We start from the raw sequence: 106,618 nt of genomic DNA, 5'->3' as shown, positions 1-106,618 counted from the left end.
TTCTCTGTGGTCAGCGGGCCTAGCAGCCTCCACTAGGAAGGCAGAGGACCTTCTGTCTGTGGCTTCACACACACGTCTGCTTTCTCTGTCATTTCTTTGTTTTCTGGACTGCACAACTTTAACTCCAAAGTGTGTGTGTGTGTGTGTGTGTGTGTGTGTCTTCCATTTATAGCTGACTGTTTAGGGTGTAAAACTTTCATGATCACAAATATACTCTCACACAAACAACCGTAGAAAAGTAACCAGTGAATACACTGCCATCATCCCTAAAGGTGTGTGTGTGTGTGTGTGTGTGTGTGTGTGTGTGTGTGTGTGTGTGTGTGTGTGTGTGTGTGTGTGTGTGTGTGTGTGTGTGTGTGTGTGTGAGTGAGAGAGAAAGCGAGAGAGAGAGAGAAACTCATATGTTTAAGTGTGTACATATCTTTGGGTACGTGCGCATGTTTAACGATGAGAGAGGTTGTTAATGTACCAAATAACACAAACACATACATGCAAGAGTATGGAAGAGGTTTTGTATGCATGTTTGTGTGTGAGCGAGACTTTAAGAGTGTTAGCGCTATGGTTTGATGAGCAGCCTAAACAGCTCATCTGCGTCTGTTTGTTTATTTATGAATATATTTGTGTTTGCTTTCACGGTGTCATTTTAGGAAACGATTAGCCATTTTTATCCCAATGTCGACAGGGGTACATCAGGAAAGACAAATTCAGCCAATGAAAACCCTTGACGCGGGACATAAAGACAAAAGCCAATGACATCATCACTTTGACCGCCATCCAATAAATAGATTGTGTACATAGAGCATTGTAATATAGACACACACTTCCAGTTCAGATATAGGATACTAATGTTATTAATTGTGTTAGTTACCCACCAGTTCTGGAATGGCTCTGTTGCAACCTCCACAAGGAATTATTTTTTTCATTCATTTTTCAAAATGACTTTTAAACCTGCTATATTTAGTCTGTCCTAAACCATCCAGATCCTAATTCAGGGTGCACGTTCATTTCATACTTTAATGATTGACTTCATTATGGTGGGTGTCTCTGTCTCTCACACTCACTCTCTGACCTACTCTTACTGTAAGCCACAACAAACTGAATATATTGTTGCTATATTGATTATATTGAACTATATTGAACCCCCTAGTTTTGATGTGATTGTGTTCACTGTGGCGTTGTGGCCATATCTCTCACTGGGACAGACTTCCAATCCCATAAAGGCAATAAGAGACATAAGACCCTTATCTCATCAGCCGTTTACTGTCACACTCTACCTTGTATTGCTTGGTGAATTACACTTGTATCCTGCTTATCACTGTGTATTCAATCAGCGAAGCGACAGGATATGACCCCTATAGTTGCCGTGGAAACAATGCCAGCTTGGCGGGGATGGTCCACATATGCCAGGCCTAGCATTGAAGCTAAAATTACCCTAGCATCCAAGCTAAAATTACCCTAGCATCCAGGCTAATGTTAGCATCACCGTATGCTCCAGGCTTTGCTCATCACCAGCAAGACGCGACGTTGATGAGTGCAATAATCCCACTCCAACCCACACACACACACACACACACACTATGGTTTCCCAATAACTGACTAGACCAAAGGAAAGGCCTTTCTTTAGATGTACGTTATGTTTATTTACATCTTTCCGTCAATACTCTCTCCATGTCCCTTTGGCTCTCTGCATCATGTACACAAGGCGCACCCACTCGGTCTCCTCGGTGTCAGTATGAGTGAGCGTTGTTTAACCCGGGCCCCTGTGTTTAAAGCCTGTTTACACTCCTGAGGCCCAGGCACGGGCCCACAGCGTCATCCTGCACTCAGCTCACATTTCTGTTCAGAAGAATAAGACAGGAACCTTTTTGGAACACACAGATAATCTAGGGATGAGAACCAATCATTTGGAAAGCTTCCTTTGGCTTGTTGCCGTGGTTCCTGCCGCCGTGTTGTCCATGTGGTGGATCCACTCCGGGGCCGCAGCGCATCACCAGTAGGAGCCAGGCTTTCTATCTTCCAACAACCTACCACTTTAACAGGCTGGTGTTTTAAATCACGTGGTGGACAGGACTCCCCGCTGGCTGGATATCACAACTGGTGTAGTCGTGTTGTGTGGGTGTGGATGTGTGTGCGTGGTGCTACAGGCCCTCTCAGTGTGTTGATGGGCGTCTCCGATGGTGCTGGCTCTGTGTTGGTGGACAGCTGAGGCAGCAGTCTTGCAGCTTCCTGTCGCTCTGCCGTCAGCATGCATTCAGGCGCTCTAAGCCTGCTCTGTTGGTTCTGTGCTCCAGACCCTCGCTATTCCAGCGTTGAGCTTGCCTTTGTGTGTGTGTGTGTGTGTGTGTGTGTGTGTGTGTGTGTGTGTGTGTGTGTGTGTGTGTGTGTGTGTGTGTGTGTGTGTGTGTGTGTGATATTGAAGTTGGAAGGGGAATAAAAAAAAAAAAACGGAATATCTCGGAGCCTGCACCAGTTCACTCTCACACCATCTCTAGTCTCTCTCAACCTGTCATCTCTAGTCTCTCTCAACCTGTCATCTCTAGTCTCTCTCAACCTGTCATCTCTAGTCTCTCTCAACCTGTCATCTCTAGTCTCTCTCAATCTGTCATCTCTAGTCTCTCTCAACCGGTCTCTCTCTCTCTCTCTCTCTCTCCCACTCTGTCTCCCACTGTCCTAGTGTCTCTCTCTCTCTCTCCATCTCACTGGATTTCTTCTCTTTCTCTCGCTCTCTCTCTGAGTAAAGTATGTAGTACTGCTCTGCTGCCACACAGTCCTTTACACCAGTAGCTTTTAGACAAGCAGTGGCTCCCAGGTTGGTTCGGGTATGCATTTCCAAGTAATAAGCCCACAGCAGCCTTTCAATAAAACAGACATCTTGTTTGGCCACATCATTACTTTGTTGCATTATACTTTGTTTAGTAGTAATAACAGGTAATAACAGTAATAATACTAGAGGGCTAACTTTCACATGTTTGAAGGTCTACCATTGGCCAGGGGACGCACATCCTGGGTCCCAGTGGTTTAGACAGGTTGTCCGTTCTAATGATCGCTGCCTGCAGTCTAAATAAATAAACAAATCCAGACTGAAGTCTTACCAGTGCCACATCCTCTCCGGGCCAATGTGGACACTTCCTGTCACCATTGGTCAATGACACCTGACAGCCATCTTGTATTCAGCTGCAAGTCTGAGCAGCGCCGCGGGTATACAGATGGGAACCAGCTTTGCAGCAGTTGTTTTAATGTTGCCAGGTTAAAAGGGCTAATGAACATGTATTCTACCTTTCCCTACAAGTTAAAATGTGCCATTGTGTTGCAACATTTATTTATTTGTTGAGCTCGAATGGTGCACGACGAATTTGATATCTACTGGACTGTAATGTATATTTCCGTTATAAGGTTCATGAATGTAAAGTGGAAGGGAGCCATCTATTGGTTACTATGGGGTAGGGGACTTTTATTTAAAATTAAGAGAAATTGTGACACATTTTTGAAGGTAAAGTTTACCTTGTAACATATTTATATCCATATAAGATCAAGGTTTTTATTAATGATGTATGCGTTCATGCTACACTTATTTTGTAATACAGAGACACCAAGTTACGATTATGGGATTCTGAGAAAGATGGTCATACATTTATAATAATGGGCGTTTCTTGTAGGCTACTCTGCCCTCGTTAACTTCAAGACACAAATGTATTTAAAAGTGTTTATTTCATCGTCTCAGTTTGGCCCTAACCTGTTCCAAAACACAACGAGCCTTCATTCTGCTCAAGCTGATGTCATCAGTTCTCTAGGATCGAGTAAGGTCATTCCCAAATTCCTCTGGTATTATAGGCAAGTTTCATCCATAGTTGTTTCTATGGGTTGGAGCAAGGCCTGCTTTGCTATGGACTCCAAATGTATGCAAATGTATGTCTGTAACAATTTAATAAGAATAGGGGAAAACGCCAGGTCTATTTACACTGAAGCGTTGTATTCCAACCTGTCCAAAGCATCGGTGTGTGGTCTATAAAAACGGTCGGTGACTCACAGTGGAGCAACAGTAATCGGACGGCCTATTGTTATTATATGGGCATGTATTAATATATAGGCAGACCTACGTTCATCGCATTCGCAATGCAGCTCACTCGTCGCGCTTAATGGAACTGACTTGGATGGAAGTGGATGTGGGTCGCCAGGGTCTCTGGGACGTTTCCCCTTCTCTAAATTTAGCCCTCGTCCTCCTTTACCCGAGAACGCGGTGCCGCCGGCCCCTGCGCTGCGGTGTTTACAAAACACATGAGGGCGGCGAGAAGGGAATATTTGTGTGATCACAAAGCTTTGCAATATGAACTTGTTACAATTTCTATTTTAACTGTAGATAGAATTATTTGTGCAATTTGCTTTTAAATGTTTTTCTCTAGTCAGTCTTTTTTCTGACTTGAATTTTACTGTAGATTTTCAAATATTTTATATTGAAAAGACATGGATATTGTTTTACTGTGAATAAGATATTTCTAGAAGCACTTGAATTTTAGCATGATTACCATTGTAGTATACATAAAACTACCATGGAATGTTTGCTTTTTAAGCTTCTGGGCAGACACATTTGAAGGCAATGAATGCTGATTTCATTTATTTATTTTCATTGTACTTTTGTGTATGTACAGCAATTCTTTAGTCCAATTATTTAAAAAATATATAAAGGTCTGTATTTGTTTTTTTAGCAGAAGAATCTGTTCCTGAATAAAAAAAACATTGACTTACAGTAAACGGTTCACCTTACACTTTTCATTGTCAACAATATGATCACAATTGAACACACGTTTCACACTAGTGGATAACGGCCTAACGTTCCTTCTCAAATGGCTTGCTTGAATTATCACCAAGTTCAGACCAATCCCTCTGCTCAAATCATTTATTATGCACAATAATATAGTATATACATGTTTCTTTTATGCTATTTCTGCTTAGTTTTAATAAAAATGGATGAAAAAAAAGTGAACAGGAATAAAAAAAATTATAGTAAGTAATTATAGCAATTGTAAGGTCCTTAAAATAAATCACATTATTGCATTTCAAAAAATAAGAAAATATATGAATCACGTTTCCTGACCCGTCATTCTCAATCCAAATCCTTCTCAACCTCATCCTGATATAACAAGGCATTATGTGTTGAAATAGAAAAAGGGAGAGTACCCATGAGTTGGAGACCCATATGGGTTTACAGAAATGATCTGATGCTCAAACTCTTTTATGCCTTTATGCCTTTATGGAGATAGCTAGTGCATGGTGACCTAAAGGAGCCATGAAGCGCTTCAGGAGAGCATTGCACGAACCTTCATGTTCACAAAAACGACAATCACGCCTATTTAGTATACATTGAGACGCTTAATCACCATTTGCTTTGATATCATGTGTGTGTGTGTTTATATAGGCTAAATCTACCTAAATACCAAGATGGCTTGGACCAGAGGTCCCTGCGTGTCGGGTTGGATCCCTACTGGCTGAGGACCTTCGTAACACGTGAAATCCAAAGCCGAGCCAACACAAGCTGAAAATCGTATCGCAGTTGTGGTGGCCAATCAGTAGCATCGCTTCGTAAGATTAAAAAAATAAAACCAAAGAAATAAAACCTCAATGTTCCAACATCGTTATATTTTCCCCTCCATGTTTTTACGGTCCGTTTCCGCAATGTCCCTCAACACAGACAGACAGACACACACAAACACAGGGAGAGACACACACACACAGACGGAGAGAGACAGAGAGGAGCGACAGAGACATAACATTCTAGTGCAAAATCTGATGGTAAGAAGTTGAGTCCTTTGTGTGAACGGATCCTTCCGGAGCAGCAGGAGGCATCAGAACATGGCTGCACCATGGTGGGACCGTCCTCCTGCTCAGTCACTGCGGCCCCTCAGAGCCCTCAGCTCTCTTTTTATTCACAGAAATAAAAGCTACAGCCAGACTACATGATAGATATAGATTATGTTTGGTCTCAGGGCCATGAGGACAACTTACAGTGGATATAGTCCTGTCCCATGAGAAAAAAAATAGCAAGCAAAATAACCTTATCAAGTAAGCAAAAACTGAATACACAGAATCATAGTGGTACAGAGAAATGAGAGGGACATTTTTGAAGGATTTTAAAGAAATAAAAGGAGAGAGATCTCTCAGTAGGCCTTTGTAGTTAAATAAAAAGTGCCCCTCCCCCCCAGTATTTCTTACGTGCGTTTGGCGTACATTTCATCAAAATAAAAACATTATTCACGTGATAAAATGCTAACAAAGTGCTAACAAAGTAAGCGTAAGAGGCATTTCACACTTAAACTCTGGATCATCTCCGGGGAATTGGGGTCCGGAGATGATCCGGAGTTGCCCTTTCACACAGCCAGAGATGAGCCATCAGACGTGGTGACACATCCTGGAGATCCTCCGTGTGCCTGAGGAGAGGAGTGGTGCCTTGGTGGAGCGGAAGTCGCAGTGTTTAGTTTAAAACAAACACGAAGGTGGCGGGTGGGGCTGCCAACACGTCGAATGCTAACTCTTTTTGTGCTGATGTAAATACTGCCTTTATTTCACCGCATCCACAATATCATCAGAAGAGTGGAAAGCTGGAATGGCGAGAAGAGAAAAGTAGGAAGCAGCTACACTCCGTGCTCCCGGTTTCTCGCCAGTCGCATGACAGAAACGTTATCAACACGCCCACTCGCTTGTTGTAAATTCTCCGGACTTCACACTGGGGGCCTGGCCGGATTAACTCCAGAGGGGCGGGTTCTGACATTTGCTGTCAGACATACAGCCCCTCCGGGTATAATCTGGAGAGAATGTCCGGCTCACAGTGCATGTGTGGAAGGGCTGCAATTGAGTTTGGTGGACATAACAGAAGCAGAGGACATCTGTGTACGTGTAGTCCTTGGAACGCAGACTCCTGGGTTGTACTGTGTGTGTGTGTGTGTGTGTGTGTGTGTGAGTCTTTTTATTATTTATAGCCGACTGTTTAGGGTGTAAAACTTTCATGATCACAAATATACTCTCACACAAACAACCGTAGAAAAGTAACCAGTGAATACACTGCCATCATCCCTAAAGGTGTGTGTGTGTGTGTGTGTGTGTGTGTGTGTGTGTGTGTGTGTGTGTGTGTGTGTGTGTGTGTGTGTGTGTGTGTGTGTGTGTGTGTGTGTGTGTGTGTGTGTCGGGGCTCAGGGCTTCTGCAGCATGCGGGACAGGTCCTGGATCAGCTGCTGGAAGCTGATCCTCATGTCTGGGGCGTGCTCCCAGCACTTGCGCATCAGGTTGTACACCTGGGGGGAACACAGCGTTTACTGCCGGCACACAGAGCCACTTCAACACTCCACTGAATAGCAAAACAAATAAAAAGGAGAATACAGTCTGCGTGGTCAAACTGAATCTCCTGGCTTCAATGAAACGTTAACAATATCATTGGTCTAAATCACTTTGTTGGACCAATACTGCCAAACAGCGTGCGCCTGTCCTATATGTAAACAATAGCAATTTGTTCTTTGTGACATTTTGTAAAGCACTTGTATGGAGGTATTATCAGGTATTATGTTCCAAACTCCGTTCTGACCGACACCACAAAACTAAGCATTGTTTACATTCATGGCAGGCGGAACAGGCCAAATTTGAAGTCATTTTGACCAATGATATCGATAACGGATTTACCAATATAATATTATAGACCAAAGGCAGTGGCAACTACCTCTTAGATACAGAAAATAACACACCATGAGACCAAACAAACATTCTACTGAACGCTTACGTCGTTCACTGTCGCGATATTGAACGACGCTCACTCACTGTTTACTGGCACCCGAGGATTTACTGTACCCTGCATGCCAACAACGCAGCTAACGCTGGGCCAATAGTGCATATGTATATTTGAAAGAGTTTTATGAACAAACAAGTACAGATTTGAACAGTAAAACAACATCTGCATCAATCGATGAAAGATTGGAGCATGAGTTAGAGAAAGAGAGCGTATTTTTCTGCTTCATTTCCCAAATAACAAACATTTGGACAAATACAGTTGATTTCTGTGTTTAACTGAAAAAACAGGGAGTGGAAGGCCGGGACCCTATAATGTTCAGCTAACTGTTTTAAATAATAATAATAAAAAATATATTTTCTATATACGCGTGCAGCTGTGAACTCATGTATTGTAATCTATTGTATGATGTGTACTTTTAGGGTGCCACATTTAAATATTTTTTAACCGTTCAGCGAACAAAAGGCAACAGGCTGATGTACATACTGTATATATAATATATGTACATATATAACGCGATCATGGGCGAACTCCCACCCTACATCTCCTCACTGTTATTCTGGCAATCACCATACCCGCTCCTCTCATTATCTCCAGCTCAGAGTTCCCAATGTCGATCATTTTAGAGCCACTAACAAGAAATAACGTAACTGTTTAAGCTTGAAATGGTGTTTCTAGGTTAAATATTGACGTTGTTTGTGCTCCGCCACATCGACAATGGTTAGCTTTCATAGCAAAGCATAGCTAACCCTCATCTAGAACAGTCTTTCCCAAAGACTGGGTCGCAAACCACGCGTTGGTCGCGGGAGATTTTATTTGGGCCCTGAATAAATTCGCAGAATTTCCTGCATTAATAGTAGGCGCTCTACCCGGTGAAACACCGGGCGCCCCTTCCATACTCTTTGATTTAAGATTTATATCTGCAGTACACCAAACGACGAAGTGATTGTTGACTGTTCAAATTGATTGATTGACTGTTTGATAATAGCTGCACTTAAACACAAGCCTACCTGGTCAGCATGAGCATTTAAAAAACCTTTCAACAAGAAGCATGTTTTTGATAGTACTGAATGTTCGTATTGTTCTCATCATTTACTTATAACATTGAATCTAGTATGAAAGGCTAGCGTACATTTAGTTTGTTTTACTGATCAGAGGAAATAAAAACAATGAGATATCCCGTTAACTCTGCCTAAATGCATTTATTTGGTCTCATTTATGAAGTATTTAACATGTCTATTATGTTTTTAATAACACGTGCATAAAACAAAGTTGTTATTTATCTCTTCGAAATGGCTGGTTTAAGATCATATATAAGGTGATGCCGAAATGGCAGTTAAAAATGGTCAGGAATGTTAATTTATGCACATATTCGTTCTCACGATTTATTGATAAGGCATATTGTGAATTGGGTGGTGATTGTTTGTAATTTGATAATAATGGTTTGGGAAACACTGATCTAGAACGTCCTCACTCTGGAAATATACAAAGCAGGTATGAAATTAAACTTAAACTGTGATTCTGAAAAAAAACGCATTTCATAAACAACAACGCTTATTATAACGTTCATAACAGTTACACATGACGGTACAAAGAACATTTCAGTTAAACATCAGTTATACAAATAAGTTATAAAAATGTGTATTCATTCTGTCAATCAATTTGAGAAAATAAGCTACATGTGTATGTATTATAGGTTTTCTACTGCTTCTTTGTAATATGCTTTTTTTTATTGCACACCTGACTCAGGCACAACTGTGGGTGTACCACTGCAGCCACGAGGTCTGACACTCAATGCCAATCAACTGGCTTTTGGCATTGTTGTGTAGATTCCTTTAACTGTGTTGCAGCCTTGTTGCAGACATGTCCACTTCCCCCGTAGTGTACTGCAGTTTAACTTGGCCTCTCCTGCCAATCCTAAACTCTCCACGATGGTCACTTCCACTTACCTTTGTTACCTTTGTATTCACTACCCACAATGCAAATGTTTCCATATAAGAATCTTGTGCACCCATTGTCTCACTGAATGTATCCTTGGTAACTTTGCTGCTTGTAATTTCCCATGATCATGCTCTAATATTAAATCTATGTCTAAAATCTAAATCTAAATATAAGTTAACGCAATCTTATTTTAACGCGATTAATACAAATTGACGCATGTTCTCTTTTTTTTTTTTCACTTTGATTTTGAAAGGTTTTGCCCACAGAATGTCAACATTCATCAGAAATCATTTTTGTTTTTAGTTCCATTTACGTTACATTCAATTACATTTGCAGTAAGTGACAGCCTGATTACAATTCCCAAATCTGTGGTGCTACTTATTTGAATTTAACTACACTTGTAGTAACTGTTGGTTTACAATTGTACTCATTAACGGCCTGCTTACGATTCCCAAATCTGTGGTGTTCCCTAAGTTTCATATTAACCCCACACTGAGTGAGTCAATAAAACTCCCTCAAGATCACTTGGTCTAGATTTTGCTTATGAAGTAAATTTGGTATGAATGATAATGTGTCATTCCATTTGATAATGTCATTTAATTTAAATTGGAGTGGATTTAAAATAGAATTGTAAGAGTGTGATTAATCGTGAGTTAACTCACCAATACTATGTGATTAATGCGATCGTTGCCCAGCCCTAATTAAATCAAATATTTTTCTGGCCAAAGTGTCCTAAAAATATGCTTCTCTTCATGAGTGGGGAAGGACCCCCGTTAAGTTGTTTATCCACCAGTGTGTCTGTTGAGAGGCTCACCTCCTCTGGGCAAGGCTCTGGGCGTGGCAGCCTCTTCCCCTCGTCCAGAATGGTCACCAGCCGGGTGACGGTCATCTGACCCTGGGTCTTGCCAATCATTTTGAGGAACAGCTGTTGAGGGGAGGGGTGGTGGGGGAGTAAAAACAAAGGTCTAGTTTAAGTGTTGTTTCTCTTTGGACAACAAGTAGACTCACAAATTTGACTTGGAATTAAAAGGCTTTTTTGGTTAGCAAAATCATAGGTTGTTTTTAGTAGTTTTCATCTTACAGGACCATGTTAAAATGAAGGGCTATTATTTTAAACAGACATACTAAAGATTGTGAGCCTTTAGGAAACTTCTTACTAACCAAGGACTACAATACTGTGCCAGTAAATAGTGTTATTTCTATCTGAAGTTGGCCACATGCAACACCGGTCAGCCTGTAATCCAAACCTCTGGCTAAATACGGACCATGAGCAAACTAACTATTGGGATATTTTTTCTGGCACAAAATTTGTATTTCTCGTATTTTGCGCTTACACAGCAGCATTCAGGAGCGCCTCATACTATATTTAATAATACAAATATTAGAGTTCACTCAGGGATTTTAAATTTAAAAAGATTGAATATAAAACCCAAGCTTGACTTTACAAGCCTCACATTGAATCCTCTTTAAAACTGTCTATGGGGTATATGTTTGTGTTCGGCGCAAGGGAATATATGGGTTGGAGATGGTTATGATTTACGGTTTCAGTCGTTCAAAATGTTTGGTTCGTGTTGGGTTCTGTTTGTGTTGGGGGATGACTCAAGGCCAAACAGGCGACCGTGACTGGCTGACGACAGGACGGCCACGCAGACTGACGCGGCGGGTTACGGCCTCGGGGGAGGAAATCATTCCTAGGCAGACGCAGGTTTGACACTAAAAGAGCACTTTGTCTTCGACATAGCCAGCCACAAAACGTTATACACTGTCCCCATAAAGAATATGAGCACTGTGAAAGGGCCGGCTCTACGGCAGCCCTGTGGTCAGCCTCACCCTTGGCATGGACACAGAGCACACAGCCGCTGAACAGACATAGAAGCCATCCCATAATAATTATCCAAATGACAAAGTTGAAAGGATACCGTGAATTCATGTTTATGTCCCTAGTACATAATAGTGTAATATATGTAAGGTAATGTACAGGTGACACGCGAACCCGACCTCATTTAGTCACCCGTCACATTAAAGGTGATGCGTCTAAAACTAAATATCTGATGGAGGTCACGTTCTCACAGGTGTGTTTGCACTAGTGTCAACATGAGTTGGTTGACGGTGAGGCACGTTTTTTTCTTCTTACTACTCCGCTGTCTCTATTTTTTTATCGATTAGTTGCCAGATGTTGGATCATTCTCCGACACTACATGGCACCCACTTCTAGAGTGGTGCAAGCTTCAAACAAAGTACATTTTATAAAATACAATTAGTCTCATAACGCTCGACACGCTTTGGCTGTACCAATAATAAGGCCTGATTACGCTTCAGTTTTTAATATATATATATATATAGATATATATATATATATATATATATATATATATATTTTTTTTTTTCTAAAATTCTTTAAATGTTTGTCTGCTTGTCTCCTCCCCAATCACTGCCCCGGACACGTTTATCTCTTCATCTTCTCATTTCATTTTACAGCTCACATACGTAAACCCCTCCTTTGGTAAACCAAAGGAGGGGTTTACGTATGTGAGCTGTAAAATGAAATGAGAAGAGCACTGACAAATAGATGAACGTAGTAAAAACACAAGGTGAACTGAACATGACTTAAGAGATGCTCCTAGTTAAAACACAAGGTGAATAATAATAATAATAATAATAACCACAAGGTGAACTGAACATGACTGATTAGTAAAACCACAAGGTGAACTGAACATGACTAATTAGTAAAACCACAAGGTGAACTGAACATGACTAATTAGTAAAACCACAAGGTGAACTGAACATGACACAAGCGGATAGTGTACTGACCGCCATGGGACTGGATTGGGGGTCGCAGTATGTGATGAGCTCGTACAGGGTCATGCCAAAGGACCACACGTCAGACGCCAGGTAGAACCTACGCTGGAGCAGACACTCTGGGGCATACCTGACACACACACACACACACACACACACACACACACACACACACACACACACACACACACACACACACACACACACACACACACACACACACACACACACATATAAGCGACATAGGAACCACAGCAGCCTAGCGCTGGACAGACGGTTCTCAGAGGACAGGTGTGGACAGGACATGTGTTACTTTATAGTACAACTCTGCATATTATGCAAATAGGCAGACACATGGATATAAGCCACCTACTGATTTCGGACATGGAAACAGACATGGACAACATTCCTTCAAATACATCGTCACCTCTAGTAACAGTGTATTCAAAGCGCTGGTGCTTGGGAAGTGCAAGGACTTCATCATGGACTCAGAAGCCCATAATCCATGCGGAAAATGCAGCAATCACAAAAATGTCATCTTTTAGGCAGGCTTTTATTTTACAGTATGTGTTTTTGTTTCTGTATTTGGGTTTTATGGTCCATATTAAATACATCAGTTATACTGCTATTATGAATATCTGTGAAAGCTGCTTCATTTATACATTTTACTACTACTACATTTTACGACTACTTTACTGTGGAGCGTATCCTGGAAATCCAGAGTGCACAGAGTGGGCGAGAGCACAATTTGAATTTGCTCACGGAGACACTCTGGGAACGAGCAATATACCCACTCCCCGATTGCTCCGCTGGTATTCTTCTGATTGGTCGCAGTGTTATCCAATTGCGATATGTGGGTCTGGATGTCCAGGCGGAGCGGGGAGCCTCACCAGAAGACGGGGCTGTCGTGGTCGTCGTTGACCTTGTAGTACGTCTTGTTCTCCTTGATGCTCTTGGTGAGGCCGAAGTCTCCGATCTTCACCGTCGACTCGTTCTCCACCAGCACGTTGCGCGCTGCCAGGTCCCGGTGGATGTAGTTCTGGCGGCCCAGGTACTCCATCCCCTGGAGAAGCAGGCACACACAGCCTCACATAAGTCTGTTCTGACAGTGGTGAAGGGAGGTGGTGAACAACACAGGTCCTGAATCACAGTGTGGGCGAGGTTGGGACTGCAGCCCTGTGTGTCCGGGTCCCACCAGCGGGGGTACCTTGCAGATCTGCACGGCGTAGCTAATCAGGTCATTGGTGGTCTTGTTCCGGTGGCGGGGCAGGTAGTCCTTCAGACTGCCTTCAGGAAGGTACTCCATGATGAGCTTGATTGCCGGGCTTCCTACACACACACACACACACACACACACACACACACACACACACACACACACACACACACACACACACACACACACACACACACACACACACACACACAAATATTAATACAATTACATACTTCATCAATGCATGTGAATCCGGGTAGGAAATGAACTTCATTATTTCTATGAAGCACAACATTTAGGATTTGATTGTGTGTGCGAGCAAGTATGTGCAAATATGTGTGTGTATGTGTGTGTGTGCAGGCTCACCCTCCTCCTGGCAGATGCCCTTGTACTTGACGATGTTCTCGTGGTAGAGCTCCTTCAGGATCCCGATCTCCTTCCACAGGTTGTTGTTCTGCTCCTCTCGGTTCTCGGGCTTCAGGGACTTGACGGCCACCATCTCCCCGGTCCGGTCTCCGCGGGGGTCATAGCGGCACAGCTCCACCCTGCCGAAGTGACCCTACACACACACACACACACACACACACACACACACACACACACACACACACACACACACACACACACACACACACACACACACACACACACACACACACACACACAGGGTAAATGACTCCATTGATAACCTTAAACCTTTTTTTAGTAGTTCAGAGGAACGACGCGTTAGTCACTTCCACCAAGGCTTCACCAACAGGCCAGAAGGCTGCCTCTCACCTCTCCAAGGTCTCTGATCTTCTGGAGGAACCTCTTCTCAAAGCGTGTTGGATCCACTTCCTGTGTGGGTACGGGCTTGATGGATGGGTCTGTGGGAGAGAGGGGGAGGAACGCAATAAGGAACCACTCACATACTGACTCATCGTCGCTTCAATTTCACCACACCCAAATTCTGAGGTAGAGGGCTCCTATGACTCATGACGTGACCACTTCCTCAGCTTGGTCGTATAATTATGGATCATTATAATGTCATTATTACCATGGCATTGGCAATAAATACGAATACCATTCAATCCTGAATTTCATGGCTGGGATTATTAAAGTACTATCTTATCTCATCTTAATATGCAACAGGGTGCAGGGGGGAGCTGCACTGACCCTTTCTGTCCAGCAGATGACAGAGTTGAGAGTGTTGACAAGGGGCTCAGTGTACGGGGCGGGGACAAACACATTCCCTCAAGTGAACTCGTTGGCATTTGCCAAGAACTATTCATTCTCTTGCCAGCATTTATTTTTTTCACTTTCCCAGCGCTCACACCACTCACTCTCTACCCTCTTCAGAATGTGGTTTGCAACCCCCCTCCTAGGGAAGGGTTGAAACACGCCAAATGTTCAAAGCATGCAGAGCAGAGAACCACCGTGCCACTTCCTGCTCCATCTTGCGCAGATCACCACTCTGAAGGCCCTTTTTACATGCAATGCTGTCGTTTTCAGATTACTTTAGGGCAGATGTATAGCAGTGCAGAATACAATTGCAATATACACAACCCATTTTAACACTGTACTGCTTTGGTCTATCTTTGAAGATCCCAGTGGAACGTGGGATTGAACGTCCCATCTGAACAGAAGAAGATAACAGGGAAGGAATGTCAAAGTGCAACAGGCCAGGATCCTCCCAGAGCTGGATGTCCCCTAGCAACTCCAAGAGACACCGCCTTGTTTTAGGAGGTTGGACTATAAAATACCAGTCTAGTCTTGGTGTCATTTTATCTACCAAAAATATTATAATACAACAATATCATTTCACAGAACTCTCCACACAGCCTCCATGAATTTTGATGGATTCTTTGCAACTATTTTCGTTTCCTTTTTAGTTTTTCCCACTGTGGTTAAAGTACACATTACAGATAAACCAAATCAATTTCTACATCAATGGAGAAATACTAGGGCAGGTTACAACTTCCGCCTTCCTGGTACAACAGATACTATTTATTTCATCATTCCTCCTTTGTAGTGGTATTTCTTCGCTTGTGTTTTTGATCAAGGAGTCAAGGAGCCAAACACATTTTCCACCATCATCTATGTTTTACTTATCTTCATCCAAGTTGTTTTTTGCGCTGTGCAGTCACGCGTAGATGGAAATGGGCATCGGTGTAACGTGTAACTTGAGCTTTGCAATATTTGCTGGCACATTGTCTCACATTGTCCCAGACAGCGAAGGGATATGTATAATGATATGAGCTATCATCATGACTGTGTCATCATCACTGTATGCTTTTAAGTAGAGACACAGCGATTCACCCCACACAAACGGATACATACTCTGTTCCACCAGCATGTCCATGTCTCTGACGATAGCCCTGAAGAATGGTCTCATCTTGGGGTCGTAGTTCATGCAGTGGGTCATCAGTTGAGCCAGCTCGGTGCAGTCCGGCGTGGCCAGCTGGCACTCTGCGCTGTAGAACTGCTCCTTCTGCTCCACACACACACAAGTTATGGTATCTCTATGTTAGTGGAATATATCGCTGTAATCAATTATTAGTACAATTATTTATAACATACCACTAATACCATTATTTATAATTAAATTATTCCAATAATATAATTATAATAATACTACTTTTACTGGCTACAGTTTCGTACCAATAAAAACAGGCGATACACACAAACCGGATCCTCAACTTTACCCAACCGGTTAACCAACCGGTCTATGTCGTCAAGCATGTTGTGTTTTACTAGAACTTTTAGAGCATTTACTGAAGCTGCAATTTCACATGCTGGTGCGATAGTGAGCGTGTAAATGTGAGCGTGGGAGTGAGCGGCATGTAAACTAGCGAGTGAGTGCATGAGTGAATGCATGATTGTGAGTCTGTGAGTGGCTTGGAGTGTGAGTGAGTGAGTGAGTGAGTGACTGAGTAAGTGAGTGACTGAGTGACTGAGGGACTTGGAGTTTGAGTAAGTGAGTGAGTATGAATGAGTGCATGCGCTACCTACCTCCGTGAGCATCTTGTCCTTGAGGGGCACCTCTCCGTTGTAGCAGATCTCCCACAGGGTGGTCCCGAAGCCCCACTTATCAGCTGCCACGCTCAGGTTGTTCACTGTCTTGATGCACTCTGGTGCGATCCACGGGATGCGGCCCACACACTCTGAAAGAGGAGGAGGAGGAGGAGGAGGAGGAGGAGGAGGAGGAGGAGGAGGGAGAGGAGGAGGAGGAGGAGGAGGAGGAGTACCAGGAGGAGGAGGAGAAGGAGGAGGAGTACCAGGAGGAGGAGGAGAAGGAGGAGGAGGAGGAGGAGGAGGAAGAGTACCAGGAGGAGGAGGAGGGAGAGGAGGAGGAGGAGGAGGAGGAAGAGTACGAGGAGGAGGAGGGAGAGGAAGAGTACCAGGAGGAGGAGGAGGGAGAGGAAGAGTACCAGGAGGAGGAGGAGGGAGAGGAAGAGTACCAGGAGGAGGAGGAAGAGTACGAGGAGGAGGAGGAGGGAGAGGAAGAGTACCAGGAGGAGGAGGAGGAGGAAGAGTACGAGGAGGAGGAGGGAGAGGAAGAGTACGAGGAGGAGGAGGGAGAGGAAGAGTACGAGGAGGAGGAGGAGGAGGAGGAGGAAGAGTACCAGGAGGAGGAGGAGGGAGAGGAAGAGTACCAGGAGGAGGAGGAGGAGGAAGAGTACGAGGAGGAGGAGGAGGGAGAAGAAAATTGGATGAGGAGAGGAGGAAAAAAAGCACAGGGTGAGTAAAATCATACCTTAGTTTTTTCGAATAACCAATTATATGGCTGCCCATTCAGCATTACCCTTACCCATTACCCATTCTGTTATTCTTCCCTTGGACTTGGAGTGTTCACTTACCGGAGTTTGAGTTGTCCATAGCCCTTCAGAGGGCTTAGTTTAGGGGGTATCATATGTGAGCCTGTGAAGCCTTTGAACACCCCCAAAAAAATTTACTTACAAAAAAAAAGGTGTTTCAATGGATTCCCTTTAGTAACTTCTTACTGGCCGCATAAGCTGGGCGTGTAGCTGTGAGGTTGCCTGGTCACTAGCTGTGGTGTGATCTAAGTGCTCCTGATTCTACCAGCAATTAGGGTAAGATGCTGTAAGCCCCAAATGTTTTTTGTGAGTTTGTTTCCATTATCGACTGACATTCACCCATTCATGCACACATTCACACACCGACGGTGGAGTCAACCACGCAGGGCGACAGCCGGTTCGTCAGGAGCAATTAGGGTGAGGCGTCTTGCTCAGGGACACCACGACACTCAGCTAGGAGGAGCCGGGGATCGAACCAGCAACCTTCCGGTTACCAGCCGACCCGCTATACCTCCTGAGCTAATACCGCCCCGGCCTAGAGGCTTATTCCATTAGGTAGCAATATCAATGATAACCATCAAAATACCAAGAATAACATCTACATTAAGCATTAACAACAACAAGCATTAATAACCTACTCATAGAGAAGACCATAAAAGATTTGCTTTGCTTATTGTAAAACTATTTCTGCACGTATTAAAATGGAAGCTTGGAACCATTTTTAAGAAAGAATGTAAAACGTAGTTACGATGCAATAGAACCTCCAAAATCTAGAGAAAAATATACGCTAAATGCAACTGTATGTCCTAGAAATGCAACATGGGCAGGGCTTTGGGTGGCTGGCTTGGAGCCAGCCTCTTCCCACAAAGACTGCACTTGAACTGAGATCAACATGGTCACTGATCCAACACAAAGTTGCCAGCCATCGAGCGCCTTCTCCCATTGGAGAGATGATCCAGTAAAACACACACCTCTGTTTGAACTAGGGCTGAACGAATTGGGGAAATAATCGAATGCGATTGCGATTTAGTATGAGATTTTTCTTTAATTCCTTATGTTCTGTATTATTCACTAAACAAGCAATAAATCATTCTATAGTATGACCAACACAACATTCGAAGCAGTCAACATATAAACTGCTCTTTCCTTTAGGCCAGGCCTATGTGTTGAGATGAATTGATGATTGAATTGTTATTATAACATCTTTTTTAACTATTAATTACTAGCGATGTCGGTTTGAGAGAGAGAGAGAGAGAGAGAGAGAGAGAGAGAGAGAGAGAGAGAGAGAGAGAGAGAGAGAGAGAGAGAGAGAGAGATAAACAGACACAGAACAAGAATGAAGGAGCGAGAGGGACCAAGAGACGGGGAGAGAGACAGAGTGAGAAAGAGCGAGACAGAGCGAGACTGCGGGAGCGCGAGAGTGAGAGGATGCTGGGAACAGGGCATTGGGTGTAGGGTTGTGGGGAAGACACTCCCTGGGGGGAACTTGTGCTGGACATTCAGCCGCGGGGCATTTCCACTCTCTAATGGACCGGCAGAAACATGAGTCGTCTGTTTGAGGGGAACGCTGAAAGCCGAGAGCCGACCTTGTCCCTACTCTGCATTCGCCCACAACAACTTTTAAAACGGTTAAATCTGGCGTTAAACTGTTTGGCACCAGCCCACTGATTGTCTAAGAGGCTGCGAGATGCTTAAGTATATACAAAGTGCCTTCGATTAAGTGCCATCGAATGTGAAATGTTATCTTTCCACAGCTCATCTTGCACCATGTTTAACGGAGATGAGTGTGCGTTCTCTTTATTGATCGTGGTCATTTTCCCTGAAAGTCCTCATGTTATACACACAGAGACGAAGAGTTTGATCGCAACCACCGACAAGCAGCCCAGTAGAAGCTCATCACAAGCTGTGCGTGTGTGCGTTGGTCCTACCCTCTCTGGTGAGCACAGTGATGGGAATGCCCGGGTCACTGAGCTTAATGAAAGGTCCTCCCTCACTGGCATCCAGGCCATCTCTGGCAAGCAGAATGTTCTTGGTGCACACAAAGCCATGGACCAGCTTCTTGTCCTCCTGCACACACACAGCAGCAAGAGAGGGAGGGAGAGAGAGGGAAAGAAATTAAAGATTGAACGGTGAATGCAGGAAAAGCAAAGGAACAAGAACGATAGAAAAGGAAAAGCAAGGAAAAATGTAAAGAAAAAGAAAATAATGGAAAAGGGAAGGCAAAATAATGGGACAAAAAAATAAATCAAAATGACCTGTGACGTATTACACAGTGTAATAAAATACACACTACCCTGGTGTTGGGATTGTTCCCCTTAGCGTGTGCGTGCTCTCACCAGGTAGCTGAGGGCTGAGGCCAGCTGCGTGGCCACCTGGAACTTCCACAATGTGCTGAGCGGGACTTGCTGCCTCATCATGAACTGATCAAGAGGTCCCAGCTGGAAATACTCCTCCACCATTATATCTGCTCACAGACAGGCACACACAAGGAAAGACACACGTGAGAACCAAAATGCACACACGCACACACACACACACACACACACACACACACAAACACACACACTTACTCTCCAAGTTGCGGCCACACATTCCATGAAGCAGCACTATGTGTTTGTGGGACACCTGTCGCATCATGCTGGCCGTCTCAAAGAAGGCCTGTCCACAGGAGAGAGACAAAGAGCTGACTCATCACAAATTAAACCAGTGATGCAACTAATGTATAGGTAAAACAGTTATGTGTCTTTCTCTGGGCTATTGTACCACATCTGTTTGTCTTTTGTTCAGTGTAGCTCACAGCTTACATTTTTGGACATATCTGTAGTCAATGCTGATCGATCTAAATTCTATTATCAATTTGCTCCAAGTATAATAATTACGTTTGTGATTGGTACACGTGTGTGTGTGTGTGTGTGTGTGTGTGTGTGTGTGTGTGTGTGTGTGTGTGTGTGTGTGTGTGTGTGTGTGTGTGTGTGTGCGTGCGCATGGGGTCACGTCTCACCAGGGAGATGTCTCTGTGGATGGAGCCCAGCACCTTGAGGACCACCTTGACCTCCTGGTAGGAGGAGAAGCCAGCGTCCTCCTCCTCCTCCTCTCCTCGGACCCGCAGCGTGCCCAGCAGGATGTTGGTCCTTGTCCCCCGACCCAGGTGCTCCTCCTGCCCCCGGGAAGGAGAAACACACACTGGGTCACACACTACAGTCTCTAGATACCACTGCAGTATGTTGTACGTCCTGGCACATAAAAATAGTACTAGTGGTAACAGTGCATTGTGGAGCGTCTTATCCTAGCTATCTTTGTTGTGTACAGGGAATGGGTTAACCTAGTGATGGTTAGTGTGTACAGGGAATGGGTTAACCTAGTGATGGTTAGTGTGTACAGGGAATGGGTTAACCTAGCAATTGTAAGTGCTTGGCACATGTTTCTATGAACATCTTTACTGTACCGACAGCGATATATTGTTGATTCTCTTTAGTTTGACAAATGTACTGGATGAAAGTGTCTGCTAAATGCCCTAAATGTAAATGTACAATCTAGTTCAGGACTCTAGATACTGCACTAAAGTCTGGTCCAGGACTCAAAATACTAAACTACTTTGACACATTTGGGATAAGTCATATATGTACATATATAAAAGACTATTTTGAGAACCGATCTGCATGACAAGGGACAGTAGGGTACAGAGAGGAGAGCTGGATCTGTTGTACGTACAGTGGATGCACTGTACGGTAGTATCTCAGCAGATGACATGAAACAAGTACACAAATAACAAAGTTTACTGGTTACCTGTCCAACCTGTCTGGAGCCTGTTCATCCACATGGTGTGGGCTGTGATAAAGGTATGGATGGCAGTATGGTGTGGGTGCTCACCTGTTCAATGTCCTCCGGGAGGATGCGAATGAAGCTGACCTGGCAGTCATCCTTGAAGAGCTGGGCCTGTTTCTTAGTCACCACCAGCAAGTTGGACACCTCTGTTGGGACCACAACACACACATGAACAGAGGAGTCTTTGTTCAAATTCACAACACACACAAAAAAAAATAAGACACACTTTCTCAGATTATATCAATGTGGTATTTACTTACTGGCAAGGAGCTATTTAGGTCACAAAACCACATTGTTCTGTTGCCTGATGTTTGTGTATTGGTGTGTGTGACATGTGACACTTGTGTGTGTGAGTAATTGGGGGTTTTGACAAGACACTGTGGTTAAGCAGAGGTCCCTGTACTAGAACACAACAAGCTTGTTTGGTAGATCACAACACTGCCTCTAACGCAGTGCAATCGCACACACTAGGAGGAGAGCAATCAACCTGGAACTGTGTCACCTTAAAGACAGCGTCTGCACCACACAATGTGTTCTACAGCACTTTTTTTTTTTTTTAAATCACGAGTGACCTACTAGCAGTCAACCTCACTTCAAACAGGGTCACTTTATACACACACTACCACTGCTATAGTGATATTTGATATCTGTATGTTCTTTTGCATAAAGCTCCAGCACAGAAAGTAGTGAAGGTGCTTAAAGCAATGTACTGTAAAGATCTTCTTGTTAGTGATAATGATGCACCCAGATGTGCCATGATATTTGTTCCTGCTCTAAACACTAATGTTGACACCTTACGCAACAATGCCATGCACCCATCTCACAAACTGCGGCCTACCCCACTCCTGGCACAAACACGACAAAGCCACATTTACTATGCTTGTTTCCTCCCTGTATGGCCCCGTCTCCCTTTCACATGAACAACAATCACACACACACGCTCACTCACCTTGCAAAGAAGGCGTAACACACATGCACATATCAACCAGCCTTGCAAGTGCAAATAAATTGGAATTATTTGAAATTGAGCTTCTTAGGACCAGGCCAGCTGTGTTGTGTACAGATGCATGACAGGAATCATTGATTAGTACTGGTTGTGGCATACCCAGTGCTGGGAAATATCCACAAATCTGAATCAGAAAATCCCTCCTTTATTCAAGAGAACAGAAACGTCTACATTTCAGCTAACCATTTCCTATGCAATGGCTTGAAATGGATTATAAAAAAATACTTAAATTCTATACAATTGCTGTAAGGGAAAACTGTGTGGTATTAACTCTTCTTCTGTGCTTTAGCCTCCCCTCTGGCTTTTTGTCCCTCAAAGATAAAACTCAAAGGTCAATAATTATGTGCAGGAGAACCCAGATGCTGTGCTTAATTCCTTCAGATATAACAGAAAGAGTATTTTTGGATCCTTGCATACTGCGCCCTTCTTCTGATCTTCTGATGTGAAGCTGAGCCCGTTGTGAACACAGGCTGACCTCGATGTTCCCTCGGGCCGCTGGTGTTTTGCTCGAGTTCACTGGTCGACCGGTTCTGAACCCCTCACCTCTTGGTTGGGGTGGGCAGCAGCGGATCAGTTGGAACTCGATGTTGTCCGCACGGAGGTTCTGACCGGCCAGGTGGTCCAGCAGCTCACGGAGGGTTGGCCGGAGGGTCTCGGTGCCGTACAGGCGGAACCCGCCGGTGCTCACCTCTACCTGGAAGTTCTTGTACTGGGTCACCATGCGAGACTCCCTCAGGTCGAACTAGGTTTGTTGAAGCATGATGAAAAAAAAACACAGTGGAGAATTTTTTTTAGATTTACATTTTGTTACATTTGTAATTAATAATAACTAATTTGTAATAACTACTATTAACACTTTTTTTCTATGAAATTTGAGTTTCTAAAGAGTGCATAGTCAGAACTCCAACTATGAAAAGTATTAATTGAGAGGATAAAGGAAAAACAAGGTCAACATTAATACATATTTACTAGAATTTGGACTTTGAGGGAGAGACTAAGTGGAGAATTATATAGATTATTCGTCTCTCTAGACGAATAATCTATGGGAGAAAAGACCAGATTGAATCAGGAAGAAGAGAAGGAAGAAATCATCAGCCTCTCTGATTGGTTAGAAGGAGTGGATAATATATCTGCCCTGATGCTACACTGTTCAATGGAACTCACAAGACAATTCATCAGTATGTCCACAGACTTCAAATGTATTATGAACAATGTCTATTTCCTACTGTGGGGGCGGCATTAGCTCAGGAGGTAGAGCGGGTTGGCTGGTAACCGCAAGGTTGGTGGTTCGATCCCCGGCTCTTCCTAGCTGAGTGTCATGGTGTCCCTGAGCAAGACGCCTCACCCTAATTGCTCCTGATGAGCTGGCTGTCGCCCTGCGTGGTTGACTCCGCTGTCGGTGTGTGAATGTGTACATGAATGAGTGAATGTCAGTCAACTCTGTAAAGCGCTTTGGATAAAAGCGCTATATAAATGAGGACCATTTTACTGTAGCTTTAATAATCAAATTGCATTTGACAAAAACATCTTGGGTTTTACACAGCTGCTTGTGTGAGCTTATGGGATTGAGCAGGCAAAAATGCCGGTAACCTCAAATGAAAAAACAAAACAAAACAAAAGAGGTGATTTCCCCATGTACTTTCACTATTACCCAACCGCCATGTGATTCTGCTATTTGGGCAGTTTCATCATGTATGATTTCTCACTGTGCTGTTATGGAAACTAAACTGCTATAAACCTTCTCCAGAAATAATGCTCGATCCTGTTAGAGTGGCTCATTTGTTGCCTCAACATTGTCCGGAAGGATTTCATCTAGATTTGAGAAAAGGCCTTTTTATGGTATTAAGGGTATCAGCAGCTTACTATTGACCATGTATATTCTTTTGCAATGCCACACTAACACTACGGTTAGATTGTTCCAAATAATTCTGTCTGCAGTGGGAAATGCAGCAGGACAATTGTGATTGAAGGCATGACGTTATGCCCAGTGGTGTCCCAGGTGTTTGGGGCTCCAGTTTGGGGCTCCAGTTTGGGGCTCCAGTTTGGGGCTCCAGTTTGGGGCTCCAGTTTGGGCTTGTGAGTTGCTCACCTCGCGGCAGACCACAGTGATAATGATGAATTGATACTCGGTGCAGCTCCAGCGTAGGATGTAGGTGCCCTCCTGGTTGCCCTCTTGCCGCAGCTTGTGGACGGCATAGTCCGTACTGGGAGGGGTTCATAGAAATACATTATTCAAATGTTCTACTTAAAGAGGACTACACCAGTCGGTGTGATTAAACAAACAGCAGAAAAGCATTTAACATGGGCCACCTGCCACGAAGACAAACAGGGATTATATAGTATTTCGGTGTTGCGAAATCAGTACAGACAAAATATCCCTGTACAAATACTTTGTATAAAATATCTTGAGACAAATAACGACATGCTCCTGCTATTGTTTACATTCCTAGGAGGCTCTTTGGAAGAATTGTTTGAAAGTATTCAAAGTACACTGACATGATTAGGTAGCTTAGCAGCTAGCTATGCTGTGTTAAGAACTCTTGTGTTTATTAAAGCTTCCGATATTGCGGTAGGAGCTTAGAATAGGTTAGTTCTTAGTTCTCAGAAAAGGTATAGGACAAGCCAACACTACAGGACATATCAATAATTACAAAAATCCTGTCCAATGAGAGCAGCTTTATGATTTATCTTTTTGAAATGTCTGCATGGGGCAGCAGACTCACACTAGCCAATTAAGGTAGGGGTCTCACTTCACCAGATTTCAACAGGACTAAACGTTAACCAAGAGCTGTTACCGTATGTGACCATGAAAATAGTTAGCTTGTTGTAACAAGCTATAATTTCTAAGAAAATGGCATAAACTATTCATTAAATCATAAATGCCATTGTCGACAGAGCTGAAATAACACAGCACACACACACACTGACCAAATGGGGCCGTGACAGCCGTCGTTGATGTTGCAAGCCACTGAGGAGGGGGCCACGTCCTTGCACAGGTAGTGGTGAGCATCCACTGTCAGCCGGAAATATCCATCCACCAGAGCCACGAAGGACAGAGCTCTGGCCCGGGCGCTGGACGCCAGCTGCAGTTCCTGTGACATTGAGGAGAAAGGGAGGGATGGGCGGTTAAAACAACACATGAGAGATGGGGAGGGATTGAGGGAATACAGGATAGTGCCGAGTTCGTATGACCCCCATACACGTGTGCTGGTTTGGCAAGCCCTGTTGTTACGGAGATGCAAATACCAGCGCTGGGATTTGCATCTCCGAAGTGAGTTGTTGACACAACAACACACAAACACATATTTCCCAGAGTGAGTACACTCTGTACTCACAAAACAAGGCATTGGAAAGTTTGCAAGTACACCAGGAGTTTATTAAAAATAACACTTGCCTGATAGCTTCTACTCTCTGCTGCTAACGCTACCGCTGTGTCGACGTCACTTCCGTATTTCAGAAAAGTTGGTAAAAGTCCTCATCAAAGCTCAAACAAAAGTGTAAGGAAACCGCTAGTGAATTCGACACTCCATAGAAATGTATTGAAAACTGAAATAATTGAATACTTGTTGCTTGATGATATTTGAAATACGTTTTAAGTGTTGATCTGATAATACAAGCATTTATAAAAATTAATCAAAATTTCATCAAAAACTTTTTCATACTCTCGCGTGGAACTTTGTTGACGAAGACAGCTCTCGTCCGTTGCGTCGAGTGACGTTGATGCAGCAATAGCGTTAGCAGCAGAGAGTAGAAGCTATCAGGCAAGTGTTATTTTTAATAAACTCCTAGTGTACTTATGTGCACCGTTCCATAAGTGCCAGTACTAAGCCATTCGGCTGTTAAACCTTTCTTGACCAGTGTTTGACTATCGGTAAAAATGCTTCTGAGGGGGTATTTGGCTGGATGTCATGGTGGAAATTACCCTATGCAGGGATGCAAACAGACCTATGGTCAAAAAAGAGCAACAAATATCAAATAATGACATTTCCACCAATCTCTGCCATCCCCGGCCCACTTAACACAGACAAAGTGCAAACTGAAATTCTTAAAATGAAAATCCACAAACGTTAATTTTGTTTAACTCGTCTTCAACACACACACACACACTCACCTCTCCATTGGCAATCCGATTGCACATTGGAATCGGGAGTACTACACTTTGCCTGATCTTTTCGGCTGCTGAGGCCTGATTCTGGCTGGTAGCTGGTAAAGGATTGTCCTTACAGAGGAGCTGGGCCACACTTTGGGTAGATACGATGGAGGCCACTCTCTGTGTGTGTATTGTGCTCTGGCAGTGTTCCAACAGGGCATGCAGCCCTCTGGAACCATAATTTATCTCTTTAACGCAGAGAGTGCATTTAGCACATCCCTTTTAAAAAAAAAATTTTTTTTAAGTCTGATAGTTTGAAATTGCGTTGACTGCCTTGACCTCAATTGCAGTTTCAACTTTTAGCCAAGGCCACTTCCAACTGGTTTTACATCCTTTATCCACTTGTTGCACAGTAAGTGCCGCACTCTCATCAAATTCTCTCATTCTGCAAATGAAGAGTTGAATATTTTAGCCATACTGTAGCATAACGCGACCAGACTGAAACCGGGACGTCTGATCACCCTAGACTTTCTGTATCATAACGGAGAGCAAAGTAGTTCACTCAGCCCCCTTTCCTCAATGTGCCCTGCGCCACCTTCAGCAATCTATTTGACTCAATTAAAATGTATTAAATGATTTTAGTATCCTTAAAAAAGCAGTGCCGCCTGTTGATAAAATAAGCCCACTCCAGTGTTTCCCACACATAGGCCAATATTGAACAACGAGCGCCACAAATTGATTCCGCTTTTCTTATTATTTTTACTTGAACGCGATTTTTAAATGTAACTCTGCCAGACCGTAATCGTGCCCCCGTAATGCTGCCAGTCCGACGTGTTCCCATTCCTACAGTCCTGTGTGCGTATGCAAATTAGCCATGTGCGCCAAACAGAAGAAGGGCCCTATCTTGCGCCCGGCGCAATTGACTTTCTACACCGACGCATGTGTCATTGCTAGTTTGCACCCAGCGCAAAGCTGATTTTCCCCCGCAGCAACCAGGCACCACTACACTTGCATGTTAAATATTATGATGTCAAAGATTATTCATACGTGTGAAACTGCATAGAAATAGCGTGTGGATTGTGGAAACATTTTTTTCCCTGCATGAATGAACATAGTATAGTAGGCTATGCCATCCGTTAAAATAATAATAACAATAATACATTCGAGCAAAGTATATTCCAGGCTTCCAAAACAAAGTTATTTGGGAAAGAACAGCTGATACAGCGGTAAGTTGTACTTTTAAATCAATGCATCTGCAAACACCGTACAGCAAACACATATGTTCTTGACCCAGACATCGTGTACAAGCCCATTACTTTTAGGATTGATGAGTATTTGATCGTGGGAAAAAACATAGTTTTACCGCGAGTGAGTAGGCCTATTTAATAGAATGAATGAATGCGGGTGATGCTTGGTGCGCGTGTGTGCGCACCCATCTGTCTAAACACACGCAAATTAAACACGTAAGTGTATGAGAAGGAAATCGAGTCAGTCGACCTGCGATAAGCAGCTGATTCTGAACGGACTCGTCTTCGAGATGGACGTGTTCTAACGCATTTTTAACCAATGAAATGTTAACACAACAGTATATATCTGACCATTTAATTTTCGAAATTTTAGGTGAAGCCGAGCTTCCCTTGCAGTAGAGAAGTCGCCACTACGAAAGAATGTAATGCAACTAGCGGTAAACAAACTAAGCTCCAGCGAATTACTACAATGCAGAAGTAGTGGAGAATGGCGAAACACAGCAACTCTAGCCTACTCTCAACCAAAATGTGATAGATAGATAGATGGTAGATAATCTACCAAATAAGTAAATGCATAGATACAGTCTATGAGAAAACAGTAAATCAGAACGCTGCGCACGCGAAGCCAGTTGTTTCGGCAGGGCGCGCGCACCTGTATCTCACGCTGCAAGGATTTTCACTTAGTCTGACCCTGGAGTTTGGCGCTGCGTCTGAGGGTCTGATTATAATTTCATCAACAGTAATTCTGTATTGCATCTACCGTTGATGCAATACAGAATTACTGTTGATGAAATTATAATCAGACCCTCAGACCCTCCCAGACCCCCCCCCCCCCCCCCCAAAAAAAAAAAAACTCATCGGATCTACACAATTCACACAAGTCACCCAAACAGCCGTGAAAAAAGCGGCAGCCGCCGAAAAGCGCGCTGTTTGCATCCCTGCCTATGGTAAATTTTACTCCGAACCATCACTTTAAGGAAAAAAAACACTAGCTTATGCTTATGCTGCGTGCATGAGTGTGCATATTTCTAAATGAGGCGGGTCTGCCGCGCTATGGCCCAACTGCAGAGATGGTCCATCTCAGGCATGACTCAGCACAACTAGGCAAGTTTAAACTGGTATTGGAAAGAAATATGAACACAGCATGGTCCGACTAAGCGCCGTCAATGGAAAATTGCCATTAGAGACAATATGGCAGATAATTGGCCTGTTATTTCCTAGTTTCGTGATTGCATCCAACAGTGTATTTTTTAGGAAAGAATGCACAAGACCTATTGTATTGATTCAATACAAACATTTCACAAAGACGTTTCTAACCGCATTCTACTTCTACTCTTAGCCTTCAGAACAAAGTATTCTAAGAAGAAAGCAAGAACAGTTTAGCCGTGCTATTGATCCTCTCTGTTTTGCCAACATGAAGGCCTCAGAAGTGGCTGTAGGTAGGAAGAGAGTCAAAGTCATTCACATCCTGTATCCAGAAGAATTAGATTGATTATATATATATAACAAGCTGGGAATTAAGGAAACCGTCTTTTCTCTGGCATCAGGGAAACATGGGAGAGTCCTCACCATCCTCTTGTTGTCCTGGCGATAGATGGTGACGGTGGCCTCTTTGATGACAATGTGTGTGATCTCGTGAAAGTCACAGAAGACCACCCAGCTCTCTGCTTTCTCTTTCTCCTTCTTGTATTTGTCGTCAAACTTCTTCTTGGCCTTATTCTTTTCCTTTGGTATCACTGCGTCCTATAGGAGGGATACAAACATTTATTGGGCATTTTTAAGGATCCTCTACTTTTTTGCATTTCATCCCATTTCATTTAACAATATTTTCAATGAAGTGCTAGTGCTGCATCAGGTACACAACAATTTGGCATTGCACAACAAAATATTAACATCAAAGTAAAAATGTGCCAGTGATAATGATCCATCCGCCCTCCCTCAGGCTGTAAATCCTCCTCACTCACGTTGGACAGCTTCTTCCTCCAGGAGATACCAGTGGTACCAGTGACCTGGACTTGCATGTCATGGCTATTCTCTGGGCTGGGATCCTTGCTCTGTCCTTGACTCTGGTTGTAGTAACCTTGGGATAAAACATAACCCGTAAACAAAGTCTTTACAGGTTAATGGCTAAATTCTCTTTACGCAAGACAAAATGTATCAATATAAGCACTGTAACTTCAATCCTCCTAAACACCCTTCGGATCCCCAAAACAAAAGAACCCCAATCGGGGTACACCACTCGGGAGGCTGCAGAGCGGGGGGCCTCACTGAACCTGTAAGGGAGCCATCTTGCCAGGAGGAGTTCCTACCGTGGTACCCCCCGTTGCAGAGGTCTCGGTCGGGGCTGATGGACAACGAGACGGGCTCCAGCACCTCGCTGCCAAGGTCACAGGTCAGGCTCTCCAGCGTCGCCAGGTACTTGAGCTTCAGGTCGTACAGTGAGATGTTGCTGTCCTGCACCGTACGCTGCTTGAACTCCTGGAGGAACTTCTTGAAGACGCTGCTGATGCGCATGCGCGTCAGCAGGTTGCGCTGCTTGATGTTCCGGTTCAGCGACTCGGGGATGAAGCGCTTGTAACTGATGAGGGGGGAGAGGAGGTGTAGCGGTTACAAAGAAATGCAACACATGAAACGGAGGGTTTAAATTGGGCTTTACGAGATTTCAATTACAGGGTTTTCCCAATGACTTAGAATGGTGGCGACTGTGAGGCCCCGTAGGCCGTTAGAGGAACTACATGTTCCTCTTTACAAACGGGGCGGTCATGGCTGCCCCAAGTTTGATTAATATGAAGATCCTGGCAAACATAAAACGACTCATGTTAACTGTTCCCTACACTAAAACACAGCTCATGGCTTCTAGCATAAAATGCACAGAAGGATTTTCCCATGGGAATTAATATTAATATATATATATTAAACGTTTGTTTTTTTTAAATAACTTCCTTTGAGCTGCACAAAACTGCAGACCTTGTGTAGGGTTGAAAATGATTTGTATTTTATAGTAGTTTTTTGGGTAGTTCAGTTCAGAGATTCTAGATATTCTTAATGTTGCTCACAGAAGGCCATTCTGCACACTGGAACCCACTAGCTTGTTACTTCCATAGCATTCCATGAGTATGCTGCCACTGCCATATATGGGCAGTCACTTGCAAGGTCTACAGCTCCGCCTAGGTTGTAACCTCCTTCCATTGCATTGCACACCACAGCCTTTCCCTTTGGGGGTTCTTACCTGATTTCATTGGTGTTGGGGGTAGTCAGCGGAATGTCCCGATTCATGGAGTCGTGTGTGATGGCCAGCACTGCCATGCCCAGACATTCGTTCTCAATCTCATGCTGGTCAACCTCAGACTGGGGAGACCTCAGCGGGGCAAGCCCCTTTTGGAAGTCATGCTGGCCCTGAACGAGAAAAAAAGACACACACATTCAAAATTCGAATTTGTGTGTGTAAAAGGATAGCCTGGGAAGCTGAAGAATTTCCAATCAGGAAGACCAATCAGAAGAGTTGATCTAATACGGGGCAGGTCTGATTCGATGATGAGAGGAGCGTCCTTTGGGAGCACGTTGAGGCTTTTTCATAAACAACCAAGATTTTCGCTCTGATTGATTGTAGGTTGATCTAATTGATTTTCGCTCTGATTGATTGTAGGTTGATCTAATTGATTTTCGCTCTGATTGATTGTAGGTTGATCTAATTGATTTTCGCTCTGATTGATTGTAGGTTGATCTAATTGATTTTCGCTCTGATTGATTGTAGGTTGATCTAATTGATTTTCGCTCTGATTGATTGCAGGTTGATCTAATTGATTTTCGCTCTGATTGATTGTAGGTTGATCTAATTGATTTTCGCTCTGATTGATTGTAGGTTGATCTAATTGATTTTCGCTCTGATTGATTGCAGGTTGATCTAATTGATTTTCGCTCTGATTGATTGTAGGTTGATCTAATTGATTTTCGCTCTGATTGATTGTAGGTTGATCTAATTGATTTTCGCACTGATTGATTGTAGGTTGATCTAATTGATTTTCGCTCTGATTGATTGTAGGTTGATCTAATTGCATCCAGATGCTTTTCGGTCTGCACTAGGGTTTAATCCCGGGAGACGGGATTCGAGAGAAATCTGATCAAGACTATTTCCCGATTCTTACCTTACCAATGAACGACATACGAAAGAGATTCGTAGCAAAGAACGTTTCGGGAAACACTAAAATCAAGGCATTGCAATTCAAAGAAAAATCAATTACAATTATTAAAAGTATAAAAATATTTATTTAGCACTGAAAAAACAACAACACCGTTTTCCGTTTTGCACTTTGCAGACGGTCCCTAAGCTTGCGGATGATAGCCGACAGCTCATAGAAGCTGTTGGCACTTTGCAGACGGTCCCTAAACTCGCGGCTGATAGCCGACAGCTCATAGAAGCTGTCTCATGGCCTGTCTCATCATCGTTTGGATGAAAACAAGGTTGTAGCTGGTTCTCTAGATTACTACATTTAGCTAGAGGTGTCATTTGTTCCAGACAAGCGTGTGCTGGCCGCGGTTTTTGTTTGCGTCATCACAATTTCCTGTTTCGGCCGCGTTGTTTCGGTGATAAAAGTGTTTCGGCTGAAAGCCGAAAATGCGCTTTTGGGCCATTTTCGGCCAAAAATTTTCGGTGGCCGAAATTTCGGTGCATCCCTAATAATAATAAATATTTTAATATATTTTAATATTAATATTAATAAACAAACAAACTTTGAATATGATTTTTGGGCAAAAGTCAAAGCCCTAGTCTGCACTGTTGAAAACACCCCTTGAACTGAGAGGTTCCAGACTAAAACGCACTTGCATTTGGTCTTGTGTTTTCAGGCTTGGGTAAGTATGTTCAGTAAAACAGAGGGGAGCCTACACACACCTGGGCAAACAGGTACTCAAGAGAGGCAGCGTCCAGCAGAGGCGTTCCTTCCGGTATGTTCTTGGAGCCTCCTCGAAGCTTGCTGATGCAGTGTCTCCATACTTGAGACTGGCCCTCATTGGTGCCATGCCAGTTCTTGAAGTAAAACCTAGAAAATGTACACAACAGCATACAAACAAATATGTTCATGTATCGAATGTAACTTGCCACTGAATCTTGTTCATCCACGACTATGACAAATTATAATTGTGGTTATTTGGCCCATTATTAAACAGAATTAGAATTAGGATTAGGCCTGGGCGATATGGAAAGACATATCACGATATAACGTGATCATATTGATCGATATCTAAAAATACATAAAAAGACTAGGAATTACCATGCTGGATTTTAACACTTTTGTTTAACACTTAATATGACCTGCCACTGTTATTCATTGATAAATACTCAAATGTCGATACAACAATGAAAAACACTCAAATATTGTAAATAAGTATGGAACCGTGTTTGTGTAACAAACCCAGCTGCTAGATTCGGTGGTCCAGTCTCTTATCTATATATATTGAACATGTTTTATATTGATATTGATCAAAAGTCTATCACGATATGATAATTTATTGTTTTATTGCCCAGGCCTAATCTCAATGCAGAGCGATATCGAGATGAGATTTTGCAACCAGTGGCAATCCCATATCTCCACAGTCTGGGACCGAACTCTATCCTCCAAGATGACAACGCTCGCCCCCACAGAGTGGCGGGGCGAGCTGGAGGTAGTCAGAGACTACCTCCAGAATTTGGGAGTGGAGGATGGAATGGCTACAGTCCTGACCTCAACCCCATTGAACAGTTGTGGGATCAGCTTGAGCGTGCTGTTCGTGCCAGAGTGACCAACACAACCCAAGGTTGGCTGACTTGCGGCAAATGCTGGTTGAAGAATGGGATGCCATCCCTGAGCAGCGTGTGACCAGGCTGGGGACCAGCATGAGGTGCCAGGCTGTTGTGGCTGTGTATGGTTATTCCACACGCTACTGAGGCTCCTGTTTATTTAACTAATCAATTGTTAAATTGCCAATATGTGAAACTTCAATCATCCAATCCACCAAACACCAAACCAGCGTCAATGGCAGAGTAGGCTGTTCGGCAAAGAAGATTTGGCACATTTTTCTTGGGCGCAACCTACATACTCAGCTCTGCTGCTCATCCCACAAATCCATGTTCCTTAAACATGTAGTACCACTTAAAAGGGGAGGCTTCAGGCTTTCCAACAGTACAAGATGTATTGCCAAAAAGCATTGTTACAACAACAAAATAATCTACCAAACACAAATGTCCTTACTTTTTGTCAGACACACACACACTCAGTTTTGAAAAAACCTTGACCTATTTTGTTGAGCAGAGGTAGCATGTATCCGTTGCGTCAATGTAGCAAAAACAATCTTACGTAGGTAGCAGTTGTTCACTAACACAATAAACAACAAAAATATATCGACGGCCTAAGCAACCATTTTAGAAATGAGCGAACCACAATGTGCAAGTATACATTGATGCTGATCACAATTGGAACTGGTTTAGTTTCAAGATCTCCAACCTCGACCAACCAACAATACTTTGTAAGTTGTGTCGCCGTGTTGTTTCAGCCAGAGGTGAAAACACCAACAACCTGGTGAACCATGTCCATCAATATGAGGAATGCACCTGAATGCGTGCAACAGTTAGCACCAGTGCACGACCCAAGACAAGCGCGACTCAGCAATAAATTAAGTCATCATTCGTGTTTAACGGTGTTACGAGCCTAATGGTTCATATGGCATATGTAGAAATTCCACAAACCTACCTTTAGTTTCTATGTGTCGTGTGTCTTACAGAGTATTACATTAAAGGCACCTAACCTATAACACATGATTATATTAATCATTGGTTTGCTTTCTTAAAAAGAAAAAACAGTCACAAGCTGGATTCGACCACACTCTGTTGTCAACACTAATGTCTCTAGTAGGATCTACGTTTTTGTTTAATGACGCGAAGCATCACATATTATGCATGCTGTTTGAGTTTGTTGCTGTCATACTTTTATTTTCTTATTCTCTTCTTCTTTAAATGTGTTATTTGATTTTAAATATTTAATTTAATTCATATTACCTTTATTCATGTTTCACAAAAACAAACAAACTTTTCAGGTTCATACTATTCCCAATGACTCATTCTTTCTGGTGGTAACGCTTTATATTAAGGTCCTTGTAATAAGCCTTAGTTAATAGGTAATAAGACCCTTGTTATATGCTTATTAACATTAATTGGTGTTAAAGGTCCCATGGCATGAAAATTCCCCCGGTAGCTAGAAATGGTGTAAAACGAGCAGTAGGTATCCTGCTCCGCCTTTGAAAAAACAAAGCTCACGCGCCAATTTGGAATTTTCCCCATATGTCGTCATATGGGGACATGTTACCTCCCCTTTCTCTGCTTTGCCCGCCCAGAGAATTTGGCCCGCCAATGAGACAATGAGCTACAACCGTGCGAGCGAGCGAGTGTGTGTGTGTGTGTGTGTGTGTGTGTGTGTGTGTGTGTGTGTGTGTGTGTGTGTGTGTGTGTGTGTGTGTGTGTGTGTGTGTGTGTGTGTGTGTGTGTGTGTGTGTGTGTGTGTGTGTGTGTGTATACACACACACTGTAACGCAAGTGTTGTACACTTCTTTGTTATTTGGATAACTGTTCTGCTGTTGGTGTTATGGCGCATAACAAGCAACACAATAAGGCAAGCTTGCATTTGGCTTTGCATTTGAAAAGACTAGACTGCGTTGGGTTCTCTGACGTCTCTGGTATTTCCACAATGAGACTCGTAGTGGGGGTTATCTCAGCCATGGTTGAGAAGGAATTGGGGGAAAGGAACTTTGGCTTTGACTCCCTGAAGTACATGAACCACAACATGGAGGAGAAAAGTTCCTTGGCTGCAAGCTGCTTAGGGCCACACCCCCACCCTCCACCTTGACCCGCCTCTAAAAACGGCACGTTTGTGGAGAGCTCATTGTGGGACTGGCTCGTAGTGGCTGTAACTCTGCACCAAGGCTGAATTTCTAACACTAACAGCTATATAAAAGCATTCATAAAGTAGCATGCCATGGGATCTTTAAGACTATATATAAGTGTTAATAATAACATAATAAACATGTTTATTGTGAGATTATTATTAAGACTTTTATAAGCACACACTTGTTAACTATTTATTGCTTGCTTAATAACATTAATAATAGTCTTATGAGTTTCTTATAGTTGTCAATAAAAGCTTTACAAACCCATTTATTGAGTCTTACTAACGCACATGTTGAGTGAGTGTGATCTGTTTTGTGCCTGAGATCCTTTAAAGGCTTTTATTTTGAAGTTTGTGAAACCGGAAGTTCTGTTTATGCAAATGAATGATGGCTTGACGCCTATGCTTGACGAAGTGTTAGACGAACGTTTGGAAAACATGTTGGAATCCTCAGCACCCCAAACCAACAACTGACAGACAAGACAGGCACAAGCACAGAAAACATGGATAAGAGGATTTGTCTGAGTCTGTTTTATTGAAATGTTGATTTTTCATTAAAGTTCTGAAGTTAAAAAAATAATAATAATAATTCAAAATGGTGAAAAAAAAGTGTGTTTTTGTGCTTCACCGCCATAACACTGTATTTACAGTATATGAAGTTTCTTTATTTCACATTTTATCAACCTTGACAACATATAGTACTCATTAACTATTAACAAGTGTATATTAAACTTAAGACTTATTAACCTTAATACGCATTGTTCCTGCTTTAGATACCATACCTGCAAAATGCATAATTAACTGTTTAATAAAGGACTTATTAACCTTAATAAGCATTGTTAAACCTTAGTAAAGGTTTAACAATAAAATAATAAGTAAGTTAGTAAGACTCAATAAATGGGTTTGTAATGTGTTTATTAACTATAAGAAACTCAAGACTATTATTAATGTTATTAAGCAATCAGTGGAAAATAGTGGAAAATACCGTGATATGAATTCTGGCTAATACCGCCCACCCCTAAGATGAATTTTGTTAAACCACTAAACATTACTATCTCAGTGACCAGACCTAATGACGGCGCAGCCTCGTTTTTCTGGGGTCACATTGATCACGTTGATCTGCCGATCACTGATCATGTTGTCCGATCACGTGTCCGATCAACCGGTGAATCACTAAAAGACTCACAAATACACCCTTTTATATAACTATTGGTTTGCATTGAAAAGCTACAGCATAACAAATCAATGAGCCTTTGAAAATGTGCCAGACCAAGCTCAAGGGGGAGGCTGCTGTCATTTTCTTTAGCACAAGAGGCGTGATCAAGGTGTGCCAAGGTTTTGAGCAGTGTGAGGAATCATAACACGTCTGTATGGAAGCGCCGCGAGTTCTCCATTTGGAAACACGACCCACTTAAGTTCAAATGAAGACACACAGCTTTGATGATACTAAACATGCTATTTCTACATTGTGCACTGTCTCAATGAAATGGCACTGCGGCACTCTCGCTATTCAAGAGCATGCAAATAAATGCACTTTTCTGGACGACGGATCAACACTGAGAAAAGAATAATTACCCAATAAGCAACCTCTAATTATTACATTTACATTTAGCAGACGCTTTTATCCAAAGCGACTTACAATAAGTACATTTGTCATAAGAAGTAAAGATGTTCATAGAACCAAGTACTAACAATCGCCAGGTTAACCCCATTCCCCGTATACAGCAGTGATAGCTAGCTACTGCAGATGCTACACAACTAAGTACATGCTACACAACATGCATGCACAACACAATTAAGTACATGCTACACAATTAAGTACAATGAATGAATACAACCTGCATTAAGTGCGTTCATTAAGTGCCAGGACGTACAACAAACAATAGTGCAACAGACAAATAAGGGACTGGATGGCTATGTAGAGTCTAGGTGAGCTCTGAACAGGTGGGTTTTGAGTCTTTTGCGGACGCTGGTGAGTGACTCTGCGGTCCTGACATCAGCAGGGAGCTCGTTCCACCACTGTGGTCCCAAGATAGAGAAGAGTTGTGATTTTGTTGATCGACCTTTGCTTGCTCTTAGTGATGGCGGTACCAGACGTCCAGCTGAGGTAGTTGAGCGGAGGGATCGAGCTGGGATGTGTGGTTTGACCAACGCTTGGAGGTAGGCAGGGGCAGTTCCTGCCTTGTATGCCAGTACCATCATCGTGAATCTGATGCGGAATTATTAGTAGGTAACTTGTTCAACCTGTTTGTGCCAGTTGGGGATTACCATTAAGCGAATATTGCTCGGGTCACAAACTGTATAGAATACAGGGCACAATTATCACGACTGATTTTGGTCATACACCTTTGTATGTAGGCCGCACTTGTTTACATGCCGCACAACCGTCATTTGTTGGAACAATTTGTATATAGGCCGCGGTCTATATTCGCATGATTACACTATTTCAAATCCCAATGCAAACTACGCGTTACCTGATGGGTATTTTGGGTAATATGAGGAAAAGAAACACAGGAACATGTGAGAGTGTGCATGTATCTTTTTGTGTGTGTGGGCGTCTTGAACATTTGTTTATATTGAATAGTGTCCTTATCTCCCAACAGATCTACAATAACCTGATTGTTGCCAGTGCACAAGGCTGTGTACAAATCAACCTGTACAGCACTGGGAGGCAAAAGCATAACAAAACAAGGGAGGCAACTAGGCAAGCACATGTAGACACACACATAAAACCCACAATCGAACACAACATGCTTATCCGTCACCACAGAGGCCTTCCTCTACCCTTGCGTATGCGAGAGCAAGGCAGGCACATGAACAAAAAGGAAATGCTTTGCTGTGCTTAGACACGTCTGCTCCTCCAACACTACAACGTCAACACAAGGTCACGTCTGCTCCTCCAACACTACAACGTCAACACAAGGTCACGTCTGCTCCTCCAACACTACGACGTCAACACAAGGTCACGTCTGCTCCTCCAACACTACAACGTCAACACAAGGTCACGTCTGCTCCTCCAACACTACAACGTCAACACAAGGTCACCTCTGCTCCTCCAACACTACAACGTCAACACAAGGTCACGTCTGCTCCTCCAACACTACGACGTCAACACAAGGTCACGTCTGCTCCTCCAACACTACAACGTCAACACAAGGTCACCTCTGCTCCTCCAACACTACAACGTCAACACAAGGTCACGTCAGAGGGGTGTTCCAAGAACGGAGGTTTAACAAACAGAGTTAACGCTGAACTCTAGGTTGATTGATCCTGTGCCGACTAACCCAGAGCTGTCGGTTCCACAGCACCGGTTATGAATTAGTTCAATCAACACGGGGTTGGTTAACACAGGGTTGTGCGCGTTCACGGCAAACCTATAAAGACGTGATGTATGGATCATGGAAATCCTGATCAAAATGGCGAAACGGGCCGCATATTTTACCGATCTCGAGCAGAAATTCAAAGTGGACGATGATGATATTGCTATTCAAGGTACTAATTATTCTTTTTCGTCCCTCAGCAACTAAAGAATAAAAATTATGGAAGAAAAGTGTTTGGTGTTTTTTGTTTTTTTTAATTGAAATGATTTCTGCAAATGTGGTCTCGCATCCTTTGTCAGCCCTTACAACCATTCGCGGAATGTGTTCCTCCTCGAGGAACGGGTCAAAGGGGGGAGGCATCTCTTTGCGCAGAGTGGCTATATTGTGGAGGACGGCGCATGCAACAATTACATTGCATGCCCGTTCCGGACAAACTCTTAGTCCACGTAGGCATTGGAATCTGGACTTCAATATCCCGAATGTATTTTCAATCTTAACGCGGGTTCTGCTGTGTGCCAGGTTAAATGTTGTCTGTGGTCCAGGAGCGGGATTAGGGTACGGGGTGATGAGCGTCGGCATGGATACCCACGATCTCCTAGGAGATCCCCATCGAATTGCCCTGCGATCAAATACAAACTTTGAGCTATCTTGCACAAGCACAACAATTATATGAGGTCTATGATATGTTCATAATGCAACGCACCCTGTTGAACTGTATTGCTTACATTGGATGTGTGCCATCAATGCACCCAATTACATTAGGAAATCCTGAAATATAAGACCCAGATGAAAAGTCAACAAGGATAATTTCGGAGCCATTTGGGAACACTTAAAGTAGATAATGCTGACCTGCAAGTTGGTGAAACTCCATTTGAATGCGTCTCGTGGGTTTATGGCCTGGAAAAACGATGAAGTTACGCAACAACCGCTTCAGCGCAAGATAGACGCACTGAGCGGCAGAGGGTAGCTTTGCCTATGTGCTCAGCATCTCCTACACTGTACAAAAAGCTACCTGTCGCAAAAAAACGGAAAGCTATGCAAATTGTTTGTAGTTAACTGAGGGCAGATCCACGATTGGTAACATTTGCAATGTAGGGTTGGAGAAGGCTATTTAAATATATCAAAGAATCACGTGAAAAACTATATCTCTCCAGCAAAAAGTCATCCGGAAAGGACAATATGTCGAGCCGTGGTCTAATTAATCTCTGTGAATTGCACGAATTATTTGCGCTCCGATATCAACAGGCGAACACGTAAAAGCTGCGATAAACGTGGGTTTAAATAGCCTACTCTGAGCAAAACAGGGTTATCTTCCAAACTTAACCTGCGCAAAACCTGCTCCGACCAGGTTTGATTGAGAGCATATGTTTCTATAGCAACTTATATACGTGTTCATTTTGGAACGGAAAACCTAGGGTTGCCGCTAACCCTGGGTTAACTTAGCTGGGTAAGTGATAAAACCGGCTTTGTGGAACACCCCTCTGCTCCTCCAACACTACGACGTCAACACGTCTGCTCCTCCAACACTACGACGTCAACACGTCTGCTCCTCCAACACTACGACGTCAACACAAGGTTACACCGAGCCACTTAGACACGTCTGCTCCTCAAACACTACGACGTCAACACGAGTTCACGCCCAGCCATGCTGCTTCATACCTCATTCGGTAGTGGACCGTGAGACTGGTCTCTTCCGTGATCTTGAACTCGTGGTTAGGGGGGTACCACAGGCCGGTGGTCTCATCATACAGGGAAAACAGGTTGTGGCACAGAGGAGAGATCGCTGTGAAGTGAGAGGAGAAATATGAACAACAAAAAATAAATAGGTTATTTCATCTCTACATTTGGTCAGGTTTCAGCAATAAGCATCCTTGAATTTAGAATTTTTATCAGAAAAATCAGCCTTTTAAAAAAAGTTCTAGAGATATTAAGACATTAATAGATCAAACAGATCCTAATATATTAACCTTTAGTAGTTACGAAATATGGATTTGACCAAACATGCCCAAATCAATCATTGTTAGCACAAGATGAAATGGTATTATTGTACTGGTGAGTAATACACTAACTGTGTGCTCACACCAAACGCGACGGCGCGACACGTTTCAATACAAAGTCAACGTAGAGACGCCAATCGAGCGAAATTTGTTGTCGCCCAAACCTGCGACAAGATTTGATTGACGGAGCGACATCTTTCCATGTGAACGGCGAACGCGTTCACGAGGATTTGCAGCACGACAAATTCGCTGAAGTTGAAATATTTCAACTTTTCCGCGGCATTCGCTTGAGACAGCCAATCAGCGTTCACTCCCTGTGAGTAACGTGGGTGAAGTAACGTAAAACAGCCAATCACTGTTCAACTGGCTGGGCCAACCGTTCCCTGCACTCCGCAGTGAACCGCAGCTTGGAGGAGAAAGTGATTGTTTCCGTTTGCGACTCCCGGAGCTCTATATATCTATATATAATATTATATGATATTATATATATAATATATAAATATCTATATAATATAAACTATATATATAATATCATGGCACAAAGCGGTGTGCGCCTCTGGATTATATTATTAACCCATAAACGACGGGCATTCCGACGTCTCTCCCTCTTCCACAACAGGTAGAGACACGCAAAGGTGGTTATCTCGGCTATGGTTGGTGAGAATGAATTGGCATAAAGCACCGTTGGCGGGCAAAAGATGTTGTCAGACAAAATTCGCTGCGTGACAAGTTCGCCTGACATAACTGCACACATAACTGCACAGCGACAGATTATGATTTGTCGCGCAGACAGGCGAAACGTGTGTCTTTTGGTGTGAACACACAGTTAGGGGAAAACTATAGGAGCGCCGTTGAATAAACAACCAAGACTTCGCCCGCACCACACTTTTTGTTGCTCTGATCGGTTGTTCCAACTGATCAGTTGGTCTATCCAATTGCGTCCAGAGAAATTTTGGTCAGCACCTGTTGTCGTCTACCCCTTGGAAATCTGAAATTAACTGAGAGGTTCCAGACTAATAATAATATAATAATAATAATAATACCCATTTGCAAACTGGTCTGGGGATGCCAGGCTAGCTTATTACTACTGCTTCTTGTTTATAACATCCAATAGGAATTTTAACAAAAGCTGCTTGAAGTGAGCTCTGGACTCTCTACAGTTGACTGTTAAAGGAAGCTGACCTAGCCTTGCGAAGCTAGCCTAAATCCCACAAGCTCAACTCCCGTTTTGTCTCGAGATAGGTCTGAAACCAGCCCAACACGTGCAGCTTGGCTCCCTTGGCCAATCGGGGGTAGCAACAATTAAACAAAAGGGACTAACTGTTCTTGGCCAGATGGAATGGTACAGCAATAGAAACCCCTCATGTCAGTAAAAAGATGTCCAAGAAGGACGTCAAACTTTTGCGCAACATTTTCTTAAATAAACTAAGCTTTCGCCGTTTTCCAGAAATACCTCATAGGTACTGTGTTTGTTTGTTATTATCCCCCTGTCACACGGAAGTGACGATTCTGAAATGCGCCAGAAATGACTTCTCACTTGGTGTCAAATATAGCACCAGGAGTAAACCTTCCTGACCACCTGTACTCTGTGTGGTTAGGGAAATCCACGTATTTAACTTGAAATAATCACATCAATAGTTGACAACACTTCCAAATACAAAAATATATAATTAAATCACACGCTTGTGCTACGGTGAATCCAAAGCAAGCAGTTAACTCACAGCATCTCTTGGCTGACTCCACGCAAATGTCTTCCGTGGTGTGGCAGTCTCTGAAGTACTCCAGCTGGTTGGTGTCCGCCAGGTAGAAGTGCACCTCCAGGCCCTTCGGAGCGGACGAGGCGGGCGAGGAATGGATCGGGGTCCTCTTGCCAGACCTCCTCATCTTCCCACACAGTTGCCGGCTCAGCTGCTCCATCATGCCCAGAGTTGGCATCCAGATGCTTGGGTCATTGCGGAGAAACAGAAGGTTGCATTTTAAAACAAAATATAACTTTTCCTGGGACATCACATGATAAATGATAACGACAAATTGTCATTTTTATGTCATTTCAGACCAATTTTTTTATTGTTTGAAATTTAGTTATTGAAAACTGGCATGGCTTGAAGGTCATAGCTTACAAGTAAGATCGCGATTTTGAAAAAAGATGCCATCTCTAGAGCAGTTTGTCTGTTCTGGCTACTGTAGAAAAATGGCGGCATAACATTGCAGGCTCCGTGGAAGAGGACCCGCTCCCTATGTAGATATAAAGAGCTCATTCTAAGGTAACGAAACACAACAATTCATATTTTCATGGCATTTTACTAATTGAAACCCTGATTCATTCTATATTCTATTTCTGACAAGTCCGTTCAGCTAGATGCCACTCAATTCAACACACTGAACCTTTAAGCATTTTAGGACCTGCCCAAAAGGTTTGATTAATCATCGTCATCAGGTTAAAAAAGGATCGGGGTTTCTTATGAGTGTTGGTTTATGTTTGGCTTGCACAATAGTTGGCTAAGCTGAAGAGCGATGCAACAGAAGCAAAGTTCATTTCCTGTCCCTTAATACTGCACCGAAACTGAGCATGCTGAAACTGCTGTCCTTTCTGGGCAATTTTCTTGCTTCTTGTAGTTTCTGAATTGATGTCTGACGCCAGGTTTGTTGTCAATCTTAATTCATTGCTAATAATAGCTTGCAGGGTGACGATGCAAGAACTTATTCAACATTGCATGTTAAGTTATTCTAATGATTTCAATATCAGTACAATTAATGTGTTGTTACAGGAGACACTGTTTCAATATGTTGATGGAATCACCACAGAGCATTGACTCATAGGGTGAAAATGTTAGACTCCTGTCATTTGGGGCATTTACAAAGTATTGGAGTTCATTAATCCTCAGTGTCTGGTATAAAGCTATGGCTTAGGGGCTAAACCTGAGAGGAATTGGGGACCGGGAGACAGGAGGAAGGAGCCAAGTGGATACACAGCAATGCATCATTGTGGTTTAGAAAGAAAGGATAACATTGCAAAACAGCCTAAACACAGGTGGCTCACACTAGTGTTGTGTGGAAGCCACTCTGAGCATTTTCCCTTCAGTAGTTGTACCGAAATTTTGACATGGTAAATTGTATATCATTAATGAATAGTTCAATTTAGGAACATTAATGATCTTAAAAATAATAAGATCACACACACACACACACACACACACACACACACACACACACACACACACACACACTTTTGTTCACGGTTCATTTGAAGCCCATTTATCCTTTCTACACAACATGGAAACATCACTTTTGCTGCTACTGTCAAAGTGAGTATGATTGCCAACCTCAGATACATCAAAACCAAAAACTTTATAATATAGATTTTATATGCACATCAGGCCTAGGAAGAGGTGCATGGGTGGTGTTATGGGAACAGACTAGGCAGAAATGTAATTTAATATTCATAAGAATGTTTTAATTAGTGTATAAACACATGAAATTAGAATTGTGTTTTCTATTGCAGGCTTCCAAAGAGTCAGTCATGTTGCAACGCTATGTTTCTAAAGTAGCCCAGAACATACAAACTGCTCTTGAGACAATGTGTTTTTAATCATAATGGCTTATGACCTATAAAGGTATGATCTATGGCTATTCAGACTAAATAACCAAATAATCATTCAATTAACCTCATCACTTTACACATGGCTACTCTATGCTGTGGAAGTACATACTGGAAGTACATACTGGCACCAACAGGCCACAAGAGATTATCCTACGTCTATGGAAAGGGAGGGGTGGGGGATTCAGTTGGTTACAATCTAGATGTCACTAAATCCTACACACTACACCTTTAATATATATTTTTGGATATGTGCAAGTAGGCCTACGTTAGATTTGCGTCTTCGTGATTTTTTTTAACCCAGTAAGAGTTTAAAATATCAAGATATGCCTTGCCTTTAATGGAAATAAGAACGTTATATAGGGAATACTTCTCAAATATGGCTGTTAATAATATAGGATAGACCTATGTCCATGCCATGGCAATTATGAAACAATAAGAAAATAAAAATAATTCGAGAATCCAGATAACCTTACCATTTGGTTATCACATACAGTACTAACTATACAGTGAAATGTGTTTTTTACGTCCATATCATTCATTTGACACAAAAAAATGTACAGCGAGGAGAATATAGTAAGCGTCAGAAAAAAAGCAAAGCTACATAGGTTGAAAGTAGTGGACAAGAACATAGGTAATTTTGACCGTTTGTGAATCATTTTTGACTGTTTGGTCTCTGCGATGATAGGGGAATATTGCAGTATTTTGACACTGTAGTTACTGATGTGGAATTATTTGACATCAATAGCAAAGTAAATAAAATGGTCCCAATCTCAATTCAGGAGAGAGCTCAAAGGCGAGAGGTGTAGACCAGAGGAAAGTGACATATTGAGTGACAGAGAAAGATGAAGCACTACAGGACACACGGTGGTAACAACTCGCACCCCACCCCATCCGGGCTAATCTGGTTTAATTTACAATGCTACTAAAATGGTGGTTAGTTTCGATTCAAGTTATTGGTTTTTTTCTATGGTCTCTTCTTCCTCCACTCCGCTCGTTAAACAGCTTATAGGATTAATACGACTGGTTTATGACGTTTCAGGCCATTTAAACCACTCACGCTTCATTTCCTGTTAAACACTAGCCTCCTTCCACTGCGCCCAACACATTCTGTTTAATGACATATTCTGAGCAATTCACGTAAAATAATGGGCTACACCTGTGGAAACAAATGACCGTAGACTAACGTCACCATTATACGTAGGTTTATGCCGCAAATAGTACAAAACAATCATATAGAAAGTGAAAGTCTCGTTCTCTAATGGCTTAGTTATAACAGCCCGTTAATTGGCCGATACACATCTATAAATAATGCCTTCGCGTATCCCAACTTTGCCAGTGTTGTGTTGTAGGATATCTATAGCTCTATGGTCGGCGGGTGTACACTGAAACTAACCTGGTCGAGTATTGAACACAGATAACAACAGGACGCCGTGACAACCAGCGCAGCTCTCCGCAGCTCAGACAGGCCGCCGCTGGCTGTCACTGCGTGACGACACTCACCTCGCGGGCTGGCCCCCAGATGGCAACTTATACGTCCGTTTCCTTTAAACATCTGACATTGAAGTCAGGCTTGCGGGTGTTTTTTATCGCTTAACTCCTTTTGGATTGACTAGCTGTCGTGTAGTTGTCAATGTTAACGCGTGCTAAGGTAATTCCAACGGAAACTAGTAGCTTTTCCCCCAAAACAATTGGTCGTCGCCGTACTTCGGGGAGGACGCAGTCATCTGCCCTTCCTGGCAAAGAACGCCCCCTTCCCGAAAGCAGCGCGTTCGCCGTCCTTGCAACAAGGCCGCTGATTGGTCTGATCGGCCGCCTGTCACTTTCCCGGGGTGATGGGGCGTTCCAGATACCTCGGACACCAGCCTTCCGAGTTTCACTTGTGACGTAATTTCCTGTTATAGCGGTCCCGTTCGTCTTTGTGATTGTGTCGTCTTTGTTATTGTTAGCTAAATTAGCCTCTTTAGCAAACCAGCTCGAAAACACAACTTTACATTGTATTGCACGCACAGCAAGACCGTGCAATGCATACATTGGTGACCGGAATAAAGTGTCAATGTAATCAAGTGTGTAAGAGCATTTAAAATCGACATTTCAATGACCAACGTGTTACAAATACAGAGTAAATAAATCTCTTCACGGGCGCAGTCATTTTTGTCGAGTGTCATCACATCGCAGAATCCCGAGGGGGCCGGACCAAAGGGGGGCGTGCCTCCGAGAAATGCCGCAAGAAAGCTGAGAGATTTCCCCACTTCCTTTCATCGTTAGGTTCTCCTTTACTGGAAACTCATATACAACCATAATTTTACTCCACACACTGTCCCAATATGGAATAACAGATATATTCTAATTAGGAGAAAAACTTTCTTTTACAAGGAATGGATGGAGAAAGGTATTTGGTCAATTTGTCATTTGTTGGATAATAGTGGTAATATCTTAACATATAATTCTTTCATTGTGAAATATAATTTGGTTTGTACTGAAAAGCAATACCACAAGCTATGATCCTTTTAACCAAAGGCATGCTAACCTACTCTGTGATCATTCCACAAGAGCCTTCATTATTTATAGAGGGAGAAAATTTTCCAGATAAAAAATGTAACAACAAATTTATAAGAACTTCCCTTAATTTAATCTGCTTCCCTTCACTGCTTAAGAGAACATATATATTCCAGGAATTTACAAAAAAGGATATAAGAAAGATAAGAACCAATTACCTCTCTTTTCCAGTTCCTTCCAAAGTGAAAGAAGTCCACTTTAAAATGTTGTATGAGATTTATCCATGTAATGACTTCTTGAATCAAAGATTTAATCTTGATTTGAATGTATGTACTTTCTGTAATTCCGATATTGAAACTGTAGAACATCTCTTTTTTCTTTGTAATGCAACCCAAACTTTCTGGGATAGGTTTCAGTACTGGATAAGTTATAATGAGAAAGATATCCCTATTCTGACGTATGAAAAAATAAGATTTGGTCTTCAAATGGAAAACAAAAAAACTGAATTTGGAAATAATAATTTGATTCTATTGGCAAAATATTTTATTCATAAATGTCGTTTTCTTAAAACTTCCCCCGTTTTCAAATTTTTATTATATAAAAAAAACAATTAAACAGTGTAAAATGAAAGGAGCCCAGCATTTTAATGAATATTTGTGTGCCCTGATTCCTGATTGATCACTTGTGTTAATGCTTTTGTTTTTATTTTGTTTTGTTTTGTCTGCTATTTTCTTTTATGTTAAGTGTGTTGACCTCGCTCGGTTTTTCTTTAATATGACAAGAATATGAATGTGATGTGCCTTTTTTGAATTTTGTAAATGTTGATTATAATAAAGAATTAAAAAAATAAATAAATAAAAATATTTCCCCACTTCCGAGGGATCTGAACACCCCATTAGGCGCGTTCACGGTCCTGGTGATAACAAGACGGCTCGCCAGTGATGACGCTCACGCTTACGCGTGTTCCCGACAGCGACCGTTCATGTGCACTGCGTTGGGAAAGTTATTCACAGCAGGGGTTTTTTATCTGATAAAAAACAGAACTAAACAGAACTTAGTAGGATCAGTGTCAAGTTCGCACGCCTTTATTTCCTTGTAGCCGATCACCTACTGTCCTTTTTCTTTTATTTATGAGAAGCACATTGTATTGCCACTGTATGGAAGGCTACACTTGCCCCCTAGAGCTGGTTTACCAGTACACAATGTTTAAAACTGAGCAAAGTCGATGCCAACAGACGGTTACAACGTCAATCAATAGTAAAATATGTGATATGATGGTTGATTCTTCTATATTGAGTAAAACTTTCATGTTCCGCCATGTTCACGCGTCACTAGTAAACCATACGTCACCAACTGGGCAACTCTTAAAAAAACATGATAGCCTAGGCCTACTTACAACAATAACTGGATAAAAATATTTGAGGTCAAGAATTAATGGGATGTATCAAGGGTGGATTCGACTGGTATCTAAAGTATCTGAAAATGTATATCGTGTTGATGTTGCAACATTTAAAATAATGCGAGTAAAATTAAATTATTAGGCTATATTGCATGAAACTTGTAGAAATTGACAAGTAATTTTGTGCTGCTTACACCGATGGCTGCCTAATTCAAATTTGAGTAACTATATTTTAAGAAGCATTTAAGAACATCATTTTGTGGTAGTCTTTAAATGTAGGCTCTATCGTCAGAGATTTGATGATCCACACCCCTGACACTTGGTGGCGATAATGAGCCAACTTGGAATTCCAATCACAGAAAAAGACGAGGAACACTGAAATCGGTCACATGACCATGAATAGCCGGCCAAATATGGACCTACAACAGCCCTCGAGCTGTTGTAAATAATTTGCCTTTTCACTGTGTGAGTAATAAGGACTCAGCCATAGTGATGGCAAAGTTTTTTATGAAGCATTGAAGCGTTTAGCCAATTGTTACTCGAAGCTTCAGTGATAGTGGTTGCAGTGGATTTAACGTATCCTTGCTTTGAAAATTATTTGATGTACACACACACACACACACACACACACACACACACACACACACACACACACACACACACACACACACACACACACACACACACACAAAGACTGAATATCATGTTATATTTACAAATAAAGATTGGTGAATGTGTGCTGTTTTATTTAGGAGAGCGCTGGGAAAATATGGCATAGGTTGGGTGTGCTTGTAAAACTATGATTACGATCGCCGGGGATCGAACTAGCAACGTTCCCGTTTCTGGTCATCCTGCGCTACCTCACGACTCTCCCAGTCAAGGTTGCATAGCAACGCCAATGTTTCATAGTTTGTCTTCACCGACAGTGGCACCAGAGGTCCACGGAGGTGGGCTTCTACGAGCAAGAAAGAATGAAAATAATAATAAATGTTTATTTAGTTTGTTTAGGATTTATACAAAATCCTAAACAAAATAAATCAATAACTCAATAACAGCAAACAAACTCTTATCACGGTCAAACCAAAAAGTTGTCGTCGAGTAGGGTTGCCAACTTTCTCAACCCCAAATGCAGGACACTTTGTTTGTTCCAGGTGTGCGCGTGCACATGTGCGCGCGCGCGCCCCCTACCATAAACTTAATTTCAAAGTGTTAAAGGACAAACCATTTCTGTACTTGCTTGGATGGTTCACAGTAATAATGATTGGCCTTTAAAAAGCTAATTTCTATTTCTATTGCTATAATCTGGGTAATGAAAGCTAGGGCCTATATGAATGAACCACTTGGGGGGGCATAGCATTTTGAAGAAAGACAGCCATTTATGTAGGTTATTATAAACATTTTATTATAACTTTTACAATTACAAAGGGTGTAGAACATTTTTGTTATTGTCCATCTGTCTTAACTGTTTGTCTTTCATACATTTTATTGGTGTTGCTATCCTGACCTGTTTCCGTTTCTTACTATTGTCTTGTCTGTGTTTGTCTCTGTTGTTATCCACTTGTCTGCGTCTTTGTTGTCTGTCTCTCTGTTTCTATCCCCAGTCAACTGTCTCATGGACCTCCTCTTACCCTGCAGTAAATGACAGAAACAAATTATTATATTAGTTTGAGAAATACTGCCCTTAATCTATGAAGTTATCTAGTGGAAGGCTATATGTGCGACTTTGAGTACCACATAAAGCGCTATATAAATGTGATTTTTTATTATTATATGTGGGAATTGCATACATAAGAAATTGCAATTAATTAACAAGCAAACCAAAATAAGACTCACCATCTAGGCTACTGCTTCCATGGATATTTCTTGCTACTCCTGACTGATTCAAGCATTTTTTTTTATCCTTCTGCACAGTCAGGTGCTCAATGTGTTAAATGCGATGTGTTAAATACATTTTTATGTGTGTTTGCCAGCATACGTTCTATGTGGGCGTCTGCCCAAATATCCAATAGACATTCCGTCTCCTCTTTGCTCCATGTTGAGCCACGACTCATTTTCACCCGACGGTCCGACAATGTGCTGTTACCGCTAATCAAACAATAATTCCCATAATGCGCGCGGCTGAGCGGGTGCCTGTTACGTCCACAAAGAGGAGTATGCTTTTTGGATCGGACCGAGGTGCGTTCGCTTTCACATCTCAAACGAACCGAGACCACCTCTTTAGCGAGGTCTCGGCCGGCTGATTTGGTGCGCTGAGGTGGTTTTTTTTTCAAGGCCGACGAGGCTGTGATCGAAATGCGGGACAGGGGCTCAAAATCACCCGAAATACGGGACGTCCCGCACAATCCGGGACGGTTGGCGAGATAAGAGGCTGAACCTCGCCAGCGATTAAGTTTTATAGACCACGCGTGAAATGACCATCACGTTAGGTTGTGACTGGTGCGAGGACTCCCTCCTCCCTAACAAGTATGACGTATGAAGTCTGCGCAGATTGTAACTAGCTCCCGGTTAGCATTAATAATCGTTTACTACTTTAACGGCACCACCAATCCAAACCCCAGTGGAAACCAGATGGAAAAAGGTTGTAGTTGAAAACGTGATGCAGCTTTTACTTCTTCGCCACCTACAGAGTTTGTTATGTACGATCATTCATAAAGCCCACGTTATTGCCCATAGACATTTGACCGAGGGAACCGGAGCCTCGGACGCTGGACGTATTCTTCAGAGGACTATTGCCATCACTACTCAGCCAGACTATGTTGTTGGGAAACAGTCAGGAAGCCTTACCTTACCTAGTACTATGGAGTTAAATAACTTCAGAGCTTCCTATGTCGGTGAAATGGTTTTGGGAAACACTTTCCTATTAACTTTTGAGTCCCTAAGAGGTAGGTTGCTATGGAAGTTACCAACTATGCTTTTGGGAAACAAACCCCAGGCTGGTTTGTGTTTCCAGACGTGCGGTGTTCCGCAGCAGTCTGAGCTATACCTGCCCCCAAAGACCAAAGTGTGGAATACTCTTGAGTCAAGAGGGTGGCTGGAATGAAGGCTAGTAAATGTTATTAACAATGCTAAAAGTGTATATGTCTCATCTTAATATATTAAATCGAAGATACATAGATACAACAGACACAAGTTTTGTATTCATTTATTGAAAACATGTTATAAGAAATATGATACTTTCATGTGGCCAAGATTTGTTTGTACGTCAGCATGCATAACATCTCTCCATGAAACAGAATACGGTAGCAAGATAAACCTTTTTTTACCTGCACTGATTCCTTACCCATATGCAACGTTTGCTATGGTAAACAATCCATTGCAACATGCTAAGGCCTTTCATCAAGACGTCATCTCTACTAAATGGGAGTCTGGACGTCCTTTGCTTCCAATGCTCCAGTGTCAAGGTGGCCGCCATCATTCAGTTATCACAGTACTGTACCTTCCATGGGCACAGCATCAGCACTGTGATAACTGAACCAGGGCAGCCTGGCAAATCTAGCCGTCCACCGACTCCACCACACTGTCAGTCACCGGCAGAACGGTGTCACCCCATTCTGTGTCCAACGCAGCCACCTTTCCTCTCACCCTAATGAGTCACAGTTGAAGTAGGCTTACATGACTATTTGGTATCAGCTAACCCAAAAATACCAGAGTAGTTATGATATGCTAATGTGAAATTACATCAAATATTTACAGGGTTCTAGGAATGTTTATAAATAATTCACATATTTAGATGTACAATCTTCCATCATGGCTGCGGAACAGACTGCACTTTGAACAATGCTGGAATTGTAAATGTTAAGAAGATATTGTTAGCTAATATCAGCTCTAGGTCATTTTACTAATGGAAATTATTTCCCACTCATGTAGGCAGTTATTGGGAAATCAGGGTGTGTCAAAGAAGGGATTCCCACAGACTCAATCATTTATCACGGGTTACATCATATCGGATCATGAGCGCCATACACTTAATCCACACACATTGCGCAATTATCGATTTTGAGTATGGCATACATACATACATACTAGGTCTAATGTTGAATAGTATTGTCAATTTATGTTGCAGCCATTTTTGTTCACTCGAGTTGTATCTGATGTAATGTGGGAGTAGCTCATTATAGCCTTTTTTCCTTGTTTGTAGAAGCCAGATTATTCATACTAACCACAAGGCCGAGTGACGTCAGACTTGTTGTGATTATTTTCAGGACTCCGCCCAACCAAGCAGTCCAGTCTCATCGCGCGTCGACGTAGACTCCTCCCCGCCTCTTCATGTAAACAACTCCATTAGCTGTCTCTATATTACAAAACAGACGAGTCACTTGCAAAAAACATTTAATGTAGCCTATTATTACGGACAACACATATATGGTTAGATTCAAAATAACAATCGTCGCTGTCATTCCTGTGGCATAAATCCTACATTGCACGACTGCCAGAATTTGAATTACCGAGAATGCCCTGTAGTGACAGCGAGACAAGACATTACCTTAAAGCCCAATCGAGGGAGCCTAATCATATACATGCACAAGAGACGAATAAGAAAAAAACAAACATAAGATAATCATGCGTGTCGCTGCTAGAACCTATTGTTATCAACAAAAAGTTGGGAAAACAAAAACGTTCAATAGATATTGTCGCTGCAATAGACGCGGAGGTTTTAAACGGACGTAGGCCTACATTTTAATAACTTAAACGCCTCAGCCAATGCAATCTTATCGTATAAAATGTTATTGTGCAGCCACACGTTAACGCCCCGAGTTATACACACCCCCTTCTAGGTAAAAAACAAATGTCACGTTGTGCAAGGATCCTAAAAAATATCAATACGTATTTTAATTCCTTTGCGTAGCTGACAAATGGGAAACAAATCGACTCTTCTTACCTGTAATCGTTCTTAATTCCCTTGTTTACATGAATATTTTTAATGACGCAGCAAGATCACACGAGCAACGTGATTGTCGCCATTTTTTGTTGTTATTGAAATCTCTTAAGCCATGTGACAAACCACAATCTATTTTTTTTTTCTCCAAGCTTCCGGGTCTGGATGCGAAATTAGTATCTAAAATGGTTTAATCCTCCTAGTTGTTCGGGTCGCTGGTGGACGCTGGTAGGATCGCCTGACCGGAGACAGCAGGCTGTGCGCAGTATTTGACAGCTTTGGGACACTGCCGACGCTGTACGGCTTGCAACAAGTATGCATGGTCCGCAAATGTTACGTGGAGCACGAGGACTAGCTCTTGTGTTTTGCGCATTTGGCCACTGTTTGCGATTTGGCGCCGCACATAAAAACACGCAAAAATGCAATCAATTACTGAGGTTCACGTGTCCTACATATAATTATTTGTCACGCTATATCTGCTATGTAAGAGCCACATTCCCTTTAGACAGCGCTCAATGGAGTTATTATGAAATTAAGTCTATGTCTCTCCCTCTCTCTCTCTCTCTCACCCCCTTTATCTCCCTTCCTCTCTCTCCTTCTGTCTCTGCATATAGGCTATATCCGTCTCTAGCTATCGATATATATCTGTAGTATCCTAACCAATGCATGTCTACCTGCATGTCTGTCACTATTTTATAATCTTCTTAGCATTGTATTCCTTCATATATTAATATTGTCTGGCGTCATTTTCTCTTACCTGACTTCCTGATCTGACGACTTTTTTTTATCCAACCAAACCTGCAGGTAGCTTATAACGATTCAGCAGGAGGAACATACACTGGAGAACATTTGTTTATGTGAAAGTGAGTCCTTCGGTAGAAAACTACAACAACCACATTACATTGCGAAGTTCTGCGCGCAGTCATTCGCAGTTTTTAAGAGATGTGTCGTATTGGGGCAGAGAAGTAGGGCGTTGTAGAAGCTCCCTCATCCATTCGCAGAGAACGACGTAGACGATCTGGTTTTCTTTTGAGTACGGAAAAAGGACCAACAAAAGTTTTAGGCTTCATTTGATTCATAGAACCGTGGGATAGCCCACAATAAAAGCCTGTGAGAAAAAGAAGAACCCAGAAGACTCCTTAGATGTGATAGATCTCGATTTGAAAAGGCAATTTGTTTTGGTCCTCTTGTATGCTCTTTAACGTTTAATGTATTTAGCTTAAGGCTTGTGGCTTAAACAAATGCAAGAATGATATGCTTTGTTCTCTTAGGAAACTTTGGCTATCGAGGGACCATGGCCAAATTATTTCGAACAGCTATCATGGGTCCTCCAGGATCTGGAAAAGGAACTATATCAAAAAGGATTGCGCAAAATTTTGGGCTCCAATACCTATCTAGTGGGCACTTTCTGCGCGAGGGTATAGCAGCGAACACAGGTAGGGAAAGGAATCGCTGCTGTAATTGTATTGAATTTGCAAAGTGTTCGAAGTCATATCTATTAACACATTTACACATTTTGGCATTGACGAATTGAGGAAAACGTACTTAGTATTAGGCGTTGACAAATAGGCCTACCTAATTTCTGTTTTAATAATGGCTGTATTTGAATGCATAGGCCTACCAAACTAGAACCTGTATTTTAACTTGCGTGTGGCAGGCTTTTTTCACCACACATGACATGTTAATTCAAGTGCGTGTTTCTGTAAGTAAAAACACATGTTACAAATTCCATTCCAATTCCAATTCCTTGTTGTAGGATAGGACAATTTGAAGAGCTAGAATAACCTTTACGACTTTCTAGATAATAATATGGATGGATAAATGTGTAACATGTTGCGTGTTAATGAAATGCCTTGACAAGATGAATGATCCCCATGTTCATGATTGGCCAGATTTGGTGCAGAAATAAAATCTCATGACTAACCATCTGAGCGGATAATTAACTTTCTAAAATGAGTTAACTTTCAGGGGAAATACATGATTAATGTTTAGACTAAAAGTAGTTAAATTGGATTTTAATTATGGGATGCATTTTGAATGTAAAATCTGTTTCCATTCATAATATATTCCTAAATTCAGTCGCTTAATTCAGTCGCTTGTAATGATCCCCCTATAGCTTTTGGAAAAGTAATTGTATGTGTCCAACAGCGAAACAATTTATTTAAATGCATCACACATAATCTCAGATGCTACATTGTGAGGTCCTTTTGTAACAAATAATACAATGCAGTAATGAACAAGACAAGGAAACTTACGTGTGTGTGTGTGTGTGTGTGTGTGTGTGTGTGTGTGTGTGTGTGTGTGTGTGTGTGTGTGTGTGTGTGTGTGTGTGTGTGTCAGAGGCCGGTGTGCTAGTGAAGGGCTATGTTGAGAGAAGCATGCTGGTGCCTGATCATCTCATGTCCCGGCTGATGCTCCCCAGACTGGAGCAGCTGACGGGTCACAGCTGGCTGCTGGACGGTATGAACTACACGATAGGCCTTCCACTGTCACATGTCACATGGGTTGCACGTGTTGACCCCACTTGAAATAGTGTGGGGGTGTTAGTAGTGGATGAGGTGTGATACCCCGCCTGTGTGTGTGTGTGTGTGTGTGTTAATTAACTAATTATTAATATAAAATGAATAACAATTTAATTAAAAAATTATATTATATTATACTGATATTGATACTGCTAGGAATAGTAGTAGTTATACTAGTTGTACCATTTTTCCAATGAAAATAGATACTTGTAGTGGTCACGTAGGTTGAGTTTGTACACAAACATGTATGACCTGAGGTGACCTCAGCAGAAGCTGTGTAAGCGCCCAGGCAGGACGGCTGTGATGATACACCACCTCCATGTGGAGGCCCAGCTCCGTCCAGGGAGCAGTTAGCTGCGTTATTAACGCTAATTTTAACACTCATGCTCAATGAAAAGTCCAAGCTTGAAAAATAAGTATCACAAAGTTGGGTGGGTTGTTACCATAGGGATAACATCCCCCCCCTCCGTCCTAAACCCCTTAGTCCAAAACATGAGTTTTTTAAATCTCATAGTGTTGAAATTCAAGCTGAAACAAGGTGTTCACTTGAAGGATCTAAATGGCCAGGGCTCAACACAAGGCTCTAATATTGCTTGAGACCAAGTTCAAGGTGAAGAGTTCAAGCCAGATAGAGAAACTGTAGTTACTGCATGGTAACATCTTTGAATTAGTTGTATTTCTACTCTGAGCAAGGTGGACCGAAGTTCAAGAACACATGGGGTAGTGGTGTGAATCTTCCTGAAACTTACAATTCGATTTGACTCTAGTGCGCTGTGTACAAAGAAAGCCAGTGTGGCAGATTATGGCATGAAAGCAGAGTAAAGTGTGTATAAGACTATGGCGTTTCAATATTTGAAAAAGTTATATCAACTGATTGGATAACAAAAGCAGGAAAAAATATGAATAGAGATTTTTGGAAGTTCTGCATCGATTCAGAATCATCGAAGATAAGTATTGTGATTCTTACAGGATTCAATTTTTTTAACATGACCCAGCTGTACATTACATAGGCCATATCTACATATCTGCAAGTCTTTTTAATGGCTTCACTGGCTATTTACCCCAAATTTATTTGGAAATCCATCCATGTGATGTGTGTGACTCACCTATGTATGTAGAAATTGATTACTAACATGTAACTTCTGAAAGTATTTCAAGTATTGCCAAATTGCAACCATGAAAAAGAGAAACATGAAAACATGAAACTCTCCATGAGGTTAAATTACATGTTCAAAATCAAAGCAGTGACTGGCATAATCTTTCGAGTGAACAAATTATGCAATGTGTATTTTTGTACATCCCATGCGGCATTAGGATCATTTTTAATTGTCTATGTTTTTATTAGCCAGTCGTTTGAAACATGCATAGGGCCTGGTTGAATGTGCAGTTACTGTAACACTTTAATTCTTAATGACTTAGTCCAGAGATACCTATGTAAGTGTTTTTTTGCTCAGCAATAATTCCTGCCAACTAGTTTGCTGGCACCTCTGCCCTGTTGCTTCTGCAGGGTTCCCCAGGACCATCGCCCAGGCCAAAGCTTTGAATGACATCTGCCAGCTGGACCTGGTCATCAGCCTCAACATCCCCTTTGAGACGCTACGGGAGAGGGTGAGCGACCGGTGGATCCATCCAGCCAGCGGCAGGGTCTACAACATGGGCTTCAACCCTCCTCAAGTCCAGGTCTGAAGACAAGTGATGGATACTCGCTTAAAGGGCTGGCCAATCCTTTTTAACACAATGAGGTTCCTTTTGGGATAGAGGGAACGAGTTGATTAAGAATGTTTTGCAACCTTCCAGGAAATCTGTGTATATATTTAGGTTATGATAGCTGCCAACAAAGACATGTTTGGCATCACTTTTCTATGTCTTCGGTGGGCGGAAGAGTAGCTAATAAGACAACAATTCGCCTCGGCACTACAAAAACAAAACTCGCCTCAGGCACTACAAGGACGTGGCCAAGCCTGTTGTGAACTTATATAAGTGAGTCAAGGTTGCAACCTCTCACAGTAGTTACCCAATGATCACAGCTCTCACGTTCAAAGGGCTATTACACGGTTGTTTAAGATTCTTTCTAACTATCTCATACCTGTGCACAAAATCCCCAGTCATACTGGGCATGATCGAATGCTTATCATTAACATGGTCAGCATTTGAAGCTGGCTATTTAAATTACGATCCACTCAAAAAATGTCATAATAAAAATAATGTATATCATTTTAATGGTGTCAGAGCCACAGGCGGGAAGTTCTTTCCATAGGAGCTAAACTGTGAGCGGAGCACTTTGTTGTGACTCTGTCCTCGTACGGACTGATAGCCCTGATAACGTTATATAGACACCAACCGAGAGCTGAATGTTTCTTCATTCATTAGGTTCCACAAGCCTGTTAAAGGTGCTTTGGGTAAGATTTAAGAGCTATTATTTGATTGTAATTTGGTAGAAATTACATAGCAATCAGGGCAATCTCTTCCCTGATTGGTTCAGCAAATCGTTCTGGCCTCTCAATGACATGTGCATGAAGGCAACGCTTCTCTATTGTAGAACGTAGTGAGGGTGGGAGATGAGGGAGGTTCTCTATTGTAGAACGTAGTGAGGGTGGGAGATGAGGGAGGTTCTCTATTGTAGAACGTAATGAGGGTGGGAGATGAGGGAGGTTCCTTTGTTGTTGTTTGGCTTCAAGATCTTTCTGCGCTCTCTTTTATAACCCTCAAATCTTCTATAAAGCAGCGTTGACCATTTTGTTTTGGGGGTTTTACAGGTTTTTGTATTGTCAAAATCATGTTGTGCCGTGTCCAAATGCACCTCACAGGGTTGTGTTTGTTGTTTTACTGTGTTGTGTGGTGCTGTGTTGTTTTGTGTTGTGCGATATTGTGTTGTGTCGTCTTGACTTGGATGTACTGTGTCATGGTGTGTTGTACTATTTTTTTGTCGGGTTGTGTCGTATTATACTGTGTTGGACTGTAGTATTTTGTGTGGTTGGGTTGTGTCATGTTGTGTTACGTTGTTCCATGTTGTGATGTACGGTGTGTACTGCCGGTTTGTACTGTGTTACGTTGTGTTGTGAGACGGTTCTGACGACTCCTCCACACTGTGCACAGGGCAGGGATGACGTCAGCGGGGAGCCTCTGATCCAGCACGCAGACGACCGGCCGGAGGCCCTGCAGGCTCGCCTCAGGCACTACAAGGATGTGGCCAAGCCTGTCATGAACTTATATAAGTGAGTCAAGGTTGCAACCTCTCTGAGTAGTCTCACAGTAGTTACCCAAAGTAGTTACCCACAGCTCTCTTGCTTCAGTCACTGTACAGGACTACAGTGTCAGATTGAGCCGCCTACACCTATAATAAAAACCCTATTCAACCTGTAATGACGTCAGATATTCCCCAAAATCATGAGGTGCTCAAGGCAGGAAAAGCATATTGCGCAGCGAGGAAACCACTTGGTTCCCTGTAAGTACAATTACAAAATAGCCGTTTGAACATGTTTAATACCATGCACTATCATCGCACTTCACAGATCTACATTTGATAGACACATCACATGTAGGCAGAACCCCCCCCCCCCACCCCCACAGTACATTTAAAACAAATCACCTTCTGTAAGTCTATTAATTGTTATATGTTTGTTTTATGTGTTGGACTTCGGCCGTGTTCTCTCACAAAGGTCCCAAGGCATCCTGTACCAGTTCTCAGGTACAGACACAGACCGCATCTGGCCCTACATCAGCTCTCTTCTCAGCACTAAGATCCCCACCCAGCCCCTGGACACATGCCAGCCCCCCGCTCAGGCCTGACGAGGAAGCGACGAGGAAGCACAGGTGGCAGAAGACCCTGGGGGTGGTGCTAGAGGGCAGACAGTTAGGTTTTGCTTTTGCTTTATACATTTGTTGTCAAATATGCAGTGTCTAACTTCTGTTCATCCAGTTCTTACAACAAGGCAAGGGCCATGTGTAAGCATTGCAGGCACGTACTGCGTTTTTGGGCAATTTGATCAGTCATTTTGGGGTAAAAGTGAAAAGGGAAGCCTCTTGCTAATCCACAAACATGATGATGGCTTCTGATGATCAAGAAAAAGGGATCAAAAGAACAGATGACATCTGTTAAGTTTCAACCTCATGTATTTTACACCAGAATGGAAAAACGAACCAAATCAAGATTTATTTATAATTTTCTTAGACCAAAAAAAGCAAATAATATAAAAGTAATGCTCCTTGTGCACAAATATTGAATTTTCTTCAGTTGAATTGAATCAGAAAACTGATTTACATTACTTTTGATCATGACCAAATAGAGTAGCATTACCAAAACTGTTTAATTGTTTATATATTATAGGATTTATCTTTCAATATGAGTAAAATTACTATTTCATTATAGTTGTATAGATATAATAAAGTAAGTGTCATACTGAATACAAACTGGATGGTAAAATACAGAATATAGACAATAATATTACAATATATAATATAGTGCTTTGGCTCTTTTGTTTTACCAAGCTAACTTCAATATTGCTGAGAATAACAATTCATCATGGTGTCATAGTAATATTGATCTTACTGATTTCTGTAACATATCTTGAACCAAATATGTTTTAGAAGGGCTTTAAGTCTTAAAAGGAAATGGCTGTTCTTGGATTGGCCATATGTGAGGAGCACATACATTTCAGTGATGGAATATTTCCAAATATTCTGCGATAGTCAATGCAGGTTTGCTGCAGTGATTTCTTAACATATACTATGTGTTGTTGGTAGTTGTGAGTTTGACTTGTGGTTTTTTTTGCAACATGGTATTAGTTGCTAATTTGGATTATGAGGTTCTGAAACTTAAGTATCACAGCTGTTTGCAAACGTCTCCTGTGTGGGCTGTTGAATATGAGTTCAATACATTTGTCAAATAATACTAATATTGGTTACTACTACATGAGAAATTGTTCCATAATATTTTGAAAAATATGAGTGTTGCAATATATCATTGTTACAATCATATGTTGACAATTGTCCAAACAAATGGGCTTCATTTATATAATCTGTCCTTTTTTTTTTAAAGTCTTTCTGCACACTAATCCTTTCTATAATTTCAAATTTTTTTGTAAACGTTGACATATATTTTACCATAAAACGGTTCGGAATAATGTTGCACTATTTAGTGACATTCAAGATTGATGTCTTTTTTTACGCACTTTGAAATTGAACGGTTGCATTTCATCTTAATGCTTAAAATGAACGACATGTCTTTTAAAGTGTTGCCTTTTTATGGATACAGGGTAAGGGCTTTACACTTCAGTGCTGACAATACAGAGAGAGCCGTTGGTTTATCTGCTGAGTGGCTTGTATGATGCCCATCAACAAAATTGTTCAATACTTTTGTCTTTCGGCCAGCTCTATCTCTAAACATGCCACATTTCCAATAAAAGCAAGTGTATGCTGACTCAGTTGGGTTGTGTGTTACCTCATAACATTTGAGCTAACATGAAAACACACACACACACACACACACACACACACAGGCTAACAGACACACACTCATACGCAAACAGATACAAACTCATACGCAGACAAGCCTTATGAATACACACCAAACAATAAATAAACAGCAGAACATGGATATGGAGAGGAGTTTCTAAAGGCTGGCACCCAAACGCATAAAGAAGCAACTACGCATGCCTCTTCCTCGTTTCTCATCTCCAGTTCTCCATAATCCTCCTTTGACCCCCCCGTGCTCTGCAAATAAACCATTTGGGTCTTGTGCAACTCGGGTAGAGCCCCCGGGAATCACTCAGGGATTACACGCGGCTTCCGCTGCTCTGTGTCATGATGTAATTACAACGGTGTTAAATCAGGTAAATTCCATTCCCTTCAATCACAATTAGCCTACACATGTCTATGATCTGAAGGAAGAGCAAGGGAAAAACTCCCCGAAAAAAACTGTTGGATAAGAAGGACACCTTGCAGACGTTGGTTGACGACTGACAATTAGTCCAAGAGTTAAATTATGTTTTCATATTGCATGGGTAGAATTTCACACAATCCCATGTTTTCCCATGAATCCCTTTTGAGTAGCCTTCATCTGAAACATGATTTAATATCAAAAGTGATGGTGATTTTATTTATACATAATACAACCTCGTTAACAGGTTATACTATTTTTGTTAACACGTATTTTTAAAGATATTAAGACTTAATTGCTGTTATGTAGTCTTATCAGAATGTTATACAGAAATGTGTCAGTCCTAATCCTGTCAATCGTGGGCAGGTTTCCTAACCCCATATTTCCATTCCATTCAGTCGGCTCTTGAATAAGGGCCAACAAAGCCACCCTGTAGGACTCATTTACGAGCGCGTAGGGGCGCCGTTCCCCTGCGCATCCGGCAGCAGGTAGACAGGTCCATGCATCCAGCAGCAGGTAGACAGGTCCATGCATCCAGCAGCAGGTAGACAGGTCCATGCACAGCCTCTATGGCTCTCAGGACAGTCGCCTGACACCTTAGCCTCTGTCCAAATGTCATGAAGCAACGCTGCTGCAGCCCTGGACTGTAGGCATATTTTATTCCACTTTTCCACCACTATTGCATTCAGTCAACACATCAGGCCAGGGGATTTAACGGTGTGACCTTTGACTGACTGCTGCGAGTGACAACTCAAAGGTCGGTGTTTTTGAACGCAGCTGTGGTCCAAAGCATCTCTATCGCGGGAGGACGCTGGGCTTGGGGGATCATGGTAGAGAGCGCTGTTGAAGGTACGATCGGCGGAATGTTGTTATCCCCGTTAAGGAGCTCACGACTCGGTGCATGTTTTCTGTTGTATTCCGCGTTTTACTACTCCACAAGAAACATTAAGTGAAAGCGGCAGTTAGATGATATTAAAACGTCGTGATGTCATGTGGTGTAGACTAAATGTTTGTTACATAATTATCCTTTACCCCCCCCCCCCCCCGCCCGAACCTACATATCGAAATCTTTGTGTGGCAGAGATACTGAACGAAAGAGATGGGTTTCAAACCGGGGTACAAGCCATTTCATCACACAGGGACACATATTGGATAGCCTACTTGGCGGCCGGCCCGTCTTTAAGCGAACTGCGTAATGATTTAATGAAAACAGCACGCCGGAGCATCAGCCACATCATTCTGTTTCGGTGGGTTCTGTTGATGTTTTAATGTGAGAGGCTGTGATGGGTCTTGGCCATGCGTCTAGAACGGTCAGCATGTATGCGGCTCTATGTCTGTGGGAGATTTTGCTGGATTAGGTAGGTCTATACTATATTTATAGTAATCCTTGTTGATGGGACAAGCGTATCCTACCCATGACCTGTGAAAATCGAATCAATGCTTCGTATTCAGGCCTATTACTATTGGAATGAAACGCTGCCTCTTTTTAAAATGATTACAAAACGATTATCGTGACGCGTTTACATTTCTTTCAATTGTCTTCCGACAACAGGGATTTCTGTTAAAATGTGCAACATCTGCCTCACTTCTCCCTGTGCCGAGGAGATCTCCCTCATTCCTCTGCTTGTCAGCTGATGGCGATGTCGTGTCTCCTATGGTCCAAAACCGCGCGGCATAGATCCCAGGGTCCGAACGTACAGTGTAGCGTGTAGCAGGCAGTTACCTCTGATTGGTGTGTGACGGAGAAAGGCTCCGCCCACTGTATGTTGTTCTGATCGGTGATTGGCGGTAACGGAGAGAGGCAGCGCCTACCATACGTCCGGATTGTTGGACCGAGAGCAACTATTCCGCACTGTCACCGTCATCACCGCAAGCGTAACGTCACATGGTCCAACTAAAACAACACTTGACATTTGGATCAATGTATGAGTCAGATCTTTTTGCACCTGTCTATCCTATTCGATACATTATAAAAGGGGTGGCTTAAATCAAGCGATCTGATTGGTTCCCAACTGTTGTATTTTGTATTGTATTGAGCGTATACACACAGCTATGACGCCCGTTCAGTTTACAGAGTCCAGTATCACTCCGCGCCTAACTTGAACTGTTGTTTATTTATATATAAAAGCGATAGCATAGTTCACTGAAGCCTAAAAACATGTTGATTGATGGAGAGGGTGGAAATGTTGTAAAGCAATAGGCACACGGTGAGTGAACTCGATAGTAGGCTAAATTGCCGGCGAACCGAGCTACCGTCTCTAGCCTAGCCTTCTCTCTGAAGGACGCTACAGTGTGTTGCATAGCAACCGCCGTACACTTTGCAGGCAGCCAGGAGGGACTACTTTTTTGTATTTGTTAAAAAAAATGCTTTTCCGTCCCTTAACTGTGGTATAATGAGAACATTACACAGCCTGTCGTGATCCATTGCTTAATTATAAAACGGCGCGCTTGAAAGTTGTTAGCCGACAGACTAGCAACAAATCTGAACACTGATGTCTTAATAGCAGAAAACACTGGATTATATTATTTATCGTCCAATGCACCCAAACGAAGCCAGAGCCCGACCACGGAGAGCCAGCCCCGTTGTATCAAACCTGGTTGCAGTTCCATTAGAATTCCACTGGGGGTGATCGCCTGAGTGCAGATTGAATGGGGGTCTATGGAGCTAGACGGCTAAATGGATCTCTTTCACCTGCTTGTCGTTGAAATATCGCAGATTGTATTGTAGATTCCGCAAGTTCAATATAGATTATAGTATAGTATAGTTATAGATTAAGTCGAATGAATGTACTTATGTCCTTTCGATTTATTACAGCAGGGCTGCCAACTTTTGGGTTTTCACTGGCATGAGATTCTGTACGATCTTGTAATGCATACCTTATGAAAATGAGGAGAGTTGAGAGTTGGAGGTGCCAACCGTGAGAGTTGGCAACTCTGTTACAGTTTGGGCCGTTGCTGGCCGTACACGTTAGCATTCTGCTAATGAATGCTGATTGGTCAGGGACGGACTTGCGACTGATTATGACCAGAGACCCCTCTTGATGGCATCTGAAGCTGAAGCACAGAAACATTGTCTTAAGGAGGACTTTCCGTCAAAGTTAATCGTTATATATTATATGTATATTTATAATATGTATATTATACATGCGGAAGTGCCAAAGTGACTCAGAACTTGCAGGACCTCTGGCAGTGACGTCATCATCTTTTTGAACAGATTTTTAGAACAGATAAGTGAACTTCAAAAATGCAATATTCAGCTGAGTGTATTCTGTTAGCCCCCCTTTTGAATGTGACTCTCAAATTACTTGACAAAAAATGACAAGAAAAGTGTAATTTGAGGGTGAAACCCGTCGACTCTCATTCATTCTGCACTCACTGGCGAGCGCCCTCGCATGGACAGAGATGTCAGTTCAGAAACCAGAAGTCACCAGAGAGTGCCAGTTCTCTTCATATTAGACATTCTCTGACGAAGCTCAGAGTTAAGTTTTAACTATATAATAACTTCTTATAATCATGAACCCCTCGGTGACCAGGAGTTCCTCCTCATTCGGGCTGTACAGTGATATATCCAACATCACGCGGCCATGGGCCACATTCTCTTGTTTGTGGACAGGCTTCATGAGCTTTCCTTTGAGGTAACCTGGACATGTTAACACAACATAACGTGGCATGCTGCATCCGGGTATAGGAAGGGACTTTACGTTTCCATTCTCTTGTCCCAGACTCTTTAAAAAAAAGAGCTTGCATTTGGATGTTTGTAGTTTGATGGGAACAGGAATGTAAGTGCATGATTATGCAGGTAGGCCAAAAAAAAAAGACCTGCTAAAATAAGGTTTCCTACAGTAATAACGACATTTGGTTATGGGAGCTAAAAGAAAGCATGTCGATGAAACAGACCAAAGGTGCCTAACAATCCACCCAAGACACATTTGTTACCGCAAATATGAATGGTTCCAAATTGCGGTATTCAGTCTGAACGTGTTGTCTGAACGCAGCCCGGAGGACAGCGACTTCTAGCGCCTTTGCTAGAGGAAACACGAGCTGCTGAGGGGGGGGGGGGGGGGGGGGAGAGAGAGAGAGAGAGAGAGAGAGAGAGAGAGAGAGAGAGAGAGAGAGGGGGGGGGAGGGGGGGGGGGGGTGGGGGGGGGGAGAGGGAGAGGGAGAGAGAGAGAGAGAGAGAGAGAGAGAGAGAGACACACACACAGAGCGAGAGAGAGACTACGCCAGGACAGACACCCGGTAGAATTGTTCTCCCTTTAGAAAGCAGAGGTCTTGTCTTTGGGATATGTGGTGCCGCCAGTCAATGCATTAACAGTCAGTCCATTTTTTTTGGTCTTCATTTCCTCTTCGGTAATGAGCTTGCTGAGCGGCTATAAGAAAAAGACCAGTTATGATGGCTATGAATCTTTGCAGTTGGTCGATAGCGGCGGGGATAGCTTCAATTTCGGAGGGCGAGGGAGCAGCAGCCACACACTCGGCAGCTCGTTAGCAGCTAGCCTCGGACCGAAGGGGAGCCCGCTCCGGGAGCACGACTGCAGCACCATGGACAGCTCAGGTAAGACGAACCGCCAGCTAGCGCATAACCTCGTTCCCAGGCGTCCTCCTCTCACGAAGGAACGCCTGGAGCGGGATGCTGCAAATGAGCGTTATTGGGGGGAGAGGGCGGTACTTTCATCTGCATGGGTTTAGCGGCGAGTCGCGAGGGAGAGGGAGGGACTTCTGATAGAGGGATACGCTTTTCCTAGATGTGTCTGATATTGCTTTGTTATATCTTCGTCCATAATCCGTATTTATTCTCCCTGTCGTTGTTGTTGCTATTCTTGCCATTTTCTTATTCCTGCTCTGGGGACTGTTAACTAGCGCACACAGCTCATAGGAAGTGAGAGAGCGGACGTTGTGCTGCGGTAGACGGGATAACGCTATTAATCCGGATCCTCTCTCAGCCTAGCTAGCACAGCGCCACACGAAGCGGCTGACTGCGTCGTCATTGACTATGTATGTCGAATAAATGTGAAGTGTCTGTTGCATTAGTTGTACAAGAAGAAAATATCCACATTTTGGTCATCCTAGTGACGAACCACAAGTGTATGGTCTTTCGTGTAGGCTATGTATGTGAATGTCCGTTGGCCCGTTCACGTCAACGTCAAAACATTCAGACAGGTTAGACAGTCCAGACCTGAACGTGATCGCTCCTTTATAATAAGACACAACAATGGGCTACATATAATATATGCATTTGATGTTTTTTGCACGTTTGTACAAGCCTATCGAGTAAAATTGCATAACAATTGGTTACCAATAGTTGAAATAGAGTCGGCCCATCTATCTCTAAGGATTTCACGAAGTTGGTTCTGTTTAAGATGTAAAGGCCCGTATACAATTCTCAACTTGTTTAATAGGCTAAATCCTTTCTTCATTATTGATCCTAAAACACATTATAAATACGTAGCCTACCCTTTCTTTCTTGGTCACAGCCCATTGATGATTCTGTTTTGTGGTTTTGCTAGAATAACAAAAACATGCAATAAAATAACGTTACATGTGTCATAACAGTAAAAAAAAAAGTTAACGAATCGCACGTTTCTTTTCAGTGCGATATATACAGTGCATTCAGTGCACTGATTTCCCTATGCCCAGTTTGTTATGACCCCCAATAGTGTTTCTGTGCTTGACTATAGCTACCTTATGGAGTGTTTGTGTAGTGTGTGTATCCGTGCCGCTCATTCACAGTGAGACGGATGTCGAGGCACAAAGGTTGGTACTGAAGGGTAGGAGGCACACTCAAACACAAACCATTGATCTCTTTGGCAGAGGCTAGGGGTGTCCCTGTTGATGAGGTCATCCTGCCCCCACTTCTCTTTCTCATCTTTCTCTCTCATCTCTCTCTCTCTCTTACTCATCACACTCTCATCTCTCTTTCTCTTATCTACTTTGCTCTATCTTTTTTTCCCCCACCTACGTTTGGTCTTTCTCTCCCTCTCATTTCTCTGTCTCTTGTGGCTGGAGTTACCATGATTTTCAGGCTGTGTTGAATCTTACAGGCGTTACACTAGCAGGGCCTGCTTACCGTAGCCGCCTTTCTTACTGTTGTGCTCAGTTCCACATCCATCTGGCCGCACACAGGCTATTTGCATCTAGAAAGCACACGCAAAGGCGGGTAGAGAAGAAACACAACAAACAGTCAACACAACAAATATGACAGCAAATGATAAAAGTCCTAATCTTTTGACACTCTCAGCAGGAGTTTTTCATGTGGATAAATCAATATCTTCAGTAGTTATTTTATGCATGTACGATTTTCTTCAGCTTGGCACACTGACCACTATGTCACACTAGGCCTGGGGACCAGTCAGTAAATGATGACATCATCATTCACTCCCTTCTCATCAATAGAATCGAATAACATCTACTACCAACCATTCATAATTCACTCTTCTCTCATCAATGGAGTCCAATAGCTCAACATCATAACACTGGTGGTAAAGGGGTGGTAAAGGGTGTTTGTGTAGGGTAGAGTGGAAGAATCAGGGGATGTGTGTGTCGTGGGAGACTTTAGTATCGATAGCTTTCATAGCACCTGATACCTGATCGCTGGTGTCAGACTGGCTGATTCCGTTTTTCGCAGCTCTCAATCTAAACACGTGCTTTCCAGCATTCTACACCAAAGCAGGCCACGTGCCCTAGTCGTCGGAAACGTTAAAGTCTTAATGTTAGACTGAAGATCGACTGGAATTCATTGCTGCAACTTTGCAGACATTGATAACTTGGATATAAGGATATAAGATTTATGGAGAGAGTTGTGACTGCTGCATGCATTGCCCATGAGAGATGGCAGACATTGCTGTCTCAGATGTTAGATATGGTCCTTCTCCAGGGCACCCACGCACACACACACATGCACACAAACACAGACACACGATTTACATTTTAGCATGGAGCTCATGAGTCCAGATGGTGTTTACATTTTTGTGTTCTACCTGGCCATAGCATCATCATATATCAATGAGAGCAACAACAACAAGTTCTACTACAGCAAAAACAACAACAACGTATACTCTGACCTGTATGTTAGAGCCGCTATTGGATTTGTATGAAGATATCCTGACTTTGCATGCACTTGGTTGATTTATATGCCTTTCCCAAACCAATGTATGTCTGGTTCAGATCAGAGAGTGAACCACAAAGTATTATTTTCATCGTTTCAAAGTTTTATTAAAAAATCAATGCTAAATGTAATTGTCATTTTCACAGTGAGTGCTGTCTTTCATTTGCATGTTATTTTCTGTTTCCATCTGTTTGTTCTTTTGTATCTGTGTGTGTGTGTTTGCATATGTTTGTGTATTTGTGTGTTTGTGTGTGTGTGTGTGTGTGTGTGTGTGTTTGTGTCTGCATATGCGTGTGTGTGTGTGTGTGTGTGTGTGTTTCCGCTCTGGACCCACTATAACAGGGCCTCCATCCCCAGATATGGAAGCCAACTATGGTGGTGGTCTGCTGGACATGGTTAAGGGCGGCGCCGGGAAGTTCTTCAGCAACTTCAAGGACAACCTGAAGGACACACTTAAGGACACCTCCACCAAGGTCATGCACCAGGTCGCCACGTGAGTCCTCTCCCACAGGGCACCAGCCCTACCTCCACGTTGCAGAGCCGCCGTGGGTGTGGCCTCTGGATCCCTACGCCGGTTCTATGTATGGTTCCACGTTCCGATGTGTAGTTACGTTTTTGGATAGGTGCACATGATACTTATAGGTGCACATGATACTTCTGGTGACCTAGAGACCCATGGTGTACCCTTGGCGGCTATTCTACACAGAAGCATAACTTAAGGTTAACGTATACTCTGGCAATGACACAGAGGACATGAAGGAAGCTTCATAGTGCTTTGCCCTCCCATGGAAGTGTAGTTCAAACTACATACTGAGTTGTTGCCCTTAATAAGGCTTGATATGTCCTTCAGAGTGCAGAATAATGTGTGAGTCGCCCAGGTAGTCTATTTGGCCCTTGAGTTTCGTGATTATTATCACATAATCAGGAGGACAGAATGTTCTTGCTTAAGTTACCACGGCAAACTTGTAATGCTATATCAGTTAAGTGTGAATCCAACAGGGCCTTGTCCTGAAAAAACTTTTTTTCAGGACACCTGGGACCACAGATATTGTTGTACCACATCCCTTTAGAGCTCTCTTATCGCTTATTCACACGTCTCATTTTAAAAGTAGAATTGACATTGTATGACCTAGTTTGATGAATTTGCATTCGGAACAGATTGAATGAGGAGAGGAACAAGTAAGTAAATATTGTTATAAACCAAAAGCAAATGTTGAAGAATGCATAAAGGAAAGTAATGGCCAGAGGAAAGTGTTGAGGGAGTTCACAGAGTCTGGCAGGGACAGTCTGATTTGTGCGCAGGCGTCTGCATGGGGCAGCATAAAGAGGTCCTCTGTATTGTAAGAAACAAATACACACAGACACAAACACACACATGCAGGCTAGCAAAAAAATATGCACACACACACACACACACACACACACACATTGTCTCTCAGTGAGTCTGAAAAGGATTATTCCGACATTCTGCCCACATTAGATATTTACCCCAGTCAGCTTTATGGTATCTGGCCTCTTGTGTTGTGCTCTCCTCTCTTATATTTGTTTCCTTATCTCGTCTCCTCTCTTACCCTCCTTTTCTGGCTTTCTCTCCTTTTCCTTGCTGAATTATTTAAGGGTGCTCATTGTGCTGGTTTGTATACAGGCGATTCATTTCACTGTGGCTGGTGGCTTTGCTACTGCTGTCTTTACATATGCATTCATGCCTGTGTTTCTATTCCTATATCCATCTACGGCAGAGAAAGTGTGCGTCTGTGTGTGTGTGTGTGTGTGTGTGTGTTTGCACTTGTTTATACTCATACTGCTGCTGAATAACGTGGATCCTTTGTTCAGATTCTCTACGATACAATACTACTTTATTAATCCCCCGTAGGAGAAATTAGTTTGTTACAATAGCCCAGCAGCAATGGAAAAAACACAGGATAAAAATAAATAAAATACAATACAATAACAATACAGTACTAATACAAACAAAAGTAGACGCTAAGGGTAAATGCTAAACAAAATGTTTGTTTACCTGCCGATGAGGAGCGTTCTCAGAGAAAGCAGAACTGGCAAGGTAGTGTGTAGGGGACTGACAGTCGCTGGGATTCTGGGTGGCTGGGGGACAGACAGACTGGGGGGCTGGGGGACAGACAGACTGGTTGGCTTGGGGACAGACAGACTGGTTGGCTTGGGGACAGACAGACTGGTTGGCTTGGGGACAGACAGACTGGGGGGCTGGGGGACAGACAGACTGGTTGGCTTGGGGACAGACAGACTGGTTGGCTTGGGGACAGACAGACTGGTTGGCTTGGGGACAGACAGACTGGTTGGCTGGGGGACAGACAGACTGGGGGGCTGGGGGACAGACAGACTGGGGGGCTGGAGGACAGACAGACTGGGGGGCTGGGGGACAGACAGACTGGGGGGCTGGGGGACAGACAGACTGGGGGGCTGGAGGACAGACAGACTGGTTGGCTTGAGGACAGACAGACTGGTTGGCTGGGGGACAGACAGACTGGGGGGCTGGGCCTGACCTCTCCATCGTGTGAAAGGCTTAGTTTTCCTGCTCTCAGTGGCAACAATTTGCCATGCTAGCCACCCCTCTGCCCTCTTCCTTCCTCCAGATGGCATGCACCATCTCTCTCTCTCTCTCTCTCTCTCTCTCTCTCTCTCTCTCTCTCTCTCTCTCTCTCTCTCTCTCTCTCTCTCTCTTTGGGTCTCTCTCTCTCTCTCTTTGGGTCTCTGTCTCCCTCTCTCTTTCTCTTTCTCTGGGCCTGTCTCTCTCTCTTTTGCTCCCACTCTCTCAAGACAGAATGAAACTGTGATTCTTGTTTTCATTCATTACAAATCCAATTATTGGTGTCTGTGTACGTGTGTGTGTGTGTGTGTGTGTGTGTGTGTGTGTGTGTGTTTGTTTGTGTGCACTTTTGTGTGTGCGTGAGTTTGTATGTGTCTTTGTGGGTGTGCATGCTTGCCTGCATATGTGTGTTTGTCTGTTTGTCTTTGTGTCTTTGTGTGTGTGTGTGTGTGTGTGTGTGTGTGTGTGTGTGTGTATGTGTGCATGTTTGTGTGAGTTTGTGTAGAATGAGTGGTCCCTCTTATCAGTATAGACTATTAATTAGTGCCAAAGGGAAGCGTCTAACATTAGCCATTTCTTAAACCAGCTTTAGTACAAGCTTTTTATATATTTAAGGAGCAGTCTTCTATTCCAGGCTCAGTATTTTGTAATCATATATTTATATTGTAATAATGTAATACTGGCAAAGTTTGGAATTGCTGGCAGTTATCAAGCTCACCTATTTACTATTGCAGGATCAGAGAGCAGGGCACATGGTTAGAATGAATCATATTTGCTTAAAAACTGTTATCTCTAGCGCATTTCCATCCTGTCGCTGGTTGGTTACACACAAGTGGCTTCATGCCATTGGTCACCGTCTTTTGAAGCTGACACCTGACCCAGGTCTTTCCAGAAATAGCTCTAGCAGGCCATCTACCAGGTCTATAGGTTGTTCATTGATTGCTTTCTGCATTAACCATCAGTGCTAGATGTGAATGGGGCCATTTCCCAAATACCTTCTATACAAGGCAGGGTTACCCATGCAATCCAATTACATGCAGGTGTTCAAAAGCCTTGTTATGTTTGTGTGTGTAACCCTGAGTCGTCAGGACCTCGCACACAGTAATGACATGCAGCAACAGGGGATTTAACAAGATTATTACCAGGGGTTTACCGCCCACTACTACTACTGTAGCTCCGCCCACTTCCTGGTCCCCACACCTACTGTCCCGTAACACGTGGCGCTCAGGGATTCCATTCACCATCAACGGCAAGGAAAACAAAGAAAGCCGTGCACCAAGTTACTACTTTATCTGATCAATAATCTCAATCATTCTTCATGTGCTTCACAGGTACACAAAAGGGGAGCTGGATATTGCTTACATCACGTCACGAATTATAGGTAAATACATATGCAGGAAACAAGCAATTGTTTGCCTACTTATTATGAAACCATAACGATAAAGTTTTGTCTTGTTGTGGTGTGAGGTGTTAAGTTAAATTGGTTGGCGCTTCGGTTATATTATTTACGGTAGCCGTTTATGTGTTATGGCCGTTTCACACGGTGGACGACATTCCGCTCACGTGGTCGCGGTCCCCGTGTGAAGTGACGGGCGGAGGCGCGCTCTGCAAGGAGACGCCAGGCGCCTACGCCTGGTAACCATGGAAACAGTTTCCTTTCGCTAAAGTGTTTCCCAGCTGCAAAATATTGATTACTTGTCCACATTTGCAATAGTAAATATAGCATAATGTATTAGTTAATTCCGTTTATTTTAATCTAGTTACTACTTAAATAGGTTTTATTTTTAATAGGTGTAGGTCATTTTGTGTATAATTGGATCATGCAGGGGAATTATTCTGGGAAATCACTGACGGCAATAATATTTTCAATCCTTTCAATCCTTAAATTTTCACCCATCGCGTCAAAAGATAAACAGTTCTAATCTTTCCCAATGGTTTCCACGCGTGCGCGCATGCGTTCGACGAGCACGGACAGTTTCACGGGAGTGTGCCCGTGAAACTGCGCATCCTGCGCATCCTCTCTGCCTGCTCGCCTCTCCATTGAGAATGTATTAGCGCGACAAACGCCTCCCGTGTGAAACGGCCATTACTCGGGAGCGTGCAGTGTTTAGGAGGTACTTTGTGTGCTGTGGGTTTCCTGCCGATGTGGCGATGCTGGATTGTCATGCTGTGGAGAGCCTGAAATAAATGTACTAAATAAATTGACTAAGAACAATTATTGCAGTTGAACATGGTAGCAGAAGATGGCTACTTCTAAAAACTACAAATTGCCTCCGGGTCTCGACAAAGTGAAGTCCTACCAGAATTGGAAAAATAAAGTGGAAATGTGGAAACGCGTGACGGACTTGGACGAGATAAAACAAGCATTAGCAGTATCTCTATCGCTGAAAGGTAAAGCTAGGGATATCACTCTGGAAATACCAGCTGACGATCTGGATAAGGATAATGGAATGACCACGTTGATTCAGGAACTCTACAAAGTTTTTATGAGAGAGGAAAAGGACCGGGCTTATGAAGTGTACTCTGAGTTTGATCGGATATCACGGAGAGACCACGTCCCGATGGGGCATGGGCGTCACCATAATATAATTGGGGGGGGACACGTCCCCCCCACCCTTGAAGAAAAGTTGTTTCGACCCCCCCACATTTGCCATCAAAAATACTAGTGCATGACTGGTCTACTAGTCCAGCGTTCTTTCCATCGCTTCACAATCAAATCCGTTACACTTTATCAGTAGGGGGAATACCCATATAAATAGAAATCCACTCCGCGTTTTTCTGTTTTTTTAACACACAACGCAGCATCACGCACGCATTCAAAACACGCACCGAAGCCGACCGAAGCAAGCCTATGTTGAGAGTCGGATCAACGACAGCGACACGATCTGGACATAAGGACTTTTTTTTCGAAGAAGAGGAAAGTAAGCCAGAGTTGCCTAAGTTTTCCATTGCGTGGCCAAACAGCTAAATTACGTTCTTCCATGGCCAAACACAGCCAGCTTTTCTGATAAGAATGTTAGCACCCTTATGAGACATTCTCTGGCATTACCTATATTCAAAGTCACAAATATCAAATATTCGTGCCTAATAGCCTACTTTGTTGTATAAAAAACCTAGCCTATATATCATCAAGACATGTAAACGTTTTCAATGGCTGTTAATATATATATATATAATAATAATAATAATAAAATATATATATATAAATAACATAATAGTAGTCAGTAATTGCAGACCATGCCAGCTCCAAGGAAAATCAATGAAAGAGGGAGATCATTTTAAATCTAAAAACATGGTAAAATGCACCAGAATGCGGGAAATTGCATCTACTTCTTTCAAAATTTTTCTGGGGGAGGACCCCCAGACCCCCCGTCAAAATATGTCCCCCCCACTCTCAAAAAGCTGATGACGCCCTTGCGATGGGGGAATATATTGCTGACCTTGAACAGAAATACGAGTAGCCAAGCTTGAGGACCACTTACAGGCATTAACCCGCTTGATCAATTCGGAAGACGGACAAAAGAGTGGTATTTGTCAGAGCACATACCATTGGGTAATAAATTGTTGACACAAGAAAGAGTATGTAAAGATGACAAGTGAAAATCTGTGCAGTGAAAAACCTGATGAGTGTAACATAACTCTAATAACTTTCCAAGGAATCTGATTATGAGATATTCATGGTTGAAGCTCTTGGTTCGGCTGTAATTGACACAGCTTGCACAAGGACAATCTGTGGTAAAACGTGTCTGGATAACTTTGTGCAGGGACTGGATGAGAGCGAAATACAGCAAATGATAAACATGGAGAGCAGCAAGCCTTTCAAGTTCGGCAATGGAAAAGTTGTACACTCCACAAAAAAGGTCAAGATTCCAGCCAACAAAATGCTGCATTGAAACAGAAGTAGTACCATGTGACATCCCTTTACTACTAAGTAAACTTCGCTAAAGAGAGCAGGAGCTGTTTTAGACTTGGAGAACGATACAGCAACCATGTTGAATCAACGGTTAGCCCTAGAAGTTACATCCTCAGGACATAACTGTATAAACATATCAGATAAGGGCTCCCCAAGTGATACATGTTAGAAAATAGTGCTAGCTGTTACAGAAGATATGACTAAGGAACAAAAGCACAAAGCTTTACTGAAACTTCACAAGCAGTTCGGCCATGCGTCAGTTGATAGACTGAATAAACTGCTGATGAATGCTGGAAATGTTGATGATGAGAACACTACTATTCTAGAAGATATAGTGAGCAAATGTGAGATATGTCTGAAGCACAGCCTAAGCCTGCTGTTGGTCTGCCCATGGCTTCTCGATGGAACAAAACTGTAGCAGTGGATTTACATGAACTAGAACCAAATGTGTGGTACCTTCACATTATCGATCATTTCACTCCGAAGCGTGGTAGTGAAACACTTCATTCATTCCTGGATTAGTGTCCACAGTCCACCGGAGCGTGATAATGGAGGGGAGTTTAATAATGAAGAAATACGGCTTATATGGCTGAGAATTTCAATATTGAGATAAAGGCTACTGCTGGCTGCAGTCCTTGGAGTAATGGTTTGCTGGAGTGTTATAACCAAACACTCACAGAGATACTGTTGAAAGTTAAAACACAACAGACAACAGATGTGACTGGGGAACGGCCCTGGATTGGGCACTCATGGCAAAGAACACAATGCAGAATGTCCACGGCTTCAGCCCATACCAGCTTGTATTTGGACAAAATCCAAATCTTCCTTCTGTCCTAGTCGATAAGCCACCTGCCTTGGAAGGCACTACTATCAGTGCATGGGTGGGACAACATATAACAGCGTTACACACAGCAAGAAAAGCATTCACTGAGGCAGAGTGCTCAGAGAGAATAAGGAGAGCTCTGAGAAAGCAACTCTGTTCAAATGATGAGAAGTATGAAACCGAGGAAATAGTATATTACAAGAGGACGGACGGTGTTGAATGGAAAGGCCCTGGAGTCATGATAGGACAAGATGGAGTCGTGATATTTACGTCATGCTGGGACCTACGTCAGGGTTCACCACTCACGGCTAAGGAAAGCTAATGCTGACTCCAGTGAAGTAGCTGGTGCTGAAAGTCCACAGCAACCTACAGAAAATGACACAGGTGGAAATACTGATGCACCTGCTATAGCGATGTGGACATTGACAATGTTGCTGACCCTGTGGGTGACCTTCATCAGGTTGATCAACAGCCACTTGACATAAGAGTGGGAGGCTCCATAGCACTAAAAACAGGACAAATAATCAGTTATCTGGACAGAGACACTGGTGTTTCTCATACAGCTAAAGTGATGGGGCGAGCTGAAAAGGCTACAGGAAAACATAAGAACTGGTTCAATCTACAATACTCAGAACCCGTTGACATAGCAGGTACCGTGAGGTCAGGTCTTACTCAGATGGAGGATCTTCAGGTTGAGCCTCTGGACAATGTTGATGCTCTGACATGCTAAAATGATGTGTTAGTCACAGAAGATGTCTCATTTGACATTGCAAAACTTGATGAAATTAGTAACTGGAAGAGAAATGGGGTGTTTGAGGAGGTAAAAGACGTTTGTCATAAGCAGGTGTCCACCAGTGTGTACACTAAAAGAAAGCCCTGATGGTATAGTACCAAAAGCACGTCTTGTAGTTAGGTTTTGAAGAATTGAACACTACAGATCTTCCAAAAGATCTTCCTACGTGCTCATCAGAGTCACTCTGTATGTCGGAGACAGTGGACGCTGCCCTCCATGGACATCAAGTCAGCTCTTCAGGGGGCGGAGCTGTCTCTGAACATCCACATCCGTCCTCCTGAAGCCAAAAGTAAAGGAAAAAGTGAAGCTCAGAAAATGTGTCTATTGACTAGCTGATGATCTATTGACTAGCTGATGATCTATTGACTATCTGATCTATTGACTAGCTGATGCATGACTTCATCTGGGGTGGCTCTCACATTTTTGCCACTACAGTCAATCCCCACATCAAAACTGCTTTTCAAGTGGGACGCATGATAACTTTCTTATGTGGGGATGGACTTTGCCACTGTTGAAGGAGGAGTGGAGATGTAACAAGACATTAACATAAATAATCTGCAGCCTGTTCTCATGGACTCATCAAGAGCTTTGGAGCGTGATTCTCCTCTCACAGACTGTGAGACTGATAAGCTGAGGTCAAAGATAGGTCAGCTGCTATGGGTGGCTAGACAAAGCAGGCCGGATATCATGTTTGATACGTGCATTATTGCATCCACCCTAAAACATGGTACTGTGCAAACTATGCATGAAGCAAATAAAGTTGTAAAGAAACTAAAGTCAGAACATCAACATCGTCACCCTAAACCTCTTTGAAGCTTGTTGTTTTCAGTGATGCTTCTATGGGAAACCTACCTGACGCTGGAACACAAGGAGGACAAGGAAGGGATATTCTCACCTGTCTGCTGGCAATCGAAGAGGATCAGGAGAGTGGTTCGGAGGACACTGGCAGGAGAAACCCTTGCTCTGGCTGATGGGATTGACCATGCCATATTTCTGTCTTCCCTCTACTCTGAACTCACCACAGGAAATGTCACACAGGGCATGTTGCCGCTGGTGAACTGTGTCACAGACAACTACTCTCTTGTGGACGCCATCAAGTCCACCAAGTCTGTGACAGAGAAAAGACTAGGGCTAAAACTAACAATTATTTTAATAGTCAATTCATCTAACAATATCATTTTTTGATGAATCTATTAATAATTATTCTAGAAAATGTCATCTTTAATAGCAAATACCTTCCCAAGTTACAAGAGTCCAAAGTGATGTCCTAAATATGCTTGCTTTATCCGACAAGCAGCCAAGAAAACTAAGGATTGTTGAATCAACTCCTTCTGAGGCATTAAGCAGCAAATGTTATCATGCTTTATGAAAACTAAATGGAAATCATTCATGTGTTTCTCACAGCTAGATTACAGAACTGATGTGGGAACTGTTATATATATATATATATATATATATATATATATATATATATATATATAATTCATTAGTACAATACAAGAGGGACATGTTGGATGATAACAGCTCCAATTATATTCTGAGGAATGGTACACATACATTTCTGTATGTTAGGTAAACCCCTGTTTAAGCAGGGACACTGAGCAGTCGGGAAAGCTGTAAAGGTTCAAGGAAAAACAAAGATCAAGTGCTAGGGTTGTGGTAAACAAGGTTAAAACCCACATGAAACTCGCTCCAGCTAGGGTGCCCAGCCGATAGAAAACCACTCTGGAAAAGCGTTTTTTACCAAAAGTAACAGACCTCTTGTATTTTACAAAGAATTCTACTGCGTTTAACAACTTTAAACATCATAGTCAAAATAATCTAAATGTTCACTAACACATCGTTCCACCCAAATGGTACCATTTAACGTTTTTGGTGTTTTCTTGCGCTTTGAAAATAAACACAAATTATCAAATGCTTTCATCTATGTTTTAAGGGGTGTGACGTTATTCATGCTTGAACTATTTCCGATAATACAGTTGAAATTTTCTACATATCTTGTTCTCCTGCTTTAGTGATGACCTACCCAGCTGAGTCGGCACAGATTGGCTATCAGAACCACGTGGAAGACATCCGCTCCTTCTTAGACAGTCGCCATGCCGACCACTACACCGTCTTCAACCTATCACAACGTAACTACCGTGGAGCCAAGTTCTCCAACCGGGTGAGTGACATGGTACTGAGCCGAGGGACGGAGCTATACTGGGTCTCCTTAGCTGATAAATATCAGGACATTCTTGACGCAGACGTGCAGCAGATTCTTCTGAATAGTCGGAACGTTTAAATGGATAGTGGAGCTATTTCCGGTATTCCGATTTTTTGTATCCAATACATATTTACCATGTATTGTGTGTAAAAACAACAAAGGTTAATCTGAAACAATGGATCAGTGTTAAACAACAATGGCACATGTATGCGTCAGCGTGTTTCCTTCATGAACCACACAAGCGACCGATGCAACATGGTGTCCCCTGAGACCCTCGCTCTTCTCTCCCATCGTTTGACCTCCTCTGGTCGCTCATCAAACCCCTGCTGCCTCACAAGGCTGGACAGCAGCTGTCACTCTGACGCTCGGTCACGTGTGAGGAGCGCAGTGGGAACTCTGCCGCCCTGTGGGGTGTCAGAGTTCCTACCAACCATCGTTGAACCAACCATCCATCGTTGAAGCGTCATGATAAAGTACAGCATTAGGGTCAGGACAACGGGTAGTTATCTGAGATCTATGATCTACGTATCTCCGAACATGTGGCAGCGGGTGGGACCTACAGGCCTAGCCGACAGATATAGCCGCTGCAGGACAGATGGCGTGTTCTGGTGTTCAGCGAGGTCCACACCGCCCCCCCTCTGTCTGAGTTAGTGTTATGAGCTAGCGCATGAGTCATCCTGCTAACAACAGCCACCCCCCCCCCCCAACATCACCCCTCCACTCCTCCCTTTCCTTAACGCATTTAGCTTGTTTTCATTCCCTTCCTCTGTTTGGATCTTTCTACTTTCATTTCTTCCTCGCTTCCTTCCTTGGCGTTGTGCTCTCGCCCTCTCATTTGTTCCGTTCACTTCTCCCTTTCCCCCTCCCCTCTCTGTATCCGTTGTGTTTTTGTTTAACTCCTTCTCTCTTTTCTCTATACCCCCCCGCCCTCCTCCTCTCTCTCTCTGTCTCTCTCCCTCCCCAGGTTTCAGAGTGCAACTGGCCGTCCCGGCAGGCCCCCAGCCTACACAACCTGTTTGCCGTGTGTAAAAACATGCACAACTGGCTCAAGCAGAACCCCAAGAACGTGTGTGTCATCACCTGCTCGGTAAGAGGTGCCCCCCCCCCAGCAACACTCCCCTCCCCTCCTCGCCCCACACCTTACTTACACTAACGATCATTTAGGATTCACTAAATAAAAGTCCTGCTAGCCATCTGCTGTCGACCGTGTGCTTTTTGTCGCAGATCCATGAGGTTGACTTAAAGAGAAACTACAAAGGACATTCACGTTCACTGATACCTGATATTTGTATGTTTGCGGGTCTATGTTGGCCGTGCCTCTGTTTGTTAAAGCATGAGGGTACACACACACATCTGAATAGGAGTGCAGGCTCTCTGTGCAGGCTTTGTTTCCAAAATGGAAACACATGTTGGAGTTCTCCAGCCGTTCCCTCTGGTTCAGTCTAATGCTCCTTTGTGGCTGCTTGTCTCTGCTGGGTCAACTGCCAGGCACAAACTGAAGCAACTTGTGTGTTTGGGCAAAAATAAAACGTACATGTTTATATAAAATGGACAGAGAAGAAGAGAAGAAAATGCTAATAATATTAATATTTAATGTTTAATATATATGTCATAGTAGAATAGTAGAATCTGTATTAAATTTAAAGTATTTTAATTAAGGCCTGTTGTTTTTTCTGTATGCCTATTGTATATCCACCCTCCTACTCAGGGTGTGTCTTTGCCAAACGGTTGTGGTTCACCACCAAAGCCCTGATGGACGTTGTTGCAGACATTTTCCTCTCCCAGGAACTCTGGAGACGCCTTTAATTCAGTTTATTTATATGGGTGGATTTGGAGGAAAAAAACGAACAGAATTATGCACAATTCTGTTTAGTGGCAGCAGGATAAAAGTGGTTAAGAGAGACCTTTACAGACTTATACACAGATCATACACAGACGAGGCGAGCCAACGATACAGCCCTGCTGCATTGGAGCTCCATGTACTTTGCTCCGCTTAACCACTAGATGAATGTCCTCTCTCTCTCTCTCCTGGTGTTAGGACGGCCACGCCCCCTCCGGCGTGCTGGTGGGGGCCATGTTCTGTTTCTGCCACCTCTTCGCTAACCCGGTGCCCGCCCTGCAGCTCCTCACCGCCAAGAGGCCCGGCTCGGGGCTCTGGCCCTCCCACCGCAGGTCAGAGCCACCGCAACGCCACCGCAGTGTGTGTGTGTGTGTGTGTGTGTGTGTGTGTGTGTGTGTGTGTGTGTGTGTGTGTGTGTGTGTGTGTGTGTGTGTGTGTGTGTGTGTGTGTGTGTGTGTGTGTGTGTGTAGGGGGTGGGGTTGTATGCGTGGCTGGTGAGAGACATACAAGAAAAGAACACATAAGAGAGAGAGTTATCATGAGAGTTATCATGAGTGTTTCATGAGAGTTATCATGAGAGTTATCATGAGAGTTATGAGAGTTATCATGAGAGTTATCATGAGAGTTATCATGAGTGTTATCATGAGAGTTATCATGAGAGTTATGAGAGTTATCATGAGAGTTATGAGAGTTATCATGAGAGTTATCATGAGAGTTATGAGTGTTATCATGAGAGTTATGATAGTTATCATGAGTGTTATCATGAGAGTTATCATGAGAGTCATGAGAGTTATCATGAGAGTTATCATGAGAGTTATGAGAGTTATCATGAGTGTTATCATGAGAGTTATGAGAGTTATCATGAGTGTTATCATGAGAGTTATCATGAGAGTTATCATGAGAGTTATCATGAGAGTTATGAGAGTTATCATGAGAGTTATCATGAGAGTTATCATGAGAGTTATGAGTGTTATCATGAGAGTTATGATAGTTATCATGAGTGTTATCATGAGAGTTATCATGAGAGTTATCATGAGAGTTATCATGAGTGTTATCATGAGAGTTATCATGAGAGTTATCATGAGAGTTATCATGAGAGTTATGAGTGTTATCATGAGAGTTATGATAGTTATCATGAGAGTTATCATGAGAGTTATGAGAGTTATCATGAGAGTTATCATGAGAGTTATGATAGTTATCATGAGTTATCATGATAGTTATGAGAGTTATCATGAGAGTTATCATGAGAGTTATCTTGCCATCATGATGGATTTGAGGAAGTTTCTGACTTTCTGATAGACTTCGGTAATCAATCCTTATTTTGTCTTCGTTCACATATAAAACACCATTCTATATAAAGATAGAGTTGATATAGAGGTCAATACACAGCCTCAAGTAATATTATATATATATCTTTCTCTCTCTTTCTTTCTCTCGCTATTATGTATACATAGATATCTATAGATCTATCCATAGATCTATAGATATGTGTTTTCGGGCCCATGCCGACACAGACACTGAAACTACGTCCCCTTTAAAAGAGAATTGTTAATTTGAATCATGTTTTTTGTTTGTACCTTTCTCTCCTCCCAATTACAAAAACACACGGGGAGGGAGTTGTAGTGTATAGTGAACAGCTGTGTGTAAGTCAGTCTGATCAACCAGCCTACGCTCAAGCCCTGTGCAATGAGAGGGTTTGCTGTCAGTGTCATAACTCCAGTCCATTAGCTGATAGAACAGATTAACATGTTTTACTGTTTCTAATCAGTCGCTGGCTCCCAGCCAGCTAAGCCCTCTACAATATCTGTCAGTATTGTGCTGTTGTTATTATGGGGCACAACAAAATACTTATTGGCATATTATATAGCTATATATATAGTATTCAGTCATCCCCTATGACCACTAAGGTCTTGTATATAGGTTTCTATACAATGTCCTTTTAGTGTTTTATATACACTAAGTAATACACAATATGTCCTAATTAGGCTGTGGTTACAAGGGATCGAACCCAGAACCTTTCTATGGGGAGCTGAACACACTAAACAGCCTGCCAAAGGTCACATTTGAACCACAGACAATGTCGTCTTTGTCCTCTACCCGAGTGAATAAAGTTAGAGTGCAAGGATTTGGAGGACAGACCCAGAGGGCCGACATCCAAATGAGTAAAGTGGGCAGTAATAAAGCAGCACAGCTTTTGGCACCATATCAAAATAAGAGCTTCATCATGAAGACTTTGTGGACCAGAGAGAGGAGACACAGGGAAGTGGGCTGGAAGCCAAAGGGAATGAAATTTAGTATGGCTGAACAAATAGTCGCATTGCCCGGGATTTTGATTAGCAATAAGCTAATTGTGACAGGTTGTAATAAATCTGTCAAAAAAGAAGAAAGATATTGAAACATAAATACATTTGGTTTTGTACACACAGCGCATTAAAATCAAATTACAAAACCTTTAATATCAATTTAATCAATAATCTGTTAATCGCAATGAATAATTGCAATCACGATATCGGGCGAAATAATGACAATGATATTCTTTTGTGCTGCCCTGATACTGATAGCATATATAGCTGGAAAGTCACCATTTCATACCTTCATGAAACTATCCAGTTCAAGTGATTAATTGCAGTGTTTTATTTGAAGTATACAAATAATGTTGGCATTGAACCCTGACCTGTAAGGCCTAAGCAACACGCCATCAACTCCGAACTAACTTAACCATCCCTCACCCGCCCTGGTCCGTCCCTGGGTGCAGGTACATTGGCTACGTGTGTAGCATGGTGTCGGAGAGGCCCAGTCTGCCGCACTCCAAGCCCCTGGTGATCAAGGCCCTGACCATGAGCCCTGTGCCCTGCTTCAACAAGCAGCGCAGCGGCTGCAGGCCCTTCTGCGACGTCCTCATCGGAGAGACTAGGATCTTCAGCACAGCGCAGGACTATGAGAGGATGAGGTACACACACACACACACACAAACACACGGAATAACAAGCACACACACACATACGCACAGATGCAAACAAACATATACACACACAAGCATGTGCACACACACACACACACACACACACACAAACACAAGGATGCACACGCAAACACACACACAAAGATGCACACGCACACTTATGCACATACACACACAATTAGAGACACACAAATAGAAACAAATATGTATAGGAATAACATGCTGTATATTCAGACAAAATAAACAGCACGTTGCCACATTTTTTACTTTATTTTTCTCTACAATTCAATAACATCCTTTTCCCTACCTATCTACCTGCTCCTGTATTTATCTTTCTCCCTAACTCTTTACCCACTCCTGTATTTTCCTGTCTGTCCGTGCCTCCCTGTGCTCCAGGGAGTACCGTGTGCAGGACGGGAAGGTGGTGTTCCCCCTGGGCGTGAGTGTGCAGGGGGACGTGGTGATCTCCCTCTACCACATGAGGTCCACCATCGGGGGCCGCCTGCAGGCCAAGGTACCGGCTGGGTACCAATCCCTCACAGCTGTAGAGGCTCTGGGGGCATACTGTGTGCTCAGTGGTCAACATAATGTTCAATCGTACCACAACTGATGAGTGCGATTGAGTGTAATGTTAATAATGAGCCTCCTCTGTTCTCAGGTGTCCAACACCCAGATATTCCAGATGCAGTTCCACACCGGCTTCATAGCTCCCGGCAGCACCATGTTGAAGTTCAACAAGTAATTACAATATCACATGACATAATAACATCATATAGTTACCAATAATATATTTACCCATGTGATGCTAAAGTATTTCTTTAGGTTTACTAACGTGAGTAAACGTTTTCACTGTTGAATCAACTGCCTTGGAAACCAATCCAGAACATGAGCCTAGTTAGAAGTGGTGTGAGCTGCCGTTTTCTCTCTCTCTCTCGCTCTCTCCCTGATGCGCACTCTCTCTCTCTCCTCACACTCACACTCCTAATCTCTCTCTCAATCACACTCTCCATCTCCCTCTCATGCTCTCTCACTCTCACTCACACTCTCTCTCTCTCTCTCTCTCTCTGACTCTGCCTCTCTGCGCCCACATCCACACACTCCTTCCTCTCTTGCTCACTCTTCCATGCAGACCAGAGCTGGATGCGTGCGATGCTCCTGAGAAGTACCCCCAGCTGTTCCACGTCACGGTGGAGGTGGAGGTGGAGGCCACAGACAAGCAGAAGGACCTCACCCCGCCCTGGGAGCAGTTCCCCTGTAAAGACCTCAGCCCCAACGTCCTCTTCACCTGTCACCAGGAGCACCAGGACGCCCTGGCTATAGCTGGTACACACACACACACACACACACACACACACACACAGTGCCTGTCTGCGGCCTATGTCTGTAGGCCTACACACATACAGATACACACATGCAGATACACTAGATACGCACACACACACACACACACACACACACACACACACACACACACACACACACACACACACACAGATACACCTTCAAGCATGCAGAGACACTAAAGTCTAGACATTAACACACACACACACACACACATATACACACACAAAAAAACAGAGATAGGTTATGCTCATGCCTGATAAAGGCCTGAAGGTACAGATCATCACAGATGTGTAGAACAACATTCGTATTCGTACAAAGCCTAATCTTATTCATGATTCTGTCCCTACAAGATGAGATGGAAGGGTTGGATCTAGAGGGTAAGACCGTAGAACATAGCCAAGAGCTAGACTTCATCTGTAGTAAGCAGTGGAAAGTTCAATTTCAATTCAAACCAAAATTCAGAGACAGTAAAAACATCAGTGAGGAATGCTTTGTGAGTGAGTGCCATAGATATCTGCAAATATATTCAATTTGATTATGTTGAAATTGAATCAGCCCTGTTATACTAAGTTATTTTGTTTTGGTTGAACATTTTTACCTCCCTTGTACAGACAGTCAAAATGCCCTTCTAAATAAATTAATGCAAACATATTTTTCAAAGTTGTTATTCGGTATTCTCCAAGGTACAGAATGTGAGGCCGGGCAAATAATGTATTACAAAATAAAAGGGATTTATAAAAACTGTTCTACCAAAGTAAACTATTCCCTTAAGCCAATAGCCAAACAACAGTTTCCTCTTAATCCCCCAAAACAGCCATTACAACAGAGAGCGATCCTTGTAGCACTTATATGTGTGTGTGTGTGTTAGCCTAGCAGATAGCCCCCTAGAGACGAGAGAGAGCTAACGTTACCTAGCTGACTAGAGTGTTGCTATGTACCTCGTCTTCTTGTTCTCTCTACCACCTTGCGTTCTTTCTTTCCCCTTAACTTCAAGCTAAGTCTATATCCTTCTCTCCTCTCTCCATTTACTCCAATCTCTCCCATTCTGCCTCATCCACCATCACTCCTTCTCTCCCCTCGTTTCTCCAACACTAATCCCTCCGGACCCCCCCCCCCCCTCACACAGAGCCCAGCCGCCCCTCCGGCGGTCCGGAGGGCCGGGGCCACGGGGAGGAGAGCGAACCCTCAGACGATGAGATCCTCTCTCTCTCCAGCCAGCAAAGCAACACCAGCACCGCCGCCGCCGCCGCCAAACCCTCCTCCACCGCCGCCGCCGCCGCCGCCGCCTCGGTGGAGGCCGACCTCCTGGGTCTGGACGGGGAGGCCGCGGACCCGGCCGGCCAGCCGTCTCACGCCGCCTCCGTTGCTAACAACAACACCAACACCACCACTGGTGCCGCCGCGACCACAGACCTGCTGGGGGACCTGTTCGGGGCCCCGGCCTCGCCGGCCAGTGCGGCCTCCTCCGCTAAGTCCACGCCGCACAAAGTGGCGGCCAACGGGGCGTCCCCCTGCCCCTCGCCCGCACCAGCAGGTGATCAGCACGCTGCGGGACGCTTCTGGGAAGCCCGCGTCGTTTGGACTTTACCATGCTGCGCTGGTCTGCGTCACCTTTTACCTTATTTAAACGTTAATTACACAGGGGTCTGTATATTAATATATCAATATATCAACACTTTAATAGAGGGAGTTTAGTGAAATGCATTGACTGTGCCACATGGAGATATTGTCAATAGTTGTTAGCCTATTAATTGGGGGCGGGTGGTGGCTCACCCTGCATGTCTGTCACGCCTCGCTCCCCGGTGGTTCACCGTGTACAGCGCGTACCATCAGGGCCCAGTCCTCACCGCAGCGACCAGGGTTCGATTCCTGCCCCTGTTCCTTTGCTGCATGTCTTCCCATCTCTCTCCCGTACCTACTCGACAATAAACAGGATAAAACCTTAAAAAAAAACACCTCCCTCCAACCTGTAGTCGTTTTGCCCTCTCTTTTTTTAAGAAAGCAATGGAAGAGTTGTCCTTGTTTCTAAACGTGTTCATGTGAACCCCCCTCTTCCCCCCACAGCGTTCGACCTGTTCGGAGCCGCCCCCACGCCCAAGCCCCTGGAGCTGATGGGCTCCATCCTGGGACCAGGTAACGTGGGGCAGCCAGACCCCTTCCTGCACGGCTCTCGCTCTTCCTCACCCACGCATCCCCATGCACTCACCATCCTCCTGTTGACCCCCTGGTCTGCATCTGAGGGCACGCTTAGGAAGCACACAGGTTGTGCCATTTCACCACAGAGGTAGGGTTGGTGTTTCTGAGTTTGCTCAGAAGAATCCTGCTGTGGATCACACACACACATTCATCTAGTGCGTTATGGCTGGACCTGTCCGGGTGTGGGATAACGTGGATACAGGCCCAGATAAGAGCTGGGAAAGAAGAGAGATCTATTTAACACTGATGGTTTAGTCAGTGGCTTCGTCACACCTGTCAGTGAGCAAACTCCACACGAACCATTTACAGGCATTTACTCACCTAAAAAACAATAGTATACCCTGGTGGTTATTCCTCCTGTTCTCTGATAGGCCGAGGTTCACCAGTCCCGCCCACCACCCCAACGGTCAACATCCAGCAGCAGAACGCCATGGGAGGCTGGGACTGGAACAGACCGGCAGGCGCAGGTACACACAACATCCCTGGACGCTCTTCCTGCGCAGGGAACATAGTAAATAAAGAGAGACCACCGCTGGGCTCTTCACATGTGGGCTGTCTTGTGTTTTGGGCCACTGTCAGTGACAGTAGATAATTGGTTTGTTTTGGGCCACTGTCAGTGACAGTAGATAATGCCGAAACATTTAAGTCAGTTTTACCCTTTTTCTTTTTTTATGCTAGCATTTTATAGCACTTAATTATAAATGATCCCTCAGGGTAAAACTTTTTTGTTGTCACATTGCACTGCAGTGTTTGGAGCTTTAAATATCTGTTCAACTGCGAATGCGCTGTCTCTTGGAGTGAGATCAAATGAATGATAAATCCTAGCATGCACACACACACACACACACACACACACACACACACACACACACACACACACACACACACACAGTGAACATCGACCCAACAGTGCCCTATTATAAAACATATTATAAAAATGATAGACCAACCTGCTTGAACACACAGATAGGTCAATGGGTGAATAATAACACCTTAACACTGCAGTGTTAAAACTAGGGCTGTCAAGCGATTAAAAAAATGAATCTAATTAATTACAGGCTCTGTGATTAATTTATCTAAATTAATCGCATACTTACGTTTTGCCGAGAAAGTATTTCAAAATAATTTAAAGATCCCATGGCATGCTACTTTATGGATGCTTCTATATAGGTGTTAGTGGGCCCCTAATACAGTACTTAAAGACGTTCAAGAAATTCAGCCTTGGTGCAGAGTTACAGCCACTACGAGCCAGTCCCACGATGAGCTCTCCACAAACGCGCCGTTTTTAGAGGCGGGTCAAGGTGGAGGGTGGGGGTGTGGCCCTGAGCAGCTTGTTGCCATGGTACCATGCGCTAGTGTTTACAGTGGAACACTGAACACTCCGGGTGCTCCGGCGGGAGTCCTGGAGCTCTATATCTAAATAATATCACATTATATAGAGATATCTATATAGTATAATATATATTATCATGGTCAGAAGCTGTTTGCGCCTCCGGATGATATTATGAATCTGAGACGACTGCGTCAGGTTCTCAGTAGTGATGGCTTGTTCGCGAACGTATCAGTTCGAACGAACAACTTTTTTTTTTCCAACATTGTATTTATTGGATTTTAACAATTTTGCACATACAAAGTCTTACACATTAATCAGCAAGTTTATACCATACATTAGCACCAAGGTGTAGGACATCACAAAAAAAAAAATAATAATAATAATAATATCACAAATACAATATCAAGAAAATAAAAAAATAAAGTGAGACCCCCCCTCAAGACAGGCGTCCAACAAACAATACCAAAAGTATATAAAATACAAACAATAAGTCTTGTGATATTTCAAATGTTGCAGTCGGGGAATACATGTGATGTTACATTACAGTCTAGTGTTCATCTTATAATCACGTGAGTGTTGCAGAGGGCCATTTATTCATCCCCAGGTTCTTCTATCAGATGTGCTATGTCTGTCCTCTCCAGATAACTTATAAACGGACCCCATATGTTATTAAAGAATGACTCCTTGCCCTTGATAATGTACAGAGTTGTAGAGGGCAGAGTTGTAGATAACTCACTGATCCATTTATTCAAACTTGGCATGCCCACTTTTTTCCATGACAGAGCAATTATTCTTTTTGCCAACAATATACCAATTTTTAAAAATATGCGGTGTCCTTTCCTAATATTATACTTTTCTGGATATAGGCCGAGTAAGAAAAGTTTGGCATCTAAAGGTATTTGTATTGGAAGAATATCCTGGATACACATCCTCACAGCCTCCCAAAACTTTTTTACTTCATCACATTGCCAAAGACAATGAAAAAGAGTACCTTTTTCCTTCTCACGAACGGCTCTTTAACATGAACGAACCAACCTGATCGTTCGTTGTTTTTTTTCCATCTAGTTTCGACTGGATTTTTGGATTTTCGGTGCCGTTAAAATAGCATTTATAATCGTTTACTACTTTAACGGCACCGACAATCCAAAAAGCCAGTCGAAACTAGATGGTAAAAGTGTTATCCAAATAACAAAGAACACTTGCGTTACAGTCACACACATGTGGAGCTCGCACGGCCGTAGCTCATTGTCTCATTGGCGGGCCAAATTCTCTGTGCGGGCCAAGCAGAGAAAGGGGAGGTAACCTGGCCCCATATGACGACATATGGGGCCAGATCCCAAATCAGCGTGTTTGAGCGTTAATTTTTTCAAAGGCGGAGCAAGATACCTACTGCTCGTTTTACACCTAACGCAATTTTTTGCTACTGGGGGACCATAGGCAGGCTGGGGGAACTCATATTAATGTTAGAAAACCTCATAAAGTGAAAATTTCATGCCATGGGACCTTTAATTCAAATAAATTATGGCAGATGAGTGATTCAATGAATAATAGACATAATATACTTTAAAGTTCAATGTCTCTTTTATTTAAAACATGTCTTTCATTAACATACGGTGCATTTTAAGATAAAATAAAAAAATATATAATAATAATAATAATCTGCGTTCATTTTTTTAACGCGTTATTTTTTCTGTGATTAATTAATCGAAATGAACGTGTTAATTTGACAGCCCTAGTTAAAACTGACCTGGGGTCGTTCAATCTGACTCGGGGTCTGTTTTAACCATTTTGTTACCTTTTCCTACAGCAGGTTTTGGCATGGGCAGTCGCTCGGCAACAAGCAGCCCCACAGGCTCCGTCCACAGCACCCCCACCCACCAGTCCAAGCCCAACACGCTGGACCCTTTTGCTGACCTCGGCAGCCTCGGAGGTGAGTTGACAACAAGACTGAGACTGAAGGCCCAGAAGACGTTCATGTCATTTATAAAGTGTTAAACAGCCGGGGGACCTCCGCTGCCCTGTGGTCGTGACGTCTGAGTGCCTCGGAAGTGCCTCAGACATCACGAAGATAACCCAACCGAGAGTGGAACCAATGTTCACATAGTGGGTTTATTTCAGGAACACTGATAAAATGGCATAGATTATCGTTTTGACGATCATATAAGACAAATAACATGTGGTTTTGGGTTCACATTTCATCTATTTTCTGTTTCAGTTTTCTCTTTATTCATTTATTCCAAACTTTCTCTCACCATCCCCCTTCGTCCTGTTTCTGCCCATGACTCTTCCTCTTCCCATCAGGGGGCTCCGGCTTCTCCAGTAAGCCCACCACCCCGACGGGCACCACCCCGGTCTTCCCACCCATGGGCTCCCCCTCCAGGCCCCCTCCCTCCCCGCAGCATGCGGGGGGCTGGCAGCCACACGCCGGGGTTGGGGGCTTCCCCTCCTGGCAGCCGGGTGGTGCTGCTGCTGGCAGCGGTGGGCCGGCAGTGGCTGGATGTGCTCCTGGTGGTGGAGCTGTCGCTGGCGGGATTGGCTGTGGTGGGGCTGGTGGGTGGCCGCACCCAGGCCCCAGCCCCCAGCCCAAGCCCAGTCCCAGCCACACCCCCATGGCCCACGGCTCTCCCCAGAACAGACCAAACTACAACGTCCACTTCAACCCGCTGGGCGGAGGCTCCCCGGGCGTCGTGGGGCAGAAGGCCGCGGCTGGGATGCGTGAGTCATGGGTGGTTCTCATGCATGAGCGTTGTCGTGGCGATACCTGGAGCTTCGATACCCCTGCAATATATGGTTTAAAAATCTATAAGTAATTCAGATAACTAACGGCACGTCTCTCTCCGTTCCTAGCAGCTCCTAAACCAAAGGTGTCCAACGCCAACTTTGATGACCTGCTGTCTGGTCAGGGCTTCTGCGGGACCAAGGAGAAGAAGGGACCCAGGACAATAGCTGAAATGAGGAAGGAGGAGATGGCCAAAGAGATGGACCCTGAGAAGCTCAAGGTACAGAAATGCACGCTAGATCAGTGGCTGGAAAAACAATTTTTATAGATTTTTTTTTTTTTAAGATATTTCAGCCAGGTACCCCTCAACATTTGGGTAGGGAAATAAATTATAAAAGATAATAAATAAGATTAGTGAGGAACTTGTGTTGGGATTCTTGTAAATCATTGGAAAGAATTATCAAACGTGTATGTTAGTATTGTGATTTATTCAATTGAATTAAGCTTTAATTTTCAATATTCAAACAACAAAAATAACAGCATTTAGGAAAATTTCCAAGTACCCCCTGCAATCCCTTCAAAGTACCCCTAGGGGTCTGCCAACACTGCTGTAGACGCTTCAGGTAAAAAAACGTTTTTTAACACTACGTAATGGAGTCACACAGTGGCGTTCCACTCAGTGACTCACCATGGTAGCTTGCCATGGTGAGCCAGGTTCCATTCCAACCTGCAATCCTATGATGACATATCCTTCTTTCAAAGTGCTGTCATCTCCATGTAGCCGCTTACTAAATGGGGCCATTTGCCTGGGGCATCTTTCCACGTCTCCCTGTGTATTTGCCTGTGTGGACCTGTTGTTCACATAGACTTCCACTGGGCTGCTCCGGCCCTGCTTCTCCACCTTACCTCTCCTCCTTCCCTTTGCATGCGTCCCAGATCCTGGACTGGATCGAGGGTAAGGAACGCAACATCCGCTCGCTGCTGTCCACCATGCACACGGTGCTCTGGGAGGGGGAGACACGCTGGAGGCCCGTGGGCATGGCTGACCTGGTGACCCCCGAGCAGGTGAAGAAGGTGTACCGCAAGGCCGTCCTCGTGGTCCATCCGGATAAGGTGCGTGGAAGAACCGTCTCTGCCTGCTTCGTCTGAATCTTAATAGCGATGAACCGTTCTAGAGCCGTTCTACAGTTCCTTTCTAGACCGTTCTAGAAAGGAACTGTAGAGTTGTAATATTCATTCTTATACCTCAGCATTGTTGACTTCGGATTGGACAATGACGTTCCATGGATGTGCATTATTTTAACAACGGGACACCTTTGCCTTAGCTGTTCTGAATCAATGTGCTACAAATCCAACATTAACAACAACTTTCAACTGAATTATAGGCCCTATGTTTCCTTCACAACGAAAACAAAATATGTTCAAAGCACAGCAGAAGGATATTTTAATTTCAACTGAATAAGTTGATAAAAAACATAATGTTATTGATGAAAGTAACTAGTATCTAATCGAATCAGAATAAACGTTACTACTTGTATAGTTAACAATGGGGCATCCCATGGATTCATTCAGTACAATTATTGTTATTGTATGATTAAATAATACACCTCTGGTAGATGTGAGAGGAAGTAAATACTTACAAACTAGTGACTTCTTCCTTCTCCCCACAGGCCACTGGCCAGCCCTATGAACAATATGCCAAGATGATCTTCATGGAGCTCAATGACGCCTGGTCAGAATTTGATAGCCAAGGACAGAAGCCTCTCTACTGAGCGACTCAGTGAGACAACGTGTGGAGAGAGAGAGAGAGAGAGAGAGAGAGAGAGAGAGAGAGAGAGAGAGAGAGAGAGAGAGAGAGAGAGAGAGAGAGAGAGAGAGAGAGAGAGAGAGAGAGAGAGAGAGAGAGAGAGAGAGAGAGAGAGAGAGAGAGAGAGAGAGAGAGAGAGAGAGAGAGAGAGAGAGAGAGAGAGAAGATCCCATTTACTTTGCTCCTGCCACCACTGGTCATAATGCTATGGCTGCTCCGCTCCCGTCTGCCTTCATATCAGTTGTCTGGACCCCCAGCTCGTCCTCATTCACCACCATCCTCTCTACCATGACAAAGACTTGATAATGACAATAATGACAGATAATGACTGTACTGTGTCTAGACTAATAGAGTGAGAGAACCACGAAGAACCAACCCTAGCCCGTTCTACAGCTACCCAATCCTAATATAGTGTAGTGTCTGGGGCAACAATGTCTGTCCATTTGCATGGTCCGTCCTACCAGAGCCCTGAAGCAATGCACCCAGCAGAGCAACAGCCCTCCACTGAAGACACTCCAGCAGACAGAGACTCCAACCAAGTGAATGGAAGAGGCCTTGACCCAATGAAGAGCATTAGCAGAAGCATGGTGTACCACATGCTGGTTCTGAGAATGGAACCACGGTTATAGGGCTGTTGTTGTTGTTGTTGTTGTTGTTGTTGTTGTTGTTGTTGATAATGATGTGGGCATAATGGGCATATGCCCATAGTGGAATATTTAACCCAGCAGAGCAGTAATGGAAGTTTGTTTAGATATTTTTCCTGACAGAAATGTGCATTCAGTGTTTTGTTTTTTCTCCAGGAAAAGATTATTAGATATTTGAAGTTGGGGATTGTGGCTATATTTAGAAATGATGTAATCCATTACAGGGTGTTCATATTCAGGCCAAACCTCCTCAAAATATGCTACTTCTATTGATGAGAATCATTTGCATTTATTTATTTTTCTCATATTAGCTCTGAAAATAATTATTGACTAAAGATGTTCCTGAGTACACCTAGTTCTGCAGAAAACACGTTCCAATCGTTTTCAAATGAATTTGACCAATTTCAGAGACCAAATGTCTTGTTTGTGTTCAGCTTAGATAGCCCCAGAATACAAGTTAGTGGTAAACAAGAATTTCTACACTTGGCATTGCAGTGTTTACATATTTAAAATTAATGCATATTTACAAATAGCAAATGTACAGTACCATACATACAGTACTAATACTGTACAATTGTTCACACAAGGTACTTGACATCATGGGCATTTTTAGATGTGTATTGCTCTATTGGCAGCAGAGTGTTAGAAGCACAACTACTGATGGGTGCAGGTTTAACCAGAAATGTTAATAATAATTGTTGTTATATTTGTACCATATTCAGCATATTTTGTTCTCTGGAAAGGTGCTGGCTATATGTGTTAAACACTTCACAAATATCTGTAGTATACAGTTAGATTTACAAAGCGAAAAGTTACATGAGACGCGTGTCATTTACATCACGCTGCTTTTTGGTGACAACTTCCTCCTATAGTTTGCGATTTGAATTTGCTAGCATCCCAGAGGCGACCATGAGGCGCATCCTAGCAAAACCCTCACAAATCATAGTGTTCTAGCTGCTGTCAGATAGTCTCTTTGCTAAGGAAGGTTCCATACTGACTGAAATGACCTGGAAGTGTCTAGGTGGCAGCCATGATAGGAGCTGTTAGAATTCTCTCAATTCTAAGGAAAGGTGTTTCAATGCTGCCGTTCTTATCTGTGTAAGCATATGGTACACCAGACCATCCTTAACGAAACAAAGGAGATAATGCCGTCCCACAATTTAAAACGACCATTTGGCCGACACATACGATCAACATGACCGACAATTACATGTCGTTATGCATTCTCCTTCACATCTTTCCCTGACCTCATGACGCCTTTCATCAAGGTCAAGGAGATTAGGTTAGCAAAGGACATAGGACGTATTTCTCTTTAATATCCGACCGCAACCCTAGCCTTTCTCGTGTCCTAAGAGTGGTAGCGTGTGATAAGGGACCTGACTTAAGGGACCTGACTTAAGTGTTAAAACATCTGGTTGTTGTCCACCGTGATCCATCTCCACTGTGGTATCTGAGTCTGAATGTAGGGCACGATTTTTACACAAGTATGGCTCTTGATTTTAGTCAGACAAACTGTAGTAGCCTATTTTGTGGATGACTATTTTATTACGTATCTCTGCCTCATTTCTTTAATGTCCGATTCTACGGAGAGCTACATTTTGGAGGCTGCCGGTCCAAGGGATATGAGACAAACGGCCTTGTTAGTGGTTTCAACGTGATGCTTGTGTCAATCTATTGCCTGCCCCCTGATAGCAACATTATCCTGTAACATCACTGACATTTATTTATTTTCTATTTAATCATTATGCAACATTATGTCTGACTAAATAAAAAATATGAACCATATCAAATTTGCAGAATGGAAAACATTGTATAAACCACTCCTCATGCCCTCGTGCCAGTGTTCCTGAAACGTCCCTTCAGAGATCTCATGTTTTAGGACTGCGGCCAAGAGGAGGAAGGGTGGACACTGATGCTCTGGAGACCAGAAGAACTGTGTGTGGTACACAGGACACAGTGCATCGTGCTTCTGTACGGCAGGGCAACACCACGCTGACCTGGAACAGGTCTTGTCTACATTTGCCATTGGAAGACCATGTTTAGAAATACTAAGCCTCTCTATATCCTACTGGATGTGTGTGTGTGTGTGTGTGTGAGACGTTGGAACCTGTGGTGTATTAGGATGTGAGCCGACATGGTTGTAGACTACTGTGTTTGCTCATCTGATGTTTCAACGTGTACACATCTGTTTGTTTGTTTCCCTCAGTTCTGCTTACCCTCAGGATGTGTGTGCATAGAGATGAAACAAAAATAAAATATATTGAAAGGGAAATTAGACAATTTGTGCATAGCAAACTAGGCTGAAGTTATCTATTGTTGTTTTCATTGGCTATACATTTGGACAACTACTACAGGATATGCAGCAGTGCAGTTGTTGGAAGACCAAACCCCAGCCAGGGTCACAAATGAACGGTGCTCGGAGTGGCCTCCGTTTTTTTTCCAGTGAATATTGGTCGGTCATGCGTGGTTGTTGCTCCTTTTAAACACTAGAGTGTAGCAGTCTCTCTCTCTCTCTCTCTCTCTCTCTCTCTTTCTCTCTCTCTCTCTCTCTCTCTCTCTCTCTCTCTCTCTCCTCTCTCTCTCTCTCTCTCTCTCTCTCTCTCTCTCTCTCTCTCTCTCTCTCTCTCTCTCTCTCTGACGTGTGACGTAAGCCAAAAAAGTGTTTTCGTCTGTGTGAGAGCCCTTTTTTATGTCAATTATGTAATTTCTGACTACCACATGTGTGGATCGGCATTAATTCCTTTCAGTGACTAAACCAACTATCCTTAGCCAAGTTCTCTTGCTTAAGGAAAATAATACGCCATAGTAATATCCCGTATCCCCACAGCAGTTCTCCTTCACTCAACAGAACCTCCAGCTCAATCGACCATGTGTGAACAGTTACCGACGTAGGCGTCTGCGTTTACTCTAGTGGGGTGAGTGAGTGGTGGTGGGGCTGCTATGCGGAAAAGCAGACTAATGTAAGGGATCAAACACCAATCTTTGGTGGTAGAAATTTGTGTGCGAAAATGTAGCACTTATAGCGTTTCCATTTGTCTTTGTAATTGTGTCATGTCATAGAGCAACAGTGCGGTTTCGGAAGTAAAAATCCCATTTATTTTCATGAGATTTTGATTAAAAGCCATAATGTCGTAACCATCCATATTACACGTACCACGCGCCGTTATGTTGTGAATCGATGGTATTTGCTCATGTACAAGCCACAAGTAAAACGGGGCAACAACTAGTTTTTAAGAAAAAATAATTTTATTCGCGTTGTCTTTGAAACCACTACACTACCCATAATCCTAAAGTGTGACACGACGTCTCTGATTGGTGGAGCTCGCTGTTACGGGCAGGTCGCGAATCTTTTTTTCGTAGGACGGTAGGGGCACGTACCGCCTTTTTCGCCTCTGATTGGTTAGAAGGGCTCTCCTCCGATTGGTCATGGCACAGGGCAGGCTGTCGGCTGGTCTACCACCAACAGAGGTAAACAAATTCAATTCAACAGTGATAATTGCGTCCTATTATAGAGTACATAAGCCGACTTATGCATTGAATAAAACGGCACTATTTTGCCCAGTTGTGTGCAGTGCAGGTCACACAATTACACAGAGGGAACAAGGTATGGAAAGCAGCGAGAAATGTAACGCGACTATTGTACACTGCAGTGGAGTAACATTGACAACAACCTCTAACAATTAGGCTCCAAGTTTTCCGAACCAGCAAATAGGCTTATGACAGCAGTAAATTAACAGAACAGTCAACACAGAGTCCATTAAGGCTCCCTGAGGGGACGAGAGATGTGTTGGTCCTAACTTGCATCCTGCCTGCTTAACATAAACTATTTAATGAAACTATTATGTCCAAATTATTACCAAAGTAAAGGCATGATGGTCATTTTTAGTAGGCTACCACAGATGAATGAAGCCGCAGTCAGTCAATGGTAGAAAATACACCACCGTTTACCTCTGTTGGTGGTAGACTAGCCGACAGCCTGCCCTGTGCCATAACCAATCGGAAGAGAGCCCTTCTAACCAATCAGAGGCGAGAAAGGCGATACTTGCCCCTACCGTCCTACGAAAAAAGATTTGCGGGCAGGTCAAGGGCCCTATACATATAGACGTCTTATGAGACGTCTTACATCGTCGACGCAGCTGCTGTGACGCGAGGCCGCCGTCTTGGAGCGGTGACGAGCAGCCGGAGCTGACAGGTCGCTCTGCTGAAGAAAACAAGGATGCCGGGCTGGTGTTCAGCGTGTTCCTGCTCAAATGAGCGGACCGTCGAAAATAGGAATCGGGGGATTACTTTTCACAAGTAAGATTTAACATTAACGTACTATTGGTTGTATTTTGTGAAAAAATATTACCACAGAGTTGAGAAGGAGCAAAGATCTTCAATAGTACTGAAATCGTAGCCGCTAGCAAACAAGAGTATGACCATAATAGAATTGCTTGTCAATTAAATGAAAAAATGACATACTTGAATAACATAAAGTTGAAATAAATGATGAAGATAAAGATTGTAAAAGCCAACAGGGGTAAAAGTTAGGACCACAGTCCAGATTGTGTAGGGGGGGGGGGGGGGTAATATATGTTAGCTAACTAGACAATCAGATGGACAGTGGCTATACAGTATAGCTAGTCTAGCTTTCCAACCCAATTTTGTGTAGCCCACCTTCGTGAAATGTGTGGAACAAAATGTGTGATAAACAGGAAAAGGCCCTGCCACACTTACCTGACAGCTGGAATGGGGTAATTTTTGGGATGACTGTTGAACTACTAGGCTATGTGTTCACCCGGCTATGAACTGAGACTTGATAAATAATATTCCATAAGCACTGACCTAGATTACATCTGACACTTTTGAAGGTTTCCCAAAGACAAAGATGTGAGGAAGAAGTGGGAAGTGGCTTTGAGGAGAGAAGGATTCACTGCAAGTGATTATTCAATTGTCTGCAGTCAACATTTTAAGCAGGCTGATTTTGATAGGACGGGTCAGATTGTCCGACTACGTGATGGTGTTATTCCATCCCTCTTCAGCTTCCCGGTTCACCTCCAAAAAGTAGGTGTATCAGAATCTTATCCTTTTACTTATCCTTTTATATATTGTATTATGTATTATGCAGAATGTTTCTTCATTTCAGTTGGTAAAGGGCAGGGCTACGTCGACCTCCAGAAGAGCTGAAGAAAGCCGGTCCGTGGTCTCTAAGGATTCCCCAGAAATGGCAACCTCACACCCACAACCTCAGCTTAATGATGTGAGTATTTCTACTTTAAACATCATATCATAATGTTCCTGGACATATTAAAATCTCACTTGTTTTGCTGCCACTCATATTAAACATACTCACAAATAACTGGCTTTGACAGGTGATGACTATAAGAAAAAATGTGGATGTGGGCCATAAACTAGTGGTGTCAAAGTGATGTTTGTGAAGTGAAACATTACTGAAACCATTTTCATCCCTCTTTCTTTGTACTAGGACCATGTCTAGTGAATCATTACTCAAACCATGTTGGTCCCTCTTTCTACTAGGATCATAGCTATGCCTTGCCTGCTTCTCCTACCGCTCTTAAGGCCAAAGTCAACGAACATTTGGCAAGAGTGGAAAGTCTGGAGAGAGAGAAGAAGAATGCCATGTCCAGAGAAAAGAGGGCAAAGACCACAGTGAAGGGGGATTTGAGGGACAAGAACCTCATTAATGAAGAGCTCAGTGAGAAGCTTGCATTCTACTCAGGTAAGACAAAATTAGCACTTTGAAATTCATGTACATGTTATTGTTACTCTCTTTATTAAACTCCTTGGTTATTATAGACTTGGATCTTAAGATGGACTTCGCGACAAAGCAGGGCCATGAGTACACACAGGACTGCAGAGAGTTCGCACTCACACTTCATCTACATGGTCCAAAGGCATACAAATACCTCAGAGAGACTCAACATTTTCCCCTCCCACATCCACAAACATTTCAAAGGTAGGTAGGCTTAATGTTGTCTGATTGAATTTTTGGAAAATACTGATGGCAACACGTTATAGCTTCTTCTCAATATTTTTACAGGTGGCTGCGTTCGGTGGATGCCAAGCCTGGCCTGAACCAGATGATGCTGGATATGCTGGAGAGAAGATGCCAGGGAGACCCGGCTAAATATGGATGTGTTTCACTAATGGATGCCATGTCCATCAAAAAACATGTGCAATACAATTCACATACTGAGTCAATGTCTGGTTTTGTAGACATGGGAGATGGAAACAGTGAGACTGATGTGGCTTCTGAGGCTCTTGTGTTCATGGTGGTTGGCCTACAAGGACATTGGAAGGCTCCCATGGCATACTTCCTGACCAAGTCGCTATCTCCAGAACCACAGAGGGTCCTTCTCAATCAGGCTTTGGAGGAGCTGCATGCACGGGGCATTCGGGTGGTTTGTCTGTGGATGGATGGGCATGCCTCCAATGTCAGCATGTGTAACCAACTTGGATGTGAGCTGAAGGGGGACCCACGAGAGCCGCTTCAAACCAGTTTCCCACATCCGGTGACTGGCGAGAAAGTTTTTGTAATGATGGATGCTTGCCACATGCTCAAGTTGGCACGTAATATGTTGCAGGTAAATGATGATCGTTGTACACCTATTTCTACAATTTATGCCTCTGCTGCTAAAAGTTATCTAAACATTGTGGTCTGTCCATTTGCAGCTATGGCTGGACGTGATGATCATCATTTTGCTGTTTGTACTTGTTTGAGCAGTGACAGATTCTTACTCTGCAGGCATACAGTCCAATTGCGACGACCACCAGACAGATCCATTGGAGGTGCATCAATCGTCTCCATGATCTGCAAAAAGAGGATGGACTGCATGCTGCCAATAAAATTACAGACAAGCATGTCTACTTTGAGAACCACAAGATGAGGGTGAACCTGGCTGCACAGACACTGAGTCGCTCCGTGTCAGTGGCTCTCCGCACAATGAGGGATCTTGGGTACTCTCAGTTTAAGGACTGCGAGGCAACGGCAGAATTCATTGAGGTAATACAATTAGTGATTATAGAACCAAGTATCTGTTTCCACCTTCTGACCCTGACAAACAACGGCGGCCTAGTGATTCCATCACTAGGCACAGTGAAGGTTTGATTTTATTATCTTGGTTTTTTTATGTTAGTCTTTGAATATTAAAGTTACTTTTTTCTTATTTTCTCTGTTCTGTAAAGTGTATTTGAGCACTGTGTAAAGCACTATATAAATATAATGTATTCTTATTATTATAAGGTGCTGAGAGCTGCAGAGAGGGTGATCCACCAAGCTTCGACAATGCAAGCTCAAGCTCCTAAGGTGTCAACAGTCCTACACATTGTCCGAGGGGAGATTGGTACAGAGGATGTATTTCTGCTTGGGGACCACATTGAGGAGACACAGTTTGGCATCGACAACCACCATTCTGACTTGTTATCATTGGTTGTGTCTGTGTTTCATAAGATAAGGCTGCACCACATCGCCAAACTCGCCTCTCTTGAAGGAAGCACAAGAAAGAAGCTATGCATCGGCCAGGACCTCAAGTGGGAGCAGAACGTCGGCTGCATCACCAAAAAGGCACAGCAGAGGATGTACTTCCTGCGGCAGCTGAAGAAGTTCAACCTGCCAAAGACTATGATGGTGCACTTCTACACCTCCATCATAGAGTCCATCCTCACCTCCTCCATCACCATCTGGTACGCTGCTGCTACGGTCAAAGACAGGAGCAGACTGCAGCGTATCATCCGCTCTTCTGGAAAGGTGATCGGCTGCAACCTGCCGTCCCTCCAGGACCTGCACGCCTCCAGGACACTGAGGCGTGCAGGGAAGGTCATGTTGGACCCCTCCCACCCCGGACATCAACTGTTTGAAACACTCCCCTCCGGCAAGAGGTTGAGGTCTGTCAAGACCAAAACCTCACGCCACAAAAACAGTTTCTTCCCGTCTGCAACCGGCCTCATCAACAACGGGCCCGGACCCCCACTGACACGCTCACTACCCCCCCTTCACCCACCACCACACACAGTCACCTGCCTATGATGACAACAAGTTTTGCACTACTTGCATCTTTCTGCACAATTGTATATTTTATTCTAATTATTCTTATTACGGTTCATTTGTATATAGAGTGTCTTTTTAATTTATTTTATTTTTTATTTTTGGAAATCTTATAGTATCTGGACCACTTGCTTTATTGTTTACCGTTTATTGTTTGTAAATATCATGCGCACTGAAGACCAAGACAAATTCCTCATACGTGAAAATGTATTTGGCAATAAACCTTTTCTGATTCTGATTCTGATGCAAAACAGTCCTCTTTCAGGGGTTGTAATCCCACACAAGTATTGACACAACCCCCCACCCCCCCTTCCTGTGAGGATGGACACTGGGTTTCAGCAGCCCTCATAATCCCACACCACCACCACCACCTCTTTCAAGTGTACATATTGTATATAGTTCTCTGCAAACCTATGGTGGCATCATGCCTTCAGTGTGCATATTGTATAATGTTTTGGCGCTCTATAAATAAAATTGAATTGAATGTTAACTTGTGTATAATTCCCAATTTTTATTGATGTATTTGCACTTTTAATCTTGCTGAATTCTACAAGGCAAATCAATTAAGTTAAAACTTAGTTCCCCGGCCCCATTCGTCTTTGTAAGGAAATGTTCTATTTTGTCTTTATTGTTTTGTCAGAATGCACCAGAATGCTTCATTTGTGAAAATCACAAAAAAATCTTGTGGGGGAGGATGCCCCCCCTACTGGGGTTTGGTTTACACACTTTCAGCCCCACCGAAAACTAAATTCACCAGCCGCCACTGATTATGATGCATTCTCATTTTAGGCAAAGTATAAGACAATACTTTCTTAACAGTATAATTGTAACCATGAATAAGTTGTTCAAGTAACAATATTAAAATACTAACATTGTTGGGTAAAACAGAATTTGGTTTTATTCTGAATCCAGTGAAACAGATTGGTGGTTTTAGCTGATATAAAAACTTTCAGGTGTTTATATATGTTTATGTTTAAGTATTTGGCAGACACTTTTATCCAAAGCGACATACATAAAAAATACATATAAAACAATCACTGTAAACATTATAATCATTTAAGGGAAGTATGTAATACAAAATATCAATACAAAGTGTCAAGACAGAATAAACTCTGCTGCTGCAGCAACAGAGATACAGTCTATAGGTCCCTAAGATATATAGATATCTAATGTATTCATACATTGTTTATGTAGGATATATATATGTATATATAACCTAATCATATTGTTTCTTCAACTTAAGTAGCTGACCGTTTTTTTTAGGTTGCCAGGTCATTCAGAATCAGGTCATTTTAGGTTATCATGATCAGACCTCTATACAGTCTATGGGACAGACAGACACAGTCAAAATTCTTAATTTCACCTAGGGGTGGGCGATATGGCAAAAATATATCACAATTTTTTTCAGGCAGGATCACGATCCACGATCTTATCACGATTCTTTTTCATGTTGGTTTTTAAGACTATTTTGCAAGTTACTGTTTGACTGTCTACTACTTTTTCGGGTGCTTTCTTTTGAGGTGGTTAAAAAGGTTTATCGTGTTGCCATCCGACGTGTGAACCTTATCTTTGTAATTTTTCCAAATAACTTGTTTGCGCCGTGTCGGTTTTGGAAAATCCAAACCAGTTCCATATTACAGACGTCAAATACGTCAAAAAGTGTTGTCATCCATGCCGCTAATTGCCAAATAAAAAGGGGGAGGGGATTAAATCCAAGGTACTACCTACTGTTTGCTATTATTGGTTTGATGTGTCTCTATAGGCAAGGTGTGTAATGGTCTAGCAAATTGTGTGATTTAAGCTGAGAAAACAACTTTGGATGTGTGTATGAACCATATAACTGCAACTGATTGAATGTATACTAGGGCTGTCACTTTTGAGAAAAATCAAGTTCGAATGGATATCAAATATCAAGCAATGTATTATACGAATATCTACGAGGCCCCCCAAAACAACAACAACAACAACAACAACACCGTAACGGAGATTCAATCACAAATGTATTACGTGACAAGAGGAGACATAAACAGGACTTAGGCCATATCCTCCTCCACTATGCAATGAAAAACAAAAACGGAATCAGAACTGCACAGCGCAAACAATGACGTGACAACTCAAACAGGAGACAGCAGCAGGAGTAAAGCCTATAGCCTATCTGCAAGAAATAATCATTTCTTAATGTTGTTTGCTAGAAACACCAATCTATCAACTTGTTCTGGATCAAGTGCGGCTCTCTTTTTATTCACGATGTTACCTGCGGCGGAGAACACGCGTTCGGAGCGCAAACGTGCCTGGCACACACAGGGATTTGCGCGTCTATGTTGAGAGAAGCGGGTATTTGTTGCAGCCCGTGTCTCTCCACCAATGCAGTTGCTGTCAGCGTGGATGACTTGGGGTCGAAATTTACCGCTCAGGCTGGCTGCTCTGTGTGTTATCCATTTTCGAATCAGGATATATTATTCGCTTGATTAGCGCGCCCGCGACTGGATGAGATGGCAAAACAATGAAAAACATTGTCTAATTGTCGTCATATCGCACACCCCTAATTCAACCATTGTTTTCTTATACTAATATGAGCTGTATTTTTTTATAATGTTTCCTTTCTTGTTAAGTAAATTGTTTTGTGTATTAAAAAAGAAATTAAAAATTATATTGTGGAAATTGCATTCAAGTACGAGAGACAATTTCGCCCGTTGAGTCACGAATGTGACTCGTTTAATCAATTAGAAAAACCAGGAAATCCACACGCACAGTAACAATATGAACCCTGCGTCGGGCTCATACGTCAGGGGCAGTGATCCCTTGGACAGTAAATGATAAGCAACACAGTGCGTAGAACACTTAACATCACAGGTGAATTATGCGAGAATATATGCATGTGACATTCACTACAATATATATATATATCTTTTTTTTTCTTGGGGGCCCCATGGCGGGTGAGGGCCCTAAGCGGCCGTTTGTTTCGCGTATAGGGAGCGCCGGCTCTGGGCACATAACACGCAACACAATAACGCAAGCTCCCATTAGGTGAAAAGAATAAACTCCGACCTCTCTGGTACTTCCACAACGAGACTCGTAGTGGGGGTTATCTCGGCCATGGTGAAAATTGTGTCTGAAGCCTCCTATACAGTCCATGTTATCAGACCTACTAGAGTGGAGCAAGTCTGAAGCATTCAAACTTTGCCCTGAACTGTACCATACCATCCAAAAAGCACACAAGCTGGCTTTTGGAAAATTCACTGCTGTATCCAGAAAAAGGAAAATGACCCCTTTACATGGTTACCGTAAAAAATAGAAAATAAAGAAAGCTAGACTGCAGAGCAGTCGTTGAGAACTTTAAAAACAAGAAGAGCAAGAAGAACCTAATTCTGTCTGCATGGCTTCTCTCTTGTGTGAATAAGACCCCCATGGTAGACTGGTAGACCCCCATGGGACCTATGAGATCGTAAAATATGAATGGGTTTCAATGCAGAGAAAGTCATTATTTTCTGGTCCCAGTCTGTATATGCCCCGGATTACACATATGTTGTTTGTGGATTGAAATTATAATTTTTCATGTCAAGAGTTTGACCGTTTATTGTGCAATTGTTCAGTTAAAGGCTGTAGAGCACAATGAGAAAGACTACATGTATGTGACGTCACGCTCCCTGCGACTGGCGTGGATAAGACCAACAATCTCCCCATCGGCATAACTGAAACTCTCCACAAGCCCCAAATATAAAGGTTTTCACCTCTTTCGATGCTGTTATCCTCCCCTTGGAAAAAAGTGGAGCAAAGAGATCGCCATGTCTGTACCAGAGTTCCAAGTGGTGACGTATGCAGCGCCGCCGCTCCCCATACGCAGAGTATGCAGAGTACGCAGAGCGCGTAGGGCCCCAAGTACCTGGGGGGGGGCCCCCAAAATTAAGGTTGATAATTATTACATTACAATTTTCAAAATATATAAATTAATTACGAACAGGTCCATCATTGATATATATGAAATAGGAAACAGGCATAACCACACATATTTATATTTCTGTATTTTTATTTATATTATTATTTTGAATATAACAAACCATGAAAATAACACAACGGAATCCACTCAAATGACTAGTTGTAGAAATTATTCACTAGTGGTGGTAAAAACATTATTACTTTACCAACTTGATCTTTTTCACCAGACAAGCATCAATGAGGGAAAATGTGGCCCAATTCGGCCCGTTAGCCTCCATTGTCCTGCGGTGTCCCAGAGTTCTCCTGCAAAGTAAATTTGTATTTACTTTGCAGTAATAATATAGTATAGTAAATGTTATAGTATATTGGGGGCATTATGAAGCCATTAAGAAGCATTATGAAGCATTATGAAGCTTATTTTCAGTCTAAGAGGTTAAGGAAAGCAAAGGGAACTCTACCATAGGGGATTATATTATTATTTAAGCAATATTTCAAAATGTATATGAGAGGAGTACATGAGATGGTTTAAGATGATAGCTGAAAGAAGAATTAAAAGAGGGAGAGAGAATGAATGTGTGAGAAGAATTACAATACAGTGCATTGCTTGTGTGCACTGGGGAAGTTGCCTCATCTCTTCTTGGTACACAAAGACACAAACCTCCTCTCTGATCTGATACACAAAGAAAAGTACCTGCAATT

At 43.0% G+C, this 106,618-nt stretch overlaps 3 protein-coding genes and 1 long non-coding RNA gene across 6 annotated transcripts; 2 read left to right on the top strand and 2 right to left on the bottom strand.

The window, feature by feature from the left end:
- Window positions 1–4,601: 4,601 nt before the first annotated feature.
- Window positions 4,602–46,241, bottom strand: jak1 (Janus kinase 1). 2 transcript variants are annotated; one of them, XM_084472760.1, is made up of 25 exons: window positions 46,021–46,241; window positions 42,641–42,861; window positions 40,582–40,705; window positions 32,581–32,728; window positions 30,919–31,085; window positions 29,999–30,267; window positions 29,654–29,769; window positions 29,259–29,432; window positions 25,281–25,444; window positions 24,442–24,556; window positions 22,896–23,094; window positions 21,392–21,492; window positions 20,523–20,678; window positions 20,092–20,179; window positions 19,858–19,985; window positions 19,450–19,588; window positions 16,716–16,867; window positions 16,044–16,194; window positions 14,502–14,590; window positions 14,091–14,283; window positions 13,716–13,837; window positions 13,399–13,571; window positions 12,521–12,638; window positions 10,524–10,634; window positions 4,602–7,283 (listed from the first exon to the last, which is right to left on the bottom strand). In XM_084472760.1, the coding sequence occupies exons 2-25, from the start codon at window positions 42,852–42,854 to the stop codon at window positions 7,182–7,184; spliced, it is 3,513 nt and encodes a 1,170-aa protein (XP_084328886.1). In that variant the 5' UTR covers window positions 42,855–42,861; window positions 46,021–46,241; the 3' UTR covers window positions 4,602–7,181. The 2 variants fall into 2 exon arrangements, with proteins under 2 accessions (XP_084328886.1, XP_084328887.1); XM_084472761.1 differs by lacking the exon at window positions 46,021–46,241 and adding an exon at window positions 45,914–46,011.
- Window positions 36,500–40,570, bottom strand: LOC311352934. The gene is made up of 3 exons (XR_014636950.1): window positions 39,772–40,570; window positions 39,648–39,690; window positions 36,500–39,541 (listed from the first exon to the last, which is right to left on the bottom strand). It is a non-coding gene; the product is annotated as an uncharacterized lncRNA (long non-coding RNA).
- Window positions 46,242–54,244: 8,003 nt separating the features above from the next.
- Window positions 54,245–61,223, top strand: ak4 (adenylate kinase 4). Its single transcript, XM_084473281.1, has 6 exons — window positions 54,245–54,459; window positions 54,563–54,727; window positions 55,632–55,751; window positions 57,321–57,493; window positions 58,910–59,028; window positions 59,473–61,223. The coding sequence occupies exons 2-6, from the start codon at window positions 54,586–54,588 to the stop codon at window positions 59,600–59,602; spliced, it is 684 nt and encodes a 227-aa protein (XP_084329407.1). The 5' UTR covers window positions 54,245–54,459; window positions 54,563–54,585; the 3' UTR covers window positions 59,603–61,223.
- A 4,821-nt stretch (window positions 61,224–66,044) lies between these two features.
- On the top strand, window positions 66,045–93,260 carry dnajc6 (DnaJ (Hsp40) homolog, subfamily C, member 6; the record flags this gene model as incomplete). Of its 2 annotated transcripts, XM_084473468.1 has the most annotated exons (19): window positions 66,045–66,246; window positions 69,154–69,289; window positions 72,691–72,740; window positions 78,904–79,052; window positions 80,059–80,181; window positions 81,133–81,266; window positions 83,690–83,884; window positions 84,293–84,410; window positions 84,555–84,634; window positions 85,026–85,219; window positions 85,591–85,617; window positions 86,367–86,774; window positions 87,305–87,430; window positions 87,772–87,903; window positions 90,577–90,699; window positions 91,071–91,484; window positions 91,620–91,768; window positions 92,425–92,601; window positions 93,159–93,260. In XM_084473468.1, the coding sequence occupies 19 exons, from the start codon at window positions 66,045–66,047 to the stop codon at window positions 93,258–93,260; spliced, it is 3,039 nt and encodes a 1,012-aa protein (XP_084329594.1). The 2 variants fall into 2 exon arrangements, with proteins under 2 accessions (XP_084329594.1, XP_084329595.1); XM_084473469.1 differs by lacking the exon at window positions 85,591–85,617 and having other exon boundaries at window positions 87,305–87,436; window positions 87,808–87,903.
- Between the last annotated feature and the right edge of the window lie 13,358 nt (window positions 93,261–106,618).

The sequence above is a fragment of the Micromesistius poutassou genome, assembly GCF_964030765.1.
Source record: "Micromesistius poutassou genome assembly, chromosome: 9".
Lineage (NCBI taxonomy): Eukaryota > Metazoa > Chordata > Actinopteri > Gadiformes > Gadidae > Micromesistius > Micromesistius poutassou.
The sequence above is the reverse complement of the archived record's forward strand: the minus strand, read 5'-3'. Positions and strand labels throughout refer to the sequence as shown.

Coding starts and splice junctions, on each gene's coding strand:
- jak1 (XM_084472760.1), bottom strand. CDS start 42,854: ATGCCAACTCTGGGCATGATGGAGCAGCTGAGCCGGCAACTGTGTGGG. Junction 29,433..29,653: donor GGAGGAAGAAGCTGTCCAAC/GTGAGTGAGGAG, acceptor TCCCTCCTATAG/GACGCAGTGATACCAAAGGA. Junction 20,679..21,391: donor TCCCGGAGGACATTGAACAG/GTGAGCACCCAC, acceptor TCCCGGGGGCAG/GAGGAGCACCTGGGTCGGGG.
- ak4 (XM_084473281.1), top strand. CDS start 54,586: ATGGCCAAATTATTTCGAACAGCTATCATGGGTCCTCCAGGATCTGGA. Junction 54,728..55,631: donor GGGTATAGCAGCGAACACAG/GTAGGGAAAGGA, acceptor TGTGTGTGTCAG/AGGCCGGTGTGCTAGTGAAG. Junction 59,029..59,472: donor CCTGTCATGAACTTATATAA/GTGAGTCAAGGT, acceptor TCTCTCACAAAG/GTCCCAAGGCATCCTGTACC.